The 144,179-nt window shown below is 40.6% G+C and overlaps 6 protein-coding genes across 10 annotated transcripts in view; 2 read left to right on the top strand and 4 right to left on the bottom strand.

The window, feature by feature from the left end:
* hfm1 (helicase for meiosis 1) overlaps positions 1-7,318 on the bottom strand; it is a 43,789-nt gene extending 36,471 nt beyond the window's left edge. Inside the window, exons 1-2 of the mRNA XM_037546603.1 lie at positions 5,248-7,318; positions 2,513-2,625 (exon numbers count right to left, since the gene is read on the bottom strand). Of these exons, the coding sequence (XP_037402500.1) occupies positions 2,513-2,625; positions 5,248-5,318 (184 nt within the window). The 5' untranslated portion in view covers positions 5,319-7,318. The remainder of the gene's footprint in view (positions 1-2,512; positions 2,626-5,247) is intronic.
* znf644a (zinc finger protein 644a) lies at positions 7,310-24,563 on the top strand. Of its 4 annotated transcripts, XM_037546604.1 has the most exons (7): positions 7,310-7,405; positions 7,535-7,664; positions 13,372-16,060; positions 16,760-17,314; positions 19,470-19,595; positions 21,624-21,714; positions 23,579-24,563. In XM_037546604.1, the coding sequence occupies exons 3-7, from the start codon at positions 13,387-13,389 to the stop codon at positions 23,754-23,756; spliced, it is 3,624 nt and encodes a 1,207-aa protein (XP_037402501.1). In that variant the 5' UTR covers positions 7,310-7,405; positions 7,535-7,664; positions 13,372-13,386; the 3' UTR covers positions 23,757-24,563. The 4 variants fall into 4 exon arrangements, with proteins under 4 accessions (XP_037402501.1, XP_017561837.1, XP_017561838.1 ...); XM_017706348.2 differs by lacking the exon at positions 7,310-7,405 and having other exon boundaries at positions 7,531-7,664; XM_037546605.1 differs by lacking the exons at positions 7,310-7,405; positions 7,535-7,664 and adding an exon at positions 8,605-9,257.
* A 10,470-nt stretch (positions 24,564-35,033) lies between these two features.
* On the bottom strand, positions 35,034-46,953 carry lrrc8da (leucine rich repeat containing 8 VRAC subunit Da). Its single transcript, XM_017706346.2, has 2 exons — positions 46,793-46,953; positions 35,034-39,080 (listed from the first exon to the last, which is right to left on the bottom strand). The coding sequence occupies exon 2, from the start codon at positions 39,076-39,078 to the stop codon at positions 36,568-36,570; it is 2,511 nt and encodes an 836-aa protein (XP_017561835.1). The 5' UTR covers positions 39,079-39,080; positions 46,793-46,953; the 3' UTR covers positions 35,034-36,567.
* A 14,298-nt stretch (positions 46,954-61,251) lies between these two features.
* Positions 61,252-75,529, top strand: gtf2b (general transcription factor IIB). Its single transcript, XM_017706345.2, has 7 exons — positions 61,252-61,338; positions 69,006-69,112; positions 70,060-70,193; positions 70,902-71,048; positions 71,637-71,766; positions 73,236-73,517; positions 74,913-75,529. The coding sequence occupies exons 1-7, from the start codon at positions 61,322-61,324 to the stop codon at positions 75,044-75,046; spliced, it is 951 nt and encodes a 316-aa protein (XP_017561834.1). The 5' UTR covers positions 61,252-61,321; the 3' UTR covers positions 75,047-75,529.
* A 7,758-nt stretch (positions 75,530-83,287) lies between these two features.
* pkn2 (protein kinase N2) lies at positions 83,288-127,144 on the bottom strand. Of its 2 annotated transcripts, XM_017706343.2 has the most exons (23): positions 127,073-127,144; positions 119,883-120,183; positions 112,724-112,878; positions 108,442-108,571; positions 106,876-107,021; positions 104,773-104,986; positions 104,239-104,424; positions 103,435-103,544; positions 102,281-102,424; positions 100,749-100,824; positions 99,294-99,465; positions 97,468-97,591; positions 97,046-97,182; positions 95,275-95,371; positions 95,102-95,193; positions 91,471-91,647; positions 90,662-90,724; positions 90,456-90,532; positions 89,085-89,227; positions 87,348-87,455; positions 87,171-87,251; positions 86,665-86,697; positions 83,288-83,755 (listed from the first exon to the last, which is right to left on the bottom strand). In XM_017706343.2, the coding sequence occupies exons 1-23, from the start codon at positions 127,091-127,093 to the stop codon at positions 83,552-83,554; spliced, it is 2,991 nt and encodes a 996-aa protein (XP_017561832.1). In that variant the 5' UTR covers positions 127,094-127,144; the 3' UTR covers positions 83,288-83,551. The 2 variants fall into 2 exon arrangements, with proteins under 2 accessions (XP_017561832.1, XP_017561833.1); XM_017706344.2 differs by lacking the exon at positions 86,665-86,697 and having other exon boundaries at positions 83,552-83,755; positions 127,073-127,093.
* Positions 127,145-128,612: 1,468 nt separating this feature from the next.
* Positions 128,613-137,192, bottom strand: lmo4 (LIM domain only 4). The gene is made up of 5 exons (XM_037546777.1): positions 137,170-137,192; positions 135,274-135,468; positions 134,461-134,557; positions 134,014-134,160; positions 128,613-128,624 (listed from the first exon to the last, which is right to left on the bottom strand). The coding sequence occupies exons 1-5, from the start codon at positions 137,190-137,192 to the stop codon at positions 128,613-128,615; spliced, it is 474 nt and encodes a 157-aa protein (XP_037402674.1).
* Positions 137,193-144,179: the final 6,987 nt, after the last annotated feature.

Raw genomic sequence — 144,179 nt, 5'->3', positions numbered from 1 at the left:
TAGCCTTTTGTGGGTATGTAACAGATAGACAGACAGAAAGACAGACAGATAGATAGATAGACAGACAGAGATAGTCTATGCATGATTTGTTATTGTTCAGTTCAGCTCATTTGTGCCGTTTGGCTTTGGATTCATGAGGAAAATAAGTGGTAAATTACTCAAGTATTAATGTAATCAACCGTGACAGCCCTGATTACAATAATCACAAAGGAACACCCCCTGACTGGCTGGCTCATCACATTTACAGCAAGTTTCACTTTCTGATGCAAAGTGTCTCGCTGAGTCGAGCCGGAGCTCAAACGCCTCTCTCTCTCTCTCACTCTCACACACACAGTGCGGGGGTTATTTGCTCTGCGGCTTCACTGTTTAAACTAGTCTGCAGAACCTCAAACAGGCCGTCAAAGCTGTACGTTCTCCAAGCTCACAAAACACCTGACGCTGTTACCTGCATAGGTTTTCTTCTGCACTCTAAAAAAAGATGGCTCTTCAAGGGTTCTTTAGTAAAGACAATGGTTTTATGGTTCTCAAAGAACCATCTGCATGACAAAAGGGTTCTTTGCATTGGTCCTTCACATTGATGGAGAATGTTTTGTATACATACAGTTCTATACAACATCAAAAAGGGTTCTTCTATTGTTACAAGTTTGACATCGTAATAATACACTCTTACAAAAGATGGTTCATCCAAGGGTTCTTTCATAAAAAAGAAAATGGTTCTATGGTTCGCAAAGAACCATCTGCAGGATTAAATGTTCTTTGAAATTCATGTAATTCATGAAATGGTCCTTCAAATTGATGGAGAATGTGTTGTATATGTTCTATTTAGAACATTTGATAAATGGTTCTGTATAGTACCAAAAAAGGGCTCTTCTACTTTTACAAGTTTGACACTGTAACAGTACACTCTTATAAAAGATGGTTCTTTCAGAAAGAAAATGGTTCTATATAGAACCATGTTCTTTCAGAAAGAAAATGGTTCTATATAGAACCATGAGCACTCAAATAACCCTGTGCATGATTACAGGTTTCTTTGCATCATGAGAAGGTTCTTTGAACTTATGGAGAACGTGCTGCAAATATTTCTACATAGAACTTTTCTTTTTAAAATGTTCTATATAGCACTAAAAAGCATTTTTCTACTGTTATGATGTCAAGCTTGTAACAATACAAGAACCCTTTTTGGTGCTGTATAGATTCCTTGTCAAAAAGGTTCTATATGGAATATACACAACACATTTTCCATCAATCTGAAGAACCATTTCACCATGCAAAGAACCCTTTAATCACACAAAAGACATCTTTGAGCGTTCATGGTTCCATACAGAACCATTTCCTTTACAAAAGAACCCTTGAAGACCCATCCATTTTATGTGTGTAACCCTATTTGGTGCTACATAGAACCATTTTCAAAAAGGTTCTATATAGAACCATATAACATTTCCATCAATCTGAAGGACAATTTCACCATGCAAAGAACCATTTAAACACATAAATGGTTCTTTGAGTGTTCATGGTTTTATTCAGAACCACTGTCTATATTAAAGAACCATCTTTAAAACAAAAAGTTATGCAGATGGGAAGAGAAAGAAATGTATAGAGTCCAAAAGCTTTAAAAATATAAAAGTGTAAATGAAAATGATGTTAGATTTCATATCTCTGAAAAACAACGATAACTAAGGAGAGGTTTTAACGGTTAATTGTTTTATTCCCCAGTGTTAGTATGACCGACAGCTACACTACCGCAAAATAACAGATCATCACAGCTGTGATGTTATTGGTGATAACACACTCCTCGAGTGTTCTACTGCTTTAATACAACAGTTAAATAAATACAGTAAGAAATGAATAAACTGGCCGTGAACGCGGCGTTTAATATGTTTTAATGTTCAGCTCCTTCCTCCAAAATTATAGTTCATTAACAAGCAGCTTGTTGCTACATCAGAGTAACGACACTCGCTGCTCAGTCTGCTGTAAGCCTCGCCTTTTGAAGATCAGACTGAGCCATAAAAGTGACCCAATATCAGGTTCAGCTCAGTTCGGTCAGTTTTTTCCAGATCAGTATTAATGTTGCTTCTTACAGCCCGTTTAGTTTGGTGAATGGTATTGGGTTCATTTCTGGCTGATTCCAGGTTGTTTAGCTGTTCTTCTGTCACAGCTGCCGACTGAAAAGCTGCTCAGTGGTGACGACAGTTCGGGAATTTAGTGTCGTCTCATCTTCAGAGTCGGACCAAATCGGCTATCGCTCAAATGTGATCTTAAAAGTGTCCGTTTTCTGTTTGTGGCAAAGTAAGAAGTAAAAACGTTCAAATGGCTTGAGCGTCTCCTACAGCTGTCAAAGTTGTTGCTTAGCAACAGCATCTCAGCAGAGTGATACAGTGTTTGTGAAAAAGCCGTGATGTGATGGTGAAACAACAGCAGTTAGAACTTTCTCAACCAATCAGCTCACATGGCCGGAACTAACTGTTGCACATAGTGACATAATACTGAGCATGTGTAGGTATTTGTGACTCACCAGCTGAAGACAGGCATTCAGCTTCCCTCTGGATGTCTTGGGTTGCTGGTATTTCTGAAACTGATGGTGCAGCATCCACTTGCCAGACATTCTGTTCCTGACATAATGGGTTCCTACATAGATAAGTAGGCAAAGAGGTAGTAAGATACATAGATAGAGAAATATGGTTCAAAATCAGAAACTGGACTTCAGACTAAATTTTCTTTTTTTTTTTTTTTTAGTAACCCTATACCTTAACCTCTATTTGGCCACCATCCAAGCTTTTATTACACACTTCACGAAGAACTCAGCCAGTTTGCATTGAAGTCCCTGTAGTTACTGAATAATAAGTTTTAATATGTAATGCACTCAGGATTTTAGGGGTTAATAATGTTTATTCTATTAAAACAAATGATTGAACATTCAACACCCCCCGCGACCCTGAGGGAGAAGCGGCTTAGAAAATGGATGGATGGATTGAACATTGCATTCTGTCACTACCGAGACAATCATCACACTACCCAAACAAATGTTTAGCAAATTAGCAAATGTTTCAACAATGACCGTTTTGGTAATTCTGAGCATAACTCACTTTTCTAATGCAACCTGTGACAAAGCAACAAAAAAGTAAGGCTTATGGAACAGACACCTCAGACGAAGGAACAATGTTGGTGTATGTCCAAACGAATAAACGGGTGACAGGCCGTAAATAGAAAGGTGGTCTAGCTCACCAGCTTTTGGTTGTACTAGGTTAGCTTTAGCTCACTAAGCTTCTCTGGCTCTGAAACTTTTCTATGTGGGGAGGGCAAGAGATGCAATTATTGCTAAATTAAGAAATGCACTGTCTCTACAGGATGCAGAAAAGCCTAGTTCATGCATTTCTTACGTCAAGGCTGGATCACTGTAATGTCCTGCTGTCTGGATGTTCCAGCAAAAGCCTCAACAAGCTTTAGTTAGTCCAAAACGCTGCAGCCAGAGTCTCACAAGAACACGAAAGTTTTCGTATCAGCCCAGTTTTATCAACCCTGCACCATCAACCAGTTAAATTTTGCATTGATAATAAAATTGTATTACTGACATATAAAGCCCTAAACGCCCTCGCCCCTCAGGACCTAAGTGAACTTCTCTCCTACTATGAACCATCACGCCTACTTAGTCCAAGGTGCTGCTGACTATTAGTACCTAGAACTAATTAAGCTACATAAGGGGGGACAGCCTTCTCATACAAAGCCCCTCCCAGCTTTGGAATAATCTTCCAGTCAGTGTTCGGGACTCAGACACAGTCTCAGTCTTTAAGCCAAGGCTAAAAACCCACTTGTTTAGTGAAGCTTTTGGTAATTAGTGATTTTCCTGTTAGACAAAGGTTCAGATCTGGGGGTTCATGGTCATAGAGTATTATGATAAACTGGGAGTGCTGGTGCTGTCGTCTCACTGCCTCGCTCACTCAGATTTGTTAACAGTGGAGTGGAGGGGTGCTGACATCTCAGGGAGCCTCATGTCTCTGTTACCTTCTGGTTTCTCCCATTTAGTGAGGCTGTAGCAACTAGACCTGCCGGGGGCTCTGCTGCCCTGTTAACCCTGTAATCTGTGATCAATCATTTACTTTTACTCTCTGTGTGTTTCCTTTTCTTTGCCGAGTTGATCAGCTGCCCATGCTGTGGGTTTGATTCTGCTGCTTCTTCTTCCTTGATCAGGTGCCTACTGCTCGCCAACCTTCTGGACCAGCTTGACCACCATGCAGCTTCTCAGTGCTGTGATACTGATGATGCTGCTGCTGCTGCTGCACACACTTAAACTATATAATTTAAACCATTGCTTCACCTGTTTTTCCCCATTTCTGTATTTTAATATTTTACACTAAGGCTGTTTGCTATCCAGCCTCAACCAGAGGAGGATAGGTTCCCCTTTTGAGTCTTAGTTCCTCCCAAGGTTTCTTCCTCTTGTTCTCAATGAGTTTTTCCTTGTCACTGTTGCCACTGGTGACACTCATGGGGGCTCAGACCCGGATTTTTCTGTAAAGCTGCTTTGTGACAACACCTGTTGTAAAAAGCACAATATAAATAAACTTTGACTTGACAGCCTTGTGATTGGTCCGGGGAATGCTTACGGAGGGGTTTCCCCAAGATTAGGACCACACAGTTTACGTTGAGAGGAGAGAAATATGGTGGGATATATCGGTCATTTATTTGTCAACTGGGACGTTATTCAACCAGTTTACTTGTTACATGTCTACTCTTTGCTTACACAAACAAGATTAACTTAGATTAAATTACAAAGAAAATAGAGCTTTAGGTTCTCTGGGTCTTAAAAAACTCAAATACTCAAACAACCCCGTCTCGCACCTACGGCATAGTCAAAATTACTTCGAACACTTTTTGTCACTGTTCTGATGTTTGATGCTCTAATATGATGTGAAATGGTTCATTGTATAGAACTTGCTGACAGTGGCAGACCCTAGTTGCGACCACAATCTGCCACACCTGGTCCACCTAATTCATTACTACAGTAGCCCTTGGCTGGATCAGATGCGTTAGTGTTAGATAAGGAAGGGGCAGAATTTTTTGTTAGAACTAAACTCTGCAGGAAAGTAGATCACCAAGAGGAAAGTTAGTGGCCACCAACAACATATATGAACCTGGGTGATAATAAACTGTGAATGTGGATTTTCACTTGATGTGGACATCTAATTGAACAGCCAGAAACCTATTTTAGATCTATTAGCTGCCGTTTTTAACCATAATGATACAAAAACTTACACTTTATGAACCAATGGTCTGTCAAAAAAGAGGTTATCCAGGGATAAGGTGAATTCTTCAGACTCTGTCATCCTCAGGGTTCAACTCAGCATGTTCTGGTGACAGGTTCTGTAAGATATGGGTAAGACAGAGAGAAAAGGGCAGAACTTTCATCTGAAATACCAAATCCATTATTATATTTTTTTATATTACATTAACGTACAGATCACAGGTAAGTTAGCACATAGGACAAATAAATACAGTGGATTACAATAAGCAGAAAACTGGTATATGAACGGTATAAGACTTGGAAATATAGATTAATTTAATATAATTGAATAATTTAATGCAGCCAACAAACTCGTAGTCAGATTGCTTAGCTCAGCAGATAGAGAGGCCAGCTATTACACCAGAGTTCAGAGATAAGGTTCTTGTTCTCTGAAGCAAATATTTTATAGCATGTATGTTCAGGAATAACCTACGTAACAAAATAAAAGGAAAAATTGTGTTAAAAATGTTCGCTATGCGGTCAGGTTTTCTTCATTTACACAAATCTTAGTTAGCTCGCTAGCAAACGTTAGCCTAACTTGATCACATCTGAGGAAAAATAAACTATTTTTATCCACCTATGCGTCAAAATTGGTCATTCTTTTCATAAGACAGAGACTAATATTGTTATTATGCAAGAAAATAATGTTTTATTACATAATCTAATATTTTATAGGAGGTTTACGTGATATTTAACATTAGCTAGCCACGTTTTTGTTAAAATGGACCATTTAAGTTACGTTTAAACACGTTTAAAGCTACGTTTAAACACGACACAAGAAATCTCAACTAACTTAAGTTAAAAGACTTCAATGTTGTTTAGACTCATTTTCTGTTAACTTACATATTAAAATGCGTCAATAATAAACAAAATAACCGAAACTGTTAAGTCTTAGCTACGTTAGCTAACTAACTTAGCTAGCTGACAATAAAAACGGTTTCTGGAAAATAGTGGCCATCATGAAATATGACTTTTAGTGGTCACGCTTCGACAACAAGATGAAATCTAATATATGTAATAACTAGATATATCTAATAATATCTAATGAAATCTAACCTATTTGATAGTTAACGTTAGCTAGCCAGGTTTTTGTTAGAACGGACTGAATGTAAGTTGCTAAATAACGTTCGCGTTTTAAGACGGCACAAGAAATCTCAACCAACTTCGCTAAAAGACTTCAATTTTGTTTAAACTCGGTATCTTTTAACTTCTATTTTAAGAACGCGGCAAAAAGAATAAATAAAATAACCGAAACTGTTAAGTCGAAACTGTTAAGCTAAGCTAGCTAACTTAGCTGACAAAAAAACGGTTTCTGGAAAATAGTGGCCATCGTGAAATATGACGTTTAGCGGTCACGTTTCGAAAACACGATGAAATCTAAAATATTTAGCGTTACTTAAGCATGAGCGTTCTCTTCAAAGCGTTTAAAGGGTTTTTTGGTGAAGATAACGTTAGTTAGCTGTTCAGAAAACGCACGTTAACGCTCGTTTATAGGAGTGAACCGGCTTAGCTGGTGGGTTTAGCAGCGTCGCTCACCGGCCACACGGTGCATTTGTCGGAGTAAACGCCTGTTAATTTGGTTTATTCTGGGTTTGCAGGCATTAACCTACTCCTATCACCGACGACAGCCCCGTCCGGTTTAAACGTGTCTGTTTATAAGCCGGTTCGACGTAACTTGATTCCAGACGAGGCTCTTCGCCAGCTTTCTTGTTCGTATTTTCCCGTTCCACCTTAAACGGCGCAGCAGTTACATTGTGTCGCTTCAGGTGCCATAATGTACCCGCCCGCACCGTTTAAGGTGGAACGGGAAAATTCGAATCGGAAGCCAACTTCAGCCTCGCTCATTTCAGTGACCACGGCGAGTTTACTTGTTTTCACGAGCTTGGGCACATAAATCTCGCCGTTTATGATCAGGATGTCAGTCCGTGAGCGCGAATGCGAGCCGATCACGCGTAGCGGAGGTGTTTAATGCGATTTCACTGCAGGAGTAAAGCTCCTTTTGTCGTCTTCTCCCTTTTTCGCCGACCAGCTTTCGACTGTTGGCTGCTTGATGCCACCTATTTGGACCGTTCCACTCCGTGTCTGGGGGACGCGTCGACAGTACTGAATGAAGATATACTGTTTGGTCGGGTATGGAGTAAAGCATAAGGATTTGATAGAATTATACGATGAGTTTGTTATTATACGCACATTTTATCATTTGAAAAGACTACATTTGTGTGTCTTTTCCTCGTACGTCTCCACATGCCCCCCCTAAAGCGGTGTAGTGGTCTCATCCATGGACCATCGCGCAAAACATGGCCGCTTCGCAATGGATGGAAGGCTATAGCGAGGAGAAATGAAATGATTTCGCTTCGGTGGTGTTGTTCTTGGTTTCAGCGGCGGAAAGGTATGGCAGAGACGTGTCTGTGCGTCATGTTTTCGGGGGGAACGCAGTCCACCTCGCCCCTAATTCCGCAGGATACGGCTGTGTTTGCGTTATGAGGCTTGATATGGAACATAATAGGCAATGATTGCTGCCTTGGCTTAGCACTCAGTCTCATACACTCTTAAAAAGGATGGTTCTCCAAGGGTTCTTTGGCCAAGGCAGTGGTTCTGTGTTCCACGTGGAACAATTTGCATGCTTACATGGTTCTTTGCATGGTGAAAGGGATCTGTTGAATATGGTTTTTACCTAGAACCTTTTTGAAAAAGGTTCTGTATGGCCATAAAAAAGGGGGCTCTTCTGTTATTGTCACAAGCTAGACATCGTAACAATAACAGAACCCTTTTGGGTGCTAGATAGAGCCATTTTCAAAAAGGTGTCAGCACATTCTCCATCAGTCTGAAGAACCCTTTCACCCTTCCAGCCACGCAAAGAGCCCTTTCAGCATGCAGATGGTTCTGTGTAGGTCTCATGGTTCTAAGCAGAACCATTGTCTTTGCTGAAGAAGAACCTTAAGGACCGTCTTTTTGAAGAGTGTACTCACAGCATGCGCTTGCAGCGAGAAGTATAAGGAGAAAATCAGCGGTGAAGATGTCAGAGGTGCCTGTCCAGCGGTCTGAAGGGGAGTTCCACTGATTTTTCCAATTTTCTGTATAATTCAGTGGTTGCGATGTAAAGAAAGTTATTCACAGTGGCTTGGTGTGACGTGGTTCTTTGTCGAGAGACTTACAGCATCAGATGTCTTTATAGTGGTGGTGATGGGAACCAGGGGTCGCCATGACTACAACACAGATATAGACGTTTTATTTACCACCCAGAACCACCAGAGAACCCACACGAGTCTTCTGAGTTTATATATGTAATGTTGATGATGGAAAAATGGTGGAAAATCTGAAACAAACAAGTTTTCTTTGGGGACTATTTTGCCGTAGAACACCCTTCGTGTATCCTTCCACCATGAGCGGATTAAAATAAACTGATTAAAATATGATGTGGATTAAAAACTTTATCACAAGACTGTCGTAAAACAGCATCTCGGACATCAGGCTGCACATTCATAACCATTTCGTGTAATGCTATGCTGCGAGGGAGCTTTTAGAGGTGGACGTCTGGTTCCTATCACCACCACTGTGAACAATTTTGGCTTGGTAAGTTTCTCTGGAACGGAGCGTTTCACACCAAACCGCTCTGAACGACTTCACGTGTTAACCAATAAACTATGCCAAAATTTTGAGAAATAGTTGGACTCGCCCTTTAAGCATTGGTCTGAAAATGCAATAGAACTGAGTGCTTTGATAGGACTTTGCTAGCTGTTTCCACAAATCGAGTGGGTCAGCAAGACGAGCAGCTGATTTGAATTTGATCAGGACTGCAGTAAATGATCTCACGTTGTGGTTTGATGCCTGGTGATTTGTGATCTGTTCGCTTGCTTGCACCAAATCTTTGTACTCCTCAGAGGCATGTGATTTATGCCACTGGACCATAACTTTTTCCTCGTGTTGCGCAGCAGTATTTCAAATTTTCAGCACACAGCGCTTCACGTTTTGTAGAGTATTGGTAAGTATACTGCAGACAGCAGATTAAAATCGAGAGCAGGTACAAATTCATGTCAACAGTGATGCATGTCGTTATGTGAGAGTGATGGATTGAAAATTAATGGTTGTTCATTTTCGTTTCTTAACAAGAATAAATACATATAGACAGTCGCACACCTAGGGGCAGTTTAGCATGTCCAGTTGGCCTGTGGGAGGAAACCCACACAGACGTGGGGAGAACGTGCCAACTCCGCACAGAAAAGACCCTGGTAACCAGGCCGGGGAATCGAACCCAGACTCTTTTTGCTGTGCCGCCCTAATGTCAAAAACATCACATCGAGAGTTCACTGATGCGTTTTCACTACACTATGTTTTGCGGTCGCAGTATATAGCACTATGATAATGTCGTGCTGTGCTAACCAGAGTGTTACCTACTTTTTTCTCCCACTAAATGCACCCTTTCCATTGCTGTGGTAATAAACTGTGTGTGTGTGTGTGTGTGTGTGTGTGTGTGTAAATATATAATTGCTGTTGTCGGAACAAAACCTTGTGTCTCCAGAATGGTAACTTTACAGGAGAAGGAAGAAACTTACATTAACGTCAATGAAAGCAGAATTTTTTTTACAATTAATTTTGGGACATTTCTTTCGGTTCATTCGTCATGAAATTTGCACACAATGAAGAACAACAGGCATTTTCAGATTATGCCAAAAACTGAAAAACAACGTGTGTGTGTGTGTGTATGTATGTATGTATGTATGTATGTAATGTGTGTGTGTGTATATATATATATATATATATATATATATATATATATATATATATATATATATAAAACGACAAAAATGGAGATCCCCACAAAGGTTTTTGTGTGTGTGTGTGTGTGTGTGTGTGTGTGTGTGTGTGTGTGTGTGTGTGTGTGTGTATTTAGTGCTCTGTTCAGTGTTGCAATATGTACAACACGTATAAACAGCCCGCCGTTACAGTAAAAGCTCATTTACCACCTGGTTTAAAGAAAAGTCGATTGATTATGGAATTATTTCATTCAAGTCATAGCAAGACACTAGTATTCCAACACGTGAGCGTGACTGAGCTTTTAAACATGTTGGGTGATGTGAAATCCTGCACTAATACAACTTTTATTGTGTCTAACACAGACGCGATTGTTTAAGAAACAGGGCTGTTAAGCTGCATTGGTTGAATGCGCTTATAAAAATGTCCTCAAACCACAGCGTCAGGTTTTAGACGTCAGACAAAACAGCTTCAGGTTTTTGGGAAAAACTAATGTTTCAGCTCTCCTAGAACACCAATGGCCCCAGACAGTAAAGTTTGTCTGACGTCTGGAGGTTTTTTTTTGTTACCACAGTTTTGTGGTCAAATGTGAATATGACTGGTGTACAATTCAAACCAGGAGATGTACGTAAGATGGACATTCATCATTACAGTGCAGCCAAAACCTGCAGACTGTAAGAAAGAGGTAAAAGTGTTCTTTAGAAGATCGTTAGTCATCAATATGTAACTTGCAAGAGTTGCAAGACTGTGGTCGTAAGTGGGGATGTTAATGAATCAACAGGGAAAATAGAGGTGAGCAGTATGATGATGATGATGATGATGATATCGTCGTAAATTATGTCACAATACGTTTTTCTAAGCAAGTCGTGGACATCTTCAGTACTTCTACTTCCTAGAATGTAATTCATTAAAAAGTGAGCATAATTAGTCCTGTTTCATTGGATTTAGTGCAGTGTGTAAACACGGAATAAAAAACGATTATAGTTGCACATTTTTATTATGATTAGTGTTGTTATTATTATTGTTATTATTACTATAATATTTATAGCACTACAGGTTCAGTTTTGTCTGTTCAAACCCTGCAGTAAATACGACAAAATCTTTGTCATGCCACGTTGACGTCATTTCGACAAGTGCATTCAGTCAAAAAACTAATTTAATAGCAAATAACTCAGTTTAAATAAACAGGTCAAATAAGTAAACAAAGTTTTTTCTTTCAACTTGACTTTTTTAACTGTCTGCATGAGTAGTCCTACTTAGTGATGCACAACTCCAGGTGTTTTTTTTTTTTTTTTTTTTTGAGGGTTTGTTAATAGCATTTTTGCAGGGCAGCAGTGAGTAATGTTCATTTATTTGCTGCTCGTAAATGTAACCTTTAGAGGGCAGCAGTGAGTAATGTGTGTTTGTTTGAGCTCTAGTTGTGTGGCCGCTAAAGGCCACAGGCTCTGCATTTGTAGTGACCAAACTGTGAAATGTTGTGTCCAGGGGCAAAACACATTAGGCATCACCCTGGACGACACAAACCATGATTTATGATATACAATATATACAAGTCAGCAGTGCAGTGTGCACCTAAGGCTCTCCTCCGAGACCTGTGAAGCGCCACCGTATCTTTTCAGATACTGGCATCATGCTGGCCGACAGGGGTCCCACCCAGAAAGAGCGATGCCTATTGTGCGCTGTATGGCTGTAGCATCACCGGCTATCAAACTTGAGATCACCTGATGATGGGGCCAACACTCGGATGATTTCCGCAATAAGCAGAATGGGAATTTAAGTGCGTTAAGACAAATGCAGTTAAATAAATTAAAATGCAGTAAATGTATTCATTGAGACATCATGGGGCATTTGTATGTGTGCCATATCAATATGGCTGTACAACCAGTGTTGGCCACTAATCAAACATGGCTAGGAATCAGTTTGACTAATCATCAAATTTGACCACTGGTAAACAGTGAATTTGTGAAGAGTTAGTCAGCTGGTACTAAGTGTTGTAAGTAATTTATGCTTTTATATCCACTAAATCTGTACGAGTAGAGTGCAAAGACTGCATGATACCAGCTCGGCTCAACTCGTCTAACTTTTGATACCAGTTACTTTGTTTTGCACTACCGTCATAGCACCCTCTTTGAAACTGCCGTGACATGAAGGAAACAAATTTTGATCAGAAGAGGCCGGTGGCAGCAAGACAAAAACAGGAGAGTTTGGGGAAAAACACAACAGACGACGAGACGATACCTGGTTGCTCAGAAAAGGCAACGCAAGAGGCTACGTTAACCTTGTAGCTGATTTTAGCTTATGTGTTTAGCAATTCTCTCCGACCAATCAGCAGTCTGTAGTGTTTGTACATCAGCTCAGCTTGCTTGGAGCCTCCACAAAGGTGCTACCAAAAATAATACCCGGCACCAAGAACCAGGTACCAGATTTGCCCAGTGTAAGACCAAAAAAAACAAGTCGAGTCAAGCCGGTACGATGCAGTGGAAAAGTGGCTTAAAATGAGCTTGATTTTGATATTTATCACTTTACTGCAGCATTTACTGCATATGTTGTCTACTGCATAGCGCGCTATGACGCTTCTCCTCTGGTGTGCTGTAGCCTTTAGAGGGCTGCAGTAGTATTTCTGTTTCCTTCATTGGACTAAACAGATTAAAACTTTCAACCTTCAACCAAAAAACTTCATATTCGTGATATGAAACTGGGCGGTCATAATCTTGGGCAACACGTAAGTGGTATCTTTACCAATCACAAGGCTGGTGTGGTTTTTCCCACCCACACAACTTAAACAAAATGAGCATGGCAGCATACGGTACATTTACATCACGTGACGTTGGATTCTGGTATTGGTTCATTTTGTATGAGTATCAGTAAATGAGCAGGGTATTGGAAGTATACTGGATGCCAATATTGCTATCAATGCATCCTCATTAGAAACTATTTGGATGCAGTTTAAAGCCGGGGTTACATTACATGTGTCAGCGCAAATGGCATAGAAAACAGCAGCCGCAGCAAGTCGCTCCATGTTTATTTATTTGCATCTCCTAGTAACGCAAGTCCATGCGAGTTCCATTCAGTTCAGCAACATCTTAAAAGTTGAGTAGTGTGTGATCCCTAATCGTTTAGTGTGTGATCCTCGATAATTCAGTCAGCCAAAAAATCTGTGATCGTTAGAGATGCCCAGTCTTTTTACAATCTGTTAAGATTTTAAGTCATATAGCAAACCCAAGACTTAAATTGTGCTTCATGCTTGAAGCATGAAGTTGCGCTGCAGTTGAGTTACTGCGTTTGAGCAAAATTTCCAGGATCAAACCAATAATAACCTCTTTTTGTCTTTTTGCATCTCCCAGAAACAGTCTGGAGGCATGTCTGCTTTGAAAGAGTGCACCAATGGGGAGGACAGTGACAACTCCATGTCAGGAATCTCGGAGAATCTAATGAGTGACCAGACATTCTCTCTTGGAGGAAGTGTATTAGAACCATCAATGCAGTGCACACATGATAACATGACCCCAAACAGTGACCAAGCAGATCTCCTGACGCACGTTCGTTTTATTGAGTCTATCTGCGCCGATGGGCCAGCGAAAGCTGCTTACGTCAATGGATCAAGTTCACCCAATATTTCAGATGAAATTCTGTTGGATATCTCCAAAAATGTTCCAGGATTCCTCCCTAAGTCATTGCACGCACAAAATTCTACTGTCGCAACCAGCGTCCAATTTGAAGAATGTGATCCACTTAGGAAAGATGGGGAAATGACGATAAGACAGATGTTAACCGCTGAAGATGTTGAAAATCGGGGCATATGGGGCTTTGACGAAGAGTCTCCAGAGAACTCGTTGGACTGTTATGACGTTGAGAATGATCTCAGCTGGAATCCCCAGAAAGAGTTCATGAAGTTCCTGCTGGAGGATCATGATCGTTCTGAAACAGAGGAGAAGACGCCCGCCATCCCACCGACTGTTAGCCATAAAAGGAGGAAACGTAAAATGGACATGGTGGTGATGGTTGATCCTTCAGAAGAGATGTATGCAGACTTGAATTCAAAGAACGATCACCTGGGTGAAGGCAGCCAAATAGACCACGGCTCTGCCAATAAGGGAGATTGTCCCTGGAAACGACCCAGGTCTCATTCGCCGGTATCTAAAAACTCACAGTACTCAAATGGAACTGCAGTGGCCTTTAAACACGTTCTCCCTAAACCAGCAAAAAATAGGAAGAATCAAAAGCTGCGATTTATTAAAGATAATATGTTAGCAGACCCTAGCTCAGAGGAACCCGTGTTTTTTCCAAGCAATAGCAAGTTTAAAGAAAAATCTCATTCTCAAAGGCACATGAAAAATCATTCATATATTCCAGATCAAAAGCCATTCATATGCAAAGAGTGCGGATTGTCGTTTTTTGATCACAACTCACTTTTAAGACACATAACTGTTCACAAGAAGAAGAGACAGAAGATTAAGGGAACAGATGGACCTAAAGACGAGGGCAAAGATGCAAGGTTACAGTGTCCGCAGTGCACGTTTGGAACCAACTGCCCTAACACTTTCGTCCAGCATGCAAAAAGCCACGAGAAGGACAAGCGCTACTATCGCTGTCAAAAGTGTAGCTTCGTGGCAATGAATGAAATTGAGATGAAGGGTCATATGCTTTGCAAGCACAGTATCACTGATGCTCAGTACATGACAATGGGGAAGCAAGAGGGGTTCCAGGAACAAAAAATTGGTGCATCTGATAGCAATGCTGCAACTTCATATCCAGTGTCATTCTCCTGTAAATTGTGTTCTTTCAAAACGAAGAACAAGAACATTCTTAGGAATCATTTCGAGATGTTACATCCTCACATTTTTGCTGAAGATTTGGAGGAAGACATACATTTCACATACAGTTCAGAAAGCATTGACCATATTTCACCTCCATGCAAGTTGCCCAGTGTAGGTTCACAATCACCGGGTAGAAAAACCCAGCAATTCCCATCCGAGGACTCGAGGAAAAAAGAGAGCCCCAAGTCAAACGATGTACCCAGTCTAATACGAACAGAGAAAACAAAACGAAAGGACACAGTAAATGATAAACCGCCCAAAAAGACGGCTAGACTCGACAAGTCGATTAACACGCTTCTATCCCGGAAAAGACGTAGGACATCAGAAAACGACACTAATCAAAAAACTGACAGAAAGAACGATAAGAGCCTGGACGTTGGCAAATGTGGTAGTGAAGATTCACTGTCTGGAAAAGACGGGCCTAAATCCTCTTCCAAGTGCAAGGGGGAATTGTTTGCACTTAAGGAGAGGAGCTCAGCGCGCACTTTGAAATGTGATGGTGGAACGTGCCATGGAGTCAGCAATAACAAGGACGGTTCCCGAGAAGAGAAGTCGAGCTCCAAGTACAGACATTTAACTTTGGTCAAGCCTTCTTTAAAGAAGACTCCTTCCAAAAGGAAAATGTCCACTCCGTTTCATAACATGCGAGGGCAAGACATACTAATCGACTTTCCTAAATGTAGGCAAAATTTGAAGAGAAAGGAAGCAGCCCAAAAGCGCAAGGACGTGAGCAGCAAGGACTGTTTTATGCATGACTCTACCCTCAACTCCAGCTTCCACCTCACCGAGAAATGTGATGTCAAAGATGGTTTACATATCAACAGCCAATTTTTACGCAAACGCCCATCCCCTATGAAGGGAAGCATGCGTGCCTCAATCTGTCACTCTGAGAAAGAAAAGGATTCCCTGCGGACATTTCTGATCAAAGAAGAATGCATGGAGACGGAAGTATATGACAGTACTTCTGAATCACATTCACCGATGAAAAATGAGGCCAGTACAGACTTTGACATGGACCTGAAGTCTTGCCCTTACTGCCCTGCTGAGTTTCAGTCAGGGATTAGTCTCTCCAACCACATACGAGGGCATTTGCACAGGGACAGAGTGAGCCTGGGCTTCAGTGAACGGCATGGTGCATCAGTGGCTCGGGTGACTTCCCCTAATAAAGTGCCTCAGGTTCGGCGAAGAATGACTGCAGTACCTCAAGTTAAAACAGGTGACAGTTCAGTTTCCACCTTACTTTATTTTCGGTGCATGTTTTATCTAGTTTTCCCATATTTGCACACTTTCCCGGTTTGGTCAAGTTAAAGACTGAAATAAATGGTACTGAAATGGTACATTCAGTACAGTATACCATGAGGGCCTATACTGCCATGTAAGAATTCCTGCTGCTTGGCCTTGCATATTGCTGCTGTCAGTTTTTTTCCAATATTGCAAATTCAATATTATTGCCGCAATTATTTTTTTGTGTTTTGTTCTTAGAGTGCACCAGAATTTCTTGTTAAAATTGCTTAAATTTTATGGATGCCATTTAGATTGGTTTCTGAACTTGTCACCTTTTTCACTGCTAATGAGTTTTCATGCCTTTAAATGTTCTACAGAAATTATCAGACTTGTTCAATAACTGAAATGTGTCAATTTTTTAAAAATTGGTGGAATCCCCTTAAAGTATAGTATTTATAAAGACATTGTGATTAAAAAAAATACTGCTTGTTAAAGTCTTGACCTAATTGACTCATTAATGTTAAATGAGATTTTACAGATTTATCTTTTCAAACGTTTTCAAATTCCATCTTAAATTAAAATGAAGCTTGCCATAATGCTGACGCAGCAAAATCTGCAAGAATAAAGTGAAGCGTATTTTGATGTTTTTTGTAAATTAATTACCTTTCTTGTTGCTTTCTTATTGAAACAGAGAAGAACTTTACAGAGTCTGAGCAGCTGATGAAGCTCACCTGTCCTCTGTGTAGGGAATGGTTCGAAACAAGAACCGGATTGTCGAACCATGTCCGGGGTCATCTGAAGAGACTCCTCGGAAAGGCATCTGCGGCTGCGAACAAATCACCTGTAAATGCACTTAAGGAACTGATGCGTGACAAGAAGCAGTTCCACTTGAAATTACAGTCTCTGGAAAGGAAATGCCGTGCTTCAAATCGATTATTTCCTTTTAGAATAAGTAATGGCCTCGTCTACTCTACTGCGAAAGTGCAGCGCTTTGCACAAAGTGGAAAACGACCTGGACAGATTTCCTGTCACTCAGGAGAGGACAAGAAAAGGACAGAGATTAAAGACCTGATGAAAGGATCACCGTCCAGTGATCTGATAGGAATTTTGAAAAAGAGACGAGCTCATGAAGAGGCTAAGGCCAAAACCTCATTCCAGACAGCACGGAAGGCTCTTCTTTTGTCACCAATTAAAGATCGTGGTCCAGCACTACAACAATGTAAAGCACTGCCAAACTCAATATCAGGTATTTATTTATTTTTAGTTATTACATTTATTTATTTTTTTGCTTTATGGATTAACGGATTCATGTCTTTACAGTTTTTAAAATGTTTATACACAGGTGTTGTTACCACATCCTTATAATATTTATATTTATCTTTTTTAGTAAAAAAAAGAAGAAAACTGCATTAAAAATGACTAATTGCAAAAGTATTCAGAGTAGCGCTAAACACTTTGGGGAAAATATCAAATTGCAGTTTTTCTGATTAATATTACGAGTGTGATTTAAATTTTAATTGTCTAAAAATTAAGTTTTTTTTTTTTTTTTTGGCCAAGAAAACCAGAATATTGGCTTTTTCTGCCGTTAGGCTTCAGCCCTGAATGTAGTGTCCAAACTGCCAATAAGGTCTAGTTGTGCTGTCACAAAACATTTGAGGTTTTTTGCCTCTGATTGGTCCACCTTATCTGACAAAATTGTTGATAATCACAATGATATCATTTTTTTTAGATTGCAGCTCTTGTGATTAAAAAAAATTCACTCACGATTTAAATCACAATTTCAATGCAAAAACAATTGATCTTTCAGTCCAAAATCTAAGACACAAAATCAGAATACTTCATTCCCTTGAAGGGCCCATGTAATAGAAAGCTACATTTTCCTAATTTTTTTTTAAATAAATTTTTTATTTTCTTAATTTGCATATAATGTGGTGTGTAAATGTTGTTCAAAACATACCATTCACTCCCCAGTCTGTACAGTCCATGCGTGGCAAGTAATCAGCAAAAACAGCCCAGCTCTGGATTCGTTGGATTTGTGATGTCACTAAAACCAACACGTTTACGTATATCCGCCTATTCAGTGTACAGGGGTTTAGCTCCGCCTACTCACACAGACTTTAAGGATGTTCCAGATTGAATCACAATACAGGGCAGCCAATCGGTATTTGAATACCCGCACCTCGAATGGTACTCGAGTACCTGTGCTCATGCAGAGTCGAACTCGATGTTATCTTGTAAACTGAACTATGGAAGCATCCAGTTAACCCCTCCATCCTCTGTTCACAAAGGTTCTTTAGGCTACGTTCTACATTAAAATGACATCATGTTTGCATCACAGGTTTTTTGAAGAACCTTGGCAAAAACCTTCTCAGTCTAAAGAGAAGCTAGTGAACAAAGTGTTTCTTTTCTGGGGCTCCCGGGTGGCGCAACCGTCCAGGCATTGGCCCCGTCATCAGGTGATTGCCAGTTCGATCCCTGTTGGTGCTACAGATCAGAGTCTCAGAGAGCGCAGTTGGACTCGCTCTCTCTGGGTGGGTAGGATGGCCCCACCTCTCCCCACATCACTCAGCACAATGCTAGCCAGTGCAGGGGTCTGTTTGCTGACATAATAGAACTGATGGTTGGCGCTTTCCTCCGAGTTCAGTCAGCTGTCCAGTGACGTGGCGCTTCACAGATCTTGGAGGAAGCCTGTGCTGCCTTCACCCTCCTAGTGCTGGTGGTGTTGTGTGACTGGGGGAGTCCAACTAGTGAGTGGAAATGTATACGTTTAAACTGGGGAAGAAATACGCAAATCCAGAGTGTTATTCATTTTTAATAATATGACTTGGTTACAGTACAGTTTTTGTTAGTTTTTTGCTTTTGTTTTTGTGTGTATGTGTGGGTAAATGACGTAACATCAGCATGGAGGCAAATTCGTCGTTTTATCTCGATGAGCTCCATCAACACAATTCAGCTCAAACGCGTAACATTTTAACCCGAAACTCCACGAAGTTCAAAAGTGAAAAGTTGATATCTAAACCCAACTTCATTAGGTTTGATGGAATTTTTGCCAGTGTTTTGTAAAGCTTATCCACCCTCACAATGATGGCGCATCAATTCTGTTTAAGTCTAATTGTGATAGTGTAGTTTGCTAGTGAAGCAGGCCGCAATAGTTATTACCACAGTCCTTTAATGATGAGTCACTGTGGAGTCCTTGTGTTCAGTTTGTGTAATATTAATGTTTTGTGTAATGTTCATCAGATGAACTTCACAGTAAGCAAGCAGGACTTTTAGGTTTAATTTTAGGTATTGCAAAAAAACTGTGAGCACAGACAGCAGGGACAAAACGTTAGACTCCGTAATGGAACAGAAGTATTTAGCAGGTGTTGTAACCGCTGACCGCTGTACTTTTTCTGTTTCAGAGAAAAATGAACACAACAGAAACGTCTGTGCTCACTGTAACGCAACTTTCCACAGTGGAGTTAGCCTCTCCAATCATTTGCGGGCATATGCACGTAGAAAAAGAAACGCACTTATGGAAGGAACAAGTAAGTGGCTTACTACTGATAGACACGTGGAAGTAAAATGAAGGCTGGCAGTATAATCGACTGTTCATTTAGATGAGCAGGTCCTGTTTTTCTTGATATCTGTGATCTATAGAGATTCAAATGTGCCACTTTACGATGCGATCTACTTTTACGAGGCTTTTTGCGAAAGATGTGTAAAAAGCAAGTTGATTTCTGAGCGAGTTTAGGGCTCTGGATAGGGCTCTAACACCAGTTTGGACAGATAATCTCAAACAAACGTTGGGCATTTTACTGGCCTGTTCAGGACAGACAATCTGTCATCCAACGTAGGCTAAACTCTAAAACTAACTTTGTTAAAAACGTGAATAAAGTACTATGTTTGATTTGAGGCAGGGGCTCCCAGCGTTTTGCAACCTATGGCCCACACGGCAGACCGCAAAAGCTTCCCACAAGAAGATTCATCGGACTCGATTGTTTAAAATGTAGACCAATGTAACACAATAATGTAGCCATCGGAATTTCAGTGATTCTATAATCATGCAGCATAAAAATATCAGAGTAATTTGTGTTTGTAGCTGTATGTCTGCCCAAAAAAAAAGTCATCTGCTTTGCCCGATCAATGACATAACAAACATCTTTTTTTATTGTTGAAAAAATTGACAACAAAAATATTTGACATGTTAAAAAATGTATTATTTGATATATAAATCTTATTTGACATATTAAAAGCTGTTTGGTTAAAGATCTATATATTATAAAGATAATATATAGGCAATTAAAAAAAAAAAAAAATAAGCTGACCTCTGATGGCCCCCTAGCAGTACCACCACGGCCCACTGGGGGGCCGCAGCCCACATATGAAAAAAAAACCCTGCTATACAGGAATTTGGGAAACTAACATCAGTTTTCTGTCTCTGTTTTTACTGTAAAAACACGGTCAAAATGATTGTAATGAAAAATATCCAGTCTAAGACACAATTTCAATAAATATTCTAAATCTCCTTCTTTTCAAAGACAAACATTTTAACTAGGGCTGTCAACGTTAACATGTTAACGCTCGCAATTAATCTGGAAACCTTATTTTAAATGAAAATTTAATCATATTGCCAAGTTTGAACCTAATTTCATCCCGTAATTCCTGCATGGATTTACTGAAAGGTGCAAACATGGATAACAGGATGACTGAGGAAGCATCCACTGTTGTGCCAAACAGTAAATTTCGTTTTAAAAAGCTTCCAGATGGGAGTTTAGATAAAACAAAGTTCCATCTGGAGCTGGATGACTAAAGGTCACCACTATAGGAACAGATGGCGCTCACGACATGATGGCAGGGAATCTACCTCTTGGGCATATATACGCCCTGTGCAGCGCACTTTTTACAGAGGGTCATCACAGTGGCTCTCCGTGTCGGGGGGTTTGTCGAGGCTTTAGCCAAGTACCGCAAAATAATCTGACATTTCAAACACATCAGAGCTGAAAGTTCAGCCTCTCATGCTCAGGAAGAGGAGACACTCGTCCAGGATGTGCCCACGCGTTGAAATTCAACTCTCAAAATGATGAAGCAGGTCCAACACAGCAAAGACACACTGAAGGCCGCGCTGGCACTGCAGAGGCACAGTTTAGCCATGCCTTTCACTGCAAGTCATGAATTCTTTTGTTTGTTTTGTCTGCCCCCCCAAGATACAAGTAAATTTAAACCTCACGATAAATCATGATTAATCACAACCTGTTAGTGTGATTAATTCAGTTCGTCTCCACTCGTTTTAACATGATCTAGTTTTAGTTTCATGCTGCACCTGCCCAGGTGGTGAGGAAAAAATGGCTTGAAGAAAATCTTAAAATGCCTCCCAGAGACAAAACATAAACAACGGTTCGTCTCTTGTCTCTTGCCAAAGTTGTATTATCTGACACATTTTCTGCTACCTTAGAGTAAAAGTCTTTAATAAATACGTACCTGCTTGGAAAGTTGTAATTTACTAATACAGTTTAGTGCAGCTGAGTGAGCAGATGAGAATCTGGTTAATCCGTAAGGAATTCTTATTTTCCCAGCGTACGACTGTAAACAGAGGAAACAGAGGTCGAAGAAGAAGACGTACCCATTGCTACACACTTCAGAGGAAATATACAGGCTCACGTGCAGGTACTGTGTATATTATATATTTTGGTGTGCCGCATTATCCTGAGTCAACTATTGTCATGCATCTGCCACAAAAGGGTCCTTGTGAAGCTCAAAATCATTGTTGAATATTATTTGTGTCTATGTGTGTATGTATATGTTTGTGTGTGTGTGTGCGTGTGTGTGTGTGTGTGTGTGTGTATATATATATATATATATATATATATATATATATATATATATATATATATATATTAGAGACACTTGTCAAGTAGCAGTACACAGATACATTTGCTTTCCGGTACGGAGATGCGAAAGGTCCATGTGAGTGTTAAATGTAAGGATGATTATACAGCCTTAAAATGTAAAGGACATTAAAATGCACAGTAGATATTTGTAGACATCCATACCACCACGGAGAAAAGAAACACGAGGATAAGTACACTGCAAAAAATCAATATCTCAGCCAGTGTAAACATCATAAATGTAGTCAGTGTGTGTGTGTGTGTGTGTGTGTGTGTGTGTGTGTGTATATATATATATATATATATATATATATATATATATATATATATATATATATATACACGTATATATGTGTATATATATATATATATATATATATATATATATATATATATATATATATATATATAATATACAAGATAAAACCGCTCTAAAAACAAGTAAAAATGTCTAGAAATAAGTTCAATAATCCCACAATATTCTTACAGCAGCCTCATGAGAAATATTTTATATGTATATATAGATATAGATATATCTGGAGGAAGTAAAGCTGTTATTTGAGAACACCATAGATTGAGAGATGGGACCTAAGGAGAAGACCAGAGATGTAAAAATAATTTTTTTTGCTATGTAAACCAGCAGAATAAATATCTGTCTAGCATTATAGTAAAATGTAGCTTCTAACTGGCCATAGATCAAATATAATATAGGGTGTAATGTAAACTGTGTATTGAGAATTTCTTGTAAAGCTGAATGCACCCCTTCCCAAAACGCTTAGATTTTATCCGAAAATCCAGAAAGAGTGAATAGAGGTGCCTTTATGTAATTTGCACTTGAAACATAGGTCAGATCTTCCTGGAAATATCCTGTGTAGATGCAAAGGTGTAAGATAGCCCCATGGCCCCTCACAGAGCAGGTACTATGTGGTTGGTGGGTCATTCTCAGCACTGCAGTAACACTGACGTGGTGTGTTTGTGTGTGTTGCGCTGGTCTGAGTGGGTCAGACACAGCAGTGCTGCTGGAGTTTTTAAACACCTTGGTGTCGCTGCTGGACTGAGAATAGTCCAGCAATCAAAAATATCCAGCCAACAGCGTCCTGTGACCACTGATGAAGGACTAGAGGATGACCAACAGACACTGTGCAGCAGCAGATGAGCTGTCGTCTCTGACTTTACATCTACAAGGTGGGCCGACAAGGTAGGAGTGTCTAATAGACTGGACAGTGAGTGGACGCAGTGTTTAAAAACTCCAGCAGCACTGTTGTGTCTGATCCACTCACACCAGCGCAACACACCACCACCACGTCAGTGTTACTGCAGTGCTGAGAATGATCCACCACCCAAATAGTACCTGCTCTGTGAGGGTCCATGGGGGTCCTGACCACTGAAGAACAGGGTGAAAGGGGGTAACAAAGTATCAGAGAAACAGATGGACTACAGTCTGTAACTGTAGAACTACAAAGTGCAGCTATACAGTAAGTGGAGCTGATAAAATGGACAATGAGCGTAGAAACAAGGAGGTGGTCAGAACGTTACGCCTGATCAGTGTACTTGTATTGATGGAGTCCTAATAATAACTAATTAATCCATTATTACTGGTAGGGGGGATTGACCCAAGGTATTATTTTGTCTTTTTTGTGCAGGTTTTGTGATCTAGTCTTCCAGGGCCCTCTGTCCGTGCAGGAGGACTGGGTGAAGCATTTACAGAGACACATAATGAACACAGCTGTACCACGCACAGGCGCCGGCATGGTGGAAGTGACCTGCTTCCCTAAGGAGCCCAGCTCAGACACAGACGTGCAGGCCAAGCCATCCTCCTGAGCCCGGCAAACACAGCCGATCTGTCATTGGTCCGTGAAATGTAATGTATTTGTAAATGATTTTACCTACTCCCCCCACCCCTCCTTCCCACGAGTTTGTATGATTTTGAATACCGCTGAATTTGAATTTTCACACTTAGACGCACAGCGACGTTCAGCCCTTAAACACGACTGTCTTTTTATATTGTTGCATCATCCTGGTATTTTATACGACTCCTCAATAATAGCGCTCATGGTGGGTGAACGTTTCGAGATTTCAACGGAGACCAACACCAAAAGACAACTGTTTACCTCAGACCTTCTCCAGGTGGGTTTTATTTAAAGGAACTGCAAGACTCTACAAAACCTGAAATAACTGTAAGACTTTTATCACGGTTCTTTTTCTTTTTATCGATTTCCAACCAAGTTATACCTTTTGTCCTCACACTTGTTGATCATATATGGTGCAGATGTATAGGAAAAAAAAATAGTAGATATATTTACTTATTGAATTTTTTGATCCATAACATACGATTTATGTTGAACAGAACTGGCCTGTGTCACTATTTAGAGACCTAAACCGATTTCTATAGTATGCGTGTCACGACGTCGTTACCACGCCTTCCGGTTTTTGTCAGTTTTGGGTCGCCTCATCCCGTCGCCTCATCCCATCACCTCATTTCGACTATCATACACAAACCTGAAATGTATAGTTTTGTCATTTGTGCTGGGAAAAAAAAACATCATCTGTTACTTATATTTGCAGTTATTTTTACTGTTATTTTTGTTATAAACATTTTAAAATAATTTATGTCGAAATGTAAATCTTGGAACGATTTTTGTCGTGCAGAATAAAAAGGTTCTGTCTTTTTTTTTTTTTTTTTTTTTTTTTTTCCTTTTTGATGTCTTTAACCTATTGGAATATTAATACTAATATTAAGCCGTGAATGTAAAGTTGTCACACTGTGTGTGTTAAATGTGTTTATCATGTTTGTGCCACATTATCGCTTTTTTTGCTAAGGGTAGCCGACGATTTCTTACATAAAACTGGAGAGCAAGCCCGGGGTTTTGTTTTTGTGTCAAAGTGTTAAAAAGATGGTTCTTCAAGGGTTCTTCAGTAAAGGCGCTGGTTCTGTATCGAACCATGAACACTCAAAGGACCTATTACAAGCTTAAATGATTTTATGCATGGTGAAATGGTTCTTCAGTACCAGGTTCTGTACAGAACCTTTTTGAAAATGGTTCCATATAGCACCAGGAAAAGGTTCTTCTGTTACATGCTTGAGATCGAACCATTTACAACACATTCTCCATCAATCTGAAGAACCATTTAAGCATACAAATGGTTCTATATAGATACATGAACACTTAAACAACCTATTGCATGATTAAATTAATCTTTGCATCATGAAAGCGTTCCTCAGATCGATGGAGAATGTGTTGCCTTGGGTTCTGTGTAGAACCTTTTTTTTAATGGTTCTATCTAGCACCAGAAAAAGGTTCTTCTGTTGCAAGCTTAAGATCAAACCATTTACAACTTGATCTCCGTTAATCTGAAGAATGATTTAAGCATACAGATTGTTCTACATAGAGCTCGTGGTTTTGAATAGAACTATTCTCTTTACTAAAGAACCCTTGAAGAAGCATTTTTAAGAGTGTACGTTCCTGATTGCTACACTCTTAAAAATAATGATTCTTTAGTAAAGAAAGTGGTGCTGTATAGAACCATGAACACTTAAAGAGCCCTTTACATGCTTAAACGGTTCTCTGTATCATGAAAGGGTTCCTTGGATTGATGGAGAATGTGTTGTATATGGTTCTATATAGCACCGAAAAAGGTTCTTCTGTTGAACCGTTTACAACACATTCTCCATCATTCTGAAGAAACACTTAAGCATGATGCAGATGGTTCTGTATAGAACTAATGCTTCTACATAGAGCCATGCGCTTTAGTAAAGAACCCTTGAAGGACCTTTTTAAAAAGTATACGTTCTAATTTACTACACTTTAAACATGATGGCTCTCCAAAGGTTCTACAGTAAAGAAAATGGTTCTATATAGAACCATGGACACTCAACCCTTAAATGATTCTCTGCATGGTGAAATGGTTCTTCAGATTGATGGAGAATGTGTTGTGTATGGTTCTGTATAGCACCAAAAAGAGTTCTTCTGTTGTTAGACACTTGACATCGTAATAACAGCAGAACCCTTTTTGGCGCTATATTGAACCTTTTTAAAAAAGGTTCTACATAGAATAATCTGCAGGGCTCGATCTGAAGAACCATTTCGGAATGCAAAGAATCCTTTAATCATGCATAGACTTGTTTGATTGTTCATGGTTCTGTATAGCTGAAGAACCTTTGAAGAACCATCATTTTTCAGTGTGTAGTACATATGGGCTGTGGAAGGAATGTGTAATATAAACTGTAGGTGTGCACCCGAGACGTTAAGATGTAAACAGAATCGGTTAATTTCATGTTAAGGTGCCTCCCTTTTCTGCCTCTCCGTTCCACCTTAAATGGTGCAGCAGTGACTGCTGAGGCTGTAACTGCTGCACCCTTTAAGATGGAATGGAAAGTTTGAACAAGAAGCTGGTGAATACCCCGATTTCAGCCGCAGGGAAAGACAGTACTGAGTATAAATGTACAGCAAGCTGACATACAATCTCAGAAATAAAGGTACTCATTGGCCACTGGGTCAGTTGCCCTCTGGTCTCTGGGGTGGTTCCCTCAAGGCTCCATCTCAGTCCCTTTAGTCAGGGAACATAACTGAACCATAATCCACTGAAATGATGTGTTCTAAGCTGTACTGACTCCACACGCCCCGCCTCGCCTCCAGGCTTTTATTCTACTGCTCTGTTTTAAAACATTCGGTTATGAAAAGGTACAAATACCAACTTTTCACCTGGAGAAACTGATTTAAGCTTCACAATCAGCCCTTAAACCCACTGCAGAACCTTTGAGGGAACATTTACACTGTTTGTATCTTGATGAAGGAAAAATGTACCTGCACAGAACCTCTTTAACAGTGTATGATCGCTGGCCTGATCTCAGCTTTAGAAAGAGGGCGAAAAAGACTGGAGAAGATTTTGAAAAATGCACCAAGCCTCACTGACTCAGCACTACAGCGCCCCTTGGTGGACAACACCATATTGGCCAAATCCCAAATGGCTCCCTACTCCCTATGCAGTGCACTTTGTAGGTCATGAGATACACACGGGCGCACAATAAGTGCATTATATGTCTAATAAAAGGCCGTTTGGGATTGAACCGTAGGCTGCACAACTTCATAGGGCACTAATTAGGCATGCTTATGTTGTGCACTATGTAGGGAGAAAGGAGCAATTCAGGATTTGGCCTCTGAAGGCTTTTGTCAAGAACTAGTTTAGGTTTCTAAGCTGTTTGTTTAGGGGTGGGGCCCGCTTAATGGTTTCCAAAAAAAGTGCATTTTTGTCATTCTGATAAATATCAGAAAATGCCTGCATACGTGTGAAGCTTAAAGGCAACTTAACATCAAAACGAACCTTTATTTACCTTGTTTGTTTGCGTCTGGTGTCAAAAACGTCAGTAACAAAGTAACACAAAGAATTTTGGCTGTTTGGGGTGCATAAATGTCACAAATTGACCTCACAACCCATGTATTCTGCACTTATCTGCTCCTTCTATCCACTCATTGTCCATTTTATCAGCTCCACTTACTGTATAGCTGCACTTTGTAGTTCTACAGTTACAGACTGTAGTCCATCTGTTTCTCTCCTGCTTAAAAACAAGCACAGCCTGGTCTAGTGCTGGTCTAGCTGCTTCGCCAGCATGGTCATCCTGGTTGACCAGCATACCAGCATACAGAACACAACATATGCTGGTTTTGCTGGTGGCCAGGCGAACAGGTCTATGGTGTTTTTTTTTTTTCAGTTAGGTCCTGCATACTTTGTTAGCCCACTTCTCACCCTGTTCTTTAATGGTCAGGACCCCCACAGGACAATCACAGAGCAGGTACTATTTGGGTAGTGGATCATTCTCAGCACTGCAGTATCACTGACGTGGTAGTTGTGTGTTAGTATGTGTGGTGCTGGTACGAGTGGATCAGACACAGCAGTGGTGCTGGAGATTTTAAACACTGTGTCCACTCACTGTCCACTCTATTAGACACTCCTACCTTGTCAGTCCGCCCTGTGGATGTAAAGTCAGAGATGATAGCTCATCTGCTGCTGCAGTTTGTGTTGGTCATCCTCTAGTCCTTCATCAGTGGTCACAGGACGCTGTTGGCTGGATATTTTTGGTTGGTGGACTATTCTCAGTGCAGCAGTGACACTGAGGTGTTTAAAAACTCCAGCAGCACTGCTGTGTCTGATCCACTCCAATCTGATCCACTAAAAGGGGGTGACAAAGTATCAGAGAAACAGATGGACTACAGTCTGTAACTGTAGAACTACAAAGTGCAGCTATGCAGTAAGTGGAGCTGATAAAATGGACAATGAGCGTAGAAACAAAGAGGTGGTCAGAATGTTCTGCCTGACTGGTGTATGTTGAGTGTGCTCGGGTGCTGCTCAGTGCTGTATATCAGCGTTAAGATAAAGACAGATTGTAAAATGGTAGTGAAAAACTGAATTATGACTGCTTTTGATACATAAAACCCAAACATCCTGAGTGTGTTATTGCTTTAGAGTAGAAAGTGCAGGATGAGAAGTGAATCATGTCTGAGCTGCTGAGCTGAGGAAATGGTTTCTTTTCCTGCAGCAGTTGCACATGGACGCAGTTTCCTGTTCTGAAGCTCCGTGGCCGAAAGTGAGCTGCTAACTCGCAACCGATCCGCAAAAAACAACAAAAAAAAAAAAACCTGATACTTTCAGTTTAGAAAGAACTAATTCATACATATAGTTCAGTATACGGCTTAGAAAATGGATGGATGGATAGTTCAGTATAGTTGACATTTTATTAACAGCTGTTATTTCAGAATTTCATTCAAGAGTGTAGATTTAGTTTAAATACTGAAAACCAGACTCCAAAATGCTACTGCTTGCTTACTTTTGCATATTTAATATTTATCCAACAAAGTTTCTTAAGAACAAGTTACTAGATGATAAATTATGTCTGTATTTATTTATTTACAGTCATATTCTGTCAAGTTATTTGCTTCAAAAGTTGAAATACAACCCTGGACATTCATTTGATCATCATTCTGTATAGTACGAAACCAATGACAAAAAAAGTTGGGACAGCAGGTGAAATGCAAATAAAAATAGAAATCAGTGATTTATTAATCTACTTTAACCTGAATATAAACAAAAAAGTAAATGTTTTATCTTATTAACTTTAAACTTTGTTTTTTGTAAATATGCACTCACTCTGGAGTCATGACAGGAACCATTTAAGACTAGGAACATTGTGAAATCTTCAGAAAACATTTTAATCAGGTGATGCAGTCATACTTGGGTATAAAAGGAGCTTCCAGGATCAGTAGAGTCCTTCATAAGCCAGGATTGGGGCAGTTTGCCAGAAGTACATCAACAAAAAAGCAAACAGTTTAAAAATTAGGAAGATATTTAGGTGTTTCACCCTCTACAGTGCACAATATCACCAACGCATTCAGGGAATCTGGAGAAATCGCTGTATGTAAAGGAAAAGGCTGAAAACCACATTTGAATACCATGACTTTTGCCCCTTCAGACAGTACTACATTAAAAATGCCACATTTCTGTGGTGGCGATCACCACATGGGCTCAGGAGAACATTGTCAGTACATACCATTTGTTGCTGCATCCACAAATGTATGTTAAGACTATTCTGTACAGTGGAAGTCATATGTCAACAACATCAAGAAACATTGCTGACTTCTCTGGGCTTGAGCTCATCTGAAATGGACTGATGCTCAGTGGAAACATGTATTGTGGTCTGAGTCAAACGTTCAGAATGTTTATGGAAACAATGGACACAGAGGAAAAGACCATCCAGATTGTTACCAGTGTAAAGTTCAAAATCCAGCATCTGTCATGGTGTGTGGGGAATTAGTGGGTGTCCTAAATGATAAACTTAACAGGAGAAGGAAAAAAACGTACTTTATTTTTAACATAAATCAATGGAACCAGATTTTTCCAAGTAATTTTGGGCGATTTCTTTAGGTCTATTCATCATGAAATTTAGATACAATGTAAAGAGAAACAGCCATTTTCAAACTACATCAAAAACTGAAGCAGGAAAAAAATGGAGAGGTTTTGTGCCGACAGCAGCGATATGCTGCTTCAGAGACGTCTGTGCTGAGTTTAATGTGACGACACCAAACCACACTCTGCATGTTACAACAGTGTGGCTGCGTAATCAGTGAGTGCAGCTGCTAGACTGAACCTTCCTGCGGTCCAGAACTGTCTCCCACTGATAATGTGTGTCTTCAAAATGCAACAATGCGGCTGCATGGCTGACGACTTGTATAACTGAAGAACAGCAAAAATTCTGCTTTCAAAACTGGATCAGTTTGTGAGATTAAACATCAAATATTGTGTTTTATACAACAGGTAGATCCAGCCACTCAAGCTGATTGGATGAAAAGTGTTCTAACAGTGCTGTTATTTCACCATAACATCACCGCACTCTGACGTAGCAACAAGCTGCTGGTTAATGAACAATAATTAGGAGGAACTGAACATGAAAACATATTAAACGGCCCAGTTTATTCATCTCTTACTGTATTTATTTAACTGTTGTATTAAAGCAGTAGAACACTCCAGGAGTGTGTTATCACCAGTAACATCACGGCTGTGATGATCTACAGCCACCAAAGCACAGCCTTGATGATATCTCACCATAACACGCTCCCTCTCGGGTTCTACTGCTTAAATATTACACATTTCAATTTAATGCAGGTCAAACAGAATTTACTAATCTCTGCTTTCTTTTTTATGAAGATTTCACACACTGTCCCAACATTTTTGGACTTAAGGTCGTTTATTAGAACTGAATGTTAATTTTATTATTAAATTATTTTCTACAGCTTCCTATAAATTCTTTAAAACATATAAAGTGCTAGCATCACTGTGGAATAGTTTTCTCTGTAATATTAATTTTAGATTCCTGATAAAAAGTAAAGGAAACTGATTCCAAATTTTTGGACAATGTAAAGTGTGGCTTATCCTACTGTACACTCTTACGATGGTTCTTCAAGGGTGCTATAGTGAAGAACATGATTCTATTTAGAACGATGAACATTCAAAGAACCCTTTGCATGATTAAAGGGTTCTTTGCATTGCGAAAGCGTTCTTGACATTGATGGAGAATGTGTTGTAGATGGTTCTATATAGCACCAAAAAGGGTTCTTCTGTTGTTATGATGTCAGGCTTGTTACTATAGAAGAACCCTTTTTGGTTTTAAATAGATCCATCTACAGCACATTCTCCTTCAAACTGAAGAACACGTTTGCAATGCAAAGAACCATTTAAGCATACAAAGGGTTCTTTGTTCTACATAGAACCATTTTCTTTACAAATGAACCCTTAAAAGAACCATCATCTATAAGAGTGTAGTGTTCCACTCTATATATTTTGTAATAATCAAAACTCAAAACTACACACTTAAAAATGATGGTTCGTCAAAGGGTTCTTTAGTAAAGAAAAACTTTCACCTAGAACCATGAACATTCACGAGAATCCTTTGCATGATTAAAGGGATCTTTGCATCACAAAGTGTTCTTGAGATAGATGGAGAATATGTTGTAGATATAGGTTCTACATAGAACCTTTTGGACAAGGGTTCTTCTTGTTACAGTATCAAGCTTGTTGCAGTAGAATAACCCTTTTTGGATCTATATGGAACCATACACAACAGATTCTTCATCAGTCTGAAGAACACTTTTTGGTTCAATATAAAACCCTTTTAAACCACGCTTCATCTAGAACCATATACAACATATTGTCCATCAGTCTTAAGAAACATTTTTGGTTTTATATAGAACCCCTTTTAAAAAAAGGTTCTACATAGGACCATACATAACACATTCTCCATCAATCTGCAGAACCTTATTGGTTCTATATAGAACCTTTTTGAAAAGGGTTCTTCTTGTCACAGTATCAAGTTTGTTAAAGTAGAATAACCCTTTCTGGTTTTATATGGAACCATACACAACAGATGCTCCATCAAGCAGAAGATCACTTTTTTGGTTCTAGACTAAAACAGGCTTTATCTAGAACCATACACAACATATTCTCCATCAATCCCTGGAACACTTTCACTATGCAAAAAAACATTTAAGCATGCAAATGGTTCTAGATAGAATCATTGTCTTTACTAAATAATCCCTGAAGAACCATCATTTTTAAGTGTGCACACAAACATTAGTAATAAGAATTTTACTGAATTTACTAAACTTAAACATGGAGCAGTTTTTTGTTTTAATACTTCATTTTTATTTTGTGTTTAATGTATGAACAGAAATCCTTGCAGAACCTCAAACAGGGATTTCAAATGCACTTGTGAAACACAAACACACAGCCTTGAATGACGGTTCTCTCGGTCAGTGAGTACACGACTACATCAGGAGAGCAGCAGGGCGTGTATCTTCTGCCAGTCTTCCCGGGACACGATATCCTCCTTATCAGGCAGCTTCAACTGCCAGCTGATCACAGACACAATGTCCATTTCACCCTCAGAGGAGTCAACACGGCTTCACAACTGTCTGGGACCAAAGAACATCCTAAAGAGCTCAGCTCTACAGTCCAAACACAAACCATCACAGAGACGAGGACGTTCAGTCCTGCAAAGCCACACATCATGGAAAAAACAACTCACGTTTCACAGTTTTAAGAAAAAATCCCTGTTCTATGTCATTGAACTTGGTGCTGAACTTGGTGCCGAACAGGCTGGAAAACTGCTGGATAAATTAGATCCAAAAGCGAAAGATTTAATACATATTTAAAGATCTGATACTGATATTTCCCTGGACAGCCAAATTCAGAAATCATAACACAACTCTTTGTAGCTAATTCAACACATTCCCTTTATCTCTGTACAGCCGTAAGTAAAGTTTAAATGCGCCCAGTCCAAAGAAAAGCTTTGTTTTATTTATCTTATTGGTGAAAAATAATGAACAGATCATCTACAGAGACACAAAGATTTTTATGTAATACTTTTAATTAAAATTTTAATGCACTGGTTCTATTTATTTGCTGAGTTTAATATACTGTCAAAGTAAAGTATAAAATAAAAAATGAGCCATGACTTCAAAGGCCATGTTTTTTATGTTAAATTCAGCAAAAAAAACAAAAACAAGTTTGTATTAAAAGTGTGTTAAAATGTATCTCTGTAGAGGACGCGTAACTTATTTACACTCAGAAAATCACCAAAGGCCTGTCATCTGACCAGGGGTGTGTAAACTTCTGCATACGACTGTGTCTTAATGAAACATTCCCAAGATTTGACCTGTTGACCTCTCTGATGGCCAGGATTTGATTCTCAGTCTCCAACAAGGCAGCTGGAGCAAACCTTTTCCAGTTATTACACAAAGAAATAAGGAATTTTTTAATTTGAATTACAGAAATGAACACAAAGAATATTTCTATATTATCAATGTCGTTTAACTGAAATGGTAACTTTAAACTTCCTTAACTTTGTTACATCTCCGATACACGATGTGTATCACAATATTTTGTTTTTCTGGTGTTTAAAAAGTTGGAACAATAAAAAAATATAAATGATAAAATATAAAAATTTGGAAACACTTTACCTGAGCTCTGCTACATAACATTGACATAAACATGCCATAAACATGTCATAGCAGATGTTGTAATCTGTCGTGAGTTATTATTACGACTATTATGCTCAGTAATGCAACAGTGTTGTGTTGTCATTACTGGTAATTTATGCAAAATCCTATCAGGATATAAACCAGATACTAGTCACATGAAGTGCCCAGGTGTAAATGGGGTCTTTGATTCTCAGTCTAGAAATGAACACCGGTAATATTTCAGTAACACTTTACTGGGAACGGTTCATAAGGCTATAAGACACCAACATAAACTTGTCATGACAACTGGTATAACCCTACATAAATGTTTATAAGTGCTCATTGTAACAGGCGTCATTTGCTATAAAGGTTACATTTGCAGATTTTGATCAAAGTTTGCTCTTAGTAGCTCTTATGACGGACGACGCCTATTGGAATAAGCATTTATGTACGTCCATGTCAGTTGTCATGACAAGCATATGTGGGGGTCATGTAGCCTTATGAACTCTACCCTACAGTAAAGTGTTGCCAATATTTTTATATTATCAATGTCTTGACAAAATCATATCTGTGAAATGGAAACTTCAAACTTCCCTAACTTCAAGGTAAGTTCATGTTATTTTGGACTAGCGGTGGGCGATACGGCAAAAATATGACATCACGATAATTCTGAGACATTTTTCCTATGCACAGCATGTATTATGATATTTAGTTTTTATGATATTTAAAAAGTTGGAAACATAAAAAAAAAAAATTTTTTTAAATATGCCAACACTTTACTCTGCTACATAACATTGGCATAAGCATGCCATAAACATGTCGTTAGTCGTTTATGAGTTGTTATGGCAGATTTTGTTCTATAATTTAGCAGCGTTATGTTACCATTACTGGTAACTGTCACGACAGATGTCATAATGTTTGATGTCGTGACAGCTAACTAGAGCCAACACCAACACCTGGCAGGACAAGTTGTCATAAAATCAAACATCTTTCAAGACTGTTACTTCGTAATGGTTCCAAAACAATGTTACGTTACTTGACATCTGCTATGACATGTTTATGGCGTGCTTATGTCAGTGTCATGTTGTAGGCTTCAAGTAAAGTGCTACCAAATATATTCTCAAAAACTGTGACTACAACTTTTGTATTCAGTGTTTCCGTTGGTCACTGTTGATATCCAGTACTGATGATATCCACAGTGTACTCAGGAAAGTCTGTTTGTGAGGTGGTATAATTGATCATTTTATCATATTTCCCACTTTTATTTTGGACTGTAAAGTGTTTGCATAATAAAAGCAGCTGTAGTTTCCAAACCATGTAAAAACAAAACAAAAACAGTTGTGAAGTTTTTTGACAGCACCGATATCGTATTGGGTAACGTTTTTTTCTTTTACAGTCACATAAGTTCTATGTACAGACATATGCAAAAGTTTGGGCGCCCTAGTAAAATGACGTTTAGTTTATTTTCGTGATTCAAAGACAACAAATCGTCTAGAGAGAACACATTTTTGCACGTCATTTTAACATAAATAAACAAAAAATAAACCCTAAAATGTGGCCTGTAGAAAGGCACATTTATGTTTTTCTAAAATATTAATAAAAAGAAATTGTGCACTAAGATTTGCAGCAAAATGCCACATTTAAGTGTGTTCTCTGTAAACAATGTGTTACACTTTGAAAATGAACAAAACGGGGAATTTGACCGGCATGCTGTTGGATTGTGGTCAGTTGTGTAACCCCTACATGCCGTGTATCAGAATTGTCATTCTGTCTCTAAGGGCTTAATGCCTTTAGGTCATCTTAGAATGTTCTGTACTTTTCTATGACTCTCTATCACAAGTACATAACCTTGATAATTGTTGGGGGAGGCGAGGGTTTGGGCCAATTGAGGGTGATAACACTACAATTATTCTCCGCTCCTGCTTTCCTGTGGGAAAAGGAACCAACCTGGTGATCGGTGAACATCTTGGTATGAAGACATCTTGCAATACATCTAACTAGACTTTGTCTAGGTTATTCTCAAGACTTCTCAAGTCGACAGTGCCAAAACTTTTGCATATAACTGCATATACAGGTAGGTGTGAGCTACAAACTGCAATGTACTGCACAATTATTTTGGGTAGCATGATGGTAAGTTCAGAGACACTTTAGATTACACTGAAATGCTCAACAGGTTCTAGGTATTAATTGCACAAGTTTGGGGTACAAACTTTAAAGTATGGTGTAACTATTTCAGGTAAAATGATAAGTACCAAGACATTTTAACTAACTTACACTGAGCAGGTTTCGGCTATCAATCTGATAACGGACACAGAAAAATACCTTATTTGTAGTAGCAAGATTATAAGTACATCCATATCATTGTTGTCTGCACAAATCTTTTCAGTTTTTGAGCTAATTTAAAAGTACCTATTGGCCTTTACATTGTGTGTAAATTTCATGATGAATGGACCAAATGAAACAGCTCAAAATTATTTGGAAAAAAGTTAGGTTCAATTGACTTGCATTAAAAGTAAAGTAGGTTTTTTCCTTCTCCTCTAAGGTTACCACTTTGAAGATACAAGTTTTTGTTCCGACAACAGCGATATGCTAGATTTCACATGAATTTCACAAATTTAAGCTGGAAAGTAAATCAGAGACACCTCCAAGTACCACATAAATTGAATGGCGCACAATGACATCACAAAATCCAAAGATTTTTTTGATAATGATTTTGAAAATAAATGGTGAGACCCCAGCAAAACCATAGTAAGAATCACTGCTTTCTTTTAGAGCCCAGATTCATTGTCGTTTATAGGTAACAGACAGGTGCATACTATGTAAGACTTTTTGTACTTCGTTTGTGTTCAATCTTTTTACCCAAAGTCACCAATGTAGTGACACAATACCGTGGAGTTTGTACCACGTATTTACCCAGCTTGCCTAGAACCTGTTGGGCATTTCAGTGTAATATAGTTGAGACTTCCTCGGAACCTACCATCATGTTACCCAAAGTAGTTACCTAGAGTTTATGAGACTGGAAAGGAAAGTGTTACTTGATATTTTGGTTACATTCCTCAGAATAAAATGGCATATATGTATTTGAAACAAAGGAACCTGCAGCTAAACAGTTACTTTTGTGGAACTCAGATCATATTATTATCTCTACTCATATCCTCTTTTACCTCAAGGGGCAGAGAGTCAAAAAGATGATCCTCCACAACCAAGAGGCTTTTCTTGAGATGGCGACACTGGCTAAGCTGGTATGGAAGCAGTGCTAGACAGTTCCCTTTTATCTCGAGCTGAGTGAGCTGTACCAACTGTCCGATTGACTCCGGTAGGATTGTTATGCTATTGTTTCCCAAACAGAGAACTTTCAATTTGGTACATCTGAACAGATTTTTGGGAAGAACCTCTATTTTATTATTTGTGATAGCAAAGTGCTGAAGGTTCTGGAGAAGTCCAACCTCAGCTGGAATCAACGAAATGGAATTGTGGCTGAGATCCAGGTGCCTAAGCTTCGGAAGGTTAAACAGGGCCGCTGGAAGGGAATCCAGTTTGTTGTAGGAGAGGTAGAGAGACTCAAGGTTCTTCACCTGGCCTATGGACTGTGGAATAGCAACTATTTTGTTGTGCCACAGCTTGAGGCAGGTCAGTCTCTTAAGGTGCTGGAAGCTCATGACCTCCTCGATGGTGCGAATGCTGTTGGATTTCAAGTCCAGCTCTTGCAGGGTAGTCAAGCTGAAAATGGAATGCGGGATCCTCTCCAGCTCGCAGTTATGGAGCTCAAGCTCGACCAGGTTCGTCATCTTTTTAAGACTGTTCAGCACCACAAGTTTTGTTCCATCATTGTGCACCACCAGCTTGAGGAGATGTAGCGAGAGTTCTGTAAGGGTCGAGGGTATTTTGTGGAGATTGCTCTTCAGGTATAACGTCTTGAGGTGTCTCAAATCCTTTAAGGATTCCAAGCCAATCATCTTGTTGTGCTCTGAGCTTAGGTTGCCAACAAGGTACAGCTCCCTAAGGCTCCTCAAGAGATAAACCCACGGAGGGATTTCTGCAACATCTGTAAACTTTACGTGAAGGCACCGCAAGTGATCTCGAAGGAAAGTGAAAGCTGTGTGTTCAACCTTTGCGGGAGAATGATACAAGTGCAGTTCTTGCAAATTTGTCATTTGTGAAATCTTAGCTGAGATTCTGACCTCAGGAATAAGCTCCAATTTAAGGACTTCAAGCTCAGTGATGTCAAACACAGCATTAGGGAGTCCAGCAAGCATGAAAAGATGCAGCTCCTGCTTGTCTTGTGCATTGGATGTCACATGTTGCCGGAGTTTCTCGAATGTCCATTCGTGATTAAGGCTAATTTCCCGCAGTTTGTTCTCACTGACCTCGGACAGGAAAACGGCAAATCGTTTTGAGTGCAACTGATCATATTGGTCGACCATATGCAGGAGAAATGCAAAGTCGTTTTTGACGTCAGGAATGTCACTGAAGCTGCTCTCCTCTCTGACTTTTTCAAAGGAATACTCCTTTAGTGGTCGGCGGAACAGCCAGAAGAGGGCGTACAGGCAGATGAGGCCATAAAGGCTAATTATAGCCAGGAACGTGTAGAGGAGTTTCTTCAGCATGAATGCCATATTATGAGTGCAGAAGAATTGATCATATCCGGTTAGGTGTTCAATTTGTGGTGTGCAAATGTGGATGAAATCGATCTCTGTGGCAAAAGTGGACGTGTAGCATAGGATAAAAATTAGCTTTAGCGCCTTTACAGTTGTTTGCGCCACATAGAGATTGTAGATGAAGTCACTATCCTCTACGTGAGCCCGAAACGTTCGCACCTTCTCAAAGAGAGCCTTGGCCTGCTCCCCATCTTTTTTGTCCAAAATCGTCAAGCTTGGGCCTTCAGGAACAATTTTCTCAGCAGAAAATCTGACCTCGCTGTTATCTAGTATAGGTGATGTTGCATTGGAGCCATCCTCCTGACTATCTGTGGAGACTTGCTTAGATGCAGTTTGGCCAGCGATGATCCTTTGCTTGTTTTCTTCAGAGTCCTCACAGGCCGTTTCAGAAAGTGCTTTTGTAGTCCAGGGTGATTCGAAACAACGGCCCAAGATGGACACAAAGTGTTCGATCTTTGAGCTGGTCTTTGGGTATTTGAACCAAAAATTGCTGCTCACCATCAGCAATATGGTGTAGATGAGGACAAGGTAAGGAAAATACTTGGAATACCAAGGCAAGGCAACATGGTAGCACATCTGGTTGACGAAAACGTACTGCTGGAAGTCCAAGTTTGTTCGTAGGCCTTTGGGTTGAGGTTCTGTTGAGGTAAGGGCACTTTGGCTCCAAACTGGAGTACGCACAGTCTGATGCATTTCATGCACTGTGCTGTCGGGAAGATCCTGAGTGGCTACAGGCGCAGCACCAAGTGATGACGTGAAGAATTGTGTAGGGCTCTGTGTTGTGTAGGGGTTTGTACTCTCCTCTAGAATGGGAAGACATGCCACTTGGTCTTTGGTTATCTGCATAGTCCCGGCAAAAATGGCCAACATCAACATGACCAGCCCGAGATAGTCCATAAAAACATCCCACCATGGCTTCAGTATCCGGTAGGTCGGAAGGACGTCATTAAGTGAGGCAACTTCTGTGAGAGTAAACATCTCTGCAATAAAACAGACACAATTTATGACATTTTAAACATTACATTTAAGCAGATTCTTTAAAATGTGGATCAAATTATATAATTGCTTAAGTACATTATTATTTGATTGTGTTTACTGAACTACAGAAAAGCAGAATGTAGGTGACAGTGGGTTACTGCACTAAAATACCTGCATTCTATTGATTTTACTGTATTTTTTAACTCTGCAACTAAATTTTTCTTTATAATACTATTTTAAGTAGACTCAATTAAATTTCTGCATTTTTAAATGTTTATGTATCAGATATGTAGATAAAAACAGGTACATACATTAAAAATACATATTGGAATCACTCCACAATCCTTCCTACTTTGCCTTCTTACATTGCACCATATATCACAAATAGATAAGTACAATAATCAGTAAATACAGTAAGAATTTCCCATGCAATTTGTCTTTCTGACATATAACTATAACCTTTTACTTGCACCAGAATATCCTTTCCAAACAGTCCTGATCTGCATGTTGACAATGTCTTCATATGTTTTGCTGACTATATTATTATCATTACTGTATTATTATCATTTTCTGTGGTTGTTTTATGTTGAGACCAGTTTGGCTTTTATTATTTGTTGTCATAGTCCTACATTAGCATAAAAGCTATTGTCTATTGTCATGCAGAGTAGCCTTGGGTCGATAATTATTTTCAAATATCGTAAGAATCTAAATATGCGTCAGTGTTATGCAAATGATTGTCCTTGTCTTCCCTTTCTTGTGGCACCAAATTTTTTTCATTGCTTTGCCTTTAATTAAACTTATGAACAATCATTCTAATCTTTGGTTCATTTAAAACTGTATAAAATAGAAAAGACTGAACTTTTATATTTATACGCTAAAACAAAAAAATCGCAATGATTAACTGAACATACACATACTTTGAATGGCACTTGGAAAGATTATTATGCAGATTTTAAATCTAAATGTTAGCAAATAAGGCAAAGAAAGTGGATGTTAACAGTGTTACAGGCTGTCTTTGTGTACTATAGTTACATGAGTTAAGTAAAATCAAAAGTTAGCTCAGTTTTAATGATATAGATTTTATATAACCATCAGAAAAAAATGTGAGCTATAATAAAAGACTCACATGTGGTACTTGGTTATTCAATTTTAATCACAATGACACTGTTTATCACAATAATTCTGCAGATGATCATAGTTTTCACTACATTTACAATACTACAAAGAACAAAACCAAACAAATTGTCTACAAAACTCCAAATGCAGCAGCACTACGAACTTGAGATTATCAAATGTCCAGAAATCCAGCCCTTCGAGGCACCTAAGCTGTTTATATAATGTGTAGAGGAAACTCTCTGCTTCAGTAAATGTTTCACAGACAGCCTAGTTCACGTTACATGTGTCTACACGCACTTATTGCAAAACACAAAGAGAAGCAAAAATCCTCCAAGGTCACGTGTCGCTCTACACTGCGGTGCAGAAAGCTGTACAGTAAGAAAAGATTCACCGTTCATTCACCTCCAACACAAATGCATTAAATGCCACTGAAACACATTTTTTTTGGCCTGGAAGCTTTAAAGTATCCAACTAAAATATCAGAAGATATCAGCTGCTTCCTTTATGACGTATTGACATGTTATTGAAATAACAGACAAAGCGTATTAAATGAACTGTGGACCTGAACACAGTCTATGCTCACTCCGTACTTTAAACCAAGTAGCAGGTTAAACTGCAGACAAGCCGTATGCCACTCTACCATATTGGGTAGGGAGCCTTTAAGGGGAATTGCACAGATTTTGCCAAAAAAATCTAATAAATTGAGGTTTGTGACATTATAAAAGTCATTCAGAGTGGGTTTGGTGTGCAATGGTTCAGACATCTTTACAGTGGTGGTGATAGGAACCAGGCGTCGCCATGACTACAACACAGATATAGACATTTACCATCCAGAACCACCAGAGAACCTACACGAGTCTTCTGAGTGTTTATATGGAAAGTTAATGGCGGTAAAATAGTCATAAATCTGAAATAATGCATTTTCTTTGGCCTCACAATGCCCTGTGTGTATCCCTCCCCCATCAATAGGTTTTTAAAAATACATTTTAGGCCAACAACATAACTTAAACTATGGTTAAACAAGGCTGTGGGCATCAGGCAATGCATTTGTAACTGTTCTGTGCAGTAAGGTAGCTTTTAAGGTCACTAAAGACTTTGGACATCTGGTTCTTATTATCAGTGCAGAACTTTAGAACAGAGCAAACCACTCTGAATGACTCTGATTACATCTGAAATATTTAATTAGGCAGAAATCTGGAAAATTTGTGGAATTTCCCCTTTAAGTGAATACCGTAGGTGTTAATTGAAAACTGTGGATTTTGCTGTTTTGTTAGAAAGAGGAGATGAAAGTGCAGCCAAACCAGCTCCGAAATCATTTATTCATACTTATAAATATAGTTAACACGTCGTCTACATGCCCAGATTAACTGTAAAGTCTTAATACGTTTGACTACAGAGCACAGTCCCCGGCATTACCAGCACAGTACTGAATTTCACAGACAGTACTGTATTAACACTGTAGAATTAACCCCTTCATTCAATTTCTCACTCCAATAGATAAAGAACTGATATTAGTTTCATGGAAGTTACTGAATAACTGAATAAGTTAAGAGTAATAATTAAATAATGGATTTTAATGACTTACTAACTACACAGTATTGTAACACCTGTACCGTCCTGCTTTAACATATATACAGTAGACAGCTTCTACTGTTGTACTTACAGCTCAAATGATACATTAGCACTAATACAATGTGAATTTAACACCTGTACGTTGCATTAATAGTTACAGTACTTTATTTACACCTCTACAGTGTTGAATTAATACCTGCAGTGTTGAATTTACTCCCATGTGGTGTTAAATTACTGTGCAAAAGATTGAGACCACCCCATTTATATAATTTAAAGTCAAAACAGCCATTAAGTACAAGTTACTAGTTTTTTCACAAGATATTTCTGAGATTAGATGCACTTGCATAAAAAAAAGGAACAAATGTGAACCATGCAAAACCTGGGAGGACCATCCAAACTGTCCCTATCAGATAAACAGCACTTAAAGGGCCCAAATCCTGCATGTGCTTCTATCTACCAAAAACATTCGTAATTCATTTTTACACGACCAATTTCCAAAATCTCTTCATACCTTACATTTAAACAGGCTCTGCCCGGGAGTGGGCGGAGCTGAACTGCTGAAGGCTGAATAGGTAGATATATGTACACAAGGTTTCTATGACATCACAAAATGGGCTGTTTTTCGCAGTTTATTTTCTATATATGGAGTGAGTTATAATTATTAGTATTATTAATATTAATAATAATAATAACAATAATAATAATTCATATAGCACTTTACATGTTGGTGGCAGCTCAAAGTGCTTTACAGACAGGAGGTTATACGAGGAAACAAACAGTTATACAAGAAATTAGTTATGGACTTAGTTTCCATACATGGACAATGTTTACGTGTTGCATGAACTCTGCATCAAAGATCTGGAACACATTACCGATAAACATCAGTCCGACTCCTTCTGTCAATGTTTTGAAAAACAGTTAAATTTCATATTTCTTTACTTCAGCTTTAACTGTTTTTTATCGTTTCCTTTGTTTTTACTGGAATATTACATTATAAAATATTAATTTTATTTTCTTGTTAGCTGCATTTTTTCTTATCTATGTTTACTTTTATCTTGTGCTTTGTAATTGTATTCATTAATGTATCCCCTTTTCTACTATTTATTACTTGTTCATTTTATTTTTTATCATTTTCTCTTCTTCCTCTGTAGTTTTTACTTTGCATTGTGAAGCACTTTGAGCTGCCTTTTTAATATATGAAAGGTGCTATACGATATGCATTATTACTATTATTATTTAATAATTTATTTATTTTACTTTAAAACATTTTAGGAAAATTCCACAACAGCTTTTTTTTCTGCGATATGGGCCCTTTAATGCCTTCATCTTTGAGAGACAGGCGAAGATCAAGCTCCTCTCTTCCACAGTAAGGTGGTACATTCTTAAAGATGGTTCTCCGAGGGTTCTATAGCACATACATGTGCTGTATATGTGCCGACTCGCCTCCTAATGTGGTACGACCTGTAAGATGGTTCTTTGAGTGTTCTGAGAAGATCAAGCTCCACTCTTCCACAGTCTGAGAAAAGCAAATAAGACAAAAAAAGAAGAATATCTGCAGCAGGACACCAAAATCTGGACAATATGGACCGATGAGTCAGGATTACTTGGATTGCAAGAAGCACAAAATGTCAAACCAACTTCTAAGACTGAACCTTGGAGGTGAGCCTCCAGATTCTTTGAGGAACTAAAAGGGAGTCTCCTGAAAAGAATGGAAGCGGCAATAAAGGTAAAACGTAGTTACCCTAAATACTGGAAAAATATGACATTATCTTTAGTTGTGGGTCTTCTTTGTAATTTTCCGCTAAATATATGGTTTCTGTCCTTTTTCTGATGCTGAAAAATGAATAACTCATACTTAAAGGCAGTTTTGACTGGAAATTAAATAAATGAAAGGGTGGCTCTGACTTTACACCCACAGCTGGTCCAGGTTTCTCAGACCTACAGAGGCCGTTTTGTGTCTGAGATCCAGTGAAGATCCGAGGAGAAGCTGAACACGCTGGTGTGAAATATGAGGCAGAGCTGATAATGACGGTCCAGAGATCCTGTGCCACATTTCAACCTCTGAAACTACTACTCTCTTAAAAAGATGGTTCTCCAAGGGTTCTGTAGCACATACATGTGCTGTAGACGTGCCGACTTGCCTCCTAATGTGGTACACTCTGAAAGACGGTTCTTCAAGGGTTCTGTAGTACATGTGCTGTAGACGTGCCGACTTGCCTCCTAATGTGGTACACTCTGAAAGATGGTTCTTCAAGGGTTCTGTAGTACATGTGCTGTAGACGTGATGACTCGCCTCCTAATGTGGTACACTCTGAAAGACGGTTCTTCAAGGGTTCTGTAGCACATATATGTGCTGTAGACGTGCCCACTCGCCTCCTAAAGTGATACACTCTGAAAGACAGTTCTTCAAGGGCTCTGTAGTACATACATGTGGTGTAGACGTGCCGACAGGCCTCCTAGTGAGGTACACTCTCAAAGACAGTTCTTCAATCATTCTATAGTAAAGGCAAATATTCCATTTAAAGCCATGAGTTCTATATAGAGTAGAATTCTATATAGAGTAAAATTTTTTGGGGTGCTATACAGAACCATATATAACACATTCTCTATCAATCTGAAGAACAGTTTCACCATGCAAAGAACCATTTAAGCATGCAGATAGTTCTATATAAATCTCATGGTTTTAAATAGAACCTTTGACTTTATTACAGGACCCCAGACATGGCAGTCTGCCTTCTAATGTGGTACACTCTTGTGTTAGTTCTTCACGGGTTCTGTAGTACATAGTACATGTGCTGAAGACATATGTGGTACACTCTGAAAGACGGTTCTTCAAGGGTTCTGTAACACATACATGTGCTGTAGACGTGCTGACTCGCCTCCTAATGTGGTACACTCTGAAAGATGGTTCTTCAAGGGTTCTGTAGCACATACATGTGCTGTAGACGTGCCCACTCGCCTCCTAACGTGATACACTCTGAAAGATGGTTCTTCAAGGGTTCTGTAGCACTTACATGTGCTGTAGACGTGCCCACTCGCCTCCTAATGTGGTACACTCTGAAAGATGGTTCTTCAAGGGTTCTGTAGCACATACATGTGCTGTAGACGTGCCAACTCGCCTCATAATGTGGTACACTCTGAAAGATGGTTCTTCAAGGGTTCTGTAGTACATATATGTGCTGTAGATGTGCCGACTCACCTCCTAGTGCAGTACTCTTAAAGATGGTTCTTCATGGGTTCTGTAGTACATACATGTGCTGTAGACGTGCCGACTCGCCTCCTAGTGCAGTACACTCTTAAAGATGGTTCTTCAAGGGTTCGTAGCACATATATGTGCTGTAGACGTGCCCACTCGCCTCCTAACGTGATACACTCTGAAAGACAGTTCTTCAAGGGCTCTGTAGTACATACATGTGGTGTAGACGTGCCGACAGGCCTCCTAATGTGGTACACTCTGAAAGATGGTTCTTCAAGGGTTCTGTAGCACATACATGTGCTGTAGACGTGCCAACTCGCCTCATAATGTGGTACACTCTGAAAGATGGTTCTTCAAGGGTTCTGTAGCACATACATGTGCTGTAGACGTGCCAACTCGCCTCATAATGTGGTACACTCTGAAAGATGGTTCTTCATGGGTTCTGTAGTACATACATGTGCTGTAGACGTGCCGACTCGCCTCCTAGTGCAGTACACTCTTAAAGATGGTTCTTCAAGGGTTCGTAGCACATATATGTGCTGTAGACGTGCCCACTCGCCTCCTAACGTGATACACTCTGAAAGACAGTTCTTCAAGGGCTCTGTAGTACATACATGTGGTGTAGACGTGCCGACAGGCCTCCTAATGTGGTACACTCTGAAAGATGGTTCTTCAAGGGTTCTGTAGCACATACATGTGCTGTAGACGTGCCAACTCGCCTCATAATGTGGTACACTCTGAAAGATGGTTCTTCAAGGGTTCTGTAGCACATACATGTGCTGTAGACGTGCCAACTCGCCTCATAATGTGGTACACTCTGAAAGACAGTTCTTCAAGGGTTCTGTAGTACATGTGCTGTAGACGTGCCGACTCGCCTCCTAGTGCAGTACTCTTAAAGATGGTTCTTCATGGGTTCTGTAGTACATACATGTGCTGTAGACATGCCGACCCGCCTCCTAGTGCAGTACTCTTAAAGATGGTTCCTCAAGGCTTCTGTAGTACATACATGTGCTGTAGACGTGCCGTCTTGCCTCCTAGTGAGGTACACTCTGTAAGACGGTTCTTCAATCATTCTATAGTAAAGGCAAATATTCCATTTAAAGCCATGAGTTCTATATAGAACCATCTGCATTTTTTTGCATAGAGAAACGGGTCTTCAGATTAATGTAGAATGTGTTGTACATTCTCCATCAATCAGAAGAACTGTTTTGCCATGCAAAGAACCATTTAAGCATGCCAATGGTTCTATATAGAACTCATGGTTCTAAAGGCCTTTTTTCAAGAGTCTACAATACTTCAGTGTCGGCCTCTGACAGTGGAAAAGAGGACCCTCCGGCTGATTAGAAGGTAGATTAAAAAGAAACTAAGGGCTCAGATGGAGGAACATTTCTCCTCTTTCAGCTTTCTAGAACACCGGAAGGAACACACCTAGTTTCAACACTGCAGGTTTTTCACTGAAGTGCATCAAATGCAGGCTAATAATTATATAGAAGCAGAACATGCATAAGAGCAGGAGGCAGATTCAGCCGGTTTTCCTAACACAATGGTTAAAATCAACACTAAAAAACTACATTAGACCTGTTCTATGTAGATCCAGTCCACAAATGAAAGCAAAGTAGTCCGATGCTGGGAAAAAAGTGGGTTAGTAACATGAGAAATGCAATAGTAATGACGAGGCTTACATATTCCCCCAATTTGTTTTCGAACTCTCCGTTCCACCTTAAATGGCAGCGGTTGCATTCTGGCGCCTGAAGCATTAGAATGTAACTGATACCCATTTAAGGTGGACCTGAGAGTGCAAAAAAAGAAGCTAGGAAGCGGATCACTTACCGTGGTGGAATTTGTTCCCGGGATGTCACGCTACATCCATAGAGGGCTGAACTTCACAGGACGATGAAATTTAGTGGACAAAAGTTGCCACAGAAAAAGTCCCAAGGCCCTGCTGGCTGGCCCTGACCAGTTTCCACGCAGCCCAACCGGGCACGCTTTCAGTTCACCAACGTGGGAAACGTCCGTCTGTTTATATACGGCTGCTGTTCTTCGCCGCTGGGGGGCGCTGCGCCTCTCACCCGCCTCTTCACATGATAAACAACTTAGACCAACGTCCAAAGCTGTGAAGTGTGGAGCTTTTTTGTACTTTGCCTCCATCATTCAGGCGCCCTGGCCTTTTTTATTTAAAGGGCAACTCCACCAATTTTTCAAAATCTCTACATAATGAAATGGTTAAGATGTAAAGAGAGTCATCCAGTGTGGTTTGATGTTAAATTCTCCATTCTAGAGAAACTTACTGAGTCAGAACTGTTCACAGTGGTGGTGATAGGAACCAGACGTTCACCTCTAAAGGCTCCTTCACGTGAAATGGTTATGAACACGCTGCCTGATGTGTGAGATTTTGTGAGAAGGTTTTGGCTTAAAATGTATTTTAATCCAGTCATAGTGGAGGGATACATGCAGGGAGTTGTGAGCCAAAATTGTCCCTGAAGAAAGCTTATTATTTTAGATTTATTGCTATTTTGTCATTATCAACATACCGTATAAGCTCAGAAGACTTGTGTGGGTTCTCTGGTGGTTCTGGATAGTAAATAAAATGGCTATATTTGTGTTGTAGTCATGGTGACCCCTGGTTCCTATCTCCACCACCATAAAGAGTTCTCAACCACTTCACACCAAATCCCTCTTAATTGCTCAATCACTCGATTATGCAAAAATTTTGAAAAACTGGTGGTATTCCCCGTTAAATGTCAGGGCCTGGATACCTTTAATGAAGTGCGTAGGTGACCCCTGGTTCCTATCACCACCACTGTAAAGAAATCTAAGGCATATTTCACACCAAACCACGTTGAATGACTGTTTACATACGACCGTTTTATGAATTTTAGAGAAGTTGGTGGAATTCCCCTTTAAGAAGGCCCAAAAAGCACATCAGGAAGCCTCTGAATGTGGAACAAAAAAGTGCGGAGAGGCAGTCAGGGGAGGAGGAAATTTCCTTAATGGTGTTCATCTCCTCAGACAAATGAATGTCTGTAAATGAGATGATGGTCCTGTTCCTGAACGTTGACACTAATTCAAGCAGAATGAATGAGGTTATGAATCTATTGGCCTTACTGGGCAAATTTCATACACACAAATCCAACATCACGGCATCGGTGCCTGACTTTAGGCCACTGACCTGAATTCTGGGTTCCATGTTGCAAATACAGCATAACATAAAAGCCAATAAAGACATCCCTTCTGATGGATGACATTAATAAGCACCTCATTGAGTGACAGAGATCATACTTGGATCATCAATGCATGACTTTATGTACTGTTCACATTTTTTAACTTGTTCGGTCAGAGCTGAATGATTCGGGGGCAGTATTGAATTATGGTTTTTCTGACCAATATTGCGACTGTGATTTAAAAGCAGTAGTTTTTGGTAAATTCGTTTCCACACTGCAAAAATAATACCAGGTGAAAATGTCATTAATGTAGTTACTAAATCTAATATCTCTCAATATGAGATTATTATTCCACCTGTTTCTGTACACTTTTACTCCCCGTGGGTTCAGTCCAACACCATGTGTAATATAAATGCGTGGGGGTGAACAGAATGAAGGCACTGAAATTGGTTATTTTATATGTTCTTCACAGAAAATGAGCAAAGGCCAAGAATCTGAGGCTGAAATAATAAGAGCTTTTAGAGGTGGACGTCTGGTTCCCATCACTTCCACTGTGAACAGTTCTGACTTGGTAAGTTTCTCTAGAACTCTAGAGAGTTTCACACCAAACCACTCTGAATGACTTTGTTTACATCTTAACCAGTTAATTTTGCATGAATTTTGAAATGTCAGTGGACTTTCCCTTTAACAATACTGAGGGCCAGTAGCTTAAGCTCCATATATAATTCAAAGACAGTATAGTGTGTCATCTGAATATAGGCACTACCCTCTGTCTCCCACTGTCTCTCTCTCTCTCTCTCTCTCTCTCCCACTGTCTCTCTCTCTCTCTCTCTCTCCCACTGTCTCTCTCTCTCTCTCTCTCTCTCTCTCACTCTCTCTCACTCTTTCTCTCTCTCCCACTGTCTCTCTCTCTCTCTCTCTCTCTCTCTCTCACTCTTTCTCTCTCTCCCACTGTCTCTCTCTCTCTCTCTCTCTCTCACACTGTCTCTCTCTCTCTCTCTCTCTCTCTCTCTCTCTCTCACTCTTTCTCTCTCTCCCACTGTCTCTCTCTCTCTCTCTCTCTCTCTCTCTCTCACTCTTTCTCTCTCTCCCACTGTCTCTCTCTCTCTCTCTCTCTCTCTCTCTCTCTCTCACTCTCTCACTCTTTCTCTCTCTCCCACTGTCTCTCACTCTCTCTCCCACTGCCTCTCACTCTCTCTTTCTCTCTCTCCCACTGTCTCGCGCTCTCTCTTTCTCTCTCTCCCACTGGCTCTCTCTCTCTCTCTCTCTTTCTCTCTCTCCCACTGTCTCTCACTCTCTCTCTTGCTCTCTCTTCCACTGTCTCTCATTCTCTTTCTCGCTCTCCCACTGTCTCTCTCTCTTTCTCTCTCTCCCACTGTCTCTCGCTCTCTTTCTCTCTCTCCCACTGTCTCTCACTCTCTCTCTCTCACTCTTTCTCTCTCTCCCACTGTCTCTCACTCTCTCTCCCACTGTCTCTCACTCTCTCTTTCTCTCTCTCCCACTGTCTCTCGCTCTCTCTTTCTCTCTCTCCCACTGCCTCTCACTCTCTCTCTCTTTCTCTCTCTCCCACTGCCTCTCGCTCTCTCTTTCTGTCTCTCCCACTGCCTCTCACTCTCTCTCTCTTTCTCTCTCTCCCACTGTCTCTCGCTCTCTCTTTCTGTCTCTCCCACTGCCTCTCACTCTCTCTTTCTCTCTCTCCCACTGCTTCTCACTCTCTCTCTCTTTCTCTCTCTCCCACTGTCTCTCGCTCTCTCTTTCTCATTCTCCCACTGCCTCTCACTCTCTCTTTCTCTCTCTCCCACTGCCTCTCACTCTCTCTTTCTCTCTCTCCCACTGCCTCTCACTCTCTCTTGCTCTCTCTCCCACTGTCTCTCTCTCTCTCTCTCCCACTATTTCTCTCTCTCTCTCTTTCTCTCTCCCACTGTCTCTCTCTCTTCCACTGTCTCTCTCCCACTTTCTCTCTCTCTGTCTCTCTCTCTCCCACTGTCTCTCTTTCTCCCCCCTCTCTCCCACTGTCTCCCCTCTTTCTCTCTCTCTCTCTCTCTCTCTCTCTCTCTCTCTCTCTCTCCCTCTCCCTCTCTCTCTCTCTCTCTCTCTCTCTCTTTCTCTCCCACTGCCTCTCTCCCACCCCCCCCACTCTATCTCTCTTTATTTCTCTCACTCAGTAGCTTCCTACTTACAGCACATGTGGGCAGTTGGCTTTGTGGTTTGAGCAGTTGTGTAATATTTCCGAGGGCTTTGTATTCACTGCTGTGCACAAACATTAGAGCGTCAAGTTACATGCTTGTGTTTATTTTGTAAGTGTGAATAAGTAAACACATCCTCTACAGGGCGCTTAAATACGTCATTTTCAGCCAATTGTGGTGCACAGTTTCTATTTATTTGCAGAATTTAACGTATTTGGAAAAATGTAACATAGAATATAACATTTAAATATAACTTTAATATAACATTTTATGTTTTATTATTTTCCCCTCAGTGTGTTAAACTCAGTAAGTGGATGGTGATTGTGTATTAAAAAGTGCAGTAGTGTATCTCTGTAGAAGGTGTGTTCACTTATTCACACTCAGAAAATAAACTGTTACGTGCTATTTGACTGGGGGGCACAAACTTTTGCAGACAGCTTTGTGCAGGAAGCTGTGATGGAATATTTCATAATACATTACAGGCCTACAGCACTGTGTCTCTTTCACTCTCTCTCTCTCTCTCTCTCTCTCTCTCTCTCTGTCTCTCTCTGTCTCTCTCTCTCTCTCTCTCTCTCTCTCTCTCTCTCTCTCTCTCTCTCTCTCTCTCTCTGTCTCTCTCTGTCTCTCTCTCTGTCTCTCTCTGTCTCTCTCTCTGTCTCTCTCTCTCTGTTGTCAGGCTGTTGAGGAGGAAGTGAAGCGCCTGGGCGACTCAAACCTCCCCTGAATGGTTTCTACAGGTTTCAGCCAGTCTGCACGAGGAACACGCTGTCATTGCCCTCGCCTGACTCACTCGAGGGCAGGAGGATTCAGCTCGGCCCTAAACACGCTCTGCCTTTTTGTTTTGTTTTTGTTTAGTTTTGTATTGTTTATTTATTCACTGAGTTGCTAGTTTATTATGTCCATCTGTCCTGAATGCAGGCCATTCTACCACTGCAGCGCCAAAATGTGACCCACAACCATGAAAATGAGCTCATAAAAAATAAAAAAATAAACCAGAGTTGGCACCTTTGTTCCATTTATTCCATTCCTTAATTAAAAAAACACAAAACTGTGACCATTTTCTTTTTTCTTTTTATTTTAGTCATTTTTAAACATGTGCATGTAAACAGTGACTTCACAAATGCTAAACTGTCAATTTTATGTGAAACAACAATTTTGATCCTTATTTTTCATTGTAAATGGTAAATGTTAGAATTATTGTTCTATGTTCAACTTAGTCCAGCATGGATTTCTGAAAGGAGGAAAGAAACTCACTTTCACAAGTCTCTTTTTATTTCGGATACATTTGAATTAAACACTTAAACAGCTTCATGTGTTGCTAAAAGGTTTTTTAGTTGTTTTGTTCACTAATGAAATGTAATGATTTTAAAATGGAAACAAAATGACAATATGAATGCAATGAATTTGTAATTTTTTACATATAATGTGACCTTAAGAGTAAAATGTCAATGGAGTCTATTTTAGAAAAGCTCAGATTTCATTGATGTTGTTGGGGTGTAACAGTCACTGGTATTACTGTCATTAGTGTTACATTTGGTGGTGTTACAGTGAGTATTGTTATAATCAGTGGTATTACAGTCATTAGTGGTATGGTCAGTGGTGTTACAGTCAGCGGTGCTGCAGTCATTAGTGCTGTGGTCAGTGGTGTTACAGTCAGCAGTGCTGCAGTCATTAGTGCTATGGTCAGTGGTGTTACAGTCAGCATTGCTGCAGTCATTAGTGGTATGGTCAGTGGTGTTACAGTCAGCGGTGCTGCAGTCATTAGTGCTATGGTCAGTGGTGTTACAGTCAGTGGTGCTGCAGTCATTAGTGCTATGGTCAGTGGTGTTACAGTCAGCAGTGCTGCAGTCATTAGTGCTATGGTCAGTGGTGTTACAGTCAGCAGTGCTGCAGTCATTAGTGGTATGGTCAGTGGTGTTACAGTCAGCAGTGCTGCAGTCATTAGTGGTATGGTCAGTGGTGTTACAGTCAGCGGTGCTGCAGTCATTAGTGGTATGGTCAGTGGTGTTACAGTCAGCAGTGCTGCAGTCATTAGTGGTATGGTCAGTGGTGTTACAGTCAACAGTGCTGCAGTCATTAGTGCTATGGTCAGTGGTGTTACAGTCAGCAGTGCTGCAGTCATTAGTGCTATGGTCAGTGGTGTTACAGTCAGCGGTGCTGCAGTCATTAGTGTTATGGTCAGTGTTGTTACAGTCAGTGGTATCTCAGTCATTAGTGTTACGGTCAGTGGTGTTACTGTTGCTGGTGTTCAGTGATGTTACAGCCATTGGTGTTACAGTCCTTAGTGTTACAGTCAGTAGTGTTACATTCTGTGATGTTACAGTCAGTGGTACCACAGTCATTAGTGTTATGGTCAGTGATGTTACAATCAGTGGTCACCATTTCATGATGCAAAGAACCCTTTAATCACGCAAACGGTTCTTTCAGTGTTTACGGTTGTATACAGAGGCATTTTCTTTACTAAATAATCTTTGAATAATTTCTTTATTAAATAACCTTTGGATGCATTATTTTTACCAGTTTAGTCCTTAGGAATGTACACACTTAAAAAGATGGTTCTTTAAGGGTTCTTTAGTGGAGAGAACCATGAGAACCATGAGAATTTAAAGTCACATTTTATATTGTATGTTTGTTTCCAACATTAGCACTGAAATGTTATGTGCTGTACGCTTCCTAATAAGTCTGCCTGTTTGTTCCAGTTGCCATTCTGTGCCATGGATACTGAGACAGGGAATTCTCTGCTGGGAATATGGGATTTATGTGTGATCAACATTAGGCCCAGCTGCTGCTACAGTAGTACATTCAGTTCAGGTCTAGAAGAATCGGATGAAACACGTTCCCTTACAACATAACATGATAATCGAATCTGTAATTAGTTTAATATACAGTACTGTGTGAAACCTTCCTTCATACAATTTACAGTTAAAACAGCCATTAAGTACAAGTTATTCATTCCACAGGAGATTTTTCTGAGGGGATCAGATACAAGACACTCCCTTCGTATATATAAATCAAAGAAAAAAATGAGAAAAATATAGAAGTTTCTGAAACTGGAGTTCAAAAACTGAAATAAAAGTTCCGGAGAAAATGTATCTCCTAACAACCACGTGGAAGACCTGGTCGACCCCAAAACTGCCCCATCAGATAAACAGCACTTAAAGCTTTTGTCTCTGAGAGAGAGGAGAAAATCAAGCTGCTTCAGATCTGAAAACATCCACAGGTGTTTCTGTCCATCCTTCCACTGTGAGAAGACCACTCAGCGATGTGGGTCTGAAAGGATGTGTAGCGGATCAAGAAGAACCTCACTGAGAAAAGGAGCCGGACACACCAAACAAAGAAGCTGAACGATGGACTGACCACCCCAGAGTCCAGACCTCAACACCACTGAATGGGTTTGATCATCAACCAGCTTCTAAGACTGAGCTTTGGATGCATGTCTGCAGATTCTTTGAGGAGCTGAAAGTGAGGCTCCTGAGAAGAATGGAAGCTGGAATAAAGAGAAAGAGAGACTCACTGACTGAACACAGCTGAGATTAGATTTAGTTGTTGAGGCTCCTGTTAAATATATGTCATTGGTTTTCCATCATATGACCCTTTAAACGCTATTCACATAGACTGGCAGTTCAAGCTCCTCCCTGACTGACTCAGAGCAAAAGAGGCCTCATTCAAGAACAGTTCTCCCTTATTGCTTTTTCTGCTCTGTATTTATCAACTACAGAGCCCCTAAGGTGACATGGTGATTACTATTTAATAAGGAGTGGCCACAAATTAATATATTGAGGCTACATATTAAGCTTCTCATGACTTGTGGCCTTAATATGGTAATTCGTAGCTTCACAGTAGTAATTTGTGGCCTCAGTACACTCTCAGAGATAAAGGTAGTAAACCATCACTGGGGTGGTTCCCTCAAGGCTCCATCTCAGTAACTTTAGTCAGGGAACATAACTGAACCATAATCCACTGAAATGATGTGTTCTAAGCTGTACTGACTCCACACACCCCGCCTCGCCTCCAGGCTTTTATTCTACTGCTCTGTCTTAAAACATTCAGTTATGAAAAGGTACAAATACCAACTTTTCACCTGGAGAAACTGATTTAAGCTTCACAATCAGACCTTAAAACCACTGGTGTAGCTTGATGAAGTGGGTAGCGCTCTCACCTCACAGCAAGAAGGATCTGGGTTCGGTTCCCCAGCCGGGTGACCAGAATCTTTTCTGTGTGGGTCTCCTCTGGGTACTCCGGTTTCCTCCCACAGTCAAAACACATGCAGTCGGGGCAATTGGACATGCCAAATTGCCCCTAGGTGTGATTGTAGGTGTGATGTATATGTCCAGGTGTCTGCCCTGTGATGGACTGGCGACCTGTCCAGGGTGTATCCTGCGTTCCAACCAGTGACTCCTGGAAGGATCCCAGAAGGATAAGTGACTTAGAAGGTGTGTGTGTATCCTTCATCCATCCATTTTCTAAGCCGCTTCTCCGTCAGGGGGGGTGCCGGAGCCTATCCCAGCAGTCTTCAGGCAAAAGGCACGATACACCCTGGACAGGTCGCAGGGCAGACACACAGACAGTCACTCACACCTAGGGGCAATTTAGCATGTCCAATTGGCCTGACTGCATGTCTTTGGACGGAAACCGGAGAACCCAGAGGAAACCCCACGCAGACACGGGGAGAACATGCAAACTCCACACAGAGAGGACCCGGCCGGGGAATCGAACCCATGCCCTCCTTGCTGTGAGGAAACAGCGCTACCCACCACGCCACCGTGCCGCCTGTGTGTATCCTGCTGAATGAAAAATGTACCTGCACAGAACCTTAATTTCTACCAGTGTAACAAAATATGTATTAAATTTAGTTGTTGGGACTTCTGTGTAATTTACATGTTCTCTGCTTTTTTTGATGCTGAAAAATAAATAACTTGGCAGTTTTGAGTGGAAATAAAATTAATTAAATTAAAACTGAAAGGTGGAAATAAACTTATTAAGCCTCCTTCAGTTTCCACTGACACAAGTCTGTGTGTTAGGGTGACTAACCATAAATATCCTGAAGCGAAATACTAATATGTAAAAATTTATTTACAACTCAATTTTCCAAAAAAGTTGGGATGCTGTAAAAAAGTAAATTAAAACTTAATGTAATAATGTGCAGATCGTTCACACTGCAAGAAATGATGTCTTAGTGAGTGTAAACATCTTAAATGTAGTCAGTATATCTGATATTTCTCATTCTGAGGTTACTGTAAGAACATTGTGAGATTATTGAACTTATTTCTAGACATTTGTACTTGTTTTTAAGCAGTTTTATCTTATAAAAGTGTCTGATTTCATTGGCAGATCATGTTCCTTGTTTTAATCATTATTTCTCCAAACAAGTGAACTAATCTGTCAATGGAATCAGACACTTTCACCAGATAAAATCACTTCAAATGACTAAAAATATATAGAAACAGGTGGAATAATCTTAGAATGTTCTTAAAGCAGACTCATAATGAGAGATGTTACATTTATTGACCACAGTTAAGACGTTTTCACTTAATCTATTATTCTTTGCAGTATATTATATTATATTTGCAATATTTAATTGAAACTAATACAAAAACAACATATATGTTGAAATTGAGACATTTTATTGCTTTTTCAAAAATATATATGCCCATTTTCCTGTATGCCACTATGTTCAATTAAATATGGGATTTAAATGATTTGCACATCTTTTTATTTACATTTTTAGAAATAGGGTTGTGTGTTTATTTATGTATTATCAGTGTTTGTAAACAGAACAGTCAGTGCTCTTCAGATATAGCCTCATGACATATGGGAAACGTCCTCCCAGCTCCCGAGGCATCTAACTGTGCTGAGGTATATTTAGATCCACCGTAAAGTTGATGCTTTGAATATTTAGAAGATTTGCTTACGTTCCGAAATATCAAAAGGGTCCAAGATCAGATTACAAGACATTTAAAAGTAGAAAGCAGAGACAGCAACGACCACACAAGTGTGTATCAGCTGTGTTTAAAGGGGCCTCTACTCTATAGATGCTGTTACAGCATGTTTAACTCACTCAGTAACCAGCAGGGTCCAGACCTGCATTACACAGTCCACCAATTTTTTCCAAATTTCTGCATAACTCAGTGTTGAAGGTGTAAACAGAGTCATTCAGAGTGGTTTAAAGAGAAAAGAAAATTCAGTTTTCCATGATTTGACCCTGTAAATATGCTATTCATATAGACTGGCAGTTAAAGCTCCTCCCTGGCTGACTCAGAGCAAAAGAGGTCTCATTCAAGAACAGTTCTCCTCTAATTGCTCTTTTTCCTCTGTTTTTGTCAAGTACCAAGCCCTTAATGACATGCTGGTCATTTTTAAATAAGGTGTGGCCTTAAATTAATATATTGATACCACAAATTAGTATTTTCAGAACCCAAATCAATGTATTGAGGCCACAAGTTATGTTTGTTATAAATCCTGGCCTCAATGTTGTAATTCATGGCTTCAAAATAGTAATTTGTGGCCTCAATATATTACTTTGTAACCTCAACATAGTAAATCAGAGGGGTTTGGTGTGAAATGGTTCAGATGCCTTTACAGTGGTGGTGATAGGAACCAGACGTCGCCATGACAACAAATATAGATATTTTATTTACCATCCAGAACCACCAGATAACCTACACAAGTCTTCTGAGCTTATATGGAATGTTGATGATGGGGAAAAAAGTGGAAAATCTGGAAAAAGGATCCTATTTAGAGGTGGCTGTCTGGTTCCTATCACCACCACTGTGAACAATTCTGACTCTGTAAGTGTAACGAGTCTAACAGAATCAGATGATCGCAGATATAAAAATCAAAGGAGGCTTTACTGATATAAACACAATCCAATCTCAATGTCAAAGAACAGGCATGGGTCAAACCGATCAGGCAGAAGATAAACAATATCACACACATACCACCAGGCAAACAGTCCAAAAGGGAAAAGGCAAAATTGTGGTCCAAACACAGGCAAGAGTCAAAATTCCAGAAAGCAGTAATCAGATGAACAATCCAAAGGGCAGAGCAAAAACGGCAAAGTCAGAAAACAAAGTCAATGGTCATACACAGGCACATGCGTCAGCGTAAACGCTTAGTAGATCACAGGATGGATTCAGTACCTCGCAACACTGTAATCTAAAGCCTGGGCTCTTATACTAAACTACGCCAGCCACATGGTCAACACCATGGGTGTCTCACATCAGTAATCCAGTGAACGAGATCGCTGATAGGTGCTGAGTCACAAAACAAGGGGCCGGACAGGGGCTCAAAACAAAAAGCACGTGGACTAGACCAAAACACAGCATGGACACATGGACAGGACTGGGAGGGGCCAATCGTGACAGTAAGTTTCTCTAGAACGCTCTGAACGACTCTGTTTACATCTAAACCAGTTAACTGTTGAATTTTAAAAAATGAGTGGACTTCCTCTGTAAGAATAAGTCAGTAAGTTTACATTGTTTGTCATATACTGAATGTTAAAGGGGAATTCCACCAATTTTTTTCAGAATTTCTGCATAATTTAATCACTGAGGTGTGAAGTGGTTGGTTAGTGTAGTGGTTAACACCTCTGCCTTCTATGCTGTAGACTGGGGTTCAGTCCCCCACCAGGGCAAGCACCCTACACTATACCAATAAGAGTCCTTAGGCAAGACTCTTAACACTACCTTGGCCTACCTGTGTAAATTGACCATATTGTAAGTCGCTCTGGATAAGAGCTTCAGCCAAATGCCAAAAAATGTAAATGTGAAGTCATTTAGACTGGTGAGGTGTGAATGTGATCTCCCTCCTACACGCTGTGAAGCCTGCTATTTGTAATTTGGCCCATTTTGAATGTAAACTACATTTTGATGACCATGTAATCAGTCTGTCATATCATATTAATATCATATATTTATTAGAAAATATGTAAGATATATAATAATGTATATGTAAAATATATGAGATGCAATTTAGTAACCTGTTACAACAGGGAAATTTACACCGGTCAGGCATAACATTCTGACCACCTCCTTGTTTCTACGCTCATTGTCCATTTTATCAGCTCCACTTACTGTATAGCTGCACTTTGTAGTTCTACAGTTACAGACTGTAGTCCATCTGTTTCTCTGATACTTTGTTACCTTTGTAATACTAACCAGTAATACTAAACAATCAGCTCTCAGTAGCAGTAATACTAACCAGTAATACTAAACAATCAGCTCTCAGTAGCAGTAATACTAACCAGTAATACTAAACAATCAGCTCTCAGTAGCAGTAATACTAACCAGTAATACTAAACAATCAGCTCTCAGTAGCAGTAATACTAACCAGTAATACTAAACAATCAGCTCTCAGTAGCAGTAATACTAACCAGTAATACTAAACAATCAGCTCTCAGTAGCCTACTGCACTAAAACCGTTTGATGTAGTAAAAGCAAGCAAGCAAGCAAAATTTATTTATATAGCGCTTTTTACAACAGGTGTTGTCACAAAGCAGCTTTACAGAACAATCAGTATTACAGAGAGAAGAGAAAAGAAGAAAGAAAATCTGGATCCGAGCCCCCATGAGCAAGCCAGCGGCGACGGTGGCAAGAAATAACTCCCTAAAAGAGGAAGAAACCTTGAGAGGAACCAAGACTCAGAAGGGGAACCCATCCTCCTATGGTCGACACCGGACAGCAAACATTATTAGTATGAAGTATTATAGTAAAGTGGGAAAAGAAAGATCTGAGGGTGAGGACTGCACAGCGCTGTACAGCAAGAAGCTCAGTGGTGGTCAAACCGGTCCAGAAGGCTGGTGAGCAGCGGCACCAATCAAGGCAGAAGAGGCAACAGCATCAGACGCACAAGATGGGCAGCTGATCAGCTTGGCAGAGAAAGGAGAAGAAAAAACAGAGTTAGTACTGTAAAGAGTGGCTGACCACAGATTACAGTAAAACAGAGCAGTGTAGACCCCAGCAGGTCAAGACCTGACAGGGAAGACTAATCACCAAATGCTTGACTGTACAAATAAGTTTTTAGCCTAGACTTAAAGATTGAGGCTGTGTCTGATTCCCGAACATTAGCAGGAAGATTATTCCAGAGCTGGGGGGCTTTGTATGAGAAAGCTCTCCCCCCTGATGAAACTTTATTAATTCTAGGTACCAGTAGTAAGCCAGCACCTTGTGATCTAAGTAGGCTTGATGGTTCATAGTGAGAGAGGAGCTCACTCAGTAATATAGTAATATACATAAGTTTTCTTTGTTTTTTTAGTGAAATACATCCTTTTTCAAAATTAAATCAAAGTCCTGGCCAAATGGTGAGAAACTATTTTGGCCTTTTGTTTTTAGTGGGCGCCCTCTGGTGTTCTGCACTCTTTCTTGTTGATATAACAGCAGAAAACGGAAGTGCCAAGGCTCCCCTTAAACTGGATCTGTTAAAACATCTGGTTTTCCTGACGCATAAGAAACAGGAAGCCACAACACGCTGTTGTCGCAGCGAGCGAATGGCAGGTTTTGAAACTTTACACATTAGATCAAAATTTGTTTCAATACAGTGAAAATTCAGTTTTCCATGATTTGGCCCTGTAAATGCTATTCATATAGCCCGGCAGTTAAAGCTCCTCCCTGACTGACTCAGAGCAAAAGAACCCTCGTTCAAGAACAGTTCTCCTCTAATTGCTCTTTTTCCTCTGTTTTTATCAACTACTGAGCCCCTAAGATGACATGGTGGTCATTTTTAAATAAGGTGTGGCCTTAAATTAATATATTGATACCACAAATTAGTATTTTCAGAACCAAAATCAATGTATTGAGGCCACAAGTTATGTTTGTTGTAAGTCCTGGCTTCAGTGTTGTAATTCATGGCTTCAAAATAGTAATTTGTGGCCTCAATACAGTCATTTGTGGCCTCAGTATACTAAGGTGTCCTCAATATAGTGTCAATATAATGTGTCAATATAATGTAATAGTGTCAATATAATATATAGTGTCAATATAATGTGGCATGAAGATAGTGAAGTGAAGCCTTAATATAGTAAATTGTGGCCTCAATACAATAATTTGTGGCCTCAATATTGTCAATTGTAGCTTCAATATTCTAAATGGTGGCCTCAACATAGTCATTTGTGGCCTAAATATACCAATTCATGGCCTCATTATAGTAAATTGTGGCCTCAGTATAGTAAATTGTGGCATGAATATAGTGAATTAAGGCCTTAATTTAGTAAATTGTGGCCTCAGTACAATAATTTGTGGCCTCAATATAGCCAATTGTAGCCACAGTATTGTAAATGGTGGCCTCAACATAGTAATTCATGGCTTCAATATAGTAAATCGTATTCTCAGTATAGTATTTCATGGACTTAATTCATCGACTTAGTAATTTGTGGCCTCAATATACCAGTTCATGGCCTCATTATAGTAAATTGTGGCCTCATTACCGTACATCATGCCCTGAGTATATTAATTTGTGGTTACATTATAGTAATTTGTTGCCTTATTATATGAAATTTTAGCCCCAGTACAATAATTAATGGCCTTAATATAGACAATTGTGACATCAGTGTAGTATTTTGTGACCTCAATATACCATTTTGTGGCCTCCTTATAGTAAATTGTGGCCTCAAACATACCTATTTGTGGCCTCATTAAAAAAAAAAAAAAAAAAAAAAAAAAAAATATATATATATATATATATATATATATATATATATATATATAAATACATTTTAGCCTCAGTGTAGTAAATCCTGCCCTCAAATTTTTTTGTATTTTTCTGTTTGTATAAATGCCTGTAGATACGATTTTTAATTTTTATATTTATTCTTACTTTAATATTATTTCCACCCTTTTTACTATAACTGTACTGTGTCTATATATATATATATATATATATATATATATATATATATATATATATCATATTTTTCGTCCATTCTGGCTTCTTTCCGTGAGCGGAACACGTGACGGGGCTGAGAGGCGGAGGTTATAAATAAGGCCGCAGCGCCGCCCCCAACAGCGCAGAGGGACAGAATGGCGTCGACCAGCCGGTGAGTCTGGTTCCCCGCGGAGCCGCTTCGCGTCTCTTTATTCACCCGAACCGCTTCATCTCTCCGGGACAGGCAGAGACGCCACGGCGCTGCCTCAGCGAACCAAGCCGTGTGTCTGAAATAAAGCTTTTTTCCATATCGGTGGTGAATGAGACGCATTGTGTGGGACGAATTCTCCGTTCCACCTTAAATAGTGCAAACAGCTGCACCCTTTAAGGTGGACCGGACAATTCGAACGAGAAGCCTGCTGTAGCCTCGTTTGTGTGGCTCGGTTACCGTTAGTCCTGCTAACGCCGCTAAACGTTTCAGATGTGGGTTTATCACGGCTTCTGGTCGATTTTAGAGGATAGATTGAGTTAGTAAGATCACATACAGCTATAAAAAGCTTTAAACTGGCTTTTTGGGAAAACTTGGGGTTTATTTGTTGGCCTGAAAGGCTAACGCTGCTAACTGGCTGTATTGTAGTCTATGGTTAGCTTGGTAGCATTCCAGCGTTTGCAAGCCGACGGATTTGAACGTCGTCATTGTTTTTTTATTTTGGAGCAGAGCAAATGCGGTCGGTCAGAAGACACATAGTGCGGTAATGTGTTACTCCAGCCGCGCTGGAGCGATAGGAGAGCGAATTTAGCTGATTTGTGCTTTAGCATTAGCTTTAGCTCCGTTTTTGGTGCGATTTAAATAGACGGGGCGCGGAGATTTAGCGATGTAGGGCTTGAATTAGTACAAATAAACAGTTATTCACGCACTGGCGGGATACGAAGCTGCCGTTCCTACATTTTTACACGATTTTAGTTCAGTTTGCTTCGCGCTGAGAGCAGAGAGAGGAGCTGAAAAGTGCCATGTCACAGAGACGCAGGGGTTAAAGGGGAAATCCACCGAATTCCATTTTCAAAATTTCTGAATGTCCGGCACAGGGATGTCGGTGTAAACAGGGATTCAGAGTGGGTTTGGTGTGAAATGGTTCAGACGTCTTTACAGTGGTGGTGATAGGAACCAGGGGTCGCCATGACTACAACACAGATATAGACGTTTTATTTACCATCTAGAACCACCAGAGAACCTGCACGAGTCTTCTGAGTGTATATGGAATGTTGATGATGGAAAATGGTGGAAAATCTGAATAAAATTTACTTTCAAGACTATTTATTTATTTATACTAACCCTATTTTGCCTCACAACACCCTGGATGTACCCCTCCACCGTTAATGGGTAAAAATAAATGGATTAACGAGAAATTTTATGCCAAAATTTTAATAACAGGACTATCATGAAGTGTCATGAGGCAGTGAATTCATAACCATTTCATGTAGGAACTTTCTGTGATGAGCTTTTAGAGGGGAACATCTGGTTCCTATCACCACCACTGTGAACAGTTCTGACTCTTAAGCTTCTCTAGAACAGCGTTTCACACCAAACCACTCTGAATTATTTTGTTTATGTCTGAACCAGGTAGGAGTTTTGAAAAGGTGGTGGTGTTGCAATTAAAGCCACTGTTGGTAATAAGAAAATAATTTGTATTAATAATGGTAATAGGTCTAGGACTAGCTGTTTTGAGTAGCATTTATCTACACACAAAAATCCAGCTCAAGGTGCTTCACACAAATAAGAGAACAGTGAAAAAAAGAGTCAGAAAAGGCAAAAAAGCAACTTGAAAGCTGAAATAAATATTTTGATGTGAGGGGTCTGACAAATTTGTTTATTTAAACTAGTGATGTGTGTCTGTGTTGCTGTAGGCCTTGGGTTCAGGATGGGCTTCAGGCACAGTGCTGTGAACAGTACACGCAGAGCCTCATTGATTTCCATGGGTTGTAAAGCTGGTTGAATGGCTGTGAAGTGCCTTCTGGGGTTCATACATGTGTGTCAAAGACAAATAACTTTTTTTTTTCTTTTTAACTCTTGCGGTTTAGTGAGCTCACTGTCTCAGTATGTGTACATGGGAATAGATACAGATGCCTGTGTCACCTGACTCCAGAAGTGGGTTCTGTGGATGGCGGGGAATGTTATGATTTGCATACAATTGCTTGCTAATTTACATAAAATACTTGTAGAAGTAACAAAGGCAAAGATGTAGGTGGTTAAAAGCACCTACATACTAATAGACTCCAAACACTACAGATGGCATTAACAGTACTACTTTGACTGGTCACTCGGGGTCAGTTTCTCCTACCCAGATTAAGCCTAAACTTGGATTAAAAAGCATTTCCAATGGAAAATCTCAAGTTTAGTCGAAGATTGAGCTTAATCCATATCTAGGAAACCAGCACTTGGTGTAATTTTAAAGGAGAAGCTAATCTAGTGTTTATGTTCGATGTCTGTATACTGGTATACTGTGATATTGCTTTTCAGGGCATGATTAAAGACGGCCAAATTTTAGCAGTAAAGAAGCATCTGAGCCCTGATGTTGAGGGGAATACCACCGAATTTTCAAAATTTCTGCTAGAACTGTTCCCTTTGCACAAGAACCCTTGAAGAACCGTCCTTTTAAGACAGTACCGCATTAGGAGCCGAGGCGGCATGTCTACAGCACGTGTGCTGATGGTTTTAATTTTACTCTGTTTGAGTCCCACATATTATGGGATTGAGTCCCGCACTCCCTGGGTCATATTATACGTCACCTGATCACGGCACTTAATATTCAAAAGAGAATTCCACTGATGTTCCCGAGATGTCTTTACAGTGGTGGTGATGGGAACCAGGGGTCACCATGACAACAGTCATTAGAGAGCTTGAAAAAGCACTCTATCTCTCATACTTCTTCTTATTCTTCCACTCTTTTCTGCGATTAATACAGCCCGAACCGTTTAACATACAGACTCCGTTCAAACTGCGTTTCGAAGGTCTCGGCGCTGTGACTTGTGCTGTGTATGTTTGGAGTCGATCGGCTTGGTAGTTTTTTATATAATTAAGTTTAAAAATTAAAAACCTCCCATAAGAATGAATGGCGGAATGTTCAGAACTTCAGATTCTAATGAAATCGATGACGTCACAGCAGGCCACTCAGTCTCAGACACAGCTGATCACGCAGGGAATCTGCTTTAAAATCCTTCAACTTTCACCTAGAAACTCCATTTCAGCTTTAAATGGTAGAGAAACTTGCCCTTTCTGGAACCTCAAAATATCTCATTTTATCAATTATCTTGAGTTATGAGCATTCGTTTGGCACTAGGCACAGAAAACTGCCCCATTCACTCCCATGTAAATTTCTCAAAATCAGAATCTGCATATTTCAAGATTTTCTGTGTTTAACTTGTTATAACTCAGACATTTTCTTCTCAATACATACAACATTACACCAAAATAATCCTCAAGAGGTCTTCTCACACCATCTATCCAGTTAAGCAATAGAGTAAACATTTTCCATAGTGATGACTTTGTTCAGAGGGTGCTAATAAGACTCAAACAAGGCTTCTCCACTAAGAGCTGCATAATAAGAGTGACGGTTCATTTGAATGACCCTCCCCCCTCAAACACACACATCTCTGCCTCTCACACACAATACCTAAGGTGGTGTTCACCTACACACACACACACAGCTCTTTTCAAGCACTCGCAGTTCCTTCAAGAAATGTACATCTAGTTTTATTTACTATCCAGAACCACCAGTGAACCTACATGCTGCTGGTTTCACAGGTCTCAGAGGAAGCCTGTGCTGGCCTTTGCCCTCCTAGCGTTGATAGTATTGTGTGACTGGGGGAATCCTAACTAACTGGTGCAATTGGAGAGGACTAAATTGGGGAGAAAATAAAAAAGGACGTTGTCTGGAAGGCAGCATATGTTGCCAACATGTCATTCGGCATTAATGGTGCCTTCACAGGTGGGCATGTCACCCATTTGGGGGCAGTCATGGGCTGGAGATTAGGGAACCTGCCCTGTGACCGGAAGGTCACTGGTTGGATCCCCTGAGCCAACAGTATGTGACTGAAGTGCCCTTGAGCAAGACGCCTAACCCCCACCTGCTCCCGAGGCACTGTGGATAGGGCTGCCCACCACTCCGGGCAAGTGTGCTCACTGCCCCCTAGTGTGTGTGCTCACTAGTGTGTATGTGGTGTTTCACTTCACACATGGGTAAAAATGTGCAGGTGAAATTTCCCTGTTGTGGGACTAATAAGGGTCGCTTAATCTTATATGGAGTGTTGATTGTGGAATAGTGGAAAATCTTAAAATAGACTTTTGGTGAATGGTGTTGATGGACCGCAGTGTATAATTGTTTATTTTTGCAAGACTAGTTTAAAATAAGTTTCCTTTTCTGTGAATGTGCTCTCTGTCTGGTTGACTTGTTCAATAATGTGTAAGGTTCTCTTTGGTGTAATTTTAGGAGATGCAGAACAGTCCGGTCAGCAAACTATTTCAGGTTTGTGAGATGCTCTTTGTAGCACAGAGTAGCAGATCTCAGGTAGAGGAGGGTTCACTTACTTAAAGCCTCAGTCACACTAGAAAATTCCTGCAGTTTGTGTCGCCGTGCGAAATCGAGCCTGGACCGGAAGATTGATGACACTGTGCTTTTCTGAGCATATTAATATGAAAACAGTGACTGACTGCATGTTTCGTTAACAGAGTATAATTAGGCCTTTTCCATTGGCTTTAGTCCAGTGCAGTGTGTGAAATGTTAAGTAAGTCATTGTGCTCGGAGTTTAAGACAGTTTTCAAAGAAATGGTTTGGCAAAAAATCAACTTTTCCCCATTTTGCCAACTTACAACAGATGTAGTTGATCCGCCAAGATGTGTTGAGTCCAGATTTTGCTTTTGTAGTTTAAAACTGAAGCATCGAGGCTAACAAGCACTAGAATGCAATAGTCACCCAAATAGCTCTAATCGTATCTATGAAAATACATCCCTGAAACCTCTCTCAGCCTCCTCAAACCACTTCTAGGTCTTCTTTAAGGTTGCGCACTCTGGTCAGTGTGCTTTAAGACACTAACTACTCTAGGGCTGGATATTATGGCTGTAGCAGTATCTTGATCAATTGGGCTACAATGCGTCTCTGTGTTTCTAAGCATGTCGTTGATGCAGTTAGTGTTCAGAACCACTTTCCAACTTCCAACAGTCTAAGGCTCCAGCAGGTAAAAGTGGCCCAAATCCGATCTTTTTCCTCATGTGTGGCACAGATGTGTGTCAGTGTGAACAGATAAACACACTGAATCTGACATTCTCACTTCTGACTTGAGATGCTTTCGTATGCGATACGTATCCGATCTGCGACAGTACAGTTCTGTCTGAACAGCCAGATCGGAATTCATGTCCAACTCGACAGTCATCATTTCTTGCAGCGGAGACTCAAACATTTAGGCTGATATTTCTGTACAAAAATTAGAAGAGCCTCACCCAAAGCCCTCCACGTTTGAAGAGATTTTGAAATAAAAGGCCAAACGCGACCGCAGGAGGCCGAGGCTGCGGCGTCAGAACGGTTACAAGTCCTTTGAGAGAAGTGTAAAGAATCCGAGGAGGTGAACCAAAGTGACTGTGCCTGAATGACTCGGGAATGCTCGGAACTTCCTTATGGCTCCTGTGATGCTGGTGAAAATGAAGCTGGACCCTCCGGGAACAACTGGCGTTTGTTGGCAGTCGTGATAGTTTACCTCTGGATGAGCCGCCTGAAGCGTTGTCTATGGGCGCATGCGGGACGGTTTGGGAGCTCATCTGTTTAGACTGATGTCGCACATTTAAAAGATGATGTGAACAGTCAAAAAAAATTGGTGATAATCATATTTGGGCCACTTTTACCTGCATTGTGACCATAGCCTAATTTGTTCTGTTTAATTGGATTTAGTGCAGCACAGTGTGTTATTTGCTCACTTGTATTTTCTGATTGATCACGTCAGAAAATTTGTGTTTCGGCATATTGTGCATCGTGAAAACCTCTTTAAAGTATTTAACATTTTTACCATATTACCCAGCTCCACCGTGAACTATAAAAATGAACAAAACTTGTCACATCACGGCATCTTTTGTTTGCCAACCATCTCAAGTTGGAGTGCTGGTCCCGTATGCGCCCATAGTGTTTGCAACAATGGCAGCCTGAAAAAATAGAGGAATCTGATCCGACGTCATTCCTGCTGTGTGAAGATCAGCCCTGGTGTTGTCTGAAACACCCTGTGACGTGATCTGTGATGTTTGTTTTTATAGCTCACAGTGGGTCACACAGTGATCCTAAACCACATCAACAAGCCTGTGTGACCTTATTGAAGACCTGGAGCAGATCCTGAGAGGTTTTACTGTTGTATTTCCACAGAAACGGTTTGGGTGACTATTGGTTTGTGGTGTCGCTGCTGGCTTGCTCATGGGGACTTGGACCTGGATTTTCTTTTCTTTTCTTTCTGTAATACTGATTGTTTTGTTTAGCTGCTTTGTGACATCTGTTGTAAAAAGCGTTATATAAATAAATTTTGCTTGCTTGCTTGTTAGAAACATGTTGCTCCAGCTCTTGACACCAGTAATGGCTGACTACATTAGGGGTATGTGGGAAAATTCTGAATGTTGGATTTTTCAGCAATCTGTTTCTGTAAAAGTGACGCTAAAGGGTTTTGGGTCTTTGTCAAAATATTGTGATATGTCTCTTGGAAATCACCCACCTCTAACCTGAATCTGCAGACATAAGCACATCATGTGCATGCTGCCTAAAAAGTCCTGAGGATCGTAGGACTGTTTCTGACTTGCCTGACAGGTTCCACAGAAATTATATAAAATGTTCTAGACAAGGAAACGAAGAATATCTTCTAATGTAAGTAATGCACAGTTTAAGTTAATGTGCATATGTGGTCATTTCAACAAAATGATTAACACCTCTCAACTGACAGTGTAATTGGTTAAAAAAAAATTTCGACTGTTTCCATTTTAACATGTCCTATTTGAATAGGTAGGTTTATACTTCAAGCTGGGGAGCTTTTTAAATTGTGCCCTTAAAGGCGCCATAGGCAGGAAATTCTATGAGGAAGTTGCACCAGCAAAATTATAGAGAAGGACGTGGTGGATGGCAACAGCTTTTGAAAGCTACTTGGGCTGACTAGAGCTGCCCCAGTCATGTTGTTTATGTCCATTTCAACTTGTTCTAGTAAGGTAGAGCTGGGCGAAATGGCCAAAATGTAATACGATACACCAAGATGTTTCCATGATGCAGTATTTACTTTTTCTGACATCTGGTAAGTTGGTGAAAGTCAGACACATTTATATAAAAAAAAAAACCAAACACAAAAAAAGCTATGCATACAGTGACTAACATTTCACACACTACACTAAATCCAGTCATACGTGACTAATTATGCTCTTTTTGTAAGCAAACATGCAGTTAAGATTGTATTCCAACATACTGTGGTATAATTTATCACGATTTAAACTTTTATCAGACATTTAAACCTTTTTGCTGAAACTCAAATGATTTAAAACTCAAACATTTCATTAAAGAGATTACGCAAAGTTTAACATAAAGGGAAACTGTAGGGCCTAAAATGTGTCAGCTCATCTTTATTCCCTCTGGAAGTCGAATTCGTTCAGCATGGTGAATTCCAGAGAAATTAATTTCATTTTGCTGGGAAAGCTGGTGTGACTGGGCCTTAATGCTGACTTACACATCATCTGTACCTCGATATATCTGGACAGTGTTTTCCTATTCATTTTTACCAATACCTCCCATCCCTGGCTTGCTTTAACCTTAATTCCTCCCCTTGTTATAGTGGAGATGCTCTTCCCAAGGTGCAATGCCCCAATCACCCCGAAGCCATTCTGGTGGAGGACTACAGGGCAGGCGATATGATCTGTCCGGAATGTGGCCTGGTGGTAGGTAAGTACTTGAAATGGTCTCTCTTGTCAAGACCCAGTGTCATTCTACCCATAGTGTTCTTACGTTGTTGGATGTTGTCAACAGATCCATCACCAGGAGGTATGTTATCTAGCTCAGCGTTAGGAGCAGGGACCTCTTACAGCCTGTATTACTGTATGAACGGTCATCAGATGGTAACTTTGAGAGAAATTGTTCATTATTGCCTCACATGTGCACAAACATATCACCTGCAGCTTGAAGTAGACCTTTTCCAGACAGTTTTAGGCTATGTTCACATTAAAAGCCTCATTTATTTGCTCAGAGCTGATCTCTCTGTGATGGTTCACACTCGTTTAGGTAAAGCTGGGCGTACACAACTCAATATTTTGCCCAATTTAAGTCCGGTATGCCCCTTGCAACACATTCTCACAGTCTGGAATGGTTTTTTAGGTCAGGTGCAGAAAAAAAAAAGATATAAAAAAATTTCATACAGAAAATTCTCTAGGCACTACTCTCACTGCACCATGCTCCTACTTCTCTGCCACACACACACACACACACACACACACACACACACACACACACACACACACACACACATATATATATATATATATATATATATATATATATATATATATATATATATATATATATATATATATATATATATATATATATATATATATATATATTAAAAAAACAAAAAATACTTTTAAAGCCAAAAAAAAGGTTCCTTTCTGTGAGGAAGCTCACCACCTTTGTGAACTTGAATAGAGCTTTTCACATTATAACCATGCAGAATTTTAAAAAGGTCCTTAAAGAGGTGTTAAACCATATTACAAGGGGTTATTTCCATTCTGGTCTCTAAGATGGACAGATTGACAAGTCTCTTTTTCGCGTCAGGCACATGTGCACAAGTTCTATTTATTGTCTTCCCCTCCACTCACACTTCCTCTCCATGCCAGGTGACCGTGTTATTGACGTTGGCTCAGAGTGGAGGACATTCTCGAATGAAAAAGCCACCAAAGACCCTTCACGTGTTGGTGATGCTCAGAATCCTCTTCTGAATGGAGGAGATCTCACTACAATGATCAGCAAGGTAACAGGGCTGCCTTCATTTCTGTTCACATGCAGCCAACACAGTTAGGATGTGATTTCAGTAAAAATGCATTCGTTTGAATCAGCATGAGCTGCATCAGTTTTACAGTGCTAGTATAAATTATTATACTATTCAATAGTTTTTTATTATTGTTATAAATTACGGCACAATACACAAGATGTTGACTGTACGTCAAGAACGTTGTATTGTATTATAAGGAGAAGGTAGTCTTGTTTAATTGGACTGAGTGATCAGAATGGAAAAATTAAAGAGCAAATCATGTCTTCAGTGTGCAAGTGTTTTATTTAATCCACACAGTGTGAGCTTTAGTTAAGAAGATAAAAATAAAAAATAATTTAAATGACTCAGTAAAGGTTGGCCTCATTGCACCATTTAACAATTGTGCTAGAGGCTATGTTGTAAATGTTTTGTATTGTAATGTTATATTTTTATAATCAATTCATTCATTTATTTTATGCTTTTCTACTTCACCTATCCCAAGTATGCACCAATATTTTTGCCAAAATAGTTATTAGGCTATTTTTGAAGATAAGAAGCTCATTATAATGTCCATATTTCAAACAATACACTATTAATAGTCGTCCATTTCTAAATGTGGCATTAGTCGCATTCAGTTCAGCAAGTTTGATTTATTTATTTGGGAGAACTTTCTGGAAACATGACTGCTTTTGCTCTGTATGCAAACAGGGAACAGGAGCTGCAAGCTTCGATGAGTTCGGCAACTCCAAGTACCAGAACCGTAGAACCATGAGCAGCTCTGACAGAGCCATGCTGAATGCCTTCAAAGAGATCAGCACCATGGCTGACCGGATCAACTTGCCCAGGAACATCGTAGTAAGTGTCCCTCTGTCGCTCAGGGGTAGATGGTCCCTTATTGGACTAATATCCCTAGTCACATCTGGGCAAAGTAGATCACAGCCTTGATGAACAGTCTGTAACTGTAGAGCTATAAAGTGCACCTATATAGTGCCATGAGAAAATCCCATGAATGCTGATTAACTTTGACTCTGCTGTGAATTCACGCAGCTTTTAAAGGCATATTTTAGTGTTTCATGCAGGCTTATGCTTGGAAACAATTTGAGATGTCTGTGTTCACAGAACATGAACAGAAGTAACTGTAGAAAACCTGCTTTAACACCAAAGATTTCAGGCTTTTTTTATTGCTGAAACTGACCAAGAACACACATCTTTCACAGCCGGAGTGAAACCATTTAGCCCAGTGGACTGAAACTGTTCAGTTAGAAATGGGGAAGTAGCGTGACTCTCGCAGCTGGGCTGGGGGGGTGAAGGCACAGCTCGGTACATCTGTGTCTGAACATATGAATCAGAATCCTTTATTGATCCCAGAGGGAAATTGCAGTCAGTCATAACATTTTCAGTTAGTTAAAAGCATTTTAACACGGCTGTTTGTTCATTCTCCAGGATCGCACAAATAACTTATTTAAGCAAGTTTATGAGCAGAAGAGCCTTAAGGGCAGGAGTAACGATGCCATTGCCTCAGCCTGCCTGTACATCGCCTGCAGACAGGAGGGAGTCCCCAGAACATTTAAAGGTGAGTCTATGCATTAAAAATCTGAAGTGCTTTTTAGTTAAAGAAGCCTGAAGAGCCATGTGCTATTCTAGACACAATTTGGGTTGCAATTCTACTTCAGTTTTAGAACGTGGGAGTTTAAAATGGTCAATTAGAGCAATTTTTAAGCTCATTTTTTGGCTGCAAATCTTTGGGATGTTTTCAAATGTGAAAAAATTCAAATACTAAATCAAATGGTTGATTTTTCCAGTGCTAAAAAAAGCTTGCTTGTATTGTTTGTGATGCACTGAAATGAAAATTCTTGGCAACAAAAGTATCTTAGCAAAATGATTACAGTATGTAGCTACAGTGCAACAACAGTGGATTCAAGATGATGAATACTGTAATTTTTAGTTGTATTTTGTGCTTTGACTGTGGTTTCTTCATATTGAGTGTATGACTTTTTTTTGTTTGGTATCGAGCCTGTAGTGAAGTTTGTTTTCCTCACAGAAATTGTGAAGTAGTTCCACGTGGGTGGTAGTTTCACTGTTGCTCATTTTATTTACTATTAAATTTGTTTTAATGTCTTATCTTGGGCCCGATCCCATTTCACCCCTCACCTCTACCACTTAGCCCTACCCCTCTGTAATGCGCGTTCATGTCTAGGGTTAGGGTGTCCTGATTCTTGAGATTGAGGGGTGGGGCGAAGTGTTGGGGCTACACGACCCTCCAAACTGAGGTTTTTCAGGGACTCCAAACAGAGAGATATGAGAAAAGAAAAACATTCAAGATGACTGAACAAGAGACCAAAGAAACCCACAAATGTGAGAATTTCCTCCCTTAAAAAAATGACAATAACCGCTGTTTTATGTTAGTTTGTCATTTCCATGTTTTATGGTCTTCATAACAGACAGAAAAATCGCTAGTAGCATGTCTCAGAAGCCAGCTGAATTTTCCTGTTCTACCTTAAATAGTCCAACAATTCTGACGCCTGAAGTGCCAGAATGTAACTCCTGCTCTATTTAAGGTGGAATGGAAACATTCAGACAAGCTGACTTCAGCTTTGTATGACCAAAGAATTAGGGGTGGGGTGATAATAATCACCACCCCCCCTCCTTTTGAAGGCATATGTTGCCCTAAATGTAACTAACGCCCAGCAGTGAGGAGCTGAACTTTACACTCCACTGCCGTCACTGCAGACTAGCAGGTTCGCGTACAGTGAACACTCAAAAACAAGGGGTGGAGATAAAATTAAGAAATGGTATTGGGCCTTAGATTTTGCCTTTTCACGTTCAGCCCCTTTTGAGTTATTTCATCGACTAACTTTTGGTCCCTAGTATAAATTGCTCCTCCTGTCACATTTGTGTACTCGGTGCACTTTCAAGTACCAAACTGTGGGGAAATTTTGAGATTTAATGATTATTTCCTAACTAAACCGGATCAAACCGTGAGGCCAGCGATTTACACTTCTTACTGATTTATCTGTAATCTTATCCTTTCACCTTTAACAGAGATCTGTGCCGTTTCCCGGATTTCGAAAAAGGAGATTGGCCGATGCTTTAAGCTCATCCTGAAGGCTCTGGAGACGAGCGTGGATCTGATCACCACAGGAGACTTCATGTCCCGCTTCTGCTCCAACCTGGGCCTGCCTAAACAGGTTCAGATGGCTGCCACCTTCATCGCTCGGAAGGCGGTGGAGCTGGATCTGGTCCCGGGCCGCAGCCCCATCTCTGTGGCGGCAGCCGCCATTTACATGGCCTCTCAGGCATCGGCCGAGAAAAAGACACAGAAAGGTATGTGACACAGCAAACGGCAAGCAGTGAAGCTTTAGGTCTATCCTACAGAGTTTACTGGAACAGGTGTGGCAGGAGTGACTGCATTTGTTCTGAGCTGATGCTTCTTTTGACGCGAAGCTGAGTAGCTGGATGTTTTCTCAGGCAGAAACTTCTGTTGGGTGTGTTGGTTTATTCAGAATTATTTGAGTAATCATGACTTGCTTGAAAGTAGAAATTTTAAGTGTTGATTTGTACATATTTTTGGTCATACTAAGCTCAAGAAATTAATTTGTACACTTAAAACGATCTTTTTCTTCAGGGAGTCCTTAGTAGACACTGGTTTTATACAGAGCCATGAACACTTTTTGCATGGTAATGTTTTTTCACATTAATGGAGAATGCGTTATGTGGTTCTATATAGAACCTTTTGGAAAATCGTTCTATATAGCACAAAAAAGGGTTCACTTATCATACTGGCTGTGTTTACATGCAAGCATGTTTGCCAATAGGATTGAATACATTCCTATTATAGATTAAGATTGAGGTGTTTTCTCACTCTACTCAACAACCTAATGAAAAATCTCCGTTTACCTGCTCACTACAAGTAATCTGATCCAAAATGACGTACATGTGTAGAGAACCACAGTGTAGATGTTACCATGACAGTGAGCATCATGTGAGTCCAGTCAGAGTGAGATGAGCAGCAGTAAGCAGTGCTAGTTTTTAACTGCTTTAAAATGATGTCAGACGTCCTTCATGTCCTTATTAAAGAAGGCCAAGAGGAAGACGTTGTGTTCTGAGACACATAAACTGGACGTCCGTCTTTTAAAGATTAGCTTAAATACTGCATCCACTCTGTTACACTCCTACCTTGTCGGTCCACCTTGTAGATGTAAAGTCAGAGACGACAGCTCATCTGCTGCTGCACAGTTTGTGTTGGTCATCCTCTAGTCCTTCATCAGTGGTCACAGGACGCTGCCCACAGGACGCTGTTGGCTGGATATTTTTGGATGGTGGACTATTCTCAGAATGAAATGTTTAAAAACTCCAGCAGCACTGCTGTGTCTGATCCACTCAGACCAGCGCAACACACTAATACACCATCACCACGTCAGTGTGACTGCAGTGCTGAGAGTGATCCACCACCCAAATAGTACCTGCTCTGTGAGGGTCCACGGGGGTCCTGACCACTGAAGAACAGGGTAAAAGGGGGTAACAAAGTATCAGTGAAACAGATGGACTATAGTCTGTAACTGTAGAACTACAAAGTGCAGCTCTACAGTAAGTGGAGCTGATAAAATGGACAATGAACATAGAAACAAGGAGGTGGTCAGAATGTTCTGCCTGATTGGTGCATTTTCAGTATCTCAACCATTAAATTATGCAGAAATTCTTACTTTTTTTTTTTGACAGAAATCGGAGATATCGCTGGTGTGGCTGATGTGACCATCCGTCAGTCATACAGACTGATCTACCCTCGAGCCGCCGACCTCTTCCCTCCAGACTTCAAATTCGACACACCGGTGGACAAACTGCCTCAGCTGTGAAACACACACACACACACACACAGACACACACACACATACACACACACCTACTGCTCTTTCTACTAGGAGGATGTTCTTTTTTTCTTATTGGGTTGAAAAGGTTTGCTCTTCCCCTGAGGTGACGTTAAGCCTTTTGGAAAGGCACTGAGCAGGGATTTAACAAAGTACAGCAGACACATTCCAAGGTTTAACGCAGATTGCAGACTGTACTTAACCGGATTTCATGAGTGTATATATTTTGTATATATGTCCAAGTGAGGATTTAATTGGTGGTTGCAACTAAGCAGATTTCTTACTGTAAACATTTTCTTTTGTAGGAAATGAGTGAGTTATTTTGTTAGCGTGTTTGCATTATATTTAGTAATTTAAACAATAAATGCTTTTCAAAAAAGCATGTTGAATATCTCGTGAATTTGAAAAAAAAAAAAGTTAACAAAAAAAAATGTGGCAAAGCGTTTGAATCAGTTGATTATGTATCTGTATCACATGAATGGCATTTAAACATCTTTATTTCCCCTTGGAACAGGAGTTTGTGTGTTTCTGTTCCAACCTGTGCAGCTCAGCTGAGTATATACGTTACTATTTAACCACAGTGCTGTGCAAAAGTCAGAGACCACCCCTTTATTTAATTTCCAGTAGAAACGGCCATTAAGTGCAAGTTATCCATTTTTCAGATTTAAGGAGAAAGTCAAAAGAAAATAAGCAAGTTTCCAAAACTGGAGCTCAAACAATGATTAAAAGCTACATCCTTCTGCTCTGAGAAGACCACTCAGCGCTGTGGGTCTGAAAGGATGTGTACCAGATCAAGAAGAATCTCACTGAGAAAAGGAGACGGACACATCAAACAAAGAAGCTGAATGATGGGTTGACCACCCCAGAGTCCAGAGCTCAGCACCAATGAATGGGTTTGATTACTTCAGAAAATCATCAGCCAGCTTCTGGAGGCGTGTCTGCAGATTCTTTGAGGAGCTGAAAGTGAGTCTCCTGAGAAGAATGGAAGCTGGAATGAAAGAGGGACTCACTGACCCTCACACAGCTGATATTCATTTTTGAGGCTTTGTGTAGTTTTCTGCCAGTTTCTGTGCTGAAAAATGAGAAACGTGCAATTCATTGTGTGAAGGGTGGTGTCTGGCTATTGCACAGTGCTGTTGATTTAATATCCTTTGAATGTCTACAAAACCTCTAAAAGGGTATCCAGATATCTATAATTCATTTGAGTCTTTAGGAAAGATTTGGTGTTACATTTCTTCCCAAACACAATATTATATTTTTTGGGAGATTCAGAATTATCTTTAAAAATATATTGAATCCACAAATGTAAACTGGGTGAAATGATGGTGGAATATGTGTGTGAATAATAGCCCACACTTATGTTTAAAAACAGTCTGAGAATTGAGTTGTGGATCAGACACAGCAGAGCTGGAGTTGTTAAAACACCTCAGTGTCACTGCTGGACTGAGAATAGTCCACCAACCAAAAATATCCAGCCTGCAGCGTCCTGTGACCACTGATGAAGGACATCAGGATGACCAACACAGACTGTTCAGCAGATGAGCCAACATCTCTGACTTTACATCTACAAGGTGGAACGGCAAGGTAGGAGTGTCTAATAGAGTGTACAGTGAGTGGACAGTGTTTAAAACTCCAGCAGCACTGCTGTGTCTGATCCACTCAGACCAGCGCAACACTCACTAACACACCACCACATCAGTGTGACTGCAGTGCTGAGAATGACCCACCACCCAAATAGTACCTGCTCTGTGAGGGTCCATGGGGGTCCTGACCACTGAAGAACAGGGTAAAAGGGGGTAACAAAGTATCAGAGAAACAGATGGACTACAGTCTGTAACTGTAGAACTACAAAGTGCAGCTATACAGTAAATGGAGCTACAAGGAACACTATATGGCCAAAAGTATGTGGACCCCCCCTAATTAGTGTTCAGGTGTATAATCAAGCACATCGTGATTCAGTCTCCATAGACAATCACTGGTTGTACTGAAGAGCTCCGTGACTGCAAACATGGCCCTGTCAGGGTGCCACCTTTGTCACAAGTGAAATTTATGTTCAAGATTTGCCCCAGTAAGTGCTATTATGGTGAAATGGAAGCACCTAGGAGCAACAACAGCTCATACCAAACTCACAGAGTGGGGCTGCTGAGTGCTTCAGTATGTAGTACATAAAATCACCTGTCCTCTGTTCCATCACTTACTACAGAGCTCCAAACTGCCTCTAGAAACATCAGCACTCCCACTGTGCGTTGGGAGCTTCATAAAATGGGTTTCCAGGCTGAGCAGCTTCACACAAACCTAAGATCACTATGTGCAATGCCAAGCGTCGGCTGGAGTGGTGTAAAGCACCGCCGCTGGACTCTGAAGCAGTGGAAATCTCTAGAGTGACGATTCATGCCTCACTATCCTGTCTGATGGACGAACCTGGCTATGGTGGGTGCCAGGAGAACATTGCATTGTTTGGTGTCTCTTATAGCAACAAAGGGGGGCTGACTTCATATTAATGTCTATGGTTTTGGAATGAAATGTCCAACAAGCTCATACAGGCGTGATGGTCAGGTGTTCACATATGTTTGGCCATAGGTTATATTTAATTGAATATTATTCCTGATTTTATAATTCCACAGCTGCAGTTGAATCACCACCTTCACACTGAATTTACACCTCCAAATAAAGACAATAGAAAAAGTGTTATATAACAAACTGTTTACTTTTGCATTCATGATGGTCATCAATCATAGCAAAGTATTTTTTTTCTTATTTACAACATGGTAGGTGTTGAACCTCAAGACAGTGTACTAATGAAAAAAAGCTACAGGCTGCTTTATAACATGCTCAGCCACGCAAGAAACGAGAAAGAGCCTTCTGTACAGTCCATTTTCACAATTAAGATAAAAAAAAAACAAAAAACAAGTGCTTCCAGCTTCCGTCGTATTTACGTGGTGGCCTACATGAACCCTAAACTCAACCCTACATCTCCCTCTGGGATTAATGAACAGACCAAGACTGGCCACGGACGGGCACTCCAACAGACACTAAGGCTTCTTCGAGTGCGCAGTCGATCTAGAACTGTAGAAAAATGCACTGTGATCTCTGAACTGAAGCACTGATGGTTTCGCTGTGTGGGGTTTTTAAAGGAATACTTAAACACTTTTCATCCTAATGTCTTAGATTTCCTACAGTCTCACCTATTTTCTGTACTTAGCAAATGAACAGAAAACCTGTTGCCTCAAAACAGCCAGTGGGCTGATGCTGCAACAAAGTGACCCTTAACTTTCCCACAACAGGGAAATTTCACCTTCGCATTTAACCCACCACATACACACGAGTGAACGCACACACATTAAGGGGCAGTGAGCACACTTGCCCGGAGTGGTGGGCAGCCCTGTCCACGAGGCCCGGGGAGCAGCTGGGGGTTAGGTGTCTTGCTCAAGTGCACTACAGTCACATACTGTCGTCTCTGGGGATCAAACCGGCTGGTTCCCTAACCTCCAGCCCATGACTGCCCCTGGCTCTCATCAGGATTACTGTATCTGGGTCAGTAGGTTTTCTAGTCTATTACCATGTACAGAAAAACATGAATTTACAGGAAACATGAGCGATTATGAAAAACTGAACTTTTCTTAAAGGAATCACGCATTTGTTTGCAAACATTCCATTCTAATTTACATATCGCTGCTGTCGGAACAAAACCTCGTACATTCATTTTTGTTGTTTTTCTGGTTTTGACACAATTTGAAAAAGCCTGTTGTCCTTTACTTTGTGTGTAAATTTCATGAAGAATGGACCGAAAAACAATGGCCCAAAATGACTTGGAAAAAATTCTGGTTCCACTGACTTACATTAAAAGTAGAGTATGTTTTTTCCTTCTCCTGTAAAATTACCATTTTGGAGATTTGAGGTTTTCTTCCGACAACAGCGATATATTTATATATATATATACACAAATTCTAATAACAGTTCTTGCTCATTTTTTTCAGAGTGGGGGGGCAATCTGTTGTTCTTTATCCCACTGAAACAGATCACAACATGAGATCATATGCTGGGTTTTGGGTTTGGAGCATCTTCAGGCCCTTGAACATCACAACATAATCAGATTTATCAGAATAAAAACAACTCAAATCACTCACATCAGGTTTTTGGTCAAGTGGAGCGATGCTGATTTGTAACTACGGCTGTTTTTTCCCTCAATAAGACTTTCAGACTTTCAGTAAAGCTTCACAATAATACTTTACATGTAAAGACAGTACGCGCGGTTTTGTAACAGGCTGCTGCATTTAAAAAATAATACATATTTAATGAACTTTAAGTTTCTGAATCAGAGTGTCTTCAATTCTCATTAAAACCTGACATGAAATGATTAATGGAACGGAAGACTTGGCTGTGATCCGAAGTACAAACTTGGTACCAGCTGTAACCGGAGCTACAGTTGGGGAATGCAGGCCACTTTGGGAAAAGACACAGATAAACGATAGGTAAGCCCAATAACAGCCTTTTGCATTGGGATTATGAGTTTTCTCTCAGAAAAAAGCATGTTAGTTTTTTTTTACTGCAGTGTCATGTACCAGTGGTTGTTTTATACATACACTCACTGAGCGCTTTATTAGGAACACCAGGCTAATACTGGGTAGGGCCTCACTTTGGCTCTCAAAACAGCCTCAATTCTTCGTGGCATGGATTCCGCAAGATGGTGGAAACATTCCTTCGAGGTTCTGGTCCATGCTGATATGATGGCATCTTGTAATTCCTGCAGGTTTTTCAGGTGCATTTTAATGCTACGTCCTTCTACTGGATTCGTATCTGATGACCGGGAAGGCCACTGAACAATCCTGAACTCTATGTTCATAACACCCGTTTGAGCTACTTTTCCTTTGTGATATGCTGTAGGGACTGTAGCCATGAAGGGATGGACATGGTCAGCAACAAAACAAACAGACTGTGGCATTCAAGCAGTGATTGATTGGTATTAACTGGGCCCAAAGTGGGCCAAGAAAACATTCCCCACACCATTACACCACCTCCACCAGCCTGGACTGATGACACAAGGCAGGTTGGGACCATGGACTCTGATGACCATGGATTCTGAGCCTACCATCTGTACACCTCAGATGAAATCGAGATTCATCAGACTAGGCTATGTTTTACCAGTCTTCAGGTGTCCAGTTGTGAGCCTGTGTCCTCAGCTTTCTGTTCTAGGCTGAAGTGGAACTTGATGTGGTCTTCTGCTGTTGTAGCCCATCCACCTCAGTGTTTGAAGTGTTGTTCATTCAGAGATGCTTTGCTGCTTTCCACAATTGTACAGAATGGTTATCTGAGTTACTATAGCCTTTCCGTCAGATCGAACCAGTCTGGCCATTCTCCACTGACCTCTCTCCTCAGCAAGGCACTTCCGGCCGCAGAACTGCTGCTCATTGGGTGTTTACTGCACCATTCAGAGCAAACTCCTAGTAAATCTGTGCATAAATATCTTGAGATGTCAGCAGTTACAGAAATACTCAGACCAGCCTGTCTGGCATCAACAGTCATTCCACAATCAAGGTCACTGAGATCACATCTTTCCCCCATTCTGATGGTTGATATTTAACATTTAACATGATTGCTGATGGTTGAACATTATCTGAAGCTGATTTTATGCACACAGTCACAAATGCCAATTAAGATAATTGCATGGATGAACAGATGTCCTAATAAAGTGCTTGGTAAGTCTATACATATATGTACATGAATCAGGCAGCAGGAGAAAAATATATGTGACATTATATATATATACACACACACACACACACACACACACACACACACACAACTCCTTGTTTCTACACTCACTGTCCATTTTATCAGCTCCACTTACTGTATAGCTGCACTTTGTAGTTCTACAGTTACAGACTGTAGTCCATCTGTTTCTCTGATACTTTGTTACCCCCTTTTACCCTGTTCTTCAGTGGTCAGGACCACCATGGACATTATGCTGGTCTGAGCAGATCAGACACAGCAGTGCTGCTGGGGTTTTTAAACACCTCAGTGTCGCTGCTGGACTGAGAATAGAGGAAGACCAACACAAACTGTGCAGCAGCAGACGAGCTGTCGTCTCTGACTTTACATCTACAAGGTGCACCGACAAGGTAGGAGTATCTAATAGCGTGGACAGTGAGTGGACACAGTGTTTAAAAACTCCAGCAGCACTGCTGTGTCTGATCCACTTGCACCAGCACAACTCACACTAACACACCACCACCACATCAGTGTTAATGCAGTGCTGAGAATGATCTACCACCCAAATAGTACCTGCTTTGTGAGGGTCCATGGGGGCCCTCACCACTGAAGAACAGGGTAAAAGGGGGCTAACAAAGTATCAAAGTGCAGCTATACAGTACATGGAGCTGATAAAATGGCCACACACACACACACACACACACATATATATTGCTCCTGCTACGATTACATTTAGTAGTGATGTCCAGGAAAGTAGACTGTTTAGGTTAGACCTAACTACGGTTCGTCTCTGATTTGGACATCACTGCTACTTCTTTTGAGGTCCAGGGCCTTTAGTATCAACCCACTTCAGGAGTCAGAGCACTGACCAAGGGTGTGATAAATGTGAAGACCAGTCCAAAAGGGTAAACTTAACATCTCATAGTGTTGCGTTATCCATCATTTTTCATCATACTAAGCTGAAGAAATTCATTTGCACTCTTAAAAAGACGATTCTTCAAGGGTTCTTTAGTAAAGACAATGGTTCTATATAGAAACATGAACACTCAAAGAACCATGTGCATGCTTACAGAGTTCTTTGCATGGTGAAATGGTTCTTCAGATTGATGGAGAATGTGTTGTACATGGTTCCATTTCCATTTTATGGAAATACGGCACCAAAAAGGGTTTTGCTATTGTTACAAGCTTGGCATCGTAACCATTAGAAGAACCTGTTTTTGTGCTATTTAGAACCACATACAACACGTTCTCCAATCTTCTTCAATCTGAACAACCATATCACCATGCGAAGGACCATTTAAGCATGCACATGCTTATTTGAGTGTTAACTGGTTCTATAGAGAACCAAAGACCATTGTTTTTACGAGTGTAGGTTCAAGCGTCGGGGGTCTGTAACAATGGCTGGTGAAGAAAGTGCAGCCAGACTTAAGTTCAGCTTTTTGGCGATGGCACAGGAGACCTTTGGAGACAAACGGACATGACGGCACTTTAGAACAGCTGCTACAGTCAATGTGTTGTAGTGTCCATTCAGGTGGATGTGCTGCGTATCGGTGCTGATGTCTGTAGTGGTAACAACTGAGTTCGGCCTGTAAAAGAACAGCTCAAGGGTCATTCTACAGAAACGTCCATTTCTGTGGCCCTAGCGTTTACAGATATATTACACTATTAAAACAGGGTTACAATTTATATTCAAAAATAAAACCAAGTTATTTTAACCGTTTCCCCTTTTTGAGCCTCAATTTAGCAATATTGGCCTATAAATCAATCACATAAAACTCCAAGCACCACAGAAGAGCTTGTCCCCACAGTCACGGGGGAATGCTGAGGGCATATTTTGGGGTAAAAATCTGCAATTTTAACTGCAATAATCTCTACATGACTATGGAATATGTGATTTAAATGACAAAGTAAACAAAAGCCAAATAAATATTATAAAATATATAATGAAAGCTCCCCAGGAGTCGAGTCACTGGTGTTACAGTGTAACAAAAAACTCTTATTTTGAAATAAAAGTCACACCGATGACATCACTCGACCTGTTTTCTGTGGATCTATGAAGAAAAGCTCATGGTGAGTCCACTGTGTCTCTCAGTTCTCAGAGATTTTCTCATTCAGCTCATGATCTCATATGAAGCCTTTAGCTGACGTCACTGGTGTGACCGACTTTATTCTGAGGTCACTGTGAAAAAATAGAACACAAATGGACTAAATTCCATGTTTTAGTGGATGTTCCGTGATGGACAGCGTGTGGTTTGATGTTCTGTAGCAGCCGTTTAGTGAAATGTATTGTTCATTAAAAACGTCTCTGGTGTTTCCTTTATTATGTGGAACACCAGTGACGATCAGTAACACCAGTGACTCCTATGGAGGACAGAAAAGAGGACGTTTGTGTAGAACGACCCTTAACCAAAAACACTAACCTGGCTACATTCGAATACAAGCCAGTTCCCACCAGCTAGCATGACGCGAGTTCTACAATGCTAATAAGTGGCTATTCACATTCATTCACTGTTAGCAACATTAGCATTTTCAGCTAAACCACTCCTTTAATGTTTACAGCCTGTTTTTTTTAAACTCCTGCAGAAATCAGGAGATATGAGTTTGAGGAAATCTGTCTCTGGAGTCTCTCGACACTGCGTAACGTTTTCCTCCATTCTTAATCGGATTACAATCGTTCTGAGGGTTTAGCCAAATTTCTTAAAATGGCACTGAGTAGCAGGAAAGCGGTGCAGAGCCGTGTTCACAGTTTCCTTGTCTTGTTTTATGGGCGGGAAAGCGGAAAAGCTAACACCAGTCTGCGATGTAGTCGAAGTCGGCGAACAACTCCTGCTCCTCGCGGCTCAGCGGCCGCGGTTCTCTGGGGGGCGTCAGCACCGGCGCCTCGGAGGTGAACTCTTCATCAAAGTTACTGACGTCACTGGAGCTCTGAACGGTCGGCATGAACGGCGGCTTCACCTTCTTAGCCAGAAGTCCGTTCCAGTCGATGTTCTGGAGGCAAGACAAGGCAAGCATATAAATATAGCACCTCCAGTGGCCATTCAGTGTACTTTACAAATGAGAAAATACCAAAGATCAGAAGGTTCAAATTAAAATTTAAAAAGATGTACAGGGTGAGTCAAAAGTCACAGGACACCGCATTTTTTTAATGCTGTTACAAGCCTCCACGATGCGGCGCTGAAGGGGGTGTTTGTTGTGGATTTTCTCAGCATACACAATTTGTCTGAGATGACCCCAGAGATAAAAGTCGATAATAAAATTAAAAATAATATAAAACCATGTCCTGTGACTTTTGACTCACCCTGTAGAATAGAGATGAAAACATGATTAAAACAACAGATTTAAAAGAGATATTAAAATTAAAATCAAAATTGAAAATTTAGTTAGGATAATTAAGGGCCGTTACAGGAGACAAGTGCAGTTTTAAACACAAGGTCTTGGGCTGTATTCTGCTTCGTGCTGGACCAAATAAAGCTCTGCATTAGCTGAAAATCATATTCAGTATGGTACTCAAATGAGGAGAGGGACTGAATGAACGTCCGTTCAACATTATGGCTGAAATATTTGGGTAAAAACTGTTGACAGCAGGAAATTCCCAAAACATATCGTCGCTATCCAATGAAAAACAAGCATCTCCAAAATATTAACTTTACAGGAAAGGGCAAAAACTCTCTTAACTTTCAATGTAAGTCAATGTAAAGAGATTTTGTTCCAAGCGATTTTAAAGCATTTCTATTGGTCCTTTCATCATGAAATTTTTACACAACATAAAGGACGTGTGTTGTGTTGAAATGGTGTAAAAAACTAAAAATCAACAAAATTGGAGATACACGGTTTTCACTGGGCAGAGACGATGTGTAGATTTGTGCCATGCTCATACAAGTTAACACACAACCTTCTGTTTCACTCGTTTTCCAAAGGACCTTGGAACAGGGTTAAAAATTAGCCTGAAAGCTGCTCAAACAGTTAAATATTGGGTAAATAAGAAAATAAGAAATAAAAAAAATCACATTTAACCAGTTCACCTCATCGATATAAATCTATTTGAGCTGCCAAGACGAGTTTGTTTTATTTTTTTCTGTAAAAAGTAACATAAGCTCATACCTGTTAGCATAACAAATTAGCACTGTGCTAACTTCATACCTATTAAAAATGCATTCTTCTACAAACCACGCTGAGGTGTTCAGTACAGAGCCGGTTTATCAGGAGTCTGGCCTCTTCCTATTTCCCCCATTATATCAAAAACAGGACTGCTGAACAGCAGAGGGCGCCCATGAGCGAGTCCTCAATGAATGGGAGAGAATGGAACCAATGGCTAAACACAAACAGTTAAAATAGTTTCTAATCACTTGCCCTGAACTGTCCTTTCATTTCAGACAGTAGAAGGATGGATTTCACTAAAAAACAAAGAAAACTTACCCATATATTTCCTTTTTTCTACAGCAAAGGTTTTACAAAAACAGGTTACTGCTACTGAGAGCTGACTGATTGGCGAGCGGAGCAGCTCACTGGCTGTTCGCGCTCATAGACGTCACAAACGTACATGAGGCGCTGTTTTAAACTCCTCTGGCTTCAGTTTAAAAGCTCTTAAAACATAACAGCAGTGTTAAAGTGTTTATGCTGCTCTGTGTTCTAGAAATGATTGTATTTCTTTATATTAAAAATGTTTAAGCGTTTATAAACTGTGATTTTGCTCAAATGCACCATATCAACCCACTCATTCTGGACTCGCTCGAGAGCGCCCTCTGGTGCTTGAGAATCCCAGAAGACATCTCTACAAGTTCCCTGGTTCAGTATCTCTACCACACTTGATTGTGTGGTTTCTGGGGGAGTGCAAGTTACATGGCAGACTGCACAGAGTACGAAACTATACAGCAAACTAAATAAACTCTTAATATACTTAATATTTTTGCACATTCAAATTCAGTGCAAGACTCATTCTACCGAAATGCACCACAGGAAGTCATTCTTACCGGTGGCCATCAAACTCTATAACTCCTCCCTCAGAGTGTGATTCACAATGTGTGGTTCATCGGTGAAAAACTCAATACCAAGCTGGACTGTTCATATGTACATATTGCAAATTTCTTTTTTTTGTTTTTAAATGATTAAAGTGTTTATTCTTTTACATAAATGGTTGCAACTGTAACAACTGCAATTCCCCTCTGGGATCAATAAAGGAATCTGATTCAGAACTTTTTTTTCATATTTTTGACAAGATTCTGTAGTATAAATAGACATACACCAAACTTAAATCCCCAAATATATATTCCTAGAATTTCCAAATCAATCTGGTAATATTACCGAGGCCATTCCCAGAAACTCCATCAGGCTTGACTGGGGTGAACGCAATGTTATGTTTCTAGCTGTTTTGATTGCTGCCAAATTTGCATTACATTTTCTCAGTCTTTTACTTTTAAGGCATGTCTTGTGTCAACAAAACTATGTGTCTGTTTTCTTCCTGTATTTACTAATAACATGCTGGCTTAGGTGTTTTAATAACACGATAAAGTCGCTTAACTACACAATAAACAACAGGGAAAAATATCATTAAAGCAAGCATTTTGTTTTTTATTTAAAAAAACGCTGAATGAAAAATCCTGGGCCCTGTTTGCAATACCACCCCACAACACTAGATGGCAATAGTGGCAACAGCACCACCTCCTCTCTGGGGCCTCAGACAAGTACCAGACAACTTGCAGAGAGGAGAATGTCTTCCGGTTTTCTCAAACGATAGAGGGCACTCCCGAGCGAGTCCAAAATGATATGATATGGAGCATTTGAAACTCTAGCAGCACTGCTGTGTCTGATCCACTTGAACCAGCACAACCCACACTAACACACCACCATCACGTCAGTGTTACCGCAGTGCTGAGAATGATCCACCACCCAAATAGTACCTGCTCTGTGAGGGTCCATGGGGGTCCTGACCACTGAAGAACAGGGTAAAAGGGGGTAACAAAGTATCAGAGAAACAGATGGACTACAGTCTGTAACTGTAGAACTACAAAGTGCAGCTATACAGTAAGTGGAGCTGATAAAATGGACAATGAGCGTAGAAACAAGGAGGTGGTCAGAATGTTAGGGCTGCTCACTGTATATACATATTTATATACACTATATTGCCAAAAGGAGCTTCCAGTTTTTGGGAAGGAAAAAGGGCATCACTGTCTATGATTCAGAAATAAAGGAGGTGAACATCAGCTCCAGTTTAACAGGACCTTCAATGTGTGTATGAATGTGTTCATCCCAGTAAAACAGTTTAAATGCTGCATATGTGAACGACACAAAGCCTGAACGTTACCCGTAAAAGCATCACGATAAAGTCCCAGGTGTTGAGTGTGAAAGGGGTCTTGAAACCCACCACTTAGAGACAAAACTGAAACTATTTAAATCATAAACTCACTCGAAAGAACAGATGCTTCTTCACTTCCTCTGCATCGCGCTCTCCTGCTCCCAGACGCCTCTCGGGATTCCTCCTCAGGAGCTACCGGGAAAAGTCAACATTAAACTTGTGAGGGTCAGTTTACATCAGAGTGAATTAAACTGCTCTGTAAACAGGCTTTATTTTCTGGACACGAACCCTCCTCATTATGGAGATGGACTCTGTGGAGAGGAACCTCGGGTAGCGGACCTCATCATTCACGATGCTGTCAAACACCTCCTCTTCATCATCACCAGGAAACGGAGACTGTAGAGACAAAGACTCACTCAGACACATAAAACCCTCATACAGAGAGAAATACATTCTGAAACTCAGACCAGAGAGGGAGATGTCGCCTGCTGAGCCATAACATTCTGACCACCTCCTTGTTTCTACGCTCATTGTCCATTTTATCAGCTCCACTTACTATATAGCTGCACTCTGTAGTTCTACAGTTACAGACTGTAGTCCATCTGTTTCTCTGATACTTTGTTACCCCCTTTTACCCTGTTCTTCAGTGGTCAGGACCCCTATGGACCCCCAGAGAGTTTTTAAACACCTCAGTGTCACTGCTGGACTGAGAATAGTCCACCAAACAAAAATATCCAGCCAGCAGCGTCCTGTGGGCAGTGTCCTGTGGGCAGTGTCCTGTGACCACTGATGAAGGACTAGAGGATGACCAACACAAACTGTGCAGCAGCAGATGAGCTGTCGTCTCTGACTTTACATCTACAAGGTGGACAGACAAGATAGGAGTGTCTAATAGAGTGGACAGTGAGTGGACACAGTGTTTAAAAACTCCTGTCTGTAACTGTAGAACTACAAAGTGCAGCTATACAGTAAGTGGAGCTGATAAAATGGACGATGAGCGTAGAAACTAATTAACTGGGCTGCTGCTCAGAAAAACACTCATATTAAGAGAAATACAATTAACATTCATACAAAAAGTAATGAAAGTAATGATCTCTAATCAGTCCTTCATTAAGCGCTGCTGATGGAACTGAAGAAATCCACGTGATGGCTTGAGAGCAACTGGTCTGTGAATGTTCTCCTCATTGCATAAACTGAGTGTTCAGACGGCGTCAGCATGAACACTGCTTCTGTTCTGTTTAAATAATTTTTAACTTTTTAAATAATTTTTCATTTTTGTTACTATTTAAATGATTCATTAAGCATCAGATTTTGACACTTTGTTGTTGTTTAACCTGTTATTCTTTTTGGCCAATACAAGCCATGTTTACATACAGTCTAATAATCTGTTAACAATCAGACTAATAGCTCAATCAGAATAGGATACGTCCATGTAAACACCTCAATCGGAATAGTCTAGTCTGATTGAGGCCATTCAGAATACAGTTTCTATCCGACTGAACGAGGTTGGTAATCCTATAAATAATCCATTAAATAGAAGAATAATATCTGTGTAAATGCCTGTATCTGATTACATTCCCTATCGGCAAGTTTAAGTCCGGTTCTGCACGCAACGTCCAGCTTATGTATGTCAGAGCACGACGTCTTCCTCTCAACCTTCTTTAATAAGGACATGTGAAGGACGTTTTCCTGAGTCTGACATCATTTTAAAGTCATTAAAAACACAAGCACTGCTCACTGCTGCTCATCTCACTCTGACTGGACTCACATGATGCTGGTTGTCATGGTAACGTCTACACTAAGCGGTTCTCTACGCATGCATGTAACTCTGGATCTGATTACTTGCAGTGTTCATATAAACTGAGATTTCTCATCAGATTGTTCAGTAGAGAATAAACACCTTAGTCTTCGTCTATAATCAGAATGTGTTCAATCAGATTGGCAAAAAGCTTTGCATGTAACCACAGCAATTTTCTCTTTTTTTGGATATTTTAAATGCCTCTTTAACAGAGGCTGAACACTGACCTCTCCCACCAGCATCTCAAATATGAGCACCCCCAGCCCCCACCAGTCCACCGCCCGCGTGTATGATGTCTCCGTCAGGACCTCAGGGGCCAGAAACTCCGGCGTTCCGCAAAATGTACTCGTCCTGTCCCGGAAACCCATTCCTGATCAAAATACAAGCACATAGCACTGAGACCGACTCCACACATGAAGAATCAAACGATATGAGTACAGTCTTCACTTTTCAAATACAATATTCTATAAAGGTGAGAAAAGATCAAGATGTGTTTTTGCTTTAATGTCAGTAAAGCTGAAAATCAGCAGTCAGATACAAATCACATGAAAAACATTGTCATTAACCATAAACAAAGCGGCTGAAACTTGAAACATTTCAAATTTTATCTTAATAAAATGGAAACAGCCCTTCAGTCAGTGAGGAAGTGACCATGTTGTAGCAATGGATGCCCATTTTTAAAACTTTCTGCATAATTTTAATCTTTGATGTAAACAGAGAGATTCTGAGTGGTTTGGTGTGAAATGGTGGTGATGGGAACCAGGGGTCACCATGACTACAACACAAATACACATGTTTTATTTACCATCCAGAACCACCAGAGAACCTACATGGGTCTTCTGAGCTTATATGGAATTTTTATGGTTGCAAAATAGTGGACAGTAAGCCTTTTGGGGAATTTCTGTGAGGGAGCTTTTAGAGGTTGACGTCTGGACCCTATCACCACCACTGTGAACAAATCTGACTCGTTTCTCTAGAACGGAGCGTTTCACACCAAACCACTCCGAATGACTCTGTTTACACCTTTACAACTGAATTAAGGAGCAATTTTCAAATATAGATGTAATTCCTTTAAATGTGACTGTATCACAGCAGCTTCTGAGTTGGGGGACTAGTTTGTTCACCACTTAAGACTCTTACTGGAATAGCTGTTTTGGGTTCTTCCAGCATTCACTTTTATTCATGGTCATGAAAGATTATCATTTCAGCTCATATCTCTTCTGTCACAACAAAAAAAACAGTTTTTGACAATTTGAAAATGCCTGTTGCCCTTTACATTGTGTCTAAATTTCATGACAAATGGACCAAAATAAACGGCCCAAAATTATGTGGGAAAATATCTGGTTCCATTGACTTACATTCAAATTAAAGTATGTTTTTTTTCCTTCTCCTGTACAGTTAACATTTTGGAGATACAAGGTTTCACTCTGACAGCATTGGGATACAATTTGGGCCCTCAAAACCAAAGCATCTGATTAGAGTTCTAAAATTCAAACATGGTTATATAAACAATTTATTTGTAATTCAGTTTGAGTTGCTGAAAACTACAAATCACCACAGCCCTGATCAAAATCTAATAAACACGCATCTTTTCCTACCTTCTTTACAAAGCCCAAAGTCAGCGATTTTAACGTAGCCCTCGCTGTCCAGCAACAAGTTATCCAGCTTCAAGTCTCTGCAGGTTAAATTCCATTGTAATTAATTACATGACTGAACTCCTGACCACGCATGTTGACTGAAATCAAACACGATGACATCAAGAAGGAGGAGAACGCAGACACATATCACGATCATCTTTTAATACCTGTAAACAATCTTGTGCTCATGTAAAAACTGTAATCCCAAGACGACACAAGCTGCGTAGAACCTGCCAGACAAAAAGAAAAACAACACAAATTACAATCAATATTTAAAAAAGTCACAATATTTCGAGGATAAAGTCGTAACATTTGGAGGATAAAGTGGGCTTAGGGGGGCTGCTATAACGTCTCGGTTGCTGTCCTGGGTCTGGAGCTCCACTCATTCCCGTCTCTCTGTGGATCATTTTGATCTTCATCATCACTGTCTGTGAAACTTCATGCCCTCTTTGAATGGGGGGAGATGTAGCCCCCAATAGCCGTGTAGACTAGATTCTACTTCAACAACACAGACAGACGGATTCCTCCGAGTCCGTCTGGCTCTTTATTCTAGATAAACAGCCGTTTCAGCCGGTTCTTACACTAATAACAGACTGGTGCTGATGTGCAGGAGAGACGGGGAGGCTGAGTGTTTCTTTATGGGTGAATCAATATGAAAGTGCAGCTCCACCAACTCAACACCCCTCATTTAACACGAGGAGGTGCAGCTTCACTTCGCAAAGCCTTTGGCCACAATATTACAACCTTTCCTGGTATTAATGCCACTTTAATGTCATAATTCTATGAAATATTCTCAAATATTGTGACTTTTTTCTAAAAATATTACAACTTTATTTTGAAGTCTACTATTTTTATTTTTATTAACAGTGACCCTAAAACGCCGCCGTAGAACACACCCTAAAAGATGACAGATACTAGAATGAAGATTAAACCCTTGACTGGCTGCTTCCAAGATGATGCACAATGCAAAACTCACGTGGCACGTGGTTCTGAGAAGACGTCAGTGTGTATGTGCATCATCAGGTCTCCTCCTGCTGCGTACTCCATCACAAAACACACATGCTCTTTGGTCTGGAAGCAGGCGAACAGGTTGACCAGGAACGGGTGCCGGACGCTGTTCACTGTCTCAAAAATCCTCTTCTCACACATCAGACTGGAGAAACAGAGGTCAGACATTTGAAGCAACAAAAAAGCATCAGACTGAGGGAAGACATGCAGACACAGAGACATGAGGTCACATATTATTAACAACAGCTCGGTCATCTACATGTGTTCTCCACTCAATGAAGTGCCAGAACTTTTGAGAGCAGAACACTGGAACCAGCTTTCTGGTACCTGATACCAACAGGACCTGATGGTACTCAAGGGTGGCCTCATCTGTCTCTTTCAAGCCAACAACAATGAAGGGAATGATTGGGGCCTACTGGGGACAGTCTAAGTGATACTTTTTAAATCTCACAAATGGGGAAATTCCACCTCCGCATTTAACCCATCCGTGAAGTGAAACACCACATACAAACACACTAGGGGGCAGTGAACACACTTGCCCGGAGTGGTGGGCAGCCCTATCCATGGCACCCGAGGAGCAGTTGGGGGTTAGGTGTCTTGCTCAAGGACACCTCAGTCATGGACTGTCGGCACTGGGGATCGAACCAGCAACCTTCCATTCACAGGGCCAGTTCCCTAACCTCCAGCCCACGACTGCCCCCTCCCGCCCCCGACTGTCTAAACTGATGATATCACAATGGCCTATAGGAGACAGGCTGCACTGATGACATCACAATTAGGGCCTATTGGGGACAGTCTAAACTGATTATATCACAGTGGCCTAAAGGAGACAGGCTGCACTGATGACATCACAATTAGGGCCTATTGGGGACAGTCTAAACTGATGATATCACAGTGGCCTATAGGAGACAAGCTGCACAGATGACACCACAGCTGGGGCCTATAGGGTACAGGCTGCACAGATATCCCACAGCTGGGGCCTATAGGGGACAGGCTGCATTGATTACATCACAATTAGGGCCTATTGGGGACAGTCTAAACTGATGATATCACAGTGGCCTAAAGGAGACAGGCTGCACTGATGACATCACAATTAGGGCCTATTGGGGACAGTCTAAACTGATTATATCACAGTGGCCTATAGGAGACAGGCTGCACTGATGACATCACAATTAGGGCCTATTGGGGACAGTCTAAACTGATGATATCACAGTGGCCTAAAGGAGACAGGCTGCACTGATGACATCACAATTAGGGCCTATTGGGGACAGTCTAAACTGATGATATCACAGTGGCCTATAGGAGACAGGCTGCACTGATGACATCACAATTAGGGCCTATTGGGGACAGTCTAAACTGATGATATCACAGTAGCCTATAGGAGACAGGCTGCACTGATGACATCACAATTAGGGCCTATTGGGGACAGTCTAAACTGATGATATCACAGTGGCCTATAGGAGACAGGCTGCACTGATGACATCACAATTAGGGCCTATTGGGGACAGTCTAAACTGATGATATCACAGTGGCCTATAGGAGACAAGCTGCACAGATGACACCACAGCTGGGGCCTATAGGGTACAGGCTGCACAGATATCCCACAGCTGGGGCCTATAGGGGACAGGCTGCATTGATTACATCACAATTAGGGCCTATTGGGGACAGTCTAAACTGATGATATCACAGTGGCCTAAAGGAGACAGGCTGCACTGATGACATCACAATTAGGGCCTATTGGGGACAGTCTAAACTGATGATATCACAGTGGCCTAAAGGAGACAGGCTGCACTGATGACATCACAATTAGGGCCTATTGGGGACAGTCTAAACTGATGATATCACAGTGGCCTATAGGAGACAAGCTGCACAGATGACACCACAGCTGGGGCCTATAGGGTACAGGCTGCACAGATATCCCACATCTGGGGCCTATAGGGTACAGGCTGCACAGATATCCCACAGCTGGGGCCTATAGGGGACAGGCTGCACTGATGACATCACAATTAGGGCCTATTGGGGACAGTCTAAACTGATGATATCACAGTGGCCTAAAGGAGACAGGCTGCACTGATGACATCACAATTAGGACCTATTGGGGACAGTCTAAACTGATGATATCACAGTGGCCTATAGGAGACAGGCTGCACTGATGACATCACAATTAGGGCCTATTGGGGACAGTCTAAACTGATGATATCACAGTGGCCTATAGGAGACAGGCTGCACTGATGACATCACAATTAGGGCCTATTGGGGACAGTCTAAACTGATGATATCACAGTGGCCTATAGGAGACAAGCTGCACAGATGACACCACAGCTGGGGCCTATAGGGTACAGGCTGCACAGATATCCCACAGCTGGGGCCTATAGGGGACAGGCTGCATTGATTACATCACAATTAGGGCCTATTGGGGACAGTCTAAACTGATGATATCACAGTGGCCTATAGGAGACAAGCTGCACAGATGACACCACAGCTGGGGCCTATAGGGTACAGGCTGCACAGATATCCCACATCTGGGGCCTATAGGGTACAGGCTGCACAGATATCCCACAGCTGGGGCCTATAGGGGACAGGCTGCACTGATGACATCACAATTAGGGCCTATTGGGGACAGTCTAAACTGATGATATCACAGTGGCCTAAAGGAGACAGGCTGCACTGATGACATCACAATTAGGGCCTATTGGGGACAGTCTAAACTGATGATATCACAGTGGCCTATAGGAGACAGGCTGCACTGATGACATCACAATTAGGGCCTATTGGGGACAGTCTAAACTGATGATATCACAGTGGCCTATAGGAGACAGGCTGCACTGATGACATCACAATTAGGGCCTATTGGGGACAGTCTAAACTGATGATATCACAGTGGCCTATAGGAGACAAGCTGCACAGATGACACCACAGCTGGGGCCTATAGGGTACAGGCTGCACAGATATCCCACATCTGGGGCCTATAGGGTACAGGCTGCACAGATATCCCACAGCTGGGGCCTATAGGGGACAGGCTGCACTGATGACATCACAATTAGGGCCTATTGGGGACAGTCTAAACTGATGATATCACAGTGGCCTAAAGGAGACAGGCTGCACTGATGACATCACAATTAGGGCCTATTGGGGACAGTCTAAACTGATGATATCACAGTGGCCTATAGGAGACAGGCTGCACTGATGACATCACAATTAGGGCCTATTGGGGACAGTCTAAACTGATGATATCACAGTGGCCTATAGGAGACAGGCTGCACTGATGACATCACAATTAGGGCCTATTGGGGACAGTCTAAACTGATGATATCACAGTGGCCTATAGGAGACAGGCTGCACTGATGACATCACAATTAGGGCCTATTGGGGACAGTCTAAACTGATGATATCACAGTGGCCTATAGGAGACAAGCTGCACAGATGACACCACAGCTGGGGCCTATAGGGAACAGGCTGCACAGATATCCCACAGCTGGGGCCTATAGGGGACAGGCTGCACTGAACAGTAAATGTATCATAAACACTGAAGCTCTCTGGAAAGTCGTTTTGTCAGACCAAGACAAAAACAAAAGTGAATAAAACTGGGTTTTTCATACCTGTCAACTTCATCACGAGCAACAATGTCTCCCTTCTTCAGAGCCTTGATGGCAAACATTTCTCCCGTGCAGCTGTACTCCGCCAGTAAAACCTAAAAAAACAGACACAGCCACTCACAACTGCTGCAATGCGCAACAAAACCACAGCTGTAAACAGCGTGAATCAGATTTACCTTTCCGAAATGGCCTCGACCCAAAACTGCAACGCATTTAAAGTCTCTGAGGCTGAAGTGAAACTGCTCCTCCTCCTCTTCATCCTCCTCCTCTTCCCTACAAATACAGATGTTCTCCAGAGTGTAAGCAAGCAAATAAAGACTAATATTGATGGGTTGGTGGAAACAATGGCTGTATGTTGATGATTATGATGATAATAATAATAATAATAATGAAGAAGAAGAAGAAGAAGAACAAGAACAAGAACAACAACAGCAGCACATTTTATTTATATAACACCTGTTTAAAACCAGCTTGCAAATAGCTTCACAGGGAGATTAGAACAGCTAAGGTGAGATTATTTCCAATTGACTTTTATAAAGGAGCCAATAACAACAGGCCAATATAGGCAGCCCACAATGCTATTCGCAAAAACAGCAGACAATGCACTGATAATTAACAACTTTGTATTGAAAGCATCATCAGGGTTTGATCCTGCAATCTCCTGATGATAAGGCAAAACTTTATATGTTTAAGTCAGTGGAGATTGCAGTAGTCATTACCTGTTCAGCTACATTTTAGGACAAGAGGCTAAACTTGTATATGAAATACAAATACAAATTTCCAACAAGCAGAATAAAAGACAAAATTAATACACAACCAATAAGTGAAAAGTCAGATAATTTGAGAAAATAACTGAAAATTAAAAGCCACTGATACTGAAATAATTATGCAAATATAGTAAAATTTCATGGATTATAAAAATATGAACACAACTGGAGTTGCACAAAGCAAACAATTAAAATCTCTAACTTTTAATATTTTCAATTCTTTATTTATGTAAACTAGCAAAGGATTTACCTCAACATTTGACCTCAGGTTTTGTATTAACAACAACAACAAAAAAAACATTTGATATAAATTTGGAATCGAGCATTATGATACTACACTTGGGCCCAATCCCATCGCACCCCTCACCCTCTGTTTTGTGCGTTCACGTCTAGGAGTGGGGTGTCCCGATTCTAGTTGAGATAGAGGGGTGGGGTGAAGTGTTGGGGCTACATGACCCTCCAAACTGAGGTTTTTTTTTTAAGCGTCTCCAAACAGAGATATATGAGAAAAAAAACAAAACGTCGAGACAGAGAACAAGAGACCAAAGAAACCCGCCAAATGTGAGAATTTTCTGTTAAAAAATGACAGTAACCACTGTTTTATCTTAGTTTTATGCAGTTTCAGTGTATTATGGTTCTTTTCTTTACAACAAGCATAAAAAAATCGCTAACTGGATGCTAATGTCTTAGTAGCTAGCCAGCTAACTTTCCCATTCCACCTTAAATAGTCCAGCAGTTCAAAAACCTAAAGTGCCAGAATGTAACTGCTGTTCCATTTAAGGTGGTACAGGAAAATCTGAACATATCTGACTTCAGCTGCATATCACTGAAGAATTAGGGGTGGGTGATAATAAATAATTGCCCCCTCTTTGAAGGCTTATGATCCCTAAATGTAATAAAGCCCAGCAGTGAGGAGCTGAACTTTCCCCTCCTCTGCTGTCACTGTAGACGGGCAGGGTCGCCTACAGAGCAGCGCTGGTAGCTGTTAATGAAGTGATGCTCTTTATATTTGAGGTTCCCATTTCAGAGGAAGATTTCAAACACCACCCTGTAACTCAGTTCCAAGGGGTTAGGGTGACACTCAAAAACAAGGGGTAGGAGTAAAAAGAACTGGGATTAGGACTGAAATCAAAATTCTGGAATCGTGAAAATCCCGCAGCGATAATCCCACATGACTGACCTTATATCCGTGGTTTTTGGTACGGCTATGAGCTCTAACTCAGACGGCTGGATCTGGTGCTGCGTGACGTCTTTGAGGTCAGATTTTACCCCCAGACCATTTCTGTCGTTCAGGAAGTCGAAGGAGCTCAGGGCGTCCTGCAAGAGAGGAATTTCCATTTAAGGTGGAACTACAGCAGCTTTCATCTGCCAGCAGCATTAGATCAGCTGTTTACACTAGATGGACACAGATAGCTGCTATCTGTATGCCAAGTTAAGGCCTCAGGTATTTCCTGTAGAACACACGGAGTGTGAATGATGCAGATTTCTATCTTCCTCTGCAGGTTTGGGCTTGGAGTCAGGACCTCCTGCACTGAGTGAGGCTCTGATAAGCTCCTCTGGCAGTGTTTTTTTTTTTTTTTTTAGAGTAAGCTATGATGTTACCTGGACTTGTTCTTTGCTGGGGATCTTCTCCTCCGGTAGCGTTTCTCTGATACTGACCAGAGAATAATGTTTAGTTCCCGGCGTTCTCTCCTTGTCGAAGTCCAGCTTTGCCACTGTCGGGTCACTGCAGAGATTCAGTACAGAAAAATGTATAAATAATAAGTATTAATAATGTAAACAACTCACTTCAACCAACAGTAGGCTCTGCGCATGAAAGACTTGGACGCTGTGATTTGAGTGACCACTTTTTTTGTCTATATCAACGCTGAAAACGTCTCAACACAAATATGACCCACTATATCGCTACTGTCGGAACAAATCCTGTCAATTTTTGCCATTTTTCAGTTTTTGACATCATTTTAAAACCGGCTGTTGTCCTTTATACTGTATGAAAAATTCATGATGAATGGACCAAAAGAAATGGCCTAAAATTACCAGGGAAAAATTCTGGTTCCACTGACTTACATTAAAAGTAAAGCATGTTTTTTGCTTCTCCTGTAAAGTCCCCATTTTGGAGATGCAAGATTTTTTATATATTTATAGATTTTAATATATAAACAGTAGCCTTCAAAACAGGGGGTTCTTTGGTAAAGACAGTGATTATGTATACAACCATACACTCTTAAAAAGATGGGTCTACAAGGGTTCTTTAAGAAAGAAAATGGTTCTATATGGAAACACTCAAAGGACACCTTTGCATGATTAAATGGTTCTCTGCAGGTTGAAATGTTAATTCAGATTGAGGGAGAATGTGCTGTAGATGGTTCTATATTCATTATAGCACAAAAAAGGGTTCCACTATTGTTATAAGCCAAAGAACCCTTTTTTGGTACCATGTAGAATCCTTTTTGCTAAGAGCGTATTGCTCCAAATGCATTACAATACCTATAAATAAAGTGGTCACTACTATCTACTACCAAACTTGGACACTCTGCTGCCCCACAGGATGAAAACACAGATAACAAGTTACAGATTTTTCTCATTCAGATAAAAATACTATATTTCTCACAGCATCAAATTATTTTCCTCTCCAATATCAGAACCAGCAGCTTACACTGATATCGGCCCGATGCAGATACTGGGTATCGGATCAGAGCCATCTATCGTGTGTATGGATGCCTTCTGCTGAAAAATAGCAGAGTTGTTTTTTTTCTACAATGTTCTTCTATCAATAATAATCATAATATAATAATTATTTATCTGGCACTTTTCGTACATTAAAAATTCAGCTCAACGTGCTTCCCAAAAAAAACAGAGGAAGAAGAGAAAAAAGACAATCAAAAATAAAACAAACAAATCATAAAAAGGCAACAAATAAAAGCAACAGCGGAAAAGGGGATATATTAATAATAATTCAAATAAAATGCAAAGATTAAAGTATAAATAAAAAAATACAATAAAAATACAACCAACACGAAAGTAAAACTAATATTCCAGCAAAAACAAATGAAACAATTAAAAACAAAGTAAAGAAATAAAATTTTAACTGTTTTTTTTAAAAACATTAACTGAAGGATCCTGACAGATGTTTCTTGGTAACAATCTCCAGATCTTTGGTGCATAAAACCAGCACCTCTTCGCTCTTTAAGCTTCATATGTGGAACATGGAGAAGCAGCTCTAGATGTCCCAGACAGAAAAACACTGCAGAAAAGGCTACGGTTTGATGAACTTGAACTACATGACCCATAATTCAGTGTTACAAAGCTGGGGTCTGAGTTCTACAGGAGTTGTGGTGTGGTGAGAGATCTGGGAACAACTCAGTTACAGTAATACACAGTTCACTAGAAAACCTTCAAAGAGTGAGTGAGTGAGCGAGTCTGCGTACCTGCTGAGTGTGTGTCTATGCGTGTGTGGGCTCCGCCCCATTTCTGGTGTGAGCTCCGCCCCCTGCTGAGGGCTGAGGGTGGAGTTACTGACGGGGGGGATCGCTCTGCGCACCAGCCGACCCCACGTGGCGATGTTGATGTTCATCTGAGGAGCTCTCAGGAAAGTCTTCCCTACAAACACACAAGCACATCATCCCAAAAAAGGCGGAGAAATGTCACAAATGATATTTAATGCTATTTTTCTTGTATCTGACTTTTTAGGCCAGTGGATTTGAAGTGACCAAGTGGTTGCCATAACACGCTGACCAAGTAGGGACAAAACTTATCAAACCTAACGACAAAAACCAGCCAACAGAATGATCACATTAGAGTGTTTAACTTTTTAGTAATTACAGCATGATCAGAAAGTGACCTTAATCCAGGCTGACCTGGTCAACAGACTACTAACCAGCTACAGGCTCAGATCTATGAACAAAGCAATCACTGTAAACCACAACACACAAAGTAAAAAAGCTTCTACTCTCCACATTTTCTGTGTATATATAATGTGTAATATAAATATTGTATGTGTGTATATATATATATATATATATATATATATATATATATATATATATATTCACCAATCAGGCATAACATTCTGACCACCTCCTTGTTTCTACGCTCATTGTCCACTTTATCAGCTCCACTTACTGTATAGCTGCACTTTGTAGTTCTACAGTTACAGACTGTAGTCCATCTGTTTCTCTGATACTTTGTTACCCCCTTTTACCCTGTTCTTCAGTGGTCAGGACTCCCATGGACCCTCACAGAGCAGGTGATATTTGGGTGGTGAATCGTTCTCAGTACTGCAGTAACACTGACGTGGTGGTGGTGTGTTAGTGTGTGTTGTGCTGGTGCGAGTGGATCAGACACAGCAGTGCTGCTGGAGTTTTTAACACTGTGTCCACTCACTGTCCACTCTATTAGACAGTCCTACCTTGTCGTTCCACCTTGTAGATGTAAAGTCAGAGACGACAGCTCATCTGCTGCTGCACAGTCTGTGCTGGTCATCCTCTAGTCCTTCATCAGTGGTCACAGGACGCTGCCCACAGGACGCTGCTGGCTGGGTATTTTTGGTTGGTGGACTATGCTCAGTCCAGCAGCGACACTGAGGTGTTTAAAAACTCCAGCAGCAATCTGATCTATTCAAAAACAAGGCCTACGTAGCTTTTGTACCTCTGTAAACTACATTTCCAAATGTGTACGTTAAAAGACGTGTTTATCTGTTGTGTGTACGTCCAGTTACAACGTCACAAGAGTGTCACGGCTGATAAACCTTTCTGGGTCAAATGACTTCCAATAAAAGCAAAGCTACTAAAGAAAAAGGCCACTGATAACTTGCTGATGTAAGGATGCAATTAGAAGCCACAGCAGGAACAGAAAACCACAACCATTTGATCAAGTTCCTTTACCTTGTTGCTTTGAAAAAATCTTTTTTTGTCTTTGGAGTTTGGTTCTTCTCTCAATGACAGGGTTGAAAAAAGTAACCTGCAAAGTACAGAACGCTTTCATTAAACAGTGAAGCAGAGCTGCTTTACTCCACCACAATTACAGCATTACTCGGATCAGGAAACAGGCGGCTACACACTTAAAAAAAGATGCTTCTGCAAGGGTTCTGCAGTAGAGAAAATGGTTCTCTATAAGATCATTAACACCCAAAAGAACCCTTTGCATGATTAAATTGTTCTTCGCATTGTGAAATGGTTCTCCCGGTTGACGGAGAAGAGGATGTAGATGGTTCTATATAGCACCTTTCAGAAAAGGGCTTCATCATGCCCCAAAAAGGGTACTCGAAATCGGAACATCATAACCATAGTAGAACCCGTTTTGGTGTTATGTACAACCATCTATAGTATATTCCCCCTCAATCTGAAGAACCCTTGCCTGATGCAAAAAAGCTTTAATTAAAAAAGGGTTCTTGGTTTTATATAGACTTAAGAACCCTTACAGAACCATCATTTTTAAGTGCAGTGGAGGCTTAAAGAAATAGAAATAATAGAAAAAATACATTCAGTGAATTGTAAAATTCACTGTAAAACATGAAATGTAAAACATGTACTCAGCTAATAAATATAAATATTTTATATGCAAAAAAGTGCCATATTTTTGTTTGTTCCCTGCAGCAAATGTGTTTTCACTTATTTTCACTTAGAAAATATTTGACCAAAATTTTGCATATGACTGTAAGTAAATGTATTGTAGTATTAGCAGCTCAGTATCAGTATATGGGCAGGACAGACTAGGCAGTGAAGAGAATGGCTTGAAACTGTAATGTACTACACCAGGGGTCTTTAATTATTATTCAGTGAGGTCCAGTTAGAGAAAATTTCCTCAAGCGACGGTCCAGGACATCATAATGTCTGTCTTACATCATGACTCAGCGCCATATACTGTTTACTGAAGTAGCCGAGTAGGAATTTCAACATCTTATACAGTCGACAACTGAATATCAGACCAAATAAAGTCCAGTTCAGTCAGATTTCAACAAAATTTACTGTCAGTTTTCTCTTTTTAGAGCACGACATGTGAAATAACTTCCCTCTGACTCACTTTCTCCTCTGACTGCTGTTTCTCACCTCGTCCTTCCTTTGTGTGGTGTCACTCACTCACAGATCTGAGTAGCATCACGTGTAATATTTACAACAGTGTGATTAGTCTGCGAGTGTCTGGCCTCTAAAGCTACTGTAAAGGCTAGAAAAGCTAAGCAGACTAAAATAAGACCTCCCCATCACAATTAAATAATTCTTCATAGTGTATCAGTTGTAAGCACAATACATACAATTGTTTGGGACAATTTATATACATAATATGGGTCCTTTAATCATGCGACCCAGAAGGATAAGCGGCTTAGAAAATGTGTGTGTGTGTGTGTGTGTGTGTGTGTGTGTGTGTGTGTTGGCCCTTTAAAGGCAGTACGAATCACAGCGGTGTAATGGCTGTGTACCTCAGCAAACAGAGTGCCCTGCGGCTCCAGGTAAAGACACATGCCGTGGCGCTGATTATCCAGAAAATCCTCCAGCCTGAGGAACTTCACAGCGCAGAGAGAACGCCAGTCCCTCCAGTACACAGAAATCTCCAGCTCCCGAGACTGCAGGGAAAAAACACACTCATATTAAGACGGATTAAGAGCTGCATCTGAGACATAAAGAAGAACATCACAACTCATACGCTATAAAGTTTTCCCCAAAAAAACAAAAGAACACTACTACTACACTCTCCAGTTAAACACCAGTTAAAAAGGGGAATTTCTGCATAACTCACTGAGATGTAAACAGAGTGATGTGAGCTGTTTGGTGTGAAATGGTTCAGATGGCTTTACAGTGGTGGTGATGGGAACCAGGGGTCACCATGACTACAACACAGATAGAGATGTTTTATTTACCATCCAGAACCACCAGAGAACCTACACGAGTCTTCTGAGTTTATATGGAATGTTGATGATGGAAAATAGTGGATAATATGAATAATAAGTTTTCTTTGGGGACTGTTTTGCCTCACAGCACCCGGCATGTCTCCCTCCACCATGAACAGATTTTAAAAATTGCGTTTACGGCCAAAAGTTTCTCAGAACAGTCGTAAAACAGTGATTTAAACACCAGGCAGCGTTCTAGTTGCTATTTTATGTCATAATCTTTCTGTGAGGGAGCTTGTAGAGGTGGATGTCTGGTCCCTATCACCACCACTGTGAACAATTCTGACAGAGCATATCACACCAACCCACCCTGAATGACTCTGTTTAGATCTTAATCTCTAAATTATGTGGGTATTTGAAAAAAATCAGTGGCAAAAACAAAAGTCAGAGAAAATAAAGTGAGCAAAATGAGAATAAAATTATTACTACTAAAAAAAAAAAAAAAAAAAATATATATATATATATATATATATATATATATATAAAACAAATGTATACAGAAAAAACAAATGACAATGAATAAAATTCAGAAATAAAACCAGCAAGCTAAACTCTACAGTCAGGTGCTCCAGCTTATTGCACAGTAACTAAGCCCAGATGTGTCCAGATGAGTCCAGAGTTTGTTCATATTTAACATGTGGTTTAAGTGAAGATGTTGTGAATCAGGATAAGCACAGCATTTTTACCCGGTCGAGTTCTAATGTAAACTTCTGATCCCACGACTGATTACTGACAGGTTTCCAGCTGGTCTGTCCCACCACAGTGTTATCCAGCTTTAACACTGCACTGATCTCATCTGGAGAAAAACAAAGACACAGAAACAAATAGTATTTATGTTCAGGACAACAAACAAGACTTTCACTCAAAATGGCCCGTTCTCTACAGCAGGGGGTTCAAATTCAAATTACCCTGGAGCCACAACTGGCCTGGGGGTAGGGGGGGTAGGGGGTGTGTGTGGGGGGGGTGGGTGTGCATTTTACATAATTCTGTAAATTAAATAAGGGCAACAGTATAACTTTTAACAACATATGCACTCATTTAAGCACAACTTAATCAGTGTTCAGTAATCAATTCCTCATTCAGCACAATCCACAGCTAGGAATACTATGACTAATAATAGAATAATTATTATTATTAAGATTATTTTTATTAAATATTAGTAGTAGTGCATAGACATATAAACTCAGAAGACTCATGTAGGTTCTCTGGTGGTTCCATATTTGTGTTGTAGTCATGGCGACCCCTGGTTCCCATCACCACCACTGTAAAGACATCTGAACCACTGCACACCAAACCGCTCTGCATCTCTCTGATTACATCTCAACCACTGAATTATGAAAAAAATGCCTTTAAATATGCCTGAATCTGCTCTGACACTGATCTTTCAGACTGGATCAGAATTCCCTTTTACAAAGATTACAATTAACAACAGACTAAAGTCCTGCAAACTGAACTCAAATGCTTTCCTCAGTATTAAAAAGCCACTGAACTGGTCAAGTCGTCTGTTTTGGAGAGGTTCCGGCTGCTGGTTGCTCGACTGCGGCTCCCGCGACTCATGAAGGACGAGCGAGTGTCGCTGGGACTCCAGCCCGGCAGGGTCTGCGCCGTGGCCTTTGAACGGCCTGGAACGTTCTCCAGTAGGTCCTGACAGCCCATCAGCCGCACATCTAACGTCCCTGCAGGAGCAAAGCGCATATAAAGAGATCCATTAACTGTTTCTAGAAGCCCAAATTATACACAGACTAAGGGTGAAATGATTAACTGAAAAAAGCAGACTGTATCAAAAATAAACAAAAAAAATATTGCCATGGATTTTTATTGCAAATACATAATCTATTTTTAAAACTGAACTGCTCTATTATTATCTATAATGCTCATATGATCCACACAGTCACTCTGACAGACTGTAATACACTACAGGAAGCGTAGGGGGCGATATTTGGTTGGGATACAAGTTTATATTTGTTAGAGTGGTGGGATCAGAGACTGTACTGCACTGATTCTGAGAAGGTATGAGTTTGTACCTGTGAGTGCGGCAGGTTTAGCCACTGTACTATATTGGTTCTGTGTTGATATGAGGCTGTTGCGGGGGCTGAGAGGCGGAGAAGACATTAGAGATAATTCCTCCATGATGATGCTGCGCTTCGGGTGGTGTTTAGGGAGCTCGCTGAGCCGCTGCTCCAGAGAATACTTCAACAGGTCCAGCTTCTGACTGGACTCATTAAACCGAGCCTGGGCCTGAATCACACAATCACAGCAAAACAGCACATTAACTCTTGCAATGACCTTTCAACAAATTTTCCCAATAGCACCCAGCTGATGCCACGAAGGGGGTTGATGTATTAAGTGAGGGCAAAGAAAAACACAAACATGTAATGACATTTGTTTAAAAAAAAAAGGCTTTAGAAAAAGGAAAAAAGCTGAAATTTTTGGTTAGAAATAAAGGTAACACTTTCTATGAATCACGTTTGTAAGCATCTATAAACACATTCATAACATGTTATAATGCATTCATAAGGCATCATAAACATATATTTCTAAAAATGCATTACACATTTTAGCTATAAATATTCATAAAAATTCATTACACGTTACAGCCATGCATTTTGAATTGTTAACATAATGCATTATAAGTACTGTTCATAAATTATAAGAGCTCACAAATTGTATTTGTCTGCTGTAAGTTAAGTGAAGTGTACTCTACTAAAGCCTCCTCCTGTGTTAAGAGTGAGGCTTCGAGTTGAAGTATTTACTGAAGGATTTACTGAAACACTAAACCACACAATAAAGCTCATTACAGGCTTCAAATGTCAGAGTTTAAACTAGAGCTGCCATCAGTGTTTCACCCAATGTGGGAAAGTCAATCTACACCACTGTTAATGTACACCACTGTTAGCCTGACACTAACTTAACACTGCATATCCAATAGAACGCTAGCAGAAATTAGCATTACTGTACTGCAGTTTAGTGTTACAGAGTGAAGGGTTCTAGTGCTTGACATCAGAACCAGTGAGGGAACAAATTACAAACAACAGTTTTCTTTTTGTTTGTTTAATTCTCAACTCTGTTTTCTAATTGAAAGGACTGACTTCATCAATGATAGAACTGCTTTACTTCATTGCCTTGTTGTTTTTATTTTTATTCAGAAGCATAAATAAAAAAAAATATCAATAAATAACTTCTTTTAGTTTTGGTTTTCAGTCCATTGCGTCAAAAATTTCAGTTTTGGCCAGCAATTTTCATTCCGGCATCATTACTGCTTGTCCAGTGTAATTATAAAATTCTTCAAACGATTCAGACATTTAAATGTAAAATAAATAATTGTAAAATGTGTTGATTTACAGATCAATAAAGAAAACCACTGACCACCGACATCAATGTGAAAGGTTGAAAACTGCCTGCTATGGGTGGGTCTTCAATAAAATCACATTAAATCGATCACCAAAATATGATTTGATCAGATGCAATGATTCAAAGATTTTTTTCAGCGTCCCAAGAAATACACAGATCAGGCATAACATTCTGAAAACCTCCTTGTTTCTATGCTCACTGTCCATTTTCTCAGCTCCACTTACTGTATAGCTGCACTTTGTAGTTCTACAGTTACAGACTGTAGTCCATCTGTTTCTCTGATACTTTGTTACCCCCTTTTACCCTGTTTTTCAGTGGACAGGACCCCCATGGACCCTCACAGAGCAGGTACTATTTGGGTGGTGGATCATTCTCAGCACTGCAGTAACACTGACGTGGTGATGGTGTGTTAGTGTATGTTGCGCTGGTCTGAGTGGATCAGACACAGCAGTGCTGCTGGAGTTTTTAAACACCTCAGTGTCGCTGCTGGACTGAGAATAGTCCACCAACCAAAATATCCAGCCAGCAGCGTGTGGGCAGCGTCCTGTGACCACTGATGAAGGACTAGAGGATGACCAAAGGAAACTGTGCAGCAGCAGATGAGCTGCCGTCGCTGACTTTACATCTACAAGGTGGACCGAAAAGGTAGGAGTGTCTAATAGAGTGGACACCAACACAGTCGTATCGCCTCCCTTAAATTAAAGCATCAATGCGCTTTCATAACATCAGGGTCCAGTACTGTGTGTGTGTGTGTGTGTCTGTGTTAGTGACCATGCCTCAGAGTGAGTTTTCTTCTCAGCCAGTTTGCCGGAGCCCAGCAGCTTCATGACGTTCTTGGCTCCCTCGGCCACGGCGTGCTCGATACGAGCGTGATGACACAGTTCCTCCACCCGCAGGTCCAGTGGGCTGATGATGGGCTTAGCTGGAACAAATCATGCACACAATCACACACCATTACAGCTCATTAAGCAAAGAAGGAGCTGCCTTTCAGTTACAGTGGCTGAGTAATGCTGTGCATGTCTACAGTGCAGTCTGTGGGTAACTAGTGAGTTGAACTGCTTGTGTTATTTAGGCTTTGGCACTCCAGCACATTAAATATGAAATGTGACAATAACTATGAGGTGAAAGTGCAGACTGTCTACAGAGGAACGTCTATATTGGGCCAATTATATAGGAACCGTGACCCTTTTTACTCACACTCTCTCCACCCCGTCCATCAGTGGACACTGAAATCTGTGTTACAGGCCTTGAGTTCCGATCTCATCAGATCTGATTCCTACACCCTTAAAAAAGACGGTTCTTCAAGGGTGCCTTGGTAAAGAAAATGGTCCTATACAGAACCATGAACACTCAAAGAACCATCTGCATGATTAACAGGTTCTTTGCATGGTGAAATGGTTCTTCTGCTTGATGGAGAAAGTGACATGGAACATTTTTGAAAATGCTTCTAAGTATCACCAAAAATGGGTTTTCTATTGTTACAAGCTTGTATAATAAAAATAGAAGAACCGTTTTTGGTGCTATATAGAGCCCTTTTCTGAAGGGTTCTGCATAGAACCATATACAGCACGTTCTCTATCAACTGGTAGAACCATTTCACCATGCAAAGAACCCTTTAGAGAATATGCTATATATGGTTCTATACAGAAAAACGTTCTATATAGCACCAAAAGGGTTCTGCTATTGTTGTGATACAAGGCTTGTATAGACACAGAAGCATTTTCAATAAGGTTCTATACAGAATCATCTACAGCACGTTCTCTATCAATCTAAAGAACCCTATTAATAATGCAAAGTGTTCTTTGAGTGTTCATGGTTCTGTATAGGAACATTTCCTTTACTAAAGAACCCTAGAGGAACCATTTTTTTTTTTAAGTGTAGGACACTACCGTGAATCAGATCAGATGAGATCAGATCTCAAATTAAGGGTTCTGTCAGTGTGGCAAGCTGAGGAACCCCAAAGGGGGCCTCAAGAATCTTTTCATTTTTACAATGTAGGTGGTCCACCATCCAAAAATGTCCAGACAAGTGTAGTAGAGTATTAGAGCTACTCTAGTCTCTTAACTGAACACCACCAAGGGAGGGGTTTCTGATATATTGACCATTAAGGACACACAGTGTTTAAAAATCTGCGCTTTGGTGGTCCCTTTTCAATGATAAATGGAGGGCTAATAAACTATTCATCTAACAAATGGGCCCCAGTCTATAACTATACACCTACAAAGTGCACCTAATGGCTGGTGTTTCTGATAAAATGGCCAACGATGTGAAGGTAAAAGATAGATATTTCTAATAAATGTAATAACACACTACCGACGCAGCTGAGTGTTTCGTGAAGTTACCGATGACGTCGTTGTTGTCAAAGCTCAGCTCGTGGCTCTGGCTGGCCTTCAAGATCTGCATCCTGATAAACTCGATCTTCATCTTACTGTCCTGGAGCATCTGCTGCGCCGTAGCCAACAGCTTACGATCCTGCACACACAAACAAGCACAGTTATACAGATGAACCTCAGTAACACGGGCTTCAGCGTAACTTTAGTGACCCTTTGCTGTTCTGCAGAGTCAATCAACAACAACAATGTGAAACTAAACAATAAAACCCACTCAAGTGTGATAAAATCACTGTAATGCTGGCATCTAGTGGCTTACCGCCTTTACAGAACAGCAACAAAATACAATACGATAAATTCAGATAGGAATCCTCAGGACCTCTTGGCCTACAAAGAAAAGCCTCATGATGTCTGTAAAATAAATTCTTGAAACGTCCAATGGAAAATGGTCCATTCAGGATTGTTTTCTCCGTGGTACCTGGGATTCAAAGTGAGTTAATATTTTAGGAGCTGAACTGAAGATCTTTACAGATTTACAGTGAGACCAACGCTTCCTTCCGAAGTTCTAGATACGTCACTGACTGTCAATACCGGTCGTAGGTCAGTTGTTAGGAATGGAAAGCAGTGGCAGCAGCTCTGTGCCAGGACCCTTTACTGTTACACTGTGGCAGCAACTTTTTGCCTCGTCGCCCAAATCGCTGATCGCTCATCACCTGTGGGTGTTTCTGAACTGCAACTGACCATTGGTTGCCATGGTTTTACTGATGCCAGGCACAAATCAGATGCTTTCCCCCTTTAAAATGAAAAATCCTGGTCAGAAACCACTTGCATGCTTTTTTATTTTTATTTTTTACTGGCTATTTGCGGCAAACACACCGCCGGCACTATTCCATCCGTTAGAACAATTATCTAGGACCAAAAACCAAAAAGGAGTGTACTGTTTCACAAAGGCAGAGATAAAGCGTGTACTACGCTGCTGAATGCTCGAGTCCTACTGGTAATCGCCATGATTTATGCAAAATCCTTATTCGCATACATTTAACTCTGCTCAACCAGATCTGGTTTATCAGGAGCCTGGCCACTTCCTATTTCCCCCATTATATTAAAAACAGGACTGCTAAACAGTAGAGGGTGCCCACAAGTGAGTCCTCAATGAATGGGAGTGAATGGAGCTCAACGGGTAAAAACGAACAGTTAAAATAGTTTCTAATCACTCAGCCAGAACTTTCCTTTAATTTTAGACAGTAGAAGGACGGATTTCACTAAAAAACAAAGATATCCCACCTCTTTGTTTCCTTTTTTTTTTTTTTTTTTTTTTAAACAGGTTTTACAAAAACAGGTTACTGCTACTGACTGCTGCTTGGTTGGCGAGCAGAGCAGCTCATTGGCTCTTTGCGCTCACGGATGTCATAGACATACAAGGCGCTGTTTTAAACTCCTATAACTCGAGTTTAAAAGCTCTTAAAAATATAACAGCAGTGTTAAAATGTTGTATACTGTTCTGGGTTCAGGAAATGATTATATTTCTTTAGATTAAAGATGGTTAAGCTTTTATAAACTATGATTTTGCTCAAATGCTCAATATTAACCATTCATTTTGAACTCGCTCAGGACCGCCCTCTAGTGTTTGAAAAACCCAGAAGTGGTAATTCTCTCTCTGGCTCAACTTTGTCGCGTCGCCAACTCCGTCCACTTCACGTCACCAATGTTTGCACGGCCTCCTGTCGCCGGAAATCTCCAGCTCTCATTGAGTATAAATGACCTCCGGCCTCTTTGTCGCATCGCGGCCAGTGTGAACGCAGGATGAGAGTCACCGTAAAACTAAAACATACAAGTTCAAATGTATCTTAATGTCTGTTACAAACTTCAGGTGTAACAGATGGAATGTCTTTAACAAGCCCCATGTTGGCATTGACGTGTGAAGGGGTCAGTTGTGGGCTGGAGGTTAGGGAACCGGCCTTGTATGTGCTCACTTCCCCCTAGTGTGTGTGTGTGTGTTCACTTGTGTGTATGTGGTGTTTCACTGCACGGATGGGTTGAATGCAGAGGTGAAATTTCCCCAAAGTGGGACTAATAAGGGTCACTTAATCTTAAGCTTCATGTCTGTGTTTAATCTAGCTCGGCAAAGTGATCTTCATTAGCTTAGCTCCAACATTTCACAAAAAACTAAAAAAGAAACATTAAACATTCATATTTTTCCTTAATTTTGACCACGTTTTGACATTTATCGCCTGAACTGAAGGCCTAGTCATGGTTCACCACTGGACAAAATACACAAATGCTCAATAAATTACTCATCATTAATAATAAATCACAACATAAACCTCTGCCCCCATGCAGCGCAGCACGTTTTACAGCAGCGCAGAATATGGCCCAGTCATAACCGAAACTATTCATCACGTTTATAATTATCCAGATGACGACAGATTTTTCTAGGGAGACCCAGTGTGAAACAAACAGCTCAGCGTGAACAGGCCGAGGATGAGTAAACACAACTCCTCCTGAATTCCTCAGGCCGTTACCACGCCATGTGTGTGAGGAAAGGTCATAATTCCCCGATTGACATCAGACTCCCGTCGACTTCCTACACACACACAGGGCCCTGGGCAGCCGAGTAAGCGGCCTGTGTGCGTGTGAGCAGCAGTCTGAGGGAGCAGGTCGCGGTCAAGGCCATTCATGTGGACTGAAGTCCTCAGTCTAAAGCAGGAGTGCAGCTATAGGGTGCTTGAAAACAAGGTCAGCATGGGCCAAGGCACTAAGTTCTCGCACCCTTGTGCCTTTTTTCCACCTTAACTCTTTGGGCTCTGAGGGCATTTCCTTGATGTGTCCAAGTGGCTGGTATATATGAGACCCCAGCGACCAGAATTTATGTAGGTTTTCAATGACCTATTTTTTTTTTGTTATTTCCTCTCTTCTTAATGAAAGACTATGCTTCAGCTTCTGTAATGGAAATAGTTTTTTTTTTCCCTCTCTCTCTTTTTTCAAGGAGCTTATTTGAAGGGAAAGTCAGAAATGTTTTTTTCCTTCTTTTCCCTCCTCTATATATTCATTTTATTTATTTATTTATTTTGTATTTCTTCTTATTTTTATTATTATTATTATTAAGTTTCATCTCTTTCTTTAAACGGAATATTGATTTGGATGGCATTGTCAAAATACGCTTACCATAAGAGCAGCAAAGATTAGAAAAAGAGGTTTGTGGATATGTACGTAAACGTAAATGGGTATTTGTGTGTGTATAAGGACATACAAGTATACGAGCATTGAAAGCAGAGCACCTGAATAGGCCCTGGAACTGTCCTTAGCCATAATTGCAGCGCTAATCGATAATTGTAGTTTGGTATTTTCTTCCATGTTCATTTCAAAAGCCCGCCCCACCCCCCACCCCACCCCCCACCCCCCTCCCCAAAAAAAAAAGTTTTTAAAAGGGCCAGAGCCAACAGGGACTCTCAGCACTGAACTAGTTGCGGCACGCTTGGCTTTCAGGAACCGAGCCAGCATTTCATGGCTAGTTGGAAATTACATCACGATAAGCTTTTCTGAGAGAATCAAAGGTGCTGCACGTTTCACTGAAAGAGAGCATCATTAGTCCTGTTGAACTGGATTTAGTGCAGTAGTGTTTTAAACATGGCACTACTGGCCTGCATGCCACTCACTCCCCTGATGACACTGCCACTGCACAGACCCCAACCACTTCACCTGCCTATAATACACGGAGTGCTCCTCGAATTCGTCACGTTAGGCTTCTCACAGTCGCCATATAACTCTCATCTTTTACGCTGCAATACGCTCCTAACAGCACTCACTGTTTTTCACAGGTAACAGTGACTAATTTCCATTCATCTGTTTCTCATTATTACCCTTACAGGCCTCTAACTGCAGTCATCAGTTACCATTGGTTAATAAAATTATTCTGTCCAATGGCCCCCAAGTATTAACAAACAAGTATTCATTGTTTATTAAACAAATACACGTTTACTAGTGAAATATTGGGGTGTCTGCCAGAGTGCTCAGCACATTTTTTGTAAAACGAAGCTCTTCAAAGGCATCCATCTCTGTTTAATGGCACGCCTCTTAATCACAGGCTTTGTCGCATAGTGTCTTTGTCCATGGAGTTCACCCAGTTCACCCAAATGATGCCTCTGTGACACGTTTACAGTCGTTTTCTCCGCAATTACGTCACACTGTTTTCTGAAGCTGAACGCTGTCTCCCCAAGCAGTACTGAGGCCTTAACGCTGTCAATGAACAGTGTCAAGCAGGACTGTAGCTAGCAGTAAAAAGGGGGGGTGTTACCTTTGAGGAGCCGTTGGAGTACATCTGGATCATGTTTTCCGCTCCCTGTTTGACTTTGAGCTCGATGTCTATCTGTTTCTTCAGCGCTGCCAGTCGGCTGCTGCTGGTGCACGTCCTAGCTTCGCTGCTGGGGGTGTCCGGCGTCAGAGGGCATTCTGGGAAAATTGAAAGAGCAGATGAAGCAATGATGAGGACAACGCAGGGAGTATTAGGTCAGTGTTTTTCAGCTCTCGTCCTCGGGGCCCACTGCCCTGCACGTTTTAATGTTTTTAATGCTTTAGCTCGCCCGCTTCAACTAGTAAGGGGCTGCTAATGAGCTTAGACGGATCAGGTGTGCTGGGAGCGGGGAAAACACTAAAAAGTGCTTGGCAGTGGGTCTCCAGGACCAGGGTTAAGAAAAACTGCATTAGGTCATTAGTGGGTCTATGGGGGTCTGAGAGATTCAGAGAATCTGGAGAAATCTCTATGCAAAGGTCAAAAAACAGTAATTGCTGGCCGTGATCTTTGGGCTCTCAGGTGGCACTGCATTAAAAATGCATGATTCTATGGTGGAAATCAGTGCAGGGACTCACTTCTGAAAACCACTGTATGTGAAACCAGTTCAGCACTGCCTCCACAAATGCAAGTTAAAGCTCTAAAACGTAAAGAAGAAACCAAACAAACAGGATCCAGAAACGCTGCCACCTTCTCTGGGCCAGAGCTCATTTAAAATGGACTGAGGGGAAGTGGAAAAGTGTTCGGTGGTCCGACGAATCAACATTTTGGAAATCATGTTCACTGTGCCCTCCAGGTTAAAGACCACTCAGCTTCTTAACAGTGCCCAGTTCAAAAGCCAGTATTCATGATGGTTCAGGGGGGCATTAGTGCACATGGCATGGGTGACGTGCTCATCTATGAAGGCACCATTAATGCTGAATGATATATACATGTTTTGGCAACATATGCTGCCGTCCAGACGACGTCTTTTTCAGAGAAGGCCTTGATTAGTTCAACAAGACGTTGTCAAACCACATTCTACACGCATTACAGCAGCACTGCTCCGTATTAAAGGAGTCCAGACCTGTCACCACTGAAATCATTTAGCCCCTGAATTGATGAGCAGCTGAAATCCTGTATCAAATAAAAACATTTCACTTTCTAAACTACAGCAGTGTCTCCTCAGTTCCCAAACACCTAGAGTGTTGATAAAAGAAGAGGTGATGAAACACAGCGGTAAACAGGCCCCCATCACAACTTTTTTTGGAACATGTTGACCTCAAATTCAAAATGGGGAAATATTTTACAATAACATAATAAAATGTCTCAGTTTCAACATTTGATACGTTGTCTTTGTAGTATTTTTCTTTAAAAATATGTTTTACCTGATTTGCAGATCATTGCATCCTATTTTTATTTACATTCTGCACAGCGTCCCAACTTTTTTGGAGATGGGTTGTATATGTATGTCACAAACTGCTAAAGTTGTCAGATAATGTTCATCATTTTCTTAGGAATTACATTGCAGACAATGCTGTGGGACCAAAAGTGGATGTTGGCACAACATAACTGTGTTTGCAGGGCCGTTAGGAGTAAAACCTGACGGTTTTGCTTCCCAATGGGAATTGGCTTGATGGTTGCCGTTAGAACCAATTAGGAAACAATCAAATGTATGTGGTATCAATCAAAACACCCGATTAAACGATCAGAATCCTTTACACTGTGATATCAACCCATCAAGAAAACACGGAACACCATTAGCGACAACTGAGAACCACCAGGTACCAACAGGCATTTTTAATGGGTTCTATGATCTTTTTCATCAGGAAGGTACATTAAATGTAACTCTCTAGCCGAATTATGGAGGAAAAATGGATTAAGTGATGATGTCGCTGAACAGCAGCCGCCAAAAGTCACCGTGCCATTGGGCCGCTTCTGCGCAGAGCTTCTGCCATTGTGGCAGAGAGTGCATGTGCATGTGACGTCACTGGGGCTGAGAGCGCATCTGTCTGCAGCCAGACTCGATTGAAAATACCTGGTACCAGGTTTGCTTAGTGGAGAACCAAAAAAGGCGAGCAGAGTAAAGTCAAACTGGCACTAAAGCAGTGGAAAAGCAGCTTTTATCACTTTACACTTATATTTTCCCTTAATTTGGCACCTGTCTGCATCCATCAGCCTACAAGCACCTGAAGCTTGTTTTAGCAATGCTGGTGTCAGAATTTTAAAGGCTCTGTGTTTTCCGCCTTTGGGGAGATTTACCTGAGAAGTTCAAAACAAAAGCACTAAAGCAGGAGGAGGCAAAACCGCAGCTCTGCAGACGAGCTCACAGTTTCATGTCCAGACTGGAACAACACACGCAACACAATGAACCATTAAACAAACACACAGAACAAACCTGTTAAACGCCTCCTTATAACACTAAGCCTCACTGCAGCAGCCCCAGAAACTACTGCGCTCAGCACACTGCAAACATTCAACTCTAGTGAGGGTAAACAGCTTAAATGGAGTCAATACATCTACTATCTCTCATTATGAGACTCTAAGACTGTAAGAATATTGTGAGATGAACCTATTTCTAGACATTTTTACTTGTTTTTAAGCAGTTTTATCTTATAAAAGTGTCTGATTTCATTGGCAGATCATGTTCCTTGGTTTAATCATTAAATGAGCAAAATTATCTTCATTATTTCTCCAAACAAGTGAACTAATCTGCCAATGGAATCAGACACTTTCACCAGATAAAATCACTTAAAACTAGTAAAAATGTACAGAAACAGGTGGAATAATCTTAGAATGTTCATCCAGCAGCCTCATAATGAGAGATATTAGATTTTTTCACTACATTTAAGACGATTACACTTGTTAAGATGTTATTTTTTGCAGTGCAACATCTGCTTCTCAGAAGAGTAACAGCACAGCACTCAGTCAACTTCAGCCCAACAGATCACAAACGAGAAGGATGACTGATAACTTACAACAAACCCACTTAATGTCTTAATATTTTCTGTCTCTAAACAACAATATTATATTCACATGTGCAAAAAACATGAATAAATATAAATTAATAATGATCTCATATGGTATTAAAATAATTAAACTGGTCAGACTATTTTGTGTAGTAGATTACAACTAATTTTCTCAAATTTGGCCCTGAAAGAAGGAGTTTCCCACTTTAAAAGTTGTAAATTTTGTTATAGGTTTTTGTTATAATATTCAAAACTTTGGGCACAGAGAAGTGTGATCCGTCACTCCACAGAACACGTTTCCACTGCTCCAGAGTCCCGTGGTGGCGCTTTACACCACTGCAGTCAACGCTTGGCATTGTGCATAGTGAACTTTTACATTTTACAAGAAACCGTTCCACTTCTGTGGAAAAGTTTCCTGCCAGAGATGCGAGAAAAGCGACTATAGATCTAGCAGGGCAGTGGAGGCATCCTGTGACTGAGTTCTTCACTGTGACCCATTCTACTGCCAGTGTTCATCTATTGAGACTGCAAGACTGTGTGCTTAATTTGATCCTCCTGTTAGTAATAAGTGTGGCTGAAACACCCTAACTCAATAATTAGGCGTGTCCACATACTTTTGGCCACATAGAGTACGTTATATTAATAATAACTCAAGTTCACATTTAAAGTCAGCATGAATATGAAATCAATGCAAAACATATTCTCTTTCCGTAGTGACATATTTGTGGGTATTTGTGAGGGAGGGTCTCTGAGCTGGCTGAGCACTTTCTCTCCTTGATGGGTGGTCTCGGTGGTGGAGGGGGGACGGGCAACACATTCAGGACTTTTGTGGAAAGCCAGGAGGTCCAGGATCATCAGCGACTCCTCATTTTAAAACAAACAGTGCCATTAAGTGCAGAAATCTCTTAATGACCTCGGGTCAGTGAGGACAACAGCAGCACAGAGCTCAGTCAGTGGTGTGACACTCCGGGACATTCCTGTCCTGATGAGTCACCAAACAAAACTCCTCTCCCCACAGAGCGCTTCTGGGCTTCAGTGCACTCAGCTCCATCCTGAACAACAACACTCCTAAATCAAGACCAGAGAACACTGCACTGACGCAGTTCCTCCCAGCCCATTAACGGGCCCATATCATGCAAAAACAAATTCCTCTCTCTTTTTTCAAATAAAGGAATTTAAAGTATTATGAAAATACAAAAAAGTACCTGACCAGTCCATACATGGAAATTAATGTGATGTCATAAGAACCAACACATGTACAGTTCTCCAGCTTACACAGCCTAGAGCAGTCCAGCTCCACCCATTTACACCAATGTTTCCATGCTCATTGTCCATTTTATCAGCTCCACTTACTCTACAGGTGCACTTTGTAGTTCTACAGTTACAGACTGCAGTCCATCTGTGTTGCACTCGTCTGAGTGGATCAGACACAGCAGTGCTGGAGTTTTAAACACCTCAAACTGTGCAGCAGCAGATGAGCTGTTGTCTCTGACTTTACATCTACAAGGTGGACCGACAAGGTAGGAGTGTCTAATAGAGTGGACAGTGAGTGGACACAGTGTTTAAAAACTCCAGCAGCACTGCTGTGTCTGATCCACTCGCACCAGCGCAACACACACTAACACACCACCACTGTTACAAATAGTACCTGCTCTGTGAGGGTCCATGGGGGTCCTGACCACTGAAGAACAGGGTAAAAGGGGGTAACAAAGTATCAGAGAAACAGATGGACTACAGTCTATAACTGTAGAACTACAAAGTGCAGCTATACAGTAAGTGGAGCTGATAAAATGGACAATGAGTGTAGAAACAAGGAGGTGGTCAGAATGTTATGCCTGACCGGTGTATACTGAGGTTATAAGAAGTGTTTCAGCCTGGACTGAGTTTTGAATGAACCAGAACAGAGCTCATTTGCATACATCAGTCTTAAAGGCCCAGGAACCAAAACAGCCTGTTTAATTCTAATAGGATAAAGAGAGGCTGGAAAATTGTCATGCAAAAATGAATGACATGTTAAAAAATGCTAAATTTTAAAATTTGCTAGATTTCCTGTCTGTCTGTCTGTCTGTCTAAAATAATAAGACACAAAACCTTTTGAGAAGCACAATCTTGAGATCTTATCTGATGAACGACTCCACAAATAACAATAAATATGATCCCTTATTATACTGATAAGGTATAAAAACACTAAAATATATCAGTTGTGCTGCAGCCTCATAGCAGCTGGTCCAATCACAGGTCCTACACCTTGATGTGTGAGTGAAAGCAACGGAATATTTCCAGCTGTGACCTCTCCGATGTTTCCATGATGTGATTACAAGAGAATTTCACCACTTTTTCTAAATTTCTGCAAAACTGAATGGTTAAGCAGTTTAATCCGAAACGCTCAGTTCTAGAGAGACTTGCCGAGTCAGAACTGTTCACAGTGGTGGTGATGGGAACCAGACGTCCACCTCTAAAAGCTCCTCACAGAAAGTTCCTACATGAAATGGTTATGAATTCACTGCCTGATGACTGACAACTTAGAAGAGTTGTGGAGGTTCTCTGGTGGTTCTGGATAGTAAATAAATGTCTATATCTGTGTTGCAGTCATGGCGACCTCTGTTTCCTATCACCACCACTGTAAAGAGATCTGAGTCTCTCATTTTACACCAAATCCCTTTGAATCACTCTGTTTACATCTCAATTGAATTACGTAGAGAAATTCTGAAAACTCTGAATTAACTAACTAATAAGTGTATTTACTGTGACCACAAACCAGAGCTAATAAAAATAATAAAAATATAGTTCCTAGGTTTAAAATGATGGACAGAACACAAAATGCCAAACTGAAAGTGCACGATTTCCTCGTTAAACAACATTAAAAAAATTTAATTGACTTTTTTAGCAACAGCCTACCATTGCAATGATTTAGGAATGAAAAAGCCTGCAGGTGCAACACTAAAAAAATAAAAATAAAAAATCGAGCGACGTTGTAAAATATTCACTAATTAAACGTGGGACACAGTAGGACGGTAGGTGTAACAGCGCAGATCTTTGGTGTGGCCAAAAAGTGGCAGTTAAGCAGACGCCCGATTAGCCATTCAGCTTAACAGTCAATTATGAAATCACAGCAACAAAAGAAGCTCCAGTCGCTCCAGGCAATATGACAGAACGTTACTCCACTGAACTCAGAAGGACCCAGAGTGACTCTGTTCTCTGAATCAGCACTTCAGCTTTTCCGCTGTGTAAGCTTCACAGATTACGAAGCTACTGAAGATTTTCGGCCAGGACTAAAGCTTTCTCCATCTGCTTTTCTTGGTCTATTTATTATACAGACTAATGCATCCACTAGTGGGCACTGTGGGCTGCTGTCGATTAGTGCCTCAGTTTATTAATACAATAGCGTGGCAGTAAAACCAGTAGTGATCAAGTGTGCAGGAGGTGTGTCAAAAATGTAGTTTTTCTGCTAAGCACAAAGCTCAAAGTACTTTACTAATGTGGAAATATTAGATGAGATTAAATCACTGAAATACAGTCTCGTAAGTCAGGACCTCTATGTACGGAAAAGTTTAACAGGAAAGAAACTTGACAGACATACAAAATGACCAACAACATACTGCCGTGTTTGCATGTAACCAGGAAATAAGTGTAGTGTAACCATGGAAATGGGTGGAATGTAGCTATGGAAAAGGGTGTAGTGAAACCATAGACATGGATGCAGCTTAACCATGGAAATGGGTGTAGCCTTGTAGCCTAGCCCTAAAATAAGTTTTGTGTAACCACAGAAAGGTGTAACATAACCATAGGAATGGGTGTAGCATTCCCATGAAAATAAAAGCTGTGTAACCATGGAAATAATTAGCGTACTCATGTATATTGGTGTAGTGTAACCACAGAAATGGATGTAGTGTAATTGTTGAACTGGGTGAAACTATGGAAATGGGTGTAGTGTAACTATATGGAAAAGGGTGTAGCGTAACTATATGGAAAAGGGTGTAGCGTAACTATATGGAAAAGGGTGTAAATTTCAATATACCTGAATCACTTTACAGGGTGTTCATGAGGTGCTTCCTTCTGGAAAACTACTTTCCCCCCCATATAAATCTGAGAGCACTGTTTATTATATTATACATTATCTTATCATTTATAGATATTATGTTTCTATCTTCTGGATTATGACAGCTGGGCAGTAAAAGTAAACCTGCGCTACTTATTTAACGATTCCGATTCCTTACCCAAGAGGAGCTCCTCGGGATCTTTGACCACGATGTGAGCGTTCAGCTCCTGAAGCTCTTGGTGCAGCTCCTCCACTTTCTTGTTGGATTTCTTCAGCATGTTGTCCACAGATGCCAGCCTCTTCTTGTCTGTGGTGACTTTGCGCAGGTTCTCCGCACCCTCCTTTATCTTCAGCTCCTTCCTGATCTCACGCTTTATTTGCTCTCGGATCTCGTCCAGCTTCTGCTGGACCATGGTGTCCGACAGGTCCAGATTATGGCCTAGACCCAGCTCCGAAACCACTTGACCCCTCAGGTCGCCCTGGAGATGGACCAAAAACATGACGTCAATGCTAGAGCAAGTTACTTTACTGATTATAACATGTTTTTACTTCTTTCAACATTGCTGAAAAATGAACAGACAAGCAATTCAATACCCAAGATGTTCATTCTTTGGTTCTGACTGTTCTTCTGTTCTTTAACTATATAAATTGCATACATATGAACACTGTTATACAACCCCAATTCCAATGAAGTTGGGACGTGGTGTAAAACATAAATAAAAACAGAATACGATGATTTGCAAATCCTTTTCAACCCATATTCAATTGAATACACTACAAAGACAAGATATTTAATGTTCAAACAGATAAACTTTATTGTTTTTTGCAAATATTCACTAATTTTGAATTTGATGCCTGCAACACGTTCCAATGAATTTGGGACAGGGGCAACAAAAGACTGGGAAAGTTGAGGAATGCTCAAAAAAACACCTGTTTGGAACATTCCACAGGTGAACAGGTTAATTAGAAACAGGTGAGTGTCATGATTGGGTATAAAGGGAGCATCCCTGAAAGGGAGCATCTACTTTGTGAACAACTGTGTGAGCAAATAGTCCAACAGTTTCAGAACAATGTTTCTCAACGTGCAATTGCAAGGAATTTAGGGATTTCATCATCTACAGTCCATAACATCATCAAAAGATTCAGAGAATCTGGAGAAATCTCTGCAAGTAAGCGGCAAGGCAGAAAACCAACACTGAATGCCCGTGACCTTCGATCCCTCAGGCGGCACTGCATTAAAACCGACATCATTCTGTAACGGATATTACCACATGGGCTCAGGAACACTTCAGAAAACCACTGTCAGTGAACACAGTTCGTCGCTCCATCTACAAGTGCAAGTTAAAACTCTGCCATGCTAAGCGAAAGCCACATATCAACAACACCCAGAAACGCCGCCGGCTTCTCTGGGCCCGAGATGGACTGACGCAAAGTGGAAAAGTGTCCTGTGGTCTGACGAGTCCACATGTCAAATTATTTTTGGAAATCATGGACGTCGTGTCCTCTGGGCCAAAGAGGAAAAGGACTGTCCAGATTGTTATCAGCACAAAGTTCAAAAGCCAGCATCAGCTCTGATGGTATGGGGGTGTGTTAGTGCCCATGGCATGGGTAACTTGTACATCTGTGAAGGCACCATTAATGCTGAAATGTACATACAGGTTTTGGAGCAGCATATGCTGCCATCCAAGCAACGTCTTTTTCAGGGACGTCCTGCTTATTTCAGCGAGACAATGCCAAGCCACATTCTGCACGTGTTACAACAGCGTGGCTTCGTAGTAAAAGAGTGCGGGTACTAGACTGGCCTGCCTGCAGTCCAGACCTGTCTCCCATTGAAAATGTGTGGCGCATTATGAAGCACAAAATACGACAACGAAGACCCCGGACTGTTGAGCAACTGAAGCTGTACATCAAGCAAGAATGGGAAAGAATTCCACCTACAAAGCTTCAACAATTAGTGTCCTCAGTTCCCAAATGCTTATTGAGTGTTGTTAAAAGGAAAGGTGATGTGACACAGTGGTAAACACGCCCCTGTCCCAACTTCTTTGGAACGTGTTGCAGGCACCAAATTCAAAATGAGTGAATATTTGCAAAAAAACAATAAAGTTTATCCGTCTGAACATTAAATATCTTGTCTTTGTAGTGTATTCAATTGAATATAGGTTGAAAAGGATTTGCACATCATTGTATTCTGTTTTTATTTATGTTTTACACAACGTCCCAACTTCATTAGAATTGGGGTTGTACATGAAATGTCTGTTCACTCATTAAAACCTAAAAATATGTATGTAAAAGCTGTTTTGTTCAACTGTTCTAATACCTATGCTCATCTAAAACTGGAGACCAAGACACAAGAAGTCCATACATTCCAAGAGCACACCCAAAATACAGATTAAAAAACAAAAACATTGTGATTTTTGGGCTTAATCTTTTATTTACTTTTTTTTATTTTTTATTCTTAACCCAAAGTACTATGAAAAATCTTAAATATCTGAAAAGTGACATGTAAAAGCCCTTTTATCTGGCCAGTAAACATTTACTCAGGTTGTTTATTTCCATAAATAATCTGAAAGTTTGAGTCATCAGACGTTTCCACTGAGCATCAGTCCATTTCAGATGAGCTTGAGCCCAGAGAAGTCGGCAGCGTTTCTGGCTGCTGTTGCTATGTGTCTTCCAATGTGTAGAGCACAGTCTTAATTTACAATTGTGGTGCAGCAACAAAGTGTTAATTGACAACCAGTTATCAAAGTATTCCCGAGTCCATGCACTACTATAAAACACAGAAGCATGTGGTTTTTTAACCTTTTCAACCCCTTGAGGCTTCCGGTGGTTCCAAAATGCACTTGGTCATGTTCTTCATAACGTTCATATTTCATATGCTACATTCAGAAGCTGGGCGTCGTATGAAGCTGTAACTCTTCTCTCCAGTCAAATAGATGGTGATGTCATTTTAAACCCTTATAATAAAAGAAGCTGAACTCAAGTTTGTTTTTCTACTGAAAGTCGAGACGTTTTTTTCCCAAACCTGGGCTATAAACTATAAAAGATTTTTGGCTTTCAGCAGTAAATTGTAAGCATATAGCGATATGTGTAATCATTAAAACACATGTGCTGTTCATTTGAGGGGACCTATTACCAAAAAAAAAAATTAAATTTAATATGCATATTGTGTAATTGTTAATGAATAATTTGCCTTATGATTTGATCACGTAAATTCAGATGGACAAACCAAATTATACCCTGGAGATTAAGAGGTTAAAGAACACGGAGCAACTGCACGTTTTGTTAAAAAGACAATACATGTAGTCCTGTTTAACTGGATTGCACTACAGCATGTGAAATGTTAAGAAAATCAGAGTTTTTGACGGCAATTTTGATTCTTTGTTTGTGTCAAAATATCTTGATATGTATTGTGAAAATGTCTTTAAATATCATGATATGATGTTTTTGCCATATCGCCCAACCCCAGTGTCTCCAGACCTTTGACCATTACTGCGCATGTGGTTTGTTTTCCCCCACTGTATTGATATGTGCTCTCCTGCACACAATACAAACCTAAACCAGCACAAAAACAGTGGTTTGCCATGCAAACGAAGAGCTAACAACGTGGTCCTTAATTCTGGACTCTGCGGAGCTAAGCCACTTATCTTCTCTGGAAATGAGCTTCCCTGATGACTTATTGGTAACAACGGGTGTCATTCAGACAGACCGAGCAAACATTCAGCACTAAACCCCCCAACACAGCACAGCTTCTTCAGCCCGGGAGAGAAATGAAGTCAGTCAGCATTCATAGCTATCAGGCTCCTAAAGCTCTGGCTAACCGCTGTATTGATTCAGACTGTATAAGCACAAGTAGTAAAGAGTTTTTTAAATGACTGACAAGAAATCAGCTTAGAATGTAAAATGTGAACATGACAGTGTACTTATTTACTCCCACTGTATCCACTGCCCTGTTTTCACCAAATGGCAACAATTATAGGGCATCATTTTATACACAACCAGTGGCTTCGTTATAAAAGACCAAATGTAACTTCCCACAGACTTTGATTTACACTTAAAGCCTTCACAATCCCAAAGGGGGAAAAAAAACAGTAAACTTTTATATGGTTGTCAAGCAAACTGTACTAAAGTACTTGTTGCCATTTGGCAACACCACACAGTAAAGGGTTAATACTATAAAAACACCAAGATACAGAATTAGAGAGATGAAGAATGGCACTAGTAGCCTAATTACTATCTAAAATGTATGCACCGCAGATCCACTATTGCACTTGTTGCCACATGGCAACAATATGTTATCATTTCATATACAACCAATGCTTCCAATTCAAAAGACAAAATGTACTTTAACACAGATTGTGAATCTTTTTTTAACATTTACATCTAAAGCTTTCAGTTTCCCAAAGGAAAATGGAAAAACATGAACTTTTGAACTGTAAGCAGACAAAAAAACTGAAAGAAAGTGCTTGTTGCCTTTGGGCAACACTGTACAGTAAAGGGCTAATACAATAAAACACTAAGAAACAGATGTAAAGAGACAAACAAACCAGAGACTAATACTCTTAGTACAGTTTTAATACATAAATATAGGTGTCAGACATGAAGGCGGAATAAAGCAACTTCAACAGGTAAAGCAGATACATTAAAAGTATCAAAGACCTTAGTATAAACTGCAGCTGCCAATCGTAATGGCATGCTGTTTGACGTAGGACTAGAACAGGCAGACTGATGAACAGACTGACCTCAGAACTAAAGTGGAAGCAAATATATTATGTCTACCTAAAGAGCCACAAAATACTGACATGCTTTGATAAATTAACGCGTTTAATAGCTGTTTATTGAAATCCATTAACCATTTAGTGCAAGATTTATGAAATATACATGAGACACTTCATGATTTATCTTATTGAGAATGTCAGCATGTATAGGAATATAAATAGAAATGTTTTTAAAAAATGAAAAAAACCCCAAACAAATTGGGGGAGGGTTCCTTTACATTTTGTTGCCATAAGGCAACAGCATGCAACAACAGAACTGCAACATGCATTTCAACATTACCGAAATCCATTTACTGCATTAATTATGAAATATACATGAGACACTTCATGATTCATCTTATTGAGAATGGCCACATTTATAGAAATATGAATAAAACGTTTTTAAAAATTGAAGAAAAAAAAACTGGGCAGGTTACTTTGCATTTTGCTGCCATATGGCAACAACAGAAGTGCAACATGCAATGCAATGGAAGCAAACCAATACAGTGCTATACACTGACACGGCCACATTCATCCTCCAGGTATGAAAAACGCTGCGTGCATAATGGCCATGCATGTATAACTGTTCTAAGAACACAGGAAAGTATGAAAATAAATGTAAAGATTAAAAAGAAATCAACTCAGAATGTAAAAAACGCTGTTTTCATTTTCTCCCACTGGATGCACTGCAAACCGTTACATGCCGTTGCATGTTGTTGCCATATGGCAACAATTACACACAATTATTTTATATACAAACAAAGGTTTGGTTTATGAAAAACAATATGTGGCCTCCCACAGACTGTGATTATTCTATATACTGATTCACACATCAAGCCTTCAGTTTACCAAATAAAAAAGGAAGCATGTGCATTAGAGTTAGGCATAAAGTGGAAAAGTACTTGTTGCCTCTTGGCAACACAATGCGGTTAAGGGTTAATACTGTAACCAATAAACAGATATACAGAGCCAGAGAATGGAACTAGTGGCCCATCAGTTATCTACAAATCCAAAAGGCATTAAAAAAGCAGAGGATGAGGTGGAATAAGGTCATTTGTGTCTGCAGTTCATGGATAACACCGTTAAGATGGTTCTCCAAAGGTCCTTTAGTAAAGGCAAAGGCTCTATATAAAACCAAATCATGCTTAAATTGCTTCGCATGGTGAAAAGGTTCTTCATACTGATGGAGCATGTGTTTTATATGGTTCTACATAGCACCAAAAAGGGTTCTTCTACTGTCACGTCAAGCATTTGCATGTATTTCAATATGCAAAGAAGCATTTAAGCATCAAATGTTTATATACACACACACTCTTAAAAAAAAAAGAAGGTTCTTCAAGTAAATAAATTGGTTCTATACAGAACCCTGAACACTCATTTGTATGATTAAAGGGTTCTCTGCATTGCGAAAGGGCTCTTCAGCTTGCCGGGAGAATGTTCCGTATATGATTCAATACAGAACCTTTTTGAGGGTTCTTCTGTTGTGATAAGCCTGACATCCGGAACAATAGAAGAACCCTTTTTGGTGCCATGTAGAACCACATACAACACATTTGCCATCAGTCTGAAGAACCATTTCTTGTTCGTGGTTCTATATAAAACTAAGATTTTCTTTAGTAAACAGTCCTTGAAGAACCATCTATTTTCAAGAGTTGCCGAACTCGTGGTTCTGAACAGAACCACTGCCTTTTCTAAGGATCTTGAAGAATGTAGCATTAGCCTAGTAGATTAGCTATTTTGTAAACAAAAGTACTTCAGCTTCGTGTTTAGTAGTTTTCGAACTGAGCCGTTCTACCTTAAATGGTGCGACAGTTCATTCTGGCGCCCGGGCTGCACCAGCCATAGCTACACTGTTTAAGGTGGAACGGAAAATTCGAACCAGAACAGTCTGGTGAACAAGAAAACAGCACAAAAACAAGGAATAAGAAAGACAGAAGTGCACAAAACCACAGGAAATCAAACATGGACATGACTGGAATGATTTAGGCAGCTGTAAATATCGTAAAACGTTAAAATCTCGTCAAAAAACAGTGTTTGACAACACAAACCCCCGCCAAAACAGCTGCTGATCGAACTTTCCCGTTCCACCTTAAATTGCGCAGCGCTTACATTCTGTCGCTTCAGGCGCCAGAATGTAAACTCCTGCACCATTTAAGGTGGAACGGCCAAATTCGAACAAGAGGCTGGCGAATAAGAGCAGCTTCGGGTTTTCCGCTGTTTTAAGGCTGAAAACGCTGATAATTCCGTGCCCTTTCGGTAAATTAGACGAGTTTAACCCTTAAGCTCGCCATAAACCTCCCGAGAGAGGGACTAGCGGGACTAGAGAGAGGGCGCGGGGACAAACAGCGCCCGGAGTTCGGGGTCCGGGGTCCGGGGTCGCTCAGCCCTCAGCTCCTCCTCGGCGTGTTTTCCAGGCCAAACTCTGGATCAGACACTAAAACTCCTCACACGCCGCTCAGGGTGGACCTGTCCGCCGTGTCGGAGCGCGCGTGACGGGCTCGCTGCTGTAAACACGAACACACACTCAAGCACTCCCGCACGCGCGCGCTCACACACCCCGCAAACGCACGCGCTTATTCCTCTAAACAACAACAGCTGGAAAAGTTTCTCCTACCTGCATGGGATCGGCGGCCATCTTTGCTCCCAACTTTGAATCAGAGTCTTGCGGAGAAAAGAGGAGGAGGAGGAGGAGAGGGGGGGGAGAGAGAGAGAGAGAGAGAGCAAAGAGAGAAATAATAGACAGACAAAAAGATGGAATGCCAGACTAACAGACAGACTGAAAGATACACAGACAAACAGAAATAGATAGATAGATAGATAGATAGATAGATAGATAGATAGATAGATAGATAGATAGATAGATAGATAGATAGATAGATAGATAGATAGATGAGTGAGTATCTGCAAAAACTACAAGGACGTTTTTGTTTGTAAAAGTGTTTTATCACCTGATGGTCCAGATTATCTGAACACATGAATTGACAAGAGATATGAAGAATAAAGATTGAGAATAAAGACTGTGAGAACAGAGACGGTGAAAACAGAGACTGAGAATAGAGACTGTGAGAATAAAGACTGAGAATAGAGATTGAGAATAGAGACTGTGAGAACAGAGACTGAGAATAGAGACTGTGAGAATAAAGACTGAGAATAAAGACAGAATAGAGACTGTGAGAATAAAGACAGAACAGAGACTGAGAATAGAGACTGTGAGAATAGTGATTGTGAGAATAGAGACTGTGATATTAGAGACAGAGAATAAAGACTGTGAGAACAGAGACTGAGAATAGAGACGGTGAGAATAGAGACTGAGAATAGAAGCCATGAGAATAGATTGAGAATAGAGACTGAGAATAGAGCCTGTGAGAATAGACTGTGACAATAGATATTGAGAATATACAGTAGACTGTAAGAATAGAGACTGTGAGAATAGAGATTGTGAGAATAGAGACTGTGAGAATAGAGACTGAAAATAGAGACTGTGAGAATAGAGATTGTGAGAACAGAGATTGAGAATACAGACTGTGAGAACAGAGATTGAGAATACAGACTGTGAGAATAGAGATTGAGAATACAGACTGTGAGAATAGAGATTGAGAACACAGACTGTGAGAATAGAGATTTAGAATACAAACTGTGAGAACAGAGATTGAGAATACAGACTGTGAGAACAGAGATTGAGAATACAGACTGTGAGAACAGAGATTGAGAACACAGACTGTGAGAATAGAGATTTAGAATACAGACTGTGAGAACAGAGATTGAGAATACAGACTGTGAGAACAGAGATTGAGAATACAGACTGTGAGAATAGAGATTTAGAATACAAACTGTGAGAACAGAGATTGAGAATACAGACTGTGAGAACAGAGATTGAGAACACAGACTGTGAGAATAGAGATTTAGAATACAGACTGTGAGAACAGAGATTGAGAATACAGACTGTGAGAATAGAGATTTAGAATACAAACTGTGAGAACAGAGATTGAGAATACAGACTGTGAGAACAGAGATTGAGAATACAGACTGTGAGAACAGAGATTGAGAACACAGACTGTGACAATAGAGATTTAGAATACAAACTGTGAGAACAGAGATTGAGAATACAGACTGTGAGAATAGAGATTGAGAACACAGACTGTGAGAATAGCGATTTAGAATACAGACTGTGAGAACAGAGATTGAGAACACAGACTGTGAGAATAGAGATTTAGAATACAGACTGTGAGAACAGAGATTGAGAATACAGACTGTGAGAACAGAGATTGAGAACACAGACTGTGAGAATAGAGATTTAGAATACAGACTGTGAGAACAGAGATTGAGAATACAGACTGTGAGAACAGAGATTGAGAATACAGACTGTGAGAACAGAGATTTAGAATACAAACTGTGAGAACAGAGATTGAGAATACAGACTGTGAGAACAGAGATTGAGAACACAGACTGTGACAATAGAGATTTAGAATACAAACTGTGAGAACAGAGATTGAGAATACAGACTGTGAGAACAGAGATTGAGAACACAGACTGTGAGAATAGAGATTGAGAACACAGACTGTGAGAATAGAGATTTAGAATACAGACTGTGAGAACAGAGATTGAGAATACAGACTGTGAGAACAGAGATTGAGAACACAGACTGTGAGAATAGAGATTTAGAATACAAACTGTGAGAACAGAGATTGAGAATACAGACTGTGAGAACAGAGATTGAGAACACAGACTGTGAGAATAGAGATTGAGAACACAGACTGTGAGAATAGAGATTTAGAATACAGACTGTGAGAACAGAGATTGAGAATACAGACTGTGAGAACAGAGATTGAGAACACAGACTGTGAGAATAGAGATTTAGAATACAGACTGTGAGAATGCTTTGAGAGCATGAGGTATTAAGAAGTGCAGATCAGTAATAGAGCACTGAACTCTAATCAGTTTATCCTCAGTGTGGAGGGATAGACAGGTGCAGAGAGAGAGGGAGAGAGAGAGGGAGAGTGAGTGAGAGGCTGTCCTCTCTAATCAATGATCCCTCAGTAAAGAAGAGCTGAAGAAAAAGAGGATGAACAGATGCTGCTTACAGAAGGTCACAGAGAGATGATCCATATTATTGCCTGTCTGTGTGTTTCAGACCGTGATCAGTGCTTGTATATTTAAATAAATTAAGGTATCCACAGCAGACACTATGTGCTTATATATATATATATATATATATATATATATATATATATATATGTGAGTGTGTGTGTGTGTGTGTATGTCTGTATATGTATGTATGTATGTATGTATGTGTAGTCTTCCATGTCTTCTGTACGCATAACTGTACAGGGCATACATGACAGGTCTTTCATGCTTTTTGTGGATACTCATATTCTAAAGTGATGTCTCCAAAAACATAACTTTACAGAGGACAGTAAAAGCCTTCTTATCATGCAGTGTAACTTAATGTAACAAGATTGTATTCAAAGGAATTTTGAATCATTCCTGCTGGTCTATATTTTATTAGACTTTGTCACAGTGCAAACAATAGCTGGGCTTTCAAATCATGTAATAAGCTACAAAAATGAAGATAAAGCATTTTGTTTTGTTCCAACAGGTACAAGTTGTTTTTTCAGTTTGTTCCACACACACACACACACACACACACACACACACACACACACACACACACACACACACACACACACACACACACACACACATTGTGTCTCCAAAATATTAACTTTTAACTTTACCAGAGAGGGAAAAATGTGCTTAGCTTTAAATAGAAGTTAAAGGAACTTGATTTTTTTCTGAATTATTTTTAGCATTTCAGTTAATCCATTACATTATAACACAAAGGTTAACACACACGTTTTCTAAGCTGCTTATCCTTCTTGGTTGGAGGAGAAGCGGGAACCTACATCAGTGAGGACAGAAGGCAGGAAACACCCAGGTCACCATCAGAGGACAGTCACACACATACATTTACAAACACTGCATTTGGCAGACGCTCTTATCCAGAGCGACTTACAATTCTACCATTTTACACGGGCAGCGTAGGCAGTGTTACGAGTCTTGCCCAAGGACTCTTATTGGTATAGTGTAGCTCACCCAGGCGGGGATTGAACTCCAGTCTACAGAGTAGAAGGCAGAAGTGATACCCACTACACTACACCAACCACTACCCACTACACTACACCAACCACTACCCACTACACTACACCAACCTCTTCCCACTACACTACACCAACCACTACTCACTACACTACACCAACCTCTTCCCACTACACTACACCAACCACTACTCACTACACTACACCAACCTCTTCACACTACACTACACCAACCACCACCCACTACACTACACCAATCTCTTCCCACTACAATACACCAACCACTACCCACTACACTATACCAACCACTACCCACTACACTACACCAACCACTACCCACTACACTATACCAACCACTACCCACTACACTACACCAACCACTACCCACTACACCAACCACCACCCACTACACTACACCAATCTCTTCCCACTACACTACACCAACCACTACCCACTACACTATACCAACCACTACCCACTACACTACACCAACCACTACCCACTACACTACACCAACCACTACCCACTACACTACACCAATCTCTTCCCACTACACTACACCAACCACTACTCACTACACTACACCAACCTCTTCCCACTACACTACACCAACCACTACTCACTACACTACACCAACCTCTTCCCACTACACTACACCAACCACTACTCACTACACTACACCAACCTCTTCACACTACACTACACCAACCACCACCCACTACACTACACCAATCTCTTCCCACTACACTACACCAACCACTACCCACTACACTACACCAACCACTACCCACTACAATATACCAACCACTACCCACTACACTACACCAACCACTACCCACTACACCAACCACCACCCACTACACTACACCAATCTCTTCCCACTACACTACACCAACCACTACCCACTACACTATACCAACCACTACCCGCTACACTACACCAACCACTACCCGCTACACTACACCAACCACTACCCACTACACTATACCAACCACTACCCACTACACCAACCACCACCCACTACACTACACCAATCTCTTCCCACTACACTACACCAACCACTACCCACTACACTATACCAACCACTACCCGCTACACTACACCAACCACTACCCGCTACACTACACCAACCACTACCCGCTACACTACACCAACCACTACCCACTACACTATACCAACCACTACCCGCTACACTACACCAACCACTACCCGCTACACTATACCAACCACTACCCACTACACTACACCAACCTCTTCCCACTACACTACACCAACCACTACCCACTACACTATACCAACCACTACCCGCTACACTACACCAACCACTACCCGCTACACTACACCAACCACTACCCACTACACTATACCAACCACTACCCGCTACACTACACCAACCACTACCCGCTACACTATACCAACCACTACCCACTACACTACACCAACCTCTTCCCACTACACTACACCAACCACTACTCACTACACTACACCAACCACTACCCACTACACTACACCAATCTCTTCCCACTACACTACACCAACCAACTTAATTTCACTGACTCTCTCACTCTCACTCATTCACTCACTCACTCTCTCTCTAACACTCACTTATACTCTCTCTCTCTCTAACACTCACCCACTCACTCACACTCTCTCTCTCTAACACTCACTCACTCTGTCACACGGACTCTCTCTCCAACACTCACTCACTCACACACACTTTCAAACACTCACTCACTCACTCACTCACACTCTCTCTCTAACACTAACTCACTCACACTCTCACTCACTCACACACTCTCTCTCACTCACACACACTGTCTCTAACACTAACTCACACTCTCTCTCTAACACTCACTCACTCACTCACACTCTCACTCACTCACACACACTGTCTCTAACACTAACTCACACTCTCTCTCTAACACTCACTCCCTCTCTAAAACTCACTCACTCGCACACTCTCTCTCACACACACTCAATCACACTCTCTCTCTAACACTCACTCCCTCTCTAACACTCACTCACTCACTCGCACACTCTCTCACACACACTCTCTCTAACACTCAATCACACTCTCTCTCTAACACTCACTCCCTCTCTAACACTCACTCACTCACTCGCACACTCTCTCACACACACTCTCTCTAACACTCACTCACACTCTCTCTCTAACACTCACTCACACTCTCTAACACTCACTCTCATTCACACACTCTCTCTCTAACACTCACTCTCATTCACACACTCTCTCTCTAACACTCACTCACACTCTCTCTCCAACACTCACTCACTCACACTCACTCACACACTCTCTCTCTAACACTCACTCTCATTCACACACTCTCTCTCTAACACTCACTCACACTCTCTCTCTAACACTCACTCACTCACACTCTCACTCACTCACACACTCTCTCTAACACTCACTCTCATTCACACACTCTCTCTCTAACACTCACTCACACTCTCTCTCTAACACTCACTCACTCACACTCTCACTCACTCACACACTCTCTGTCACTCACACACACTCTCTCTAACACTCACTCACTCGCACACTCTCTCTCACTCACACACACTCTCTCTATCACTAACTCACACTCACTCTCTCTCACTCACTCACTCACTCACTCTCTCTCTCTCACTCACTCACTCACTCATGCACACACACACACTCTCACTCACTCACATACACTTTATCTCTAAAAAACCCTTCAAGAACCATTTAAGAGTGCAGCAAGTACAACTACTTACAAGGTTTTCCTTGATATAAGCCCTTTAATCCTACAGGTCGGCGTGATGGGTGCAGTTATACTTTCAGCCTGCAGAGGGATTTCGTCATCTCTATAGAAGCCTAATGACTTTAGAATAAAGAGACCCATCCATCCATCCATCTTCTAAGCCGTTTCTCCGTCAGGGTCGCAGGGGGTGCTGGAGCCTATCCCAGCAGTCATCGGGCGGAAGGCAGGATACACCCTGGACAGGTCGCCAGTCCATCGCAGGGCAGTAAAGAGAACCAGTATGGATGTATTTGTTGATGGGTTTCATACAAATCATTCATTCATTCCACCAGCTGGTAGTTTAATAAGCCAGCACCATAACATGCATGATAGACATATTTTTTAACAGTGAGTTTTAGTGGTTGTGGTAGTGTAGTGGATAACACCTCTGTCTTCTACACTGTAGACTGGGGTTCAATCCCACACCTGGGTAAGAACCCCACACTATACCAATAAGAGTCCTGGGGCAAGACTCCCAACACCCCCTTCGCCTAACTGTGTAAAATCATCAAACTGTAAGTCGCTCTGGATAAGAGTGTCTGCCAAAATGCCGTAAATGTATTTTAAACTGGAGCAAGACTTTAAATTGAAAGACTGAAACTACAAAGAGAACAATCCACTTAAATGAAATCACTCTATCTATCTATTAAATAATCTGTTTTAACCATCTGATCGGTTACGCTGTCGTCCTGGGCTGAACTGTGGAGGTTTCTCTTGATGTACTCAGATGCAGCAGGTTTGTCCTGATCACAGAACAGCGCTCCATTCTCACAGTGAAAATGATCCCCCACCACCAGCCGCTTACAGCAGACAGAGCACACAAAGCACTGCAAGAAAGAACACAGGCGTCAGTGGTCAGTTTATTAGAAACACCCACCTTGTACTTCCACTAACTGGCCACTTTATTAGAAACACCTACCTTGCGCTTCCATTAACTGGCCACTTTATTAGAAACACCTACCTTGTGCTTCCACTAACTGGCCACTTTATTAGAAACACCTACCTTGTACTTCCACTAACTGGCCACTTTATTAGAAACAACAACCTTGGGCTGCCACTAACTGATCTCTACTTTACAGTAGTGTAAATGAACAAGTCACTGTAAAGAATGTCAGGTTAATTCTGACCTTAATGTGGAACATGTAGCTCTTCGCCTTCATCACCATCTCTCCAGCTGGGATGGAGCTTCTGCAGCTTCTACACTCTCCACTCATACCAAACAATCTGCAACACAGAACACATCCTATATAAATATACTGTAGCAAAATGAGCCCTAAACTACTCTTTTACATCTTTTAAACTTTTGTCATATACATTTTATATCAACATTTGTACACTGCTATTCTGTTAAAGGGCAATTCCACCACCTTCAGATTTCCTGTGTTATTAAGTGGTTTAGATGTAAACAGAGCGGTTCAGAGTGGTTTGCTGTGAAACTCTCTGTTCTAGATAAACTTACCGAGTCAGAACTGTTCACAGTGGTGGTGATAGGAACCAGACGTCCACCTCTAAAAACTCCTCACAGAAAGTTCCTACATAAAATGGCTAGGAATTCACTGCCTGAGGACTGAGACGCTGTTTTAAGATAGAATATTTTTGACCAAAACACATGCAGGACGTTGTGAGTCAAAATAGTCCCCAAAGAAAACTTATTATTTCAGAGTTTACACAATCTTCCCATCATCAACATTCCATATATACTCAGAAGACTCGTGTAGGTTCTCTGGTGGTTCTGGATAGTAAATAAATGTCTATATCTGTGTTGTAGTCATGGCAATGCCTGGTTCCCATCACCACCACTGTAAAGACATCTGAACCATTTCACACCAAACCCACTCTGAATGACTCATATCTCAAACACTGTTATTAAGTAGAAATCAGTGGAATTCCCCTTTAAACTCTAAGGGTCTGTATGTGGGCCCATGTATGTGTGAGGTAACCTGATATAGTCACTCCTGCAGAGGATCATGCCGCTCCTGGTGAAGCAGGATGAGGCGATCTGAGCCAGAGGGACGCAGCAGCTTGAGCACGTGAGGCAGCTGCAATGCCAGTATCTGTCGAGAGCGAAGAGCAGGAACCGGTCAGAAATCTTCAGTCCACATCCTGCACACCGCTTCAGCCCGAGAGAGCCTGCACTGAGGAGAGGAGAATCAAACGAAGCATCAAACTACAGCTCAGAGCAGACACCGTGCACTGCTACCATAACTGGGTCACATCAACTGTTCATCAGCTTCTGCCAGTAAAAACACTATACCACTCTCAAAAAACGACGGTTCTACAAAGGTTCTTTAGTAAAGACAGCAGATCCATATAGAACCATGAACACCCAAAGAAACATTTGTATGCTTAAAGGGTTCTTTGCATCATGAAATTGTTCTTCAGATTGATGGAGAATGTGCTGCAGATGGTTCTATATAGAACCTTTTTGAAAATGGTTTAAATGATAATTCATAATAGATACTGAATAATTCATAGTAGATCCTGGAGAGGCATGTAAACTCCACACGGAAAGGACCCTGGTCACCCGGCCGGGGAATTTGTAGAATTCCAGTTTATGTAATTGTCTATTGTTGTTGAGACAAAATCTCACATCTCCAAAAAAAGAGAAAAAAATTCTGTTCGTAACTTTGAACGGAATTTAATGTAACAACGTTCCAGGTCATTTTGGAGTTTTTAACTGCTCGGTTCTTTTCATTGTTCCATTTTCTAACAGTATGAGGGGCAGCTGGAGTTCACTTTCTTAACAAGACAAAGAAACAGGAGGAATCAAAATACAAGGGTTTATTCAACAAAGATAATCAGTGTAGTACTGAATGCCACATTATCCCATATACATAAAATAGTTTTGTCAGTAAATATTTAAAATTGACACATTACAAAAATGTGGTCTCCATATGTGGATATATTTCAATATACTGACATATATGTGCATAAACTTAAAAAATAATTATGGCACATATACATTTTAACACATAGAATTTAAAACATCACATATATTGGACATTTATTTTTAATAAGAACAATCAGCCAATCAGACATAACATTCTGACCACCATGATGTAGTCCATCTGTTTCTCTGATACTTTGTTACCCCCTTTTATCCTGTTCTTCAGTGGTCAGGACCCCCATGGACCCTCACAGAGCAGGTACTATTTGGGTGGTGGGTGATTCTCAGCACTGCAGTAACACTGTCTGGTGATGGTGTGTTAGTGTGTGTTGTGCTGGTGTGAGTGGATCAGACACAGCAGTGCTGCTGGAGTTTTTAAACCCTGTGTCCACTCACTGTCCACTCTATTAGACACTCCTACCTTGTCAGTCCACCTTGTAGATGTAAAGTCAGAGACAATAGCTCATCTGCTGCTGCACAGTTTGTGTTGGTCATCCTCTAGTCCTTCATCAGTGGTCACAGGACGCTGCCCACAGGACACTGTTGGCTGGATATTTTTGGTTGGTGGACTTTTCTCAGTCCAGCAGTGACACTGAGGTGTTTAAAAACTCCAGCAGCACTGCTGTGTCTGATCCACTCAGACCAGCGCAACACACACTAACACACCACCACCACATCAGTGCTGAGAATAATCCACCACCCAAATAGTACCTGCTCTGTGAGGGTCCATGGGGGTCCTGACCACTGAAGAACAGGGTAAAAGGGGGTAACAAAGTATCAGAGAAACAGATGGACTACAGTCTGTAACTGTAGAACTACAAAGTGCAGCTATACAGTAAGTGGAGCTGATAAACTGGACAATGAGCATAGAAACAAGGAGGTGGTCAGAATGTTATGCCTGCCCGGTGTATGTTTGCATACATTTCTCTTCCATAAGAGCTGCACTCACCTCTTCTGAAGATTGCCAGTCATCTGAGTGCTGAAGTGGTCTCAGGTTCAGTAGTGGGATGAAAACTTGCAGCACTGTGGTGAAGCCGTCCTGCCTGGAACACACAAATAATCCATAATGGACAACAATGCAGTTATAACCTGAGTAGCCTGTGCGCCGCCTAATGACACCTTTAAACACCCTCACTCAGGTGATGTCACATCAGCTTCAGCCAATCAGAATTAAAGCTGAGTTATAGGGCAGTGGTTGAGATCTTCCCTTTGAAATGAAACCCTCAAATAAAGAGCATCACTTCATTAACAGCTACCAGCGCTGCTCTGTAGGCGACCCTGCCCGTCTGCAGTGACAGCAGAGGAGGGGAAAGTTCAGCTCCTCACTGCTGGGCTTTAGTTACATTTAGGGATCATACGCCTTCAAAGAGGGGGGCAATTATTTATTATCACCCACCCCTAATTCTTCAGTGAATTCTTGTTCGAATTTTCCCATTCCACCTTAAATGATGGAATTTTAAGTAGAAATTTAAGGTGGAACGGGAAATTTAGCCAGCTAGCTACAGCAACATCAGCACTACTAGCGATTTTTATGCTTGTAATGAAGAAAATGACTAAATGCACTGAAACGACATTAAACTAAGATAAAACAGTGATTATTTTCATTTCTAACAGAGAAAATTCTCACATCTGTGGGTTTCTTTGGTCTCTTGTTCTCCGTCTCACTGGTTTTTGTTTTTTTCTCATATCTTTCTGTTTGGAGTCTCTGAAAAACCTCCATTTGGATGGTCATGTAGCCACAGCACTTCGCCTTACCCCTCCCTCTCTCTTAACTAGAATTGGCACACCCCGACCCCTAGGCGTGAACGCACAAATCAGAGGGGTAGGGCTCAGTGGTAGGGGCGAGGGGTGAAATGGGATCAGGCCTAAATGTTCTGTTCACAGCCCAGGTTACAGACTCTGAATGACTAACCCACTGTTTCATTCAGTTTCCCGTTAAATATACTCATACAGTATTGACTTCTGCTCGGTTAGAAATAAAAGCTAGAGTCTTAAAAAAGATGGTTCTTCATGGGTTCCTTAGTAAAGAAAATGGTTCTTTACAGAGCCATGAACACTCAAAGAAGCCTTTGCGTGGTTCTTTGCATGGTGAAGTGGTTCTTCAGATTGATGGAGAATATGCTGCAGATGATTCTATATAGAACCTTTTGGAAAAGGGTTCTTCTTTTTTTACAATGTCAAGCCTGAAATAAGAAAAGAATCTGCAGCCCATTCTCCATCGATCTGAAGAACACTCACCATGCAAAGAACCCTTTAATCACGCAAAGGGTTTGAGTGTTCATGGCTCTATATAGGCCCATTTTCTTTACCAAAGAACCCTTGAAGAACCATCTTTTTTAAGTGTGTATTGAGCATCTGCTAAAACTGGAGAAGTTAATAAGAGTTTATTAAATATTATTGACAGTATTAACGGCACCATAACATCATAGTCAACATATTCAACATATTCAAGCTCTGCTGCCAAAAAATACATTATCTTAAGTGAAAATCGTCTTAAATGTAGTGAATAAATCTAATATCTCTCATTATGAGGCTGCTGTAAGAATATTCTAAGATTATTCCACCTGTTTCTGTACATTTTTACTTGTTTTAAGTGATTTTATCTGGTGAAAGTGTCTCCATTGGCTGATTAGTTCACTTGTTTGGAGAAATAATGAAGATAATTTTGCTCATTTCAAGAAACAATGATTAAACCAAGTAACATGATCTGCCAATGAAATCAGACACATTTATAAGATAAAACTGCTTAAAAACAAATAAAAATGTCCAGAAATATGTTCAATAATCTCACAATATTCTTACAGCAGCCTCATAATGAGAAACAGTAGATATACTGACTACATTTAAGATGTTTACACTCACTAGGATACTATTGTTTGCAGTGCAGTACCACCTAAATCACCACATAAGCAGGATTTGAGGTTTGTTAATATCTTTAAGTCATGAAAACAAGTTTGACTGGCCCCTTTCATTGTTTATGGTGATGAAATATCTAATATTTGCCATAAATGTTGCTAAAGATGTCGCTCTCCTGCATCTTCATGTTGAAAGGATCCACCAGTCGTTCTGTCTCGTTTTCATTTAATCTCTCCTTCATTACTCCCCTGTAACGGACATGCTCATTAAACATTTAAATGAGGCCTAATTGGCCCTGAAATGACAGAAAGGGCTCGTCTGAGTGACCTCTTCATTTACTGACAACTCAATCAGCCTTCAGCTCAGTGGGAGAAGCTCCAGAACACACTAAACCACAGACAATGTCGGCCCCTGAGGCCTTTCAGTGCCACGCTAATGAGAAAAATCATCTCTCTGAAAGGGCTGTCAGCATCTGCTCCCATCATGAAGCGCGTCCGTCTGCTCAGGGACAGCAGGGAGGCAACAAAGAGCCAAATGAGTAAATGAATTATGGATTATTTACATTATTAACCCTGACATTACAGTGATCTGAGTCTCTGATCACATTTCCAACGACTTGGGTGCGCTGTCAGAAATTAATTAATCAAGGTACAAACAATGTAAATGTTGCTTCAAAGGTACAACAGTGGTCTTAGGGTCCGGTTGTAAACCTTAAGTTTTTCCTGGTGTAAAAGTACACATTGGTAACTTTTCATAACCAAATGAAATAGGTTATGAGAAATATCGCTAAAATTTGGCCTTTTTTATCTCGACCCAGAGAAACTTTAAAAACATCCATTTTTAAAAGGAGAGTTGATCACTGTAATGTTCTTCTTACTGACTTCTTAAGAAAAACAAAACGGAGAGATCATAGCATCGTTCAGGTTAGACAGTAGTGGACAGTATTTTTTTGTGTATCTGTACTGAAGTTTTTTCCATTCTGGGCGACTTTTCACTTTCACTCCACTACATTTCAGAGTCTAATATCTGACTTTTTCCTCCACTACATTTTGAGAAATGTCGTTCCTTTTGGTTTCTGTGTTTAAAGACGTAACATGTCAAAATGAAAGAAGCACAAAACCAGAACACCAACGATAAGCAGAGCTTTATTTTACTGTAAAGGAGGATTATTTTATTATTACCTGCTGATCTGATTCTGCTGTGGAGCATATACATATGTACACACACACACACACGCACACACACTCTGCCAGAAGCAGTTTAGCTCCGCCCACACAAAATGATATAAGGAGCATTTTAGCTCAGAGTGCCTTTTGAATGAGGCACAAAACAGGGTGGCCAATCAGAACAGATTTCATTTACAAAGTAATAAAACCAGCCTTTTAGCTCTAAGGGATGAAGAGAGGTGGGAAAACTACCCAAAAATATCAAGAGTGAACCTCGGGCGGAAAAATGAATGACAGGCTTGAGAAAATTTTGGTCTAAAATGTATATTTTAATGACACAGTGGTACATGCAGGATGTTGTGAGGCGAAAAAGTCCCCAAACAGCACTTTGTGACCCCTGGTTCCGTGGTGCCTGAAGGGAACGTCTGCCAATTTTTCTAAATTTTTGCATAACTGAGCCTTTGAGGTGTAATCATAGAGATTCAGAGTGGGTTTGGTGTGAAATGGTTCAGATGTCTTTACAGTGGTGGTGATGGGAACCAGGCGTCGCCATGACTACAAGACAGATATAGACGTTTTATTTACCATCCAGAACCACCAGAGAACACACGAATTAAAGTATTAATGTGTTTAGTCCAAAATCTTCACTAGACTGTTATTAATAAACAGGTACATTTTTCGTTCATCAAGGTACAAACAGTGTAAATGTTCCCTCAAAGGTTCTGCAGTGGGTTTTAAGGTCTGATTGTGAAGCTTAAATCAGTTTCTCCAGGTGAAAAGTTGGTATTTGTACCTTTTTATAACTGAATGTTTTAAAACAGAACAGTAGAATAAAAGCCTGGAGGCGAGGCGGGGTGTGTGGAGTCAGTACAGCTTAGAACACATCATTTCAGTGGATTATGGTTCAATTATGTTCCCTGACTAAAGGTGCTGAGATGGAGTCTTAAGGGAACCACCCCAGTGACCAGAGGGACCCTGACCCAGTAACAGTCTATCTTTCTTTATTTCTGAGAGAGTAAACTGTCATAAAACAGCGTCTCAGTCATCAGGCAGTGAATTCATAACCATTTCATGACCATTTCATGTAGGAACTTTCTTTGAGGGAGCTTGTAGAGGTGGACGTCTGTGAACAGTTCTGACTCTATAAATGGGAGGATTTAATAAGAAACCCTGCAGTAGAATAAAAATGCTTTAATGAGACCCTTTTGAACACATTTGCTACATCAGTGATTCGTACCGCTGCACTTCACTCAAATCACACAGTGAACTCCATTGATAAAAGTAAGCAATTAAATACAGCATTATTTAAACGCCGGTAACAGGTTCGTCTGCATCTCACAAAAAGGCACAAGTCCATAAGAGCAAAGTCCACAGGCCTCCGATTCACACCAGTTCTGATAAACAGTCTTTTAAACACAGTCATCCAAATGTAGTGAACGTCTTTTACGGCGCCACTTCCAAAGTAAACCACTGAACCGCAATAGCGGTTCAAAGAGTTCCTCAAACACAGCATGAAGTAAATGAAATCATCACTCCGACGAATCTGAACCAGTCAGCTCTCCAGACTAGAGGTTTTACACAGATGTCAGGAAAAACTGTTTCTGCACACATTTCAGATCATATTTAACTCAAAGTCTATAAAACGAACAATATCATCATCACGGTCATATCTAAACCTCACTGTGTGAGAGATCTGACAACACCAGCTGCTCTTCATACTGTCCCAACTGTCAACTGTCCAAAAATTGTTATAAAGCTGTAATTACAGTTACAGCCATATGCAAAAGATTTAACACTACAGGCTGACGCGTGTTGACTTTTCTAAGTGAAAATAAGTGAACACATCCTCTACAGAGAACCTAAATGTGGCAATTTTTAGTAAAGTTTAGCGCACAATTTATTTTATTTCTATTTTAGAAACATAACATAAAAATAAGTTAAATTAAAAACTACGACTATAACTCTCACACTTCTCACAACATGTTTTATTTTTACCCCCAATATGTTAAACTCAGTGAATTAACAGTAGATGAGCATGTAAAATGTGCATTAGTGCATCGCTGTAAAGGATGTGTAACTTATTTACACTCAGAAAACCAACGAGACATGGAATTCTAACAGGGCGCACAAACTTCTGCACACAACAACATATAGTGTCCCTCATGTCATTTTGACCCACTCCACAGCAACCCATGTTCTGACAGGGGTTTCATGCTTGTATGTACTCCACGGAGCTGGTTCCCTGGATAGGGATTAAGTTTAGTCTTGGATTAAGAACGGCAGTGTCGGATGACCATCACAAAACCCCATTTAATCTGGGTTTAGGCTTAATCTGGGAGACCGACCCCCCAGCGTTAGAGGGAAATTCCCTCAGCAGTTCAGAAGAATTTTGGGCCAAAATCTGAGTGTTGCAAACTCAGGATTACATGGTTCCTGAGAGGTATAAGGGACTTTAATGACAGGCCTGTTGGAGCCTCAGTGAGGGTGGGCAACATGACACTTCTCGATTAATTGGCAGTGATAGTCAGTTTGGAGGATGATGATGCACCATAGACCATTTGTACAGTAACAGACAGAACCTGACGGACACAAACATCCATGTTTTCACACACACACACACACACACACACACACACACACACACACACACACACAGATATAAGATCCACTCAGACCATATATACACACACATATAAATGCATATTATATAGAAAGACTTACCTATATGTATGCAGCGATTTTATCTTTACCCAGTACAATGTTGTTATGATCTTTGAAAGAGTGTGTTAGTGTTCAGTTTAGTTCATTCTCACTATTTGGCCAGTACCATTTCTTTAAACACTGATAACTCAATTTATCATCACTGATTACTAATATAATCAACAGTGACAGCCCTTAGCCCACTTTCCTGGATCTACTTAAAGGAGTGCTCGGGGGGATAAAATTTACACAATTTTCCACTTACCAAAGATATAATCAAATCAGTCAACCCCTTAACGAAGTCCTGCATGCAGTTTCAGCAGGTCAGAGAAAGTTTTGTATGTATTCACAAAACACTTTGGGTGACTACTGACTGCTAGTGTTCATTAGTAACATCAGCCTCATAGCTCCACTGCTTAGCAAAGGAAGCAAAGTTTGGAAGCCAAATGTGTTTGGCTGACTGCTTCAACCTAGGATACATGGAAAACTGCACAGTTGATTTTTCACCCAACCATCCCTTTAAACTCAAACTCGCAATTTCCCAACAACAGAGCAAAATAAAAAAAACACTTCTGAACCTGCTCTTAGTGGAGCACCAACTCTCCACTGGTCTTTAAGTAATGCCTAAACATCCAGAGTCAGGAAAACATGTCACTGACAGTCGATTGCGATGACAATATCATATCGTCATATCGCCCATCCTCGACTTGCACCTCAAAAAAAAAAAAACAAAAAAAAAAAAAAACACAACACTGGAGCTCAACACAGTCCACCGTGGTGGAGAATATCAGCTGTATGCATTAGTAATAAAGCCCAGTCAACAGTACTGGAAAAATGTGCACCGAGAGCCACAATCATCTCTGAGAAACCTGAAACCAAAAATACCCCCCAAAGTTTTCCAGTTGTCCTGTACGTGGTGCAAGAAAAGGATATCCTGGTACAATAGTAGTCATCTAGAACCTTTTGCACACTAAAAAAACGCAAAGGCTACATTCACATTACCAGGCTAAGGTGGCACAAATCCGATTTTTTGCCCGGATGTGACTCAGATCTAATGTTTTGAGGGCAAATCTGATCTTTTCAAATCCGACCTGAGTCACTTTCATATGTGGTCTGAGATCGGATACGCAGCCGATTCATGGTCATGTGACAATGTGTTGCTCAGATCATTCATGTGCTTTTTCCCCCCTGCGCCATCATTCAGCGTTACCATGGCAGCAGCGCTGAACAGACGCTA

The sequence above is a fragment of the Pygocentrus nattereri genome, chromosome 17 (assembly GCF_015220715.1).
Source record: "Pygocentrus nattereri isolate fPygNat1 chromosome 17, fPygNat1.pri, whole genome shotgun sequence".
NCBI lineage: Eukaryota > Metazoa > Chordata > Actinopteri > Characiformes > Serrasalmidae > Pygocentrus > Pygocentrus nattereri.
Note: the sequence above shows the minus strand (reverse complement) of the source record. Positions and strands in the feature narration are given on the sequence as shown.

Coding starts and splice junctions, on each gene's coding strand:
- znf644a (XM_037546604.1), top strand. CDS start 13,387: ATGTCTGCTTTGAAAGAGTGCACCAATGGGGAGGACAGTGACAACTCC. Junction 17,315..19,469: donor ACTGCCAAACTCAATATCAG/GTATTTATTTAT, acceptor TTTCTGTTTCAG/AGAAAAATGAACACAACAGA. Junction 19,596..21,623: donor CGCACTTATGGAAGGAACAA/GTAAGTGGCTTA, acceptor TTATTTTCCCAG/CGTACGACTGTAAACAGAGG.
- lrrc8da (XM_017706346.2), bottom strand. CDS start 39,078: ATGTTTACTCTCACAGAAGTTGCCTCACTTAATGACGTCCTTCCGACC.
- gtf2b (XM_017706345.2), top strand. Junction 70,194..70,901: donor TCACTACAATGATCAGCAAG/GTAACAGGGCTG, acceptor GTATGCAAACAG/GGAACAGGAGCTGCAAGCTT. Junction 71,767..73,235: donor AGTCCCCAGAACATTTAAAG/GTGAGTCTATGC, acceptor CACCTTTAACAG/AGATCTGTGCCGTTTCCCGG.
- pkn2 (XM_017706343.2), bottom strand. CDS start 127,093: ATGGCCGCCGATCCCATGCAG. Junction 104,425..104,772: donor TAAACCTGCCGCACTCACAG/GTACAAACTCAT, acceptor TTGCTCCTGCAG/GGACGTTAGATGTGCGGCTG. Junction 87,252..87,347: donor CCATCTCCATAATGAGGAGG/GTTCGTGTCCAG, acceptor TTTTCCCGGTAG/CTCCTGAGGAGGAATCCCGA.
- lmo4 (XM_037546777.1), bottom strand. CDS start 137,192: ATGACTGGCAATCTTCAGAAGAG. Junction 135,469..137,169: donor ACTGGCAATCTTCAGAAGAG/GTGAGTGCAGCT, acceptor TCCTCTCCTCAG/TGCAGGCTCTCTCGGGCTGA. Junction 134,558..135,273: donor TGCAGGAGTGACTATATCAG/GTTACCTCACAC, acceptor TCTGTGTTGCAG/ATTGTTTGGTATGAGTGGAG.